This window comes from Rissa tridactyla, chromosome 1 (assembly GCF_028500815.1).
Source record: "Rissa tridactyla isolate bRisTri1 chromosome 1, bRisTri1.patW.cur.20221130, whole genome shotgun sequence".
Taxonomy (NCBI): Eukaryota; Metazoa; Chordata; class Aves; order Charadriiformes; family Laridae; genus Rissa; species Rissa tridactyla.
In genome coordinates, this window is record NC_071466.1 from 99,110,695 (window position 1) to 99,231,103 (window position 120,409).

At 44.0% G+C, this 120,409-nt stretch overlaps 3 protein-coding genes and 1 long non-coding RNA gene across 11 annotated transcripts in view; 2 read left to right on the forward strand and 2 right to left on the reverse strand.

Annotated features, from left to right (window-relative positions):
• Nucleotides 1-10,548: 10,548 nt before the first annotated feature.
• LOC128903858 (cystathionine beta-synthase-like) lies at nucleotides 10,549-36,171 on the forward strand. Its single transcript, XM_054187757.1, is given in 17 exon segments — nucleotides 10,549-10,986; nucleotides 10,989-11,011; nucleotides 12,866-13,020; nucleotides 17,028-17,134; nucleotides 19,596-19,730; nucleotides 21,093-21,172; nucleotides 22,470-22,601; nucleotides 23,883-23,952; nucleotides 25,224-25,315; nucleotides 26,403-26,528; nucleotides 27,573-27,657; nucleotides 29,297-29,402; nucleotides 29,992-30,063; nucleotides 31,318-31,452; nucleotides 32,012-32,120; nucleotides 32,878-32,962; nucleotides 35,488-36,171. Coding segments are annotated over 17 exon segments (1,782 nt in total). The 5' UTR covers nucleotides 10,549-10,814; the 3' UTR covers nucleotides 35,586-36,171.
• Nucleotides 36,172-50,244: 14,073 nt separating this feature from the next.
• Nucleotides 50,245-96,895, reverse strand: PKNOX1 (PBX/knotted 1 homeobox 1). Of its 7 annotated transcripts, XM_054188493.1 has the most exons (13): nucleotides 96,737-96,894; nucleotides 86,272-86,964; nucleotides 85,377-85,454; nucleotides 80,651-80,753; nucleotides 77,781-77,908; nucleotides 76,462-76,633; nucleotides 64,804-64,974; nucleotides 63,235-63,334; nucleotides 62,091-62,188; nucleotides 59,573-59,701; nucleotides 58,492-58,568; nucleotides 56,698-56,870; nucleotides 50,245-55,727 (listed from the first exon to the last, which is right to left on the reverse strand). In XM_054188493.1, exons 4-13 carry the CDS (start codon nucleotides 80,699-80,701, stop codon nucleotides 55,516-55,518), a joined length of 1,311 nt encoding a protein of 436 aa, XP_054044468.1. In that variant the 5' UTR covers nucleotides 80,702-80,753; nucleotides 85,377-85,454; nucleotides 86,272-86,964; nucleotides 96,737-96,894; the 3' UTR covers nucleotides 50,245-55,515. The 7 variants fall into 7 exon arrangements, with proteins under 7 accessions (XP_054044468.1, XP_054044459.1, XP_054044476.1 ...); XM_054188484.1 differs by lacking the exon at nucleotides 86,272-86,964; XM_054188501.1 differs by lacking the exons at nucleotides 86,272-86,964; nucleotides 96,737-96,894 and adding an exon at nucleotides 91,144-91,198.
• Nucleotides 96,896-97,122: 227 nt separating this feature from the next.
• LOC128905925 (uncharacterized) lies at nucleotides 97,123-98,152 on the forward strand. Its single transcript, XR_008465026.1, has 3 exons — nucleotides 97,123-97,254; nucleotides 97,321-97,512; nucleotides 97,906-98,152. It is a non-coding gene; the product is annotated as an uncharacterized LOC128905925 (long non-coding RNA).
• A 16,851-nt stretch (nucleotides 98,153-115,003) lies between these two features.
• NDUFV3 (NADH:ubiquinone oxidoreductase subunit V3) overlaps nucleotides 115,004-120,409 on the reverse strand; it is an 8,454-nt gene continuing 3,048 nt past the window's right edge. The window contains exons 3-4 of one of the 2 annotated variants that reach the window (XM_054192546.1): nucleotides 118,205-119,170; nucleotides 115,004-115,284 (exon numbers count right to left, since the gene is read on the reverse strand). In XM_054192546.1, the coding sequence (XP_054048521.1) occupies nucleotides 115,118-115,284; nucleotides 118,205-119,170 (1,133 nt within the window). In that variant the 3' untranslated portion in view covers nucleotides 115,004-115,117. The remainder of the gene's footprint in view (nucleotides 115,285-118,204; nucleotides 119,171-120,409) is intronic. The other variant, XM_054192555.1, reaches the window with a different exon arrangement.

Below are 120,409 nucleotides of genomic sequence, written 5' to 3' on the forward strand. Positions count from 1 at the left end.
TAGCAAGAAATATGAGGAGGGTAGAATGAGATCCCCAAAGTTGCTTTTCAGAACTGCAGTATACGAGGGAAGTTACAGTTGGGGCAGCAGAAGATTAATGCGTAGCTTTACCTGTGACACAGAACAGTGTAAAGATTTTAATTTGCTTTTTTTAGTTTACTGTTCATAGATTAATCTCTGTAGGGTCACGAAATCAGGTAGTATTGCTGACTAAGAAAGAAGGGGTGGTTAGAGCTGGTAGGGAAGAAGGAATGTGAGTCTAAAGCAATCAAAGTAAGCCAAAGTATCAAAGAAATCCACCTGCGCTGCTCTGCTTGTGCAGTTTGTTAAGAGCAGGAGCCGTCTCCTCTTCTACGCTGGTACAAGGAGAGGATGGTGGCCACCAGCCACTCTTACAGACAGTAGCAACCCTGTTTGACCAGAGGAATTGGTGAAATAGATGGAGTTGCTAAATGACTGAAAAACTTTCCAGAGCTCTTCCCTGTAGTAGGGATGAAGGCAGCAAAGAGAAGGGGACAGAGAAGTTTCTCTGATGTAAAAGCTTGAGCGTGATGCTTTTTTGCCTATGTGAGAATGTTGTTACTATCCTGGGCCTGGTTTGTAGCAGTAGGGCTGGATTAACGCTGGGCTTATCTCTTTGTTTCAAATACTCTGAGGGCCAAGGAAGACATTGCAGTTTGTTCGTTTGGTCTTTACCCTGAAATTCAAGTCCAGAGCTTGAACAGAACTGTATTTTTTTTTTTTTTTTTTTCCGAAGTGGGTGCCTTGCATCTTCTGTTTACCTGTGCTGGTTATGCAAGTGCTGACTAAGCCTGGAAACTATTTTGCACATGGATATTTTTATCAAGAATTTGTGCTGTATTTGTTTGTCACTGTAAGAGAATATCAGTCCTTTTGGTGTAATGTTGTCTCTGCAAAAATCATAGAGTGGTTTGGGTCACAGGGACCTTAAAGATCATCTAGTTCCAGCCCCCCTGCCATGGGCATTCCCACTAGACCAGGCTCCTCAAAGCCCCATCCAGCCTGGCCTTGAACACTTCCAGGCATGGGGCATCCACAGCTTCTCTGGGCAACTTTATTTTCTCACCTGAAGACAATTATCCAGTAAAATCTGTATAATATTTTGCAAGCAATTATCAGGTGATGACTTAAGGATCATTTTGAAGTCATTGCATCCCCTACTACTTCCCGCTTCTTCCATGAGCTGTGGCTGACTTGAACTCTGTCTAGCTGAGGTTCATCTAAGCAGACAGACCAGTCTCATCTGCCCACCAGGGTAGTCGCTAAATGGTTTCTGAAAACATCTGCTTGCTGTTACGAATTTCACACAACATGGTCACTGTCAGGAGTCACCTGGCATTGCCACTGCCATCCAACACTTTCTTACTGCATAGCGGCAACATGCTACTGTGACAAAGGGAAGACTTCTTATGCTTTAAGAAGCTGGGAAAAATCAATACTATGTATGTGCTGTGTTTATTGCACAGATGTTCACAAATGTACAATATAAAGAGTTCAATAAAAGCTGTTTGATTGCAGAATGACTCTGGGCTTTTTAATGGCAGTTCAAGTCGAAAGCGGATTGGACTGTAGGCTGTGAGAAATTTCTATCCGCTGCAGAAGACCTCTCACTCTCAATGTGTGGACCGCAATGCTCTGCTGTTCTTTTCTTGTGCCTCCAGAGAGCTGTGGGTGAGCCAGCCCCACTGTCTGCTTCTCGTGGCTGGCTTTAGTACAATCCTGGTGTTTCTGTACAGGGCGGGAAAGAAGGATGTAGATCTAGGGCTCAGATGCCACTGGTGAAGCTCCTACAGCAACAGATGCCTGTGCGGTCGATTGGATCAGTATTTCTGAATAAACGCGAGGGGTAGGGGCTAGCCTGTTTCTGGGAGAAGGCAATGTCTTTTGGGAATTACGGTGAAGCTATAATATTAAAAGGTGTATGAATTCAGGTGAGGTGCATGGGTGTGGTGCTCTATGGATAAAGAGCAGGTGGGAGAAACAGAGGAGGCTGGCTGTATTATTTGAGAGACATGTAGTTGTGCTGATGCTTGGTGTCTTGGTCGATTGCTCGAGTAAACTGCAATGAAGGTGGTTTATATCTGCTAGGCAAGCGAATAAAACCCTCATCCCTTGTTTTTTTGGTCCCCGTTTCCTTAGGCAGTCAGTCCTTGTTCAGCCCTATCCAAATAGCTTAGGACCCTGTTGGACAGTCTCAGCGGGATGTTGTTCCATCTCACAGAGACACAGGGAATAGCCGGTGGGTGGAGAGGTGCAGTGGGGCTTTCTCTGCCTGTCTCAGGTGCCGGGGCCAGTCCCACGGGTGTGTGGCATGAACCCCCTTGCATGAACCCCTTGCTCACTCGCCTGCATGCCAGGTTTTCTTACAGGGGCATGGTTCATCTACCTCCTCACACGCACAGTGTACTGTCCTCAGCTTTATCTTCCTGCTCCTGATCCAATGTGCTCTCCAGCAGCACGGGGTGACTAACACAGCAGGCAAATGACACGCTAAACTTTCTTTACCTTACACATCATTTTCATGTGATAGTTGAAATGCTGTTGTTGCTGGCAGCCTTGAGGATCATTGCCTTACCTTTACGTTTTTGCAAAGGATCCTGATATTGCGGTCTGATACCCAGAAGTGTCACTCCCAGGCTCACCCCTGCAAGGAAAGAACGCTTCGGCAGTAAGGCCAAAGGCTAAGCAGCCACAGAGAGCGTCAGGCAGCCGTGCAGGATCAAGTTCCACCTGCCAGCAGGCTAAAGGCATGCCTGCCCCAGCCCTGGCCCCTGCTCCCCTCCCCAACAGGGAACTCAACCCGTTAAAAAATACCCTAGCGAGGTAGATCGGGGGTGGTTTTAGCCAGTGCAGCTATTGAGAGAAACAGGCAGGGCTCCTCGGCGTGTCCCGCAGCACAGAGCCCATTTTTGCAGAAGGAGTCAAGACCTTTCCCGGCGGCGGAGGCACTGCCTAACGGCACCGCTAGCACTGAACTGTCCCCAGCCGCGGAAGTGCCCCTTCTCACGGGTCACCGACGCAGGGAAAATTACTGGGTGCAATCTGCTGTACTGGCTCTGGAGATAAACGGAGGACTTCAGTCCAGAAAGCTACCTTACAAAAGCAATAAATTCCCTTTGGCGAAAAAAAAAAAGTGTTGCTGAGGGAAGTGCCGCTACCTTTTGCCATTGCAAGGTAAAGGCAGACGTGTTTGAGCTTTGCTCGTGAAATATTCCTGAAGGCGTTCTTTATCTATAGGGGCTTATGGGAAGCAGAGCTGAGGAGTGGGAAGTGGCTGTGCACAGCCCCTGCCAGGGCACAAGGAGCCCGGCCTGCACCACGGCTCTGGCCCCGCTTGCCGTGGGGTTAAACGAACACAGCAGGGATGTTCTGTGTGCGTGGGGGTCCCACAGAGCCCGGGCCCCTCCCTCAGTCCCTGCCTAAGCTGTGCTGCAGCCGTGCCCATGCCCAGCCTTGCAGCCTCGCCTGCAGGGCCCTGGCTTGGCCTCACAGCTGCCCCAGCTCCGCGCAGTGAACTGTTGCAGACCACATCCAGCCAAAGTGCAGCTTTCCCCCCACGCCGTATGACCTCAGCAGTGAAATCAGTTTCCTGCTTTGTTTTTCTAGGTGTCCGTAATGCGGAGGGCAGCGCACAACAGGGATGGCTGGAAGGGGGGTGGGCGGGATGCAAGGGTTGGCTGCTACGTGTAACAGTGGCTCCTGCAGAGCAGGAGCAGCCCTGAGCCTTCCTCAGGGTTGGAGGAGAGCCACGTGTCATGGCCGTGTCCCACCACTGCTTTGTTTGGTGCCAAACACCAGAGTCACCCAGGGGCTGTAATGCTGGGGGACAGTAAGCGAGGGGAGAGCCTGCAGGACCCGACCCGTGGTGTGGCTGTAAGAACGGCCAACTCACCTGCCACCACCCCTGCCTTAGGCTTAAGAAAATATCTACTCCTTTTTAGGGGAAAAGCCAAGTGCTGTTCACTCTGCAGGTTGCACTAGTCTTTTGACAGCTGTAAATACGCCATAGCTGCTTCAAACAAACACACCTCCTCCTTTCACACCTGACAAATCTCAGGCTTTGAAAAGTCGTTGGATCCTCCAGTGGTAACCAGCCGGATTCGAGTGCCCAAACAAATGGGGTGAGTGGCCTACATGCACTGACTGTCCCTGTGTTCCCTTCGTAGTGCGGTACGTAACAAATACTTCATGTCCTCAGGTAAACTGGAGTGAAGGCAATGTGCTGATTCACAGAGAGACCACTGCCTTTGGGACCCATCAGGATACGGGAATGCGCTGTTCAGCTCCATGGGGCAAAGACAGCGGGTCTGACCTGCAAAGAGTGAAAAACCCAGCACGTTTGGAGCTGCTCGTGCCTTGGGTTCCTTCCAGTGTCCTCCTAAGGAAAGCCAGCAGGTCTTCTTTCCCCCCACCTGTCTCTGGAGCATAGCTGTCCCTGCAGCCACCAGCAGTAGAATGACCGGTGAAGGGGACACATCAGCTGCATTGAAAACACCCGTGGGTTGTACAAGCAAGTGCTGACCTCTCCTGAAACAGGTGGGTGTGAATGGCTGCCTCAACGCAGTAACAAAAAAATAAGTTTTCTAACCCATTTTTTGCCTTGGATTGTGACCGGCTGGGCTAGCACACCTTACACCGAATGTCTCGCACTGTAACACAGGTCCCTGCCGAGGGGAGGCTAGGCATGAAATGCGGCGCTGCTCAGAAGTGGCAGTGGGGTCTAGCCACAGGCAATTAAATTCTTACCTGTTTTTGGTAAGGCTTAAATTATGGGGGGGAGGGCTTCATAAAATCCATATTTTGGACAGATGGCACATGTCATGTTTTGGCTGGAATAGTTTTGCACTAAAATAAGGCTTTTACACCAAGCGTGTTGAACAGGTGAAAAATATGTTTAACGGCAAGTAACATCCTGCCTTTTTCCCGTTTTACCTGTGTAATTTAGATAGTGGGTATCATTACCGGTATTCCAACTCACAGCCCCACTCAGCTTGACAAGTAGCAGTTTTGACCCCATTTCCTCACAGCAAAATGTCTTTCTCTGATGGCCAAAGATAAGCCAAGAGCCAAGGAAAGCCCATTCTGCCCTGAATTATCTGCTGGGCCTTCCCAGAACATTGCTAACCCTTCTTCTCCAGACATCCTATCAAGCCCTACCAACCTACCTATCAAGCTTAGGGCTATCAAGGGCTATCAAGCCCTACCTATCAAGCTTCAACTGCTTTGATGAAGACATTTTGATTATTAAATTATATGTGAGGGAAAAACATGGATTTCTTCCCTCTTGGTACAGCAGAATCAGGAACATTTTAAAACTTGGTTGTCTCCTCTGGGAGAAAAAAATCACCAGGGAGGTGGCTTGGTGGTCACAAAAGATCTCCCAAGATCCCAGAAGTAAAACCTGAGTGCTGTGTCCCTTTCAACCCCGCCAAGATGAGTACTATGAAACCACCTCTGCAAAGAGTCTTTTCGATGATGCTTGAAAAGCAGAGGTCCTTCCCCGTGCACGGGCACAAACTCTCCCCTCGCACCTTCTTGTGAGAGCCAGGAGCCACCCCGGTGCTCCCCGCCGCCTCCCTCACTCCCTGTGCCTCCTTCTCTTTTTTATGGCCGGTTGACCAGTTCTCTCCGGTGTTGCTTCCTGGCCCGAGGACGCTGCCGGTTCGTCAGCGGGATCCTGCAGGGGAAAAGCTGCAAGGTAACCATTCAGATAAAGGACAGGGCGGTGCGAGCCTGCTGGGGAATAAGCAACTATGCGATGTGTTTTTTCAATTTAGTAACTCTTAAACACCAGCACAGCAGAGCAGCAAGGTAAGGTTAGAATCATAGAATGGTTTGTGTTGGAAGGGACCTTAAAGATCATCTAGTTCCAACCCCCCTGCCATGGGCAGGGACACCTCCCACTAGACCAGGCTGCTCAAAGCCCCATCCAGCCTGGCCTTGAACACTTCCAGGGATGGGGCATCCGCAGCTTCTCTGGGCAACCTGTTCCAGTGTCTCACCACCCTCACAGTAAAGAATTTCTTCCTAATATCCAATCTAAATCTCCCCTCTTTCAGTTTAAAACCATCACCCCTTGTCCTATTGCTACACTCCCTGATAAAGAGTCCCTCCCCATCTCTCCTGTAGGCCCCCTTCAGGTACTGTAAGGCCGCTATAAGGTCTCCCCGGAGCCTTCTCTTCTCCAGGCTGAACAACCCCAACTCTCTCAGCCTGTCTCCATAGGAGGGGTGCTCCAGCCCTCTCATCATCTTTGTGGCCCTCCTCTGGACCTGCTCCAACAGGTCCATGTCCTTCCTGTGCTGTACCCACAGGCCACATTTTTGTTATGTGCAGGGGCTGTGAAGTGCCTGGGGTGTCTGTGTGGAGTGGAAGCACCACGAGGGTGGCAGTGCAGGCCCCAGCCAGCCCCCGCCAACCAGCTCCTCCTCTGCTCCTAACCCAGACACAGGCAAAGCAGGAAAACCCACATAAAAAAGCCTGCCGGGGGCAAATCCAGCTGCGTGCGTGCCTGCATGACTGGTGATGCTGAGCAGAGCCAGACCCCATAGCAGCTCAGGGATGGTGGTGCTGAGGGGCCAATTACTTGAGCGTTCTGATCAGATGTAGCTTTTACCTTGCCCAAAAAAGGGGGCAAGTGCCCAAACTTGCCATTTAGACCTTTTTTTAAAGAAAATGTTTCATTAAAAAGAAATTCTCTAAACCAAGTGTTTTATTTCAAAATGATCTTCTGTCCTTCCAGATGCCCATCCAAGCCTCTGTTTCATTTTAGGTTGAAAAGGTCACCGTTTCTTGCAGTTCGGTCACAGAAGGGAAGAATCTTATTTTTTAATACGACTACACTTGGAGCCGGTGCTGCTTCAGGAGGTAGCCAGGAAGGGGTGACCGGGTTATTCTGTAACTGCAATGCCCAGAAAACACAATTCCTGCCGGGGTTAGGGTTATTTGCAGCCTCTTTATGAGAGACTCGCATGCTCTGCGTCACATCAGATAGCCCACAAGATTTTTCTACAAAGGATTACCTCTGGCAATGTTTTCCAGAGAGTTCATCTATTGCAAAAAGACCAAAGGTAATGTCATTCCTGTGCTAATGCCTACAACAGTCGTGTCTTTGAAAGGTTTAATTCCGAAATAAGCGTTCCAATAAACCTTATTCCCGCCTGATTATCTGAATAACGGTGCAGTTTCCTTTGTGACTGTGTTTTGGCCCCAGCCTCGACCAGGCGTCTCTGTGCACTGGCCCAGCTGCGGGAAGGAGCGGGGAAAGGAGGGAGTGAAATTCCTGTGGCCTTTTCGTCTTCCAGTAAGTCTGCACCCAGATAATTTCCTAATCGCCCAGCCAGCCTTTGGGAATCACTGCGGAGCAGAAGCCGTTCGCTGCTCTCGGCTGATTTAATAGTAAAACAGTCGCATAAGGAGCAGGAGCTAGAATGAGAAAGAGAAAGAGGTTTAGGTCTGGAGGCGATGTGGAGACTAATGGGCCCAGAGGACACAGAGAGTCCATATCAGACAGCTCCTAACGTAACATGTCGTTTCTGTCACTGCTTTTGCCTAATTCAGCAAGGCACATGCTGACGCAGACGAGCCGGCTTTAAGCAGCAGGTTAAATATGAGACAGGGAATCAGATCAGAAACAAGATCCTAAAACCATCACAAAATTGCTGGGGATGGGATGAGAGCACTTCTGAAGATAAGTATGAATTAAAACAAACAACAAAACGCTTATCTTTTTTTATACCCCAATCATTTACGCTCAGAGAGCAATCAGGTGCTGGGCATAATTAGGTGTGGGGCAGGACCCAATCAGCGTCCCTCAGCAGAGCACTTACCGCTGCTCATTGGTGTCCCCTGCCACCCGGCACATATAAGCTCAGGGCTAGAGCGCAGCGAAGGCACTTGGCTGATACACCAAAGGTGGTGAGTATGGCTTATCTATTACCAAACACTCTGCTTTTCTAACGGCAGGCTGCATGGGAGATGTGCCTACTAACCAGGTAACGTAGTTGTTGTGGAGAGGCTTGAGAAGAAGAGGAGGAATCTGGTAGCCTCTGCTTCTCAGCCTGCTCAAAGGTTGACTCTGATCCAGGGAGATCCTGTGCTTTCAGCAAGATCTGAACAAATCTGAAAACTGGGGAGGTTCTGGCTTTACGCTACAAGGTCAGTTGGGTGGTGGAGCTTGTGCAGTCTCCATCCTTGGAGGTTTTCAAGACCCAAGAGGACAAAGCTCTGAGCAACCTGGTCTGAATTTAATGCTGTCCCAGCTTTGAGCAGGAGACTGGACTGGGGACCTTCCGAGGCCCCTTCCAGCCTGAGTCACTCCATGATTCTGTGAAACTGATGTTGCATTTGTCTTGCTCAGAGACAGCAATATCATTCCTTTGAAATAAAGCAAGAAAATGGCATTTTGCTTTGAATGGGGCAAGTTTGCAGGTAACTCTTTCTGCCCTGCTGAGTTTGCCTTGTTTTCCCTTAGTCTACTTAATGAGCATCTTGATTTTCTTCCTTTTGAAGTTATCAGTGCAGTCTGATAACCTAATAATTGCAACCTCCTATCTGCAAAGTGCTCTATAAACATTAGCCTGTGCCCTTTGTCATACTTTTTCCGTAAGTGATAGCAGCTGCAGAATTGCATGTTAGTATGCCTGGTTTCTTGGCTTGCTTCCCAGTGGATATTTCCATTTATCCTTTGTCCAGCCTTGTGCTGTCTCAAGCTTCTCTGTTTAGAAGAGAGGAATGGGGCCGTTGCAGGACACCTACAATAAGTCAGATGTGCTTGATGGCTAATCGGATGATAGCTGAAGCTTCAGGCAGGGGTTAGGAGGAGTATTGGGATATAGGAAAGAGTTTCGACAACCGAGAGAGGGCATATCTTTGCTTTGTGCTAGAAGGTGACTTGAAATTGCGCTGGAGGCAGCATGGGGAGATGTTTGTGCTGGGCGTTGCTCCTCTCAGCTATCCTTGGCTGCAGCCAGACTGTCCACAGTGGCCCCATGCCCCTTTCTGCCCGTACTTGCCACCCAGCCTGCGTGTCCGTGGCATGTGACTGCTGAGACCTCAGCAGGGGAGCGGCTCGCTGGTGTCCTGTCAAGGCCTCCAAAAGATATGGGGAGGTCTGATTCTTCCCATGCTTTGGTCCTGTTACAAGTCATCTGCCATCTCACATAGATGGTATTGGGGCTGCCTACTTCAGGCGGTTTTTAAGGTTACCTTCAGAACCACAGTGCTTTTAGACATATCTTCATTTCACCATGAATCCAGATGCTGGGCAGAGCGATGCAGCGATTTTAGAGTGATTCGTAACTGGAAGGATATCTGTGCAACACCATGCCAGGAATTAACCAACCCTTGAGGAGATACACAAGAAATCCTCCAGCAGCGAGGAATGTAGATGTTGGCCTAGTCAAGGGCCAGGTCCCGTTTCCTTGTTCTCTGGGCCTCTAGGAAATACGTCTGTATACACTTTGGGTGAGCGAACAAATGAAAACCCCATTCTTGCCTTTTTTTTTTCTATCAGATGATAAGGCAACTGAACACAATGAGCATAACTTATTTCAGAAGGTGGAAAGCCAGTAAGGCTCTTCCTTCCATGAAGTCCTCCTGCACCACCCACCTCAGCATGGCACGCTGCCTCCAGCACCCGGCTTTCGGGGTGCGTTGGCTGCTCCTGGCAGGGGTGACACTGGGGCCTGCGGCACTTCTTGGTGGTGACGGGGAAGATGCTGGGATGCTGCCATCCCAGGCAGGTGCCCAAGGGACATTGGGTGCTCCTGAGGCCCTGTGGAGGTCGCCCACCTTCACCCAGGGCTTGACAGGTGTCTGTACCCACAGCCGGGCATGTGGTGTTGGCTCCCCACCTGCTCAGCTGAGACACACAGTGGCTCTGGGGTGGCTGCCCTAAAGTAGGGGTCCAAACTGGAGGGGGGGACACCAGCGGCACCAGGCTTAATGTCACTCACCCAGCTGCAGAGGCAGTGCCCACGCAGCCAGGGCTGGAGGGGAGAGGGGACTTGCGTGGTGCCCTGCTGCCGTTGCCAGCCTCCCTCGGTGCCGGCACGCACTGGGGCAGGGAGCCACACGCTGGCAAACTGAGAAAAGACTGACAAAAGCAACCCTAATAATTTCAGCCCACCGCCTCTCCTCTCTTTTCTACGCCACCACAAAATGGAGATGGGTATCACCAGAAAAAAAAATAAAAAAATCTAGTTTGCCAACATTTTGGTTGGTAACTGGTGACCTCTGTTGTGAAAGCCTGCTAACTGCCTCTGATGCACTGCAGCTTATCTCTTCTTTACCCACCAGTGACTTTTGCTCCTTCCCAGTTAATTCATTAGGTAAGCAAGGATTTGCTTTGAGAGATACACTCAAGGCCATCACAAATCCTGGCTTGCAAGGAAATAAACTCTTTTTTTTTTTTTTTTTTTCCTTTAATTCCTCCCAAGAAGCAACAGGTTTGGCAGTAGGGGGGAAGAGCGCCGGGAGGCACAGTTTGCCGGGACAGTTTTTGTTAGACCCGCTGTGGGGGGTTCCAAGACGTTTTGACGTGGCCACCCTGCACCCTCATGGTGTCTCACTGCTTTGTGGAGCTGGGGTTGGTGTCTCCGGAGGAGAAAAATGTGGCTCAGCAACTGATGTGGAAGTGGCCTAGTGTGCCCTGCCTGCCATCCTGCTTCAGGCTTCAGTCATGGGGCCAGGCAGCCACATGAGGTTGTTGACCTCCATCTTCAAGATCCCCTAGGGCCTCTGTCTGAGAAGAAAGCTCGGTCACACGCCGTGGGCCATGTCAGCCTGCTGCTATGGCTAGGATAACGGTGTGGTGTATCTCTGTGTTTCAGGGGCAGCCCAACACGCAGAGAGTGAACCGCAGCCCCATCCTCCTGGCCAGTGAGAAAAGCACGGCGCTGACTTCAGGTAGTCCTGCTGAGCTGCTTCAAAGAACCTGCCACCAAGGGCGTGAAAGGAGCAAGCGAGAAGAAGGAGGATGGCAGAAATGGTAATTAAGGCTTGGCTTGGGCTCACATGTCAAGCCACAAATCAATTAGGCAATCAGGACCTAGCCATAACAGCGTGTTGGCTGCTTGCCTGGCCGTTGTGAGTCATCTGGGCTTTGCAGGCACTGCAGGCAGCCCGGGCATCCAGGAGGGGCAGAGTGGTGGCTTTATGGCCTGGGATGAAGATGATGCTCCGCAGACTCGTTGACCTCTGCTGTCCGTGCTGCGCATGTTGGCTCCAGCATCCTCCTGTCAGCTGCCCAAATTCCCTCCCCAGGGCAGGAGCTAGGGTGGATTTCCCACATCCCCTCCCCTCCACGGGGCAGCAGGCCTGGTCCTTCTGCAGGCAGACCTCTGAGTTTAGAAATTAGATATTTCTTCTTTGTGTCACTTGTTTGGTTCTATCAAATTTCAAAATTACGTCTTTGTTCTCAATCTGAAGTTAAATGTAGAAGGAAGGTCCAACACCAGGACCTTCAGAATTTCTGCTACAGTAAAGTTAACGAGAGCATTACACTTGCTTTAATTGCAAAATACACCACCACAGTAATGTAGGAAGATAGGGCAGGCTATGCCTCAACAAGCAGGTTAATGCCAACTTTCATCATAGAATCATAGAATGGTTAAAGTTGGAAGGAACCTTAAGGATCATCTAGTTCCAACCTCCCTGCCATGGGCAGGGACATCATCAATCAAAGAAAGACACAAGTCTCCAACCATGACCCTACTGAGCTGCAAGGTCCCTTTATTCAACAAAGGCTGAATCGAGGTAAATTCATTCTGTTGAACAGGCCAGAAAAGAAACTCCCAGTTACCAAAATCACGTGTCTTTTCTCCACGTGGCTGGTTTCCTTCGCACAAAAGGGTGGCTGATGAATTGCAGAGAGGGTCACCCCAGAGGGGGTCACACCAAAGCTCCATGTAACCCTTGTTTCTACTGTTGGTCAGTAGCAGATGGCAAGAATAAACTATACAGCCAGACTCTGCCTTTTCTCTGTATATGCACCAGCAATAGACAGAAACCAGCGCAGCAAATTCCCATGTTCGCAGTACCATTAAGGCCGGTGTGTTTAAAAGCCACTAATGAAGTCGACCTTTGCAAACTTGTTTAACCCTTTTCTGATTCCACTTTTACCTGCTCTGCTCCTATAGCTGTTCCTGGTAATTTCATTTTGCCTTATTCTTTGATGCTGAGGAACAAAAAAGTGTTTCCCGGTCACCTTCTCCAGTTACCCCCGCATTAAAGCCCCCTCTCACCACCAGCCGCCTGTCTCGTTTCCAATCCGATGAATCCTCCTCTGATTAAACTATTTTACTGTGGAGCTTGCTCAGTACCCGTGAGCACCTTTGCTGCCCTTCCCTGATGTTTTGTTTCTATCAATTATCTTTTTTCACTTTTAATACACTTGGATGCCAGAGTAGAGGTGTCCTCTGGCCCTTTGAGGCCCGCAACCACCGTACAAGTATTCTCAAATTATTGCTGGGCAGACTTATCTGCAGTTGCTTCACTGCTAGGATGCAAAATACTGCTCTTGACCAAATAATTAAATACAGACCACCAAATTTTCTAGCGGAGGGCATGCTTTAACGTACATTAGAGCAGGGGAAGATTTACTGGAGATGATGGCCAGATTATGGTTTACCATGTACGTGATCTAGTATACCACTCTGAAAGAGCAATTTCATGCATCTGTTAGAACTGGGTTTTTGAAAAGCCAGCAGGGATGCCCCATGCAGGCTGGCCACCCTGCCTGCACACCCAAATGTCATTTCTTGCCTTTGACAATTATTGCCCAGGTGCCTGCCCGCCCCTTTTTCCACCCAGGTGACTGTGGGTCTCTATTTCCACAACACAGGAGCTGACCAAGACGTGCCTGCTCATGAATGGCAGTTGCGTGGGAAGTCAGGAAAGCCAAGCTGACTGCACGTGGGTTCTTCCCAACTTGCCCAGTAAGTGCACCTGGACAGCTGCAACGCCGGCCACCAAGTCTCCACACTCCTGTATGCCCTTGTAAGTAATTCTCTAATACTGGTTATTTCAGATTGCAGACAGCTCAGTATCTTTTTCTGAAGATGAAATACTATTGTTACACCGGGATCGTCACGACCAGAAGTCAGTAGTTCGACAATCTGTGATATTAACGATGGTTTATTTTCCAGAAGGCAAAACCCACCTCATATCTCCTCTCCAGGAAGAACTTTCTCACTCCCTTTAATGTTGCAGAAAGATGTGGCTGGCTCGAGACTCAGCTCTGTGTTTTCAAGCACGCATTTGAAAGAGCCTGCTGGTTTGGGGCAACTCATTTTAGAAGAATTAAGACGAACGTATTTTAGAGGTAGATTTCAACCAGGGGACTTGCATGCTTCTGCAGAGTGTACTCCATGAGGTCTTGTGTTGCACAGCAGAAGTGAAGGCACTCCCAACTGCCAGGCACTCGGGGAGATGCAGTAATGACTCTCCTGGCTGTAGTGCAGTCCGCGCATACACCCCAAAGCTGTTGCACCCATCCCCTTGTACAGCACAGTCAGTAACAGCCATGCAGTCATCAGTCGAAGAACTGCAGCTTAACTAAACTACCCTTGTCCACTCAAACAGTCCGAGGTCGTGTGTAAGAAGATTTCTAAGTACTAGCAATGTCTTCACCGATGGCCGAGAGACCTTCACAAAAATGGATTCATAGAATCATATCATAGACTCATAGAATAGTTAGAGTTGGAAGGGACCTTAAAGATCACCTAGTTCCAAGCCCCCTGCCGTGGGCAGGGACACCTCCCAGTACACCAGGTTGCTCAAGGTTGTGACCAAGTTGATTACCACAGTCTGGGCTTTTAAATAAGTATAAAATGGCCCATGCCGAGGTTGCCCACCCTGCATGAGTGACCCAAGAGTGCAGCGCTAGGCGAAGTGATTGCTATGAGCAGGTCTTGTCCTCACAGCAGCCGGTTGCCTCCCAGGGTGAGGTAAGCCTGCCAAATGCCCAGACTAGACTTGACAAGAGGTGCTTTAAAGGCCTGGTAAACCAGACCTACACAAGCTATTAAAGATAAGGCTGTCCTATAAATGTCAGGGGAACTGCAGACACGTCCCTGCTGCGCCAAAGATGTAAAACATGAATTCAGCTCCAGTGTGTGAGGAACTGGAGCCTGTGGGAGGTGTAGCACCGCTCTGCGTGGATGCCTGCCAGCCGGGAGCCGGCTGGGGGAGCTTTGTATGGCATGCCAGGCAGGACACAGCCAGAGCACAACCACCGGCGTGTGTCAAGCCCAAAACAGCCTCTGGGTCTGGCCCATGAAGGAGGAGTGGGCTCCACAGCCCCAGAGCTGACCCAGCAAATGTGCATCCAGGCACTCACCCAGTGCAATCCCTGCAGCTAGGGCCCAAGGACAGGATCAGCTCTTTTCAGTCAAAATGGTTTGGGGTTTTTTTCCTTGATTATCATGCTGAGCAGGATAACATTCTTGGTTTTTACCAAATTGGCATCATGTTGCCAGGGCCCATCCCAGCCTCCTAGCCGGGAGGTGGGCAGTCGGAGGGGGGACAACCAGGGCAGCCCCAGTCCTGGGCATTGAGCACCTCCCTGGGGATGGGGTCTGGCTGAGGGGGCCCACGCAGCATTGCTGGGGCAGGGACTGAAAAATAATCCACTGTATGGCAGTGAAGAAGATACACTGGGGCTCGTCACACCGTTTCTTTTACTTTGCAGCAGTGCATGGAGGAGGTTTGTTTGTTTTCTCTGCTGTGGGTAAACCACAGATGGCAGCTGATGTGGCAAAAGTCACTGGACTTTCTGAGATTCCCATGTGAAGCTGATTGAGTTTCGGTGTAGAAGTAGAGGATGAGGGGGGGAGGGAGAAGACAAGAGGTTATTTTAATTAAGAATATTAGTTATTTAAATTTTCCCAAAGATACAGAGGTAGAGTGATTCTGATAGTCCTTGAGATAATTCTGACCCACTATAACCTCAGCAACAATCACTTGGTTTGCCAGGACTGTTTTTTTCCCCATGTCATTTTACGGAATAACATGCCATGAGTAAAGGTAGAAATCTTGGACAAAAACCGTTCTTGTCCTTTGGGATCCTGAACTGCTGCAGGACCGGAATGTCCTACCACATCCCTTAGGAGTACCAAAGGCATTTGCCACAGATCCTTGTATCACCATAGACCCGCTGCCTTCAGGCCCACGCCCAGAGCTTGCGCAGCTGGAGAAGGAAACTGACCGTGCTCGTATTATTTTTGCAGTAAAATATGGTAATGATTAGGAAAGGAATTTGATAGGAACTGTGGAAAATTTGCTGCAGAGCAAGAGAAAGGCTCTTCTTTTGCGGGGACAGTCACTATGGCCGGTAGCAGCACAAAAGAGCAGTCCTGTTTCTGGTTCCCACTTTCGCTCTCCCGGCAAGGCTCGCCCCGGCATGCAAGGCAGCACAGGTTGCCTTCTCGTTCCCCGTCACCTTGCCAGGCTCCACCACTGCAGACCCCACAGCCGTGCCACATCACGCCTTGCTGGGGTTGAAAGGGCACGGTAGCATCTCCTTTGCCACAGTCACTGGCAGAACGTAAATAAATGGTCTCGCTTTCTTCTTCCGAGCTGACTTCCTGCCATCTAGATGTGTAACGTAACACGCAGGTCACTCTCTTGAAAGCCAGGCTCTAGTTAAATGCCGCCTGAAGGAGCTGGAACCTCCTCGTGCCATGGCTCAGCCCCCTGAAATCCCTGAGCTTTTCGGTGGCTTTTCGAGCAGATGGAAAATGGCTGCAGCTATGGGGGAAGCTCATTTATTGAGTTATTGCCTCACATTTGCCAGCACTCAACAGAGGTTGCGAAAGCGCGGCAACACTTTCCATGGAGGGAGAGGTAGCAGCCTGCATGTAATACTCCATCCTTTCTGTGCTTGTGGTGTAAGGGGGCTGGCTCCTCTTGGTAGTAAAGACCTACACTAAACTACTGCCCCTGCACTCTTGCAAAGCAGGATGTGTTTATATCACGCTTGCAAAACCTGGAGGGAGGTGTGTGTGCCTTTAAGTAAATCAGCATGTCATCCCCGCACCATATGGACTTTCTGTCAGCAGATGGCCATCTGCCTGGCTGTGATAGCAGACAAGGACAACTTGGGTTCAAGGTTCAATGGATGATAGTAGGCGAGAGCTGTGCAAAGGGGAGCCGAGCAGTGCGGGAGTGGGGCTTTTTCACCCCGCTCAGGGAGAGACGTGCTGGCTGTCAACCAGGGGCAATACGTTTGTGGCCCCAATAAACACAGCCCTTGCCAATCTTTTCCCTCCATGTTTTAAAAAGTTCAAGGACGCGAGTTCCCTGGCTGCGTGGCAAGATGCGTTCAGTGGCGTGTTGGGCAAACAAGTCTCTTTCATTCTGGTTGCAATTGCTGTGACGTGGTTCTTGGCTTCTGCCGGAGCCTGACAGAGACTAGCAAAACTGGGTGGCCGGATTGCACTGATCCAAAAGCTCAGTTTAATTGTTTGCAAAAAAAGCTCCAGAGTCCTCTGTGTCTTGGGCCTTTATGGTGGCTTGGAGCCGTCCTTGCAAGTCTGGGAATCCCAGCCAGGCAAGCAACAGTTGGTCCAGGGATAGTTGAAAATGCGAAAAGCAGAGGTGGTGCTGGGTAGGATGGAGGAAAGAGGAGGAGCCTTGTATCATGCATGGCCTTCTGGCTTTCTCACCCACTATGCAAAATCCCAAGGCTTGTCAGCTCTTCACGTAGTTATAGGTTTGGTTGAGGACCTTCCAGAACAAGATATTTCAGAACAGCCCTGGATATTAATTACCTTATTTTTTATGCAAAAGAATTAATAACTCATTGTAAGAGTGGTGGAAAACCGTAACTAGCTCCTGTTGCTGTAAAATTGTTGATGGGGACTTTTTCTCTTGGAGCTGGAGCGTCTCTTGGTGGCCTTGCTAAAGTTGCTGAAACCTCACTCAGATTTTATCTTGGTTCACGTTGCATAACAGTTGCTTTGATTTGACATATTTCTTTCTTTTTTTTTTCTGCATTGTTTCAGGCCAGAAGAAACAAAGATCTTGCCCAACATCCTGAAGAAAATTGGCTGCACCCCAATGGTCCGAGTCAACAAGATCGGGAAGTCCTATGGGCTTAAGTGTGAGCTCTGTGAGTGTCCCCTTTCTACCAGGTTTTTCCATGCCATGAGGTGAGGGTGAGGGGCGGTGGTGGAGGGGGGAGCTTCAGAAGAGGCTCTGTGGAGAGCAGGCAGAGATGGGGAGGGCCAGATGTGGCACGTGTTGGGTTCCCCCGCTTATTAGGTTACATTTTGTCAGGATGGTGTCAAGCTGCAGCTAGCAGGGGGGTAATGGTAGTGGAGGCGTCTCTCCTTCCAAATAATTGCATCATAAGCTCAGAGCAGAGCTTGGCTGAATTTGGGGATGGGCAGTGGATGACATCCCAGCAATGGGCAAGGATGCTGCAGCACCCGGGGTAGCATGTGGCAGGCATGGGAGCAACTGGCCAAACCTTCCCGAAACGTGGTGTCTGGGACGGGATGAAGAGCACGGCAGGACTCGTACCGCAGCCTGCCCAGGCAGAGGGAGTAGCTCGGGCTGCGGGGGGCACACGCCAGCGTAGCATCGTCTCAACGTGGCGTCATCTCTGCCAGGTCAGCTGGAGCCCGGCCAGGCACTGCCGTCTGCTGTGTCACCGTCCTGAGGGCAGCGACAGCCTCCCTTGGGGATCTTCCTGAAACGCAGCTCCAGGCAGAGCAGCGGGGGCTGCAGACAGCTGTATTTATCAGTGACACGCGTGCCAGGCCCTGGTGCTAAAAGCCAGGCCAAGGTGCTGGCTGTTGGGCCAGGTTTTCCAGCAGAACCCAAGTCTTCACCCCCCAAAGGGATGTTAGCATAGTGTGGTGGTATCTCCTGTAAGGTTTGGTTTTAGCCTGGTCCCCTACAGACATAAGGATGATACAATTAGTCTATGTCTGTATATATGGCCTTGTCAGCCTCCTTTCCTGTAGCTTTTAACCCTATTAATTAATTTCAGACAAACTAGGCAGAAAGACGGCTGTCTCAGAAGCAGCAAGATTCATGAGCATCACATAGCTGGGTAGGAAGGAGAGATGTGATGAGTGCTCACACTCAGTAAAAGGGCACAGCGTGACCTTGTGGTCCTATGTGGCAGCAGGGAATCCGCATGGTAGCCAGCCTCCACCAGCCTTCACCAGGCACACGGCCACATGGAGCATGCTGTGCTCTTCTACAACATCTCTCCTCCGGATCTGGGATCCTCAGGCCCCTAACTCTGCAACCTCCATGTTGCACCACCTCTCGCTTCCTCAAATGAGACCTCAGGGGACAGTAGGGGACCGTGGAGCAGAGGTGGTAGAGGCAGGAGGACAGATCTGCAATGTCTGGTCCCCTTCTGAAGCAGTCTGTCCCTTGGAGGATGTCTTGCTGAGGGGAGTGGATTTGGTGCAAACAGCAGCGGGGAAGCTGAGGAGACCCTGTTTGCTGGGATAGTGTCTCCCTCCCCTGGTGCAGGAGAGGAAGGAGAGCTGGGCAGGCAGAGCAGCTGCATGGTCCTCTCTGAGCTGCCGGTCAGCACAGAGCGTCTTACCAAGCCAATATATGAAAGCTTGCAGCACTGCCGCGTCAAGGAAGCACTTCTGGTTGGACACGATGACCTTGTAATCTCTGTGCCTCCAGGGATCTCTGTGTAGCTGAAGTTTTGGCAGTTTTGCATTATAAAATGTAATGATGAGCACAAGATCATCATTCCCCCCTTCTGGCTGCTCAGGTATTGAGTTGATTTGCCAGCCTGAAGTAGCTGTCTCTGCTAGGATGAAGAGAAAAGTACCCTTTTCTCCCTCTTGTCCGTAAAACACAGCTCAGTGCCACCTGTTCAGATGTAGATGCTCACCAAAACCTTGGTGAGAAGAGTCCTGCCCCGAGCATTAGTGGTTTGGAAGGCCTGATTAGGAGCCGAGGTGTGCCTTGCAGTTTGTGCATACTTTGGAAAGTCTCTGTTACTTGGGTTTTTTGGCAGCTCAGTGAAGAAATTATAATTTTGGTTGACAGTTGAAAGCGCTGTTTCTATTGTTTTCTTTTCTTTATGGCACCCCATTCAGGACTACAGACCACCCCTGCAGAAGGGCACCTTATTAGATACCTATTAATAACTGCCATGCCCCAGGAAAGATGGTGAGACCTTGCTGTTAACCCTGACAGTCCTTGCTCAGAGAAGAGTCCTCAAGGCAGGGCAGCAAGGTGTGTCTCACCAGCGTGGGGCCTTCCACCTAGCAATCACTGTATGTCCAGTTGATTTTATCTTTGGCTTACCAGTCCTTCCCGCTGCATTCAGGGTACTGCAAGTAGATGAAACATGGTGGGAAAGATGGACTATGGGCAGGTATACCGGGGGGCAATCCCGTGACAATCTGTGGCACCCTGTAAGCAGAGGATGGATGCGCTCCCCTGAGCAAAGGACCATCCTCCAGAGGAGGAATATCCTCAAATGACTGCAGCGAGGGCTGGGGGGAACAGGGAGATGGGGGCCGCAGGGCAGCCTGGTGCTCCCCGTCACAGCTTGTCCCTGACGGAGCCTCACCTTTAATTTCCAGTGGCAAAATGTGAGTACTTCAACGCAGGGGGCAGTGTGAAGGACCGCATCAGCCTGCGGATGGTGGAAGATGCAGAGAGAGCTGGGATTATAAAACCAGGAGACACACTGATTGAACCCACTTCAGGAAACACAGGTAGGAAAGACAGGGATGCTCCCTCTGCCGCAGTAATGGGCAGGGTGGCATCTCTGAGGGGCTGCAGGAGGGGCAGGGATTTGAGGAGCTCTTGGGCTTGCAGTTACAAGGTCAGCTTGGACCCCTGCGGTTCTGGCTCCATCCTTCCCTCAGCTCCTCTCTGGTGGCCATGGGCACCCTGGGGTGCTGAGGTGCCTCGTGGCTGAAATTCCCAAGGGCCTGCGGGGGTCCCACGCTGCGCAATGTGCCCAGCAGGTTATCTTGCAGCAAGGCAAACAGCCTCAGGAGACGGAGGACCTGGAGCAGCCCCGGGTGTTTTCAGGCTGGGAAGTTCTTGAATATTCAGAGGTTCCCAGAGAGGGTTTCCCTGACAGGCTGGAGCATAAATCCTCTGGGTTTTTTTTTCCTTGTCATTGTCATCCCTCTCAGGCACTAGATTATGGTGGGTTATGACATGAAGGGGGACAACAGAGGAGCCTCCCCTGTATTTTGCAGCCTGCACAGGACCATGGGTGCAAGTTTCCACGGCCCTTTGCTGCACCCTGCCCCAGTGTCAGGGACGTGTGTATGCCTAGTGTGTTTTCCTGAGAGAAAGCACAACAGAGGCTATCCAGGCACTTTGGACGGAGCTGTGTCCCTTGCTGTGCTCCCTGCCTCCCCCTCACTAGCCATGCAGAACGGGGTTTTTCTCTGGGAATTTTGCTCCTTCCCAGCCCATTTGCCGCAGAAACCCCAGAGCCAGCCCCCTCCCTTTCCCTGGCTAACCCCCAGATGTGGGGGCGAGGGGAGCTGTGTGCCCCCAGGGCTGTTTGCCCGCTGGCCCCATGCTCCCCACAGCCTCTCGCAGGGGACACACTGCTCCAACCTCACCTTCCTCCTCCAGCCGGGGAGCAGCTGGCTCCATCCGTCACCCCCAGTGAAACTGGAGCAGAGATTCCCTTCGCCTGCTTGCCACAGGGTGATATGTGCAGCTTCACGTGTGTCAGCCCCCCAGCCAAGAGCATTGGAGGGGGAAGGCACTCGTGAGGCAAAGTCACCTCCTGTCTCGTGTTTTGGTAAGAAAAGGAAGGGGCCTGAGCCTCGGTGAGGGGAGAAAAGCACTCCCCAGCCCTGCTGTTTGCTCTGTGCCACGCTAACAGCGAGCAAGAGGGATACAGCAGCTGGGCTCACATCCTCCCATGCTCCCTGGTGCTCCTGGCACATCCCAAGAGACTCATGGAGGATACCCTCACCCGTGGCTTGTCAGTGAACATTTCTAGGTTACGCTCACTGGCGGGAGGGAGGAAAATGGGAAACAATGCACGTCGGTTGGCCTTGCCAAATGCTGTTGTCAACTAATTCCCTTTCCTCCCCACCACCTAGGAATCGGGCTGGCACTGGTAGCTGCAGTGAAAGGTTACCGCTGCATCATTGTCTTGCCGGAGAAAATGAGCATGGAGAAGGTCAGAGCTCTGTACGGTATTACCCCACAGCTGGGGAACACCTCCCTGTCTGTCTGTCCCTGCCTCTCCCTTTCTGGAGACAGAGTGCCCTCTCCTTTAAAGGGTAACGAGCCTTGCTGCACGCACTGACATAGCTTTGTAGTTATTCAGAAGGTTTCCTCTTGATGAAAAAAAAAAGCACACTGTGATGGCCTGGCTGATTATTCAGAAGGTTTCCTCTTGATGAAAAAAAAAAGCACACTGTGATGGCCTGGCTGATTACCCAGTGTCAGCGGTGCAGCCGGGGTCACACTTTAGCCAGACACGGTGTGTGGCTGCAGAGAAATGGAGCAATACCTGCTATCTGCAAGGGCAAGGGCTGGACGGAGTGGAGGAGAGGCAGGCAGGTGCCGGGGCTCGGATGCCGGTCCTGCTCACTCCCCCTCTGACATCTGATGTGCCACTTGGTCTCTCTGTGTCTCTACGGTTTTCTTTAACCTGGAGACACTTATGGTTGTCTGAGCTGCTTTCCTGAGGTGGTGGAAGTCGAATCACTTGCACGAGAGCTGGTGACCAGGTAAAACTGCCATCCCGACGATGGCAGAAATTTCTGCCTTGGAGAGCCAAAAGTCCCACAAACTGCTCAGCTGAACTCATGCCAGTGAAGCCAAACCTAGACCCTGGCTTGGCTCAGCTGAGCCCTTGTCCAAAGCACCACCCTCATTTCAACCCAAATCTCACTTAAGCTCAGGCTGGATCAGATGCCACCTCCAGTTGCCATGGGCTTTATCTCCAGGCACCCCGACACTCACCCGCCCTTCTTCTTTGACCCCCTCCACCCCCGACAGCCGCATCTGCCCATGGATTAATACCCTAGGGATGATTTGTAGTTTCTCCTTCCCTGTTCTTGGTGAGGGGAGAGAAGGGACTTGGGGCAAAGACAGCTTTAGGACCTCCTCCGTGCATGCAGGGGCTCAGGCCACAGCACACAGGAGACCCTGCTCCCTACCCTGGTTCCCTCTGCCCCTTTGCAGCACAGTGTTACCTACCTCTGCCGTGTCCCCAGCCTGCCCTCCCAGTAGGACAGGGCACGAGGCCAGGCTTGAATCCAAGTGCCAGCTTCAGGCAGGAGGCCCTGGGTGCCAGGAGGATGTCAGAGATAGCATGGCCAAGAATGGGACATTGTATCTCCAAAATGCTAAATGTCTCGCGCATGCAAATCTCCTCTGGCATCTGACGCTGCCATGAGCCCGCAGGTTCGGATTACCATTGCTACGTGGGATCAGTTGCATTACATCTACTCTCTTCCCTCCCAAAGGTCGATATCCTGAAGGCGCTGGGTGTTGAAATTGTGAGGACCCCGTGCACCCGCTTTGATGCCCCGGAGTCTAACATCCGTGTTGCCTGGAAGCTGAAAAGTGAAATCCCAAACTCTCATATCCTGGACCAGGTAAAATGCCGTTCCTCCACCGACTCTCTTTCCAAAGACGGTTTATAGCGTGTCCTCCAAGTGTGCCTGTGTTTGGGGGCTTCGTTCAAACTGGCAACGGAGGGCAGATTTCGTCAGCGTTTTATGGCGTTTGAAACTTAATCGCTCCTCTGTAAAGCATGTGGTGGCAGAAACAGAATGAGGGACACTTCCAAGCCTGTAATACTTATGCCAAAGCCTAGATGTGGGCGAGGCTGGGTTTTCTTGCACACTTCAAAGACTCCTCAAATTGCTTCAGATTTAACTTTGACCTGAAAAAAGCCCACTTCTTCTGCCTCTTCTAGCAGCCTCTGTTCTGCCTTAAAAATAAGCCTCGTGCTGTAAAGGGCAAACACGGATGGTTCACGCCAGTGGTTCCTGCAGCACTGGATCTTGCACATGGTCTTGTACACTTCTCCCTCTGGTCTGACCCTGCTGCAGGAAGGCACCCCTAGAGCAAGTAGGGAGCCCCTATAGGGCAGAAAAGTCAGGGAGGCTCCTTCCTTTTGAGAAAAATGGATCTCAAGGTCTGAATACATTTTCCGGAAGCAGCCTGGCCTGTGGGGATGAGTATGGGGCTGCATGCATTTCAGTGCTGTACCTGTGTACCCCCTGTGGCAAATCCCTCTCTACGGGTGGGACAACTGCTCCGGCTCACGGTTGCCAGCCACCTAACTTGCTGCCTGCCAGCCACAAATGCCCCTAAGTGACAAAGCAGCTCTCAAAATTATATATATATGTGATACTTGAAAAAAGTTTTCTAATATGGCTTTTGAGGAGGGATTTTTTTTTCGTTCTCTGAGCTTTTTAGAAGTATTGTGGGGCTGTGTTTTCAACTTTTTGAAGGCAACAGAAAAGGCTAAAAGGCTTCTATCTAAGCAATAGCTAAAATACTGAGGAGCTCTCTTGCCTCCAGCAGCTAGGGCTTTAACAAAAACACCAGATCCCACCAAACCTGGCAATGGGGCATATGGGACAGCCACACCACTCCATAATGAATAGACACCAAGTGCCAAAGAGTTTGTGGGCAAATTTAAACTTCCAGTGTGAACAAATCCTGAGTGTCCTTGGAAATCTGCCCCAAAGTGACAACCAGGAGGAATACCTGTGACCTGGCCTGGCCGGGTTGCAGTCTACCCCTCGCCAGGGAGAGGAGAGGGCAGCTGCATGCTTTGGGTAAAGCTCGTCAGGAGCTATTGCTAGTTTGGTATTTGACTTGCGCTTCACACAGTAACTCGTGCTGTTCTCTGTTGAAATAAATAGTACCGAAATCCAAGCAACCCTCTGGCTCATTATGACACCACAGCGGAGGAGATCCTGGAGCAGTGCGAAGGTACTGTCTGCGCTGTTGTTTCTGCGTGTTGAGGATGTGTGGAGGGCTGTAGCCTTCTCTGAGAGGATTGTTTTACACCATTTATTGATCTAAATGTCTAGAAATGGCCAAAAGAGCCTCTGTAGGTGAAGGTACCCTTGATAATACTGACACATAGAGTGTAGCGACTTCACATAATCCACTCCAAATCCACCTGAGCCTGCCAGACTTCCCTGCTACAGCCTCCCATTTCAAAAGCCTGAGGGAGGAGACCAGAGGCTTAACAAATTCAGGCTGTACCCGAGGAGGAAGAACCCATTTCTCAGTGGCTACAACATCTCTGACCTGTCAGCTGAGAGCACAAGATGTCCCAAGAGGCCTCACTGGGGAGTATAAGTCCATCAGGACATGGCAGGCTGCATCTGGTCCAGCATGCTCATTTGGAAATCAAAATAGACTGAAACTTCACAGGCTAATGACATTTGATGTGACGGCTGAGGGAGGATAAAGGACTATCCCAGTCCGTGTTTCTGCAGATAGAAGTGAAATTTATTGCCAGTACTGGGAGCACTGCAAAATGTAAACAGGACTCAAGGGTTTTAACCAGAGAGCAGTTATCATAACAGTGAAGCAGTCGGGTAGCAGCAGGAACAAGAGAGTCCCAGCCTTCCCTCCACTACAATGTTCAGATGTGCTCCTGCTGCCTGCCAGCAGTGAATTACAAGTCCCCCTTTCCCCATGCAGTTGCAGTATAAGGCTCTGAAGGCCTGACTGGTTCTGCTCCTACCAGTCCTAAATCAGTGTAACTTCACTGCTGCCAGTGGGGCTCCATCTGACCGACACGGGTGCCAGGGTAGAGCTCTGACATCTCTCCACTGTGGATGCTAACACTAGCTAAAAAGTTGTGCCCATTATTGATATGTGCGTGCTTTGCTTTGACGTGGTGCAGTTGAAAAGGGATGGAAGTGCTGAGATGCTCCCTCCCCCTTAAACCAGTAGGTGCCAAAGACACAGAAATCATGGAGACCAGTAGGAGATCTGGAGGTCACCTTCATCCCCCTGCACTCACTCAGGATCAGCTGTGCTCAGACCCTGCAAACTCATCTGAGCTTCTGCACAAGACTACACTTTGGCCACTAGCATGACCCCCCTCTCATCCTTTCCTCACACGGGGTTCTAGCAGCTGAGGGACACGAGCTCTGCATCTGCGCAGGGCCCTGAACAAAAGGGAGACCTTGCTGGAGGGAGGCCATGCTGAGTTCCTGCAAGCCTCTCTCTTCCCTGACCTGCAGGCAAGGTCCACATGGTGGTGATTGGGTCTGGCACCGGAGGCACTGTCACTGGCGTCGCCAGGAAGCTGAAGGAGAAGTGCCCAGAGTGCAAGGTAAGCTGGAAGGCAGGACTGCCCGCTGGGACCCATGGCCCCCTGGTTTTTCCTACCTGTGCTCTTGATCAAACCTAACCCCACGGCTCACCTGAGCTCGCAGTTGTTGTCTCCACCTATTTGTTTTTTCACAGTGAGCCTGGCTTTTGGTGGAAGCAATTTGTTGTTACACTCAGCTTGACCTAGATCCATCCAAGTGCCTTAGCAGTCAAAGGCTCCACAGCCCCATTACTGCAGGGTGTCCGGCCCTTTGCAGGACACTGTCAGATGTCCACCCCAGAAGTGGCTGGCCCAGCCAATGGCATTACTGCTCCTGGTTAACCCACCTGCTGAAAGTTTCTGTCCTGGCAGCTCTGCGGGGCGGGGGGCAGACTGGGCAAGTGCTTCTCATCTGCTGTTGCAGAAGCCTCCATGCCCTATGGAGGACAGCAGTCGTAGATGCTCATTCTGCAGAGCCTGTGCTTCAAGGAGGACTGGAGGCCTAACAGTTGCTGTAATTGACATGGTGAGGACCCGGCCACTGAAGACCTTGGGGGTGAGATTACCTCACTGACTGCTTGAGGCTGCGTGTGGAGCAGTGTCACCATCCCTTCTTAAGCTGTGTGCTGGGGGACGCAACCTCAGCCCACACGTAAAGCTATAAGCAGCCAGGGAGGTGCCACTGTCAGCCAGCACAACTAGATCCAGAAAGGGTGTCTGTAGCCCCGGTTTTCCACAGGTTTGAGCTAGCTGGCTGGCTTTGCACTGGAGCAGATGAAGGAGCACTCGCACTATCCTAAGGGCTGAGCTTTGGAAGCAGCAGTCTCTGCCAAAGGGGTGACAACAAATACCTTGAGAGTGATAACTTTAAGCCACCAGTGACTTCTGCAGCAGCTGAACACTACCTAGGGTCTATTTAAAAGGCCAGTGGGAAGGAGTACCCTTTTATCCTAGAAGCTCTCCATGCTGACAGTGGATAGGAATATTAATAAATATCATGGGAAGGAAAATGTTGCTGATAAGGCCGTGGGTAATTTTTCCTTTGAGTTGTGTTTTTGACTATTTCCGAACTCCCTTTGTGGTTTAACAAAACTTCCTTTCCTCAAAGATCATTGGTGTAGATCCCGAAGGCTCCATCGTTGCTTTGCCCAGTGAGATGAACAGGACAAACACCACAACTATTGAAGTAGAGGGCATTGGGCATGACTTTATCCCTACTGTCCTTGACAGATCAGTAAGTAGCCATGTGATTAGAGCTCTCTGTCTGATCTTTGGTTTCTCATCCAGCCTGCTCCCAAGTTCAGAGGTAGCCGGCTCTGTCACCCAGCTGTGGCCCAGCCCTAAGGCTACTTGTATAACTTCCCAGTGCAGAACAAGCTGTTGGTGGGGGGATTGAGACGCCAGCACTAAAGCATCTCTCTGAGTAAATCTGATTATAACTGACCTACTGGGAGATGGCAAATACAGGGGCAAATGAGGAACATGCCACGGTACCAGCCTCCTCAGCTCAGCCTCACCGATGTTCAGAGCGTGCCTCTCTCACTATGACCACACAGAAGAGGTCAGGGCTGAGGCTGCTCTTCATCACACTAGCATTTCCTGAGCCTTCGCTGTCGCAGGCACCACATGCATGCAGCAGAAACCTTGCACCATTTATGGGCTGGAAGGCAAGATCCAAGCCGTGTAAGACAACAGTTCATGAACCTTGTACCGCTTCTTGACAAGTTTCTTCTCGGTGGATGATTTGCCACCAGGCACAGAGCTTTAAAGCCTTAATTCAAGCTTCCTGTAATTCCCCCAGCCTTGCTCTTAGAAAGGTCCCCCACAGCCTCAGACCCCAGATTCTTTCTACTTTCAGATGTTGTGTTAACTACATCTCTACTGTTGTCATATGGCTTTAGAGCTGTGACCTGTAATAACCCCAAACTCTTTCTGTGGTTGGATCTGATTTTGCCTGGCAAAATCTTGACCGTTAGTGTAGCCTAGCCTGGGACATCATGAACACCACTCCCTCTTCCACATCCTAACCCTGGACCTGTCAGACATCACTAACTCTCCAGGAAAGGGTGCCGGCTGGAAAAGCTGGAGTGGGTACCTGCAAGCAAGGAAACACCCTCCAGACCAAGGACGCCCTGACAAATGCGTTTGCTTTCAGGGAGTGTGGAAAGCAGCCCAAGGCTGCCAGATGATGTAGGCATCAGCATGACAGCATGCCTCAGAGGGTCAGGACAGCTTGAAATAACATCACCAGGAACCAACATTCTTGCTTTCTCTTCAGGTGGTTGATCAGTGGTATAAATGCAACGACAGAGACTCGTTCCTCATGTCTCGCAGGCTGATTAGAGAGGAGGGATTATTGTGCGGTAAGCACCAATGACAACAGCTGCTTCTCTTCATAAACTTTCTGAACCTCATCCTTTTGGGACCAAAATGCTTCGGGGTAGGTGCTTTCTGCATTTTCTGCCTGCTAGGTTAAGGGGGCTGAATGGCCAAACCCCGAGCTGGTGCGTAGGTCGCTGTAGACTTCAGAGGTGTGGCAGTGAGTCAGTGGTCTGCGACCTGACTCATCAGCCACAATAATTATAGAAGCAATAACTCTCCTCTTACTGGAGCACTCCTGCACATGGAACTGGATCTTCATGCCTAACTCCATGTGGTGTAGTGTTACACGGGCTGAAGAGAGGATTAATGGGACTCAGGACAGGACAGGTGGGCTAAAACTGTCACTCTGCTAACAACTCCGCGAGGCTGTACTCTGTCGTTGAGTGGTTGCCACACTAGAGGTGCCAGGTTTGGACCAGAAAAGTTTGAAAGTAAAAAAAGTGTAAGATGTTCTTACTGAGTATTTCTCCCTATGCCAACAAGCTGTAAGCGATCCCAACGGCTTTCCAAAATAAACAGGTGCCCTCGAACAAACCCTGCCTGTACCCTAAGAGCCTCTGCACAGCATCAGCATTTTTCAGCCTTCCCTGCTGCCGAGCAGATAGCTGTAGGTTTGCTTCCAGGACCAGACAATATGTAGGCTTGCAGTTACAGCTGACAAAAGTCCTGAGCGCTCACATCCAGGGAGTTTTGGAAAAGATCAGGCCATTTGTAATGAAACGCTTAAATGTTGATTTAACCTAGTAGGCACGGAGTCACCGTGTTTCAACAGAAACCACTTGCTGAACTCAACTGTAATTTGTGAATAGCTTCATGTTCCCTGAACTGCATTTTTCAGGGCTTTTCCTCATTTGTTTGAAAAATGTGACCCAGTGCTAATTAACCTGCTGTAAAATACGTGCTGCCTTGAATGCAGTGTGTAATTGGCACACAGATAGTGGAATGTGTTTAACTTCCAGTACTCGAACTACCGGTGGAAGAATTGCCTCTGTAAAGCAGGGACCTCCTTTCCCTACGTGCAGCAAACCACATGCGTGCACACGGACACGGGGAGTGTTTAAGTCTTCCCATCACGTTGGCCTGGTATTCCAAGCATGAATACAATGTTTATGGTTTGTTCAGTCTTTACAATGCATTTAAAGCCAATCTTTGATCGCCAAATATGTCAGACAGAAGCTCTAGATTTGGCATGGTCTTCTCCTCACCCAAAGGAAGAGTATGGTATGGGCAGCAGTGGTATGAATGTCCCTGTATGGGACCTTTCAGCCCTTGGTCTGCCCACAGAGTCACCACAAGAAGTGGTCTGTGAAGTTCATACGGTGACTCTTGTGCTGCCTCAAAAGCCTATTGCCAAGAGCTACCATATGAATACGTCCCTTCAGTCCCTACTTCTTCCTGACCCTAAAGCCTGTGGGGACCCCTAAATCAGCTGTGGGGCCAATTGTCCTCTCACTCCCTGCACTCTCTGCCCTGGTGTATGAGGTGCCACCTCTGCTACTGCTTTGCCCGTGTGCCTCTGCGCCGTTAGCTGGAGCAGCGCTGTGCCTCACACACTGGGACTGTGGCCCTACACTCTGGGTAGCCCCAACCTTTGTCTCTTTCTTCTTGGTATCCATCCAGGTGGCAGCTCTGGCAGTGCCATGTCCGTCGCTGTGCGGGCTGCCAAGGACCTGAAGGAAGGCCAGCGCTGTGTTGTCATCCTGCCCGATTCCGTCAGGAACTACATGTGAGTTTCTTGCTTCTTCGCCTGCTTTCCGGCAGCGGGGTGGGAGCTCCCATCATCTTCTCCCCACTCTCTCTGCATGTGGCCTGGATTGGGAGCATGGGGCCCTTTGGTGAAATAAGCTTAGCACTGCTGAGCCTGGATGGCTTGGGTTGCCGGAAAGCCAACCAAAGAAGTCTGATAGCATTGCACTCGGAGTGAGCCCAGAGCTGGAAGTCTCCCTCAAGCAGCTCACAGAAAAAAACTTAAATAAACAACAAACAGAAATAACATACTACCATGGCAAGCACCAGGGGCTGGGTGTTGGGACACTTGGGTTTTATTTCCTCTCGTTACTGACTTACTGCACGGAGCAGGAATCAGTCAAGCTACAGTTTTTGAACTTGCATGCCTAAAGTTAGGAAGGCAAATAGCTGGCGTGCTTCTAAGAGTTACTGAGCACCCGCAGCTCCCGTTGACCTTAAAAGGGGCTAAGAGCAGCCAGCTGCAAAAATCATGGGAGCCCCGGGGCAGTGCTGCGGTCTAGTGCATGAAACAAAGCACGACTTCTTCTGGAAGGGTCACAGACTCATTCTTTGTTGGTGATTTCTAGGTCCAAATTTTTGAATGATAAGTGGATGATAAAACACGGTTTCCTAAATGACGTCCAGGAGCACAAGCCTTGGTAAGACAGCTTCCGATGGTATAAACTTTGCTAAGGGCATCAGCTTTCTGAGTCTGGAAATTATTATCTTCAAAGGAGAGTGTTATCTTTAAATATTTAGAAAACGCAGCTAAGTCCAGATCCCTCTGGGGAGGCTGTAATGTCAGCTCCTCTCTTTTGAGTGGTTAGATATCCCAGTTCTCCCATCATAGTCTATAAAGGAGCCGTTTCTGTCCCGAAGTTTCCGATCCGCTCCCACGTGGCAGTCATTGTCCAGGCCACTTAAACCCTGCCGAGCAGAACATCTGAGGTGGACGTCCAGCTCTGCTCAAAACCTCCTCTCTCTACTCCACAGCTGATGTTCAAAGGAAATCGGGATGGCGTGGAAGATGGGTCCCTCCTGTAGCAAGCACCCTTTCAAACAGCTCTGGAGGTCTTTTCAGGCAGGGAACGGTAAATTTTCAGTTTCCAGAGCTGTGGGTCAAAAAAGATGACCAACTCAGCTCTCTTGCACACCACGGGGAAAGAGTCCCCCTCAAGGCAGGGAATCACAGACAAACTGCTGATGCCAGTTGACATGTGGCTGGGCAAGTGCTGATTGTTCACAAAGTGCCTAGTCTCGCTTTATGGACAGCAGGTTACCATTGATGTAACCTGCTCCTTTGGGTTACTGTAACCAAAGGTTATTGCAAAATATTTCCTAAAAACTAAACACATTTCCAAGGCCTCTCATGTGTGGTTAGAATTGCTCTTGGCCCTTCCAGCCTCTAGCATTACGCTGCCTTTTCTGCAAGGACAAAGGGCTGAGATGATTTTGGAGTTGCCTGTGGTCCCCAGCAAACAAGCATAGCTTGTCCTTCAAAAGTCACACGAGCATCTCTGCTGGCTTGTCTCCTGGAGGAGCTGCAAATACTGCATTTTTATGACGAAGGATGCAAACCAAAGAAGTAAAACTGGTAGGCCTCCCCACTCATGATCTTGAGGGTGAAGCCCTCAGTAGCTTCCTTGGATTCAGGACAGCTCAGCACCTTGCTAACTGCTGGCCTCAGCCCTGCCTCTGGAGTTGTTTGAACACCAGGTGTAGAGAAAGCTTGTCTTCAACAAGACCTGGCCATGGTGGACTTGTAGCCTTTACTGCTTTGGGGATAGGAGTGGGATGAGCTTTGCAGGCAGGCAGCATATCTCTGCATGGTTGGTCTCATCTCTACTGGCCTTGCCTCCCACAGCTGTGCAGCAGAGAGCAACAGCTTGGTGCTGCCATTTGTCTTTCAACAGGTGGTGGAACATCAAGGTGCAGAAACTGAATCTCTCAGCCCCTCTCATTCTCCTCCCAGAAGTCAGCTGTCAGAAGGCAATTGAGATCCTCCAGGAGAAGGGATATGACCAAGCTCCTGTTGTTGCTGAATCAGGGTGACTATTTTTGCTCATTACAGAGATGGCCATTCACATAGGAAAAGCAGACATGATGAAGCCAAAGTCCCATTTACTGATCCAGTGATGGGTCTCTTGCGTTGGATTCTGTGATGCGTATTTTAAAAATATCATCTACCTCCTTGTGAGGATTCATCAAGAAAACTCCCTGTAAATGAGCTAGTTAAAGTCAAAGTCAAATCCAGCGCCCACCAGACTCAACAGGGGTTGGATCAGTGCACAGGTGAGGGGAGGCCAAAGGAGAGGTGAGAGCTGTGAGGGGGAACCCACACAAATAAGCAACTGGAGAGCCCACAAGTTTTCCTTCTCCCAGCTGCTAAGTCCTGGACTGCAACAGCAATCTTTAACTACTGTTAAACCAACAGCTTGGTGAGGACAAGGATCTTCTTGTCCTGCTCAGATGAGGAGAAAGCTGGTGCCTTCCGCTGACGGCAGCAGCAATTTAGTCACTGACTTCAAGGGAGTAGCCCAGCCCCTATGTAAAACATGTGCCCTACCTCAGGTCTGACCTTTTGGAAAACTCCCTGTTCCCCTACAGACTTATTTTGGGAATGGTGACCCTCAGCAACACCCTCACCTCAGTGCTGGCTGGAAACGCACAGTTCTCGGACCCTGTTACAAAGGTCATCTACGACCAGTTCTCAAAGGTACTGCTAAGGCTGTGGTGTGTGTCAGCCACTGTCCAAGGAAGGGGAGAAGGTGCACCACCACCCGGAGATGTGAGAGGAGCTGGGAGAAAGAGGTCAATGAAAAGACAGAGAGGTGAAGGTAGAGAGAGTTGGGGAGGGCGATGGCGACATCATGGAGATGAGAGTAAGGACAGGCACCTGCAAAAATGCTGCTGAGCCTGTGGGGTTCGGACATGGGAGCTTTCGTGCCAGGAGCAAAGCGTGTGAATGTCCACCCCCAGCCTCACATTGTCAGAGGATTTCATCCTGCTGGGGAATCAGCACCCTCTCAAATCAGAGCCCAGCCATTGCCAAGGCCCAGCAGGGCTGGGGCAACAGGCACAGGCTCTGACAGGACACAGGGCAGGTCCTGTGGGTGTGCAGGGGAGGCGTGCCTGGGTTGGATGGCCATCAATGGTCCAGAGATGGAGTGAGGCAAACGGATGGTGTTTTAGGGGAGCTGGAGCCATCACCTCATGCTGTCCCATGGAGAGGCCCTTTGGGCTGGGGGGAGACAGCGCTGCATTTCAGCTACAGCAAAGCCAGGTTTGCAGGTTGCCCACGTCCCCTCCCATCTCCCCAAAACTGTGTGAGTGAGTGGGGCACACCTGATCCTGGTCCAGCTGGGTGCTGCCCTGCCCACTCACAGCTACAGTCAGAGGCAGGAGTCAGGCCCTCCACCACTGTCCTCTAAATGTGAAGTGAAACATAACATGTCTCTTTTTGTGCTGTTTAGATTGGCCTGGAGGACAGCCTCGGGAAGCTTTCCTGCATCCTGGAGAACGACCATTTTGCTATCGTTGTACACGAGCAAATGCAGTGTAGGTATCTGCAGAAGCACTGTACGGGCTTTGCACAAATATTTGAAAGGGGAAAGGGAAATTCTCGAACTGAGCTTGGTAGGTATCAGCGCAGCTGCTCCACATGTGCAGCCCCTGAGCCTTTGCAGGAAGGATTCCTGCCCCGTGTCTCTGCAAAGCCCTGGAACTGCCAACTATTCACCCATTTCCTTTCCTGACACCACAGGGATGAGGGGAAAGACAGAAAGCCTTAACCACGGGAGCCTGGGACCAGCACACTACTGGATGTGTGTCCTGCAGGAGCGCTTCCCAGATCCCGGCCGTGGGAGCTATATTGTTCCCTCATGCAGGGGTGATGCTGAAGCACCCAACAGCTCCATCCCCCTCCCCTCATCTCATGGTTTGCCATGGAAACCCACTTTTGGGGATGGGAAGATATTCTTTATGGGATTTCATTTGGTCCCCTTGGACAGCCAAGGCGGACTGTAGGTAGCAGCTTGGGATGCAGTGCCCTTGCTGCACAGCTACGGGCTCAGCCCTCTAGTACTCATTTAGTTTCTTCACCTTGAATTCAAATCACTGCCTTGCTGGTTGCGGGCAACAGAGGAAACAAGGGGAAAGTTAGGGATCTCCATAGACTTAGTATCCCAAGGGCAAGGTCGAAAGGAGCATTTGGGCACATTAGATAAATTTTAGGTGGAATTCAGGCATGTAAAAGTGCAAGTGAACAAACTACACGGTCTGCATCCCACTGCTTAAAGACCTTCTGCTGCGCATGCCCAGAGGCTGTGACATTTTCTCTGAACGCCCCTCTTCCCACTTGCCACCTCTGGAGATGCGGCCAAGAGATGTCCTTATGCCTGTGTGCCCCAAGGGATCTGGGTACATTGATATGCTAACGGGCCTTTTGTGCTGGGTGCTATCAGACACCTACCCTGAAGGTCCAGGGTAAGTCAAGAAAGCTGAAAACACATGTGTTGGACCGTGAGCAAGCCCTGAGGCAGGGGCACACCAGTCGGGTGTCAGGAGGCACAATGCACACTGACGCCTGCAGCCTGGGCCATCTCTGTTTGGGCCCTACCTGGACCAGGGATGCTCTGCCAATTCGGAAGCACCATTTGACCAGCCCAATAAAGCAGCAGTACCAGCACCTTTGGTCTATTCTCAAACCAGTGTACAGCCACCCTCTCCCCGGTGAAGCAAACCGGCTCAGTAGAGTTAACGTGCATGCAGTAGGACCACATTAGCACGAGGGTTGCTGACACATCGATGGCAGCACGGATCACGCCTTGTTGCTCCTCTGACCAAAACAGGTATGGTGGAAAGTGCTGTTCTGCAAATCTCACCTAACACACCTTTCCAGTACAATTATAGCGTATAAAACTTCCAGAAGGACAAATTTGGCCTTATCTCAAGGGCGTTTCTTTGTTTAAAATGCTAGCAACATGAAAAAGCAGTCAGAAGACCCACGTTTAAGTCTTCTAAATTAGAGCTGAAGGGTGTAATTACACTGATTTTTATGGGATTACGCCTCGAACATGCAAAGCATTCCTACGGTGAGCAGCACGCAGCACTGCGCTGTATCACCTGCCAGCAAAGGGCTGCCTGATGAACTCGTGGCCTCCAAAACCCACCGTGCACAAACATCCCAACCCCTCTTGCATGTATCCCCATGCCCTGCCGCCCCAAAGCCCCATCAGCTCTAGAGCCGGCTTGCAAGTCCGGCCACGTTCCCACAAAACGTTGCAAACAAACGTTTTCGTCATTCGAAACTGCCTTTGATGCGCATTTTCGATTCTCCCACCAAAAATAATGCTAGGCAGAATTTCTCAGCTACGTTGTCATAAAAATAACGAAAGTCTATTCTGTACCACATTTTGATACAAATTAAACGGTATCTGCAAATTAAATGATACCCACCAAAAAATATCAGCCGGCTGTATGCGGTGCCTCTGGCTCTGGTTTTCAAACAACACCCGTTTTCTTTCCCAGAGCTGTTGTTTTAATGCCGTCACAGTTACCCCCTTATTTATTACTTTCTTCCCACACCTTCGGAGCTTGCATTTTATCCTCTGTTTGGGCTCAGGTGGCTAGTTTTATTTTTATTTAAGAAAACATTTATCAGATAGTTAAAGCAATTGTTGCAACGCCGTTTTATTAATGGTGGTGTAGGACGTTATGAGAACAGAGCAGAAAGTGTCTCACTGCTGCTCTTAAAGAGTCCCATTAGTTTGGCCTGAAAAGTTTTGCGGTGATAGAGGCAGGATTGGAACAGAGGTTGGGTAACAACAACTGGGAAATTAAGTTTCCTGCTCTGGTAAAGGGTGCATTATTTGCAGCTGAAACCTCCCTGACATGATCCCAGTAACCCGACCAAGGCTGCATCAGTCATTTCTGTCGAAGCAGAGCAGAGGCAGCTGCTGTCCCCGTTAAAGTTTTCATTTAATAAATGAGCAGCAGTCTCTGCACAGCTGGGGGGGGCGGGGGCGGTTCTTCTTTCTTCTTTTTTTTTATCCCCACTAAACTGGCATTTTCTCTGCTTACAGTCAATGGAAATGGCAGCTCCTTCATGAAGCAGATGGTGTTTGGTGTGGTCACAGCAATGGACCTCCTCACCTTCGTCAGCAGGAGCGACAAGAAGTAGCGCAGTAGCTTGGCTGCACCCACCTTCGCTCCTCCGGCAGGGCCAGAGCTGCTCCCCCCGGCCCCAGCCGAGGGGCTCTGATCCAGCTGATAGTTTCTCAAAAATGACTAGGTGAAAATTGTAATGTAATAGCCATTTGTCCTCTAAATGCCACCCAGAGTACCACTAAAGAGCAGATAACTAAAGCAACTGCGTTTCATAGCCATGTTTGGTTACATGCAGCTACCCAGGGCTGGAGAGGTAATGCGGGGGGAGGGACGGGAAGGGGGTGGTTGCTATTGCCCGGATTTTAGCAGGTGTGGGGTTTGGTGTGTTTGCTAGCAGTGCCTACCTAGGCACTGACGGTGGTGTAGCTGCTGCGAGTTGTCCTGGTCCCACCAGGGCTGGAGGCTGTCTCCACCATGAGAAGCTCCAGCCCTCTTGAGGGCTGGGGACAAGCCACTTCGTGGCTGCACCCTCCTGGTCCTCTCCAGCCCTTGCAGGGAGGGCTGCGGACACCCCCCAGAGACCTTCCTTCTCACTCCCCAGCTCCATTTTGGGGCCAAGGAGGCAGCTTCTTCTTCTCCTCCCCGGGGGTGAGTGGGAGAGGCAGAGCCCTAGAGGAGCGATGAGGAGGGGAACAGGTGGGAGATGGCACCTTGGTATGTGAAAGATGGGGATCTGGGAAGGCACGGGCAGGAGGCACAGGATGGGACAGCTGAGGGCTGTGATGGGAAGCGGGTGACAAGGGGCTGGGTGGGTCTGGAACGGATCACTCCTGTAGCAGCAACTGGCCTTTGGAAAGCGCCTTCCTCACCTCGAGGGGAGCTGGTGACACCAGGCATCTCGCAGATGGTCCTGTGGGAGGGGGCAGTGAACCAAACCCATTCAAGAAGTAAAGATACAGTAACTGGGAGAGGGGATATGGCTTCATCCCTGCAGCCTGTGACAGTCACATCACGAATACACATCCTGAGAGCTTGTTATCAAGGGGTGGAGGGGAAGGCGAGGGTTGATCTTAATTTTACTGTCAGAACATTATGTTCCAGACACTGATGATGAAGGTCAGAAGAGCCATTTGCCATGGCTGCAAAAAACATAAACAAAAGCAGATGTGAAAGGAGGGCTGTGGGACCAAACTAAAGCACTGTTGAAACCCGGTTTGAGGGACTTGCTCTCAAAAAACGCGAAGAACTTTGCGATCTTTCCATAGGCCTTCGCAGCTGCTCAAAGGGGATAACAATCAATTTTGATTTTGGCTTGCTGCTAAATGGCTAGTCCATACTTTCAATCTAATCTAGTTTGCACGAGGCTTTTATTAAATTATAGAATGCTAAAGTATTTATATTTAGGAAGAGTGTCTCTGCTGTCTTTTGTTTCCTGAGTGACACAAGCTTTATCGGATCTTCTGCAAGTTTTTGCTTGAGTAATAACTGTATTTGTCCAGAAAAAGTAAAAACTGATTAGCTCAACCTCATTGTATCGTATTTATTTTAGCATTTCTGTTGCAACCTGAAGGATATTAGTCCATGCATGTGTTCCAAACTCAAATGTATAAGTCTTAAAGTGCCCCATAACTCCATGAAGCCCAGAACTGAGCCTGGATCTGGACCACTTTGAAGCCTGGGACATGCCAGACCCTTCGTGATGCCCCTCGCTGCAGTATGTCCTCCTGTGCAGCAGACCTGGCTGCAAGAGAAGGAGCGGAGATTTGTCTCCACCACGTGTCACGTCTCTCTTTGCAGGGAGCCCCCCTTCACTGGTGGTTGGGACCCTGCTCTCCGACCTCCAGATCCCTTGTCTCCTATGCAAGTGCCTCCATGGGACGGTTCTTCTCCCAAAGGCAGTTCATGAGTTTTAAGGTGTGAGACGACCCCTTGGGCTGCTCCAGAGACATGGGCACCTTCGAGGCGGTGACCTGCCCGAGCCCGGAGCCCACAGCCACCCTGCCCCAGAGACAGCCCCTCTAAGTGCACGTGGAAATAATTCCCTGCATGCTGGTCAGGTCTCTCCCGGGGGGTTAGGGAAGTTTTAGGGTGTCTGGGTTGCACCCCACAGCTTTGCAGCAGGAATGAGAGCTCCAGGCTGCTGCGGCGGGTGTGCGTGTGTGCAAACAGGAGCTTTAGACAGCTCTGCTTTTGGGCTGGCAGTACCGAGGCTGTGGGGGACAGGCCATGCTGGTGGGCTGACCGCTCCGAAACTGCGTGTGTTTATGGAAAAAATGTTCCATTACTGTGATCTTTGAACAGAATGCAGTATTCGATGAGCTTGAGCAGAATGGCTGCTGCCAGCGCTCACCTGGGCAGGTCTCAAAAACCAACCAGCTGAAACCCCAGCTGAGGGGCTAACAGCAGGGAACGACAGCCCAGGCTTCTGCTGCCCTCAGCCCCTTTGCAGCCCGCACGGCCCCTGCGGCTCAGCCCGAATCCCAGTGCTCCCAGTAGCAGCCACAGCAGCAGTGCCGTGGGGCAGCGGCACCCAGCTGCAGGCAGGCTATGGGTCAGGCAGCTGCACGTCAGCGGAGGTGAAGTAACTGCTGAACAGTAAACACAAATATTTACGGTGGCTTCTGTACATTAACTAGGAATGTGGGAACTCATAAAGTTGGGCACAACCGTGGGACGTTTCGCGATTTCTCCACCTGCCCCCCAGCAGGCACATGGGATGGTGGCATTGTCCTGGCCGGGGTTGTCGGCGTTGCACCCGCTGTAGTTTGCTGCACACGGTGACACGGAGGATGCAAACGGGCCCCGCAGCACGCACCCCGGGCAGAGTGCTGCCTCGCTGGCACCCCGGGGTGCTGAGAGGGACTGGTTGCTGCTATCGTGCCCACCGCATCTCCGGGGTGGAAAAGCCCTCAGCAACCAGTGGAGGAGGTTTCATTTGCCTTGTCTGCAGAAACCCACGGAGGACCTGGAAGCACGCGCCCGCACACAGCGTCAGCGGCAGCAGCGGGACAAAGAGCCCAGTGTTGTATCAGTCGTCCCTTCTCCTCGTGTCCCCAGGGCTGCCCAATAACTGGTCTTTCGAGTTCGTTTCCCTTCCCTGGACACGGAGATCTTATCAGTGTTCTCGTATCCGGTGAGAGGCGGCTGCCCAAGGGCGCTCGCCGTGCCCAGCGCAGCTCAGTGCTCTTGGGCTCTGCGGGGTGCCGGGACCCCACATGTCTGCCAGAGGAATGGGGATTTTCAGGCTTGAGGATGTGTGAGAGGGTGGCGGGAGGAGGGTGAGGGCCGGGCAGCATCCCATCCTGCTTTCCAGAGCACACCACCAGGCTCCAGCGCAGGAGATGGACCCTGGTCCTGCAGCCTGGACCCTGGGTGCTTCTCCCAACACCTCCTGCTCCAGGCAGCGTGTGTGTGTGTGAGTACTCCCAAAACCTCTGCGGCTCTCCACAGTCCCATATGAGCTCATTAGTATGTTAGACTAAGATATTTTCACACTGGGGAGCGAATGGCGCTGGGGCAGCTCGGGCTGCCCACGCGGGTCAGGGCACACGGGTTATGCCCGCATGTGAAACCCATGCAAACCTCCTCCGCTGGGACACGTGGCCTTGGCTCCCTGCAGTTTAATCCAGAAGAAAACAGCCACGCAGGACCTAAAGTGCTTTAAACAGCGCGTGTCACACATGTGGCGTGGGAGGGCTGCCCTGCCCCGGGAAGCTGTGGGAGACAGGGATAAAACAGGTGCCCCATGAAGGTCCATGTCTAAACTCCGGCTCCTGAGGGGGAGCATCGCAGCTCCAGAGCTGGCTACCCTCCACCTGTGCTGCCTCGCTAGAGCTTTTATATCATTTTTCTTTCCCTCCGGATACCAGCATCTGTGCCCCCGGCAGCCTGTGAGGTGCAGGGGGGTGCTGACTCTTCAGAAACCCCGGCTGAAGTCTGCAAAGAGGGGTGTGGGGAGAGATGACAGACCTGCAGATGGCTGGGAGATGCCGGATTAGCCCGTAGTCAGACAGACTAAACCAACACCACTAGCAAGATAAACATCTTGCTGGCCCTGCCCAGCCACCTTTTGTGTTACAGAGCCTTCCCCGCCTCCCCCCACCACTCTTTCATCATGGAACCACTACCGACGGCACATAAATAGAGGGCCCTGGCGGGCTGCAGGGCAAAGACCGGAGACGCCGCTCAGGGTCCATCACCGCACACCAGCACCCGTCCTTCCCCCCGGCCGGCCACCCTGCAGGTAACCAGAGCCCCACGGCCACGGCCGAGACCCACAGGGACTTGACGTGGGGCAGGAGGGGAGCGCCTTGGCCAGCCCACGGCCTGGTTTGCCAAAACTGAGCGGGAGGTCAAACATTATGAAGAAGAAATTCTGTCCCGGAGCGAGCAGGGGGCTGTTCCCGCTGCTGCCACTGAATGACAAACTCCACGTTGTGGTTTTGCTGGAAATGGGCTCTGCTGAAGAAACCCGGTTTCTTTGCTAGGTGGGGTCAGAGGTTTCGGTGGTGAATGGGGCTGCCGGGGTTGGATAGAGGTTGGAGTGTGCAAAACCTTTGACTTAATGATGGCAGCACCCTGCTCCGTCTGTGTGCGAAGCCCAGAGGAAGCGGGTGGCTGAGGCTGGGAGCAGCTGGGAGGGAGGTCTCGGTGTGGGGCTGTGGCAGGGAGAGCCTCACCGAGGGGCAGCCTCTCCACTGGGCTCCCTGCTGCCCCGCACAGCCACCGGCCCGCTGGGAACGGTGATAAAGTAACCGGTAGATTAAAATGTGTGAGTGAAATGAAGGGTCAGAACAGTGACTTACAGCAGGGATGAAGCAGAGTTACTGGTAACTTCAACAAACAAGAGTTTGTTTCAAAACCAGGAAGGCTTTAAAGTGAATTACTTGGTCCGGTCTCTCCTTTTTTCAAATTGAAGATGGACGGAGTTCATGCTTTCAAGTTGTTTTTTTTTTTCCATAGGGTTATGCAATTTGGAAATTTATTTTTTTTGTTTAAGAAGTCATTGCAAGTAGCTGCGTGCCTGCAAAAGTTAGGACTTTGGGGCTACCAAATGCACAGCATGATGGTCATGATATAATTGTAATCAAAGTTGGCATTGGGGCAGCCAGAGAAGTGACCCGGCTTGGAAGGACCCAGCGCGGGAGGGAAGCGAGAGTATTTAATAGAGCAGGACGTAAGGTCACTCAGGCAGGGAGAAGGGATCTGAAAGGCTGCCCTTAAAGAAAGGTAGTGTCTCGAAAAGCTGGCAGTTCAAAAAAAGAATCCTCAGCCTTAAAATAGAGGAGGGAGACAGCCTGAGCTGCCAGGCGGGGCTGTGCATCCTAGGGTGTGTGAGTGGAGGGGGAGGGAGCAGACGCAGGGAAGGGATTTCGTGCCTGTCAGTGACTCTCCAGTTGAAAATAGACGGAGGGAGGCAAAGAGCGGAGAAGAGTGCCCGGTAGCTGAAAAATCTTCCTTAAAAAGCGAAGGCTTCACAAATTGAAAACAAGGGGCGAGGTGGCTCCCTCGGCTTCCCACGAGGGAGCGAGGGGGCAGGAAAAGGCAGGCCGGGAGCTGCCGGCCGGCAATGGTGCAGCTGAGGGGCTGGGGGCCGGCACCCACACCTGCTCCATGGGGGAGCAGGGTCCCGGTCGCAGTAGCGGCCACAGGACAAGCTACCAAAGAAAGAGAGCTCCCCAGAGCGCCTCATGTGTCCATGCCCGAATGCCTCCCAGGAGCAATTAGTCACTGAAAAGTAAATTAGTAACATCAATATAGGGGTGAACAAGCGCTGTTTGCTGGCCAGGGCAACCGTGCCAAAGCTCAGGGTGTGCTGCAATGTGGCCTTTGCTAACCCGGTGCCCACCTTGCAGCCCCCTGAGCACCTGGTGGGTGGAAGACACCTTGGTTGAGCCAGGAGGAGCTTTCGGGCACAGGACTCCATGATTTAGAGCAAACCACCCTGGTCCCAGCAAGCTGCAGCTGACCAAACCCATGGCTAGCGGGGATGTCAGGGACAGGCGGTTGCATCCCCCTCGCTTTAGACCTCGGGGGGGGTCCAGACCGTGGGGTTTTGCTGTGCCCACGTCCAGGTGACGCCTGTGCCTGTCTCCTCCTTTCTCCCCCCAGCAGTATGGCTCTCGCCGGCCCCCTTCGCCTGTGGCTCGCCTGCCTCCTCCTCTGCAGTGCGGCCTCGAAACCCACCTGCGACCCCAGCGCCTGCCCCCCGTGCCCCGAGAGGGATGTGGAGGGGCCGACCCCCCCCACAGCCGGGGGCTGCTGCCCCCATTGCCCCCCACCCTGCACCTGCCCCCCTTACCTGGAGAGTGACTGCGAGATGCAAGGCTTCGCCAGCGGCCACGTCCCTGCCGGCCGCTCCTTCTACATCGACTTTGCCCGCAAGCTGTGCACTTGCCAGCCTGGCGGGGACATCACCTGCGTCCCGCTGTGCCCCCGCCTGCCCCATGCCTGCCAGGCCGTGGGCAGCCCCGTGGCCGACGGCTGCCCGCGCTGCGTCTGCTACGACGAGGAGGAGATGGCGGTCCCCGCCGGCACCGTCACCAGCCGGGGGACACGGATTTGCACCTGCCCCCCCCAGGGGGGACGGCTGCAGTGCAGCGGGGGCGAGGGCAAGGAGTGAACCTCTTCTCTCAGCCGGCCCAGGGCAGGAGGACGGGGGGGACCCTCCGGCAGCAGAAGGCTTTCTGCACCTTGGGGACATCCTCGCTGAAAAGGGTTAAATGCTTCAAACTGTCCTGGAGGACTGGGCGAGGAGCGGTGCCATACTGTTCCTCGGGCGCTAGAGAGATGCCGCATTGTATATGTCATTTATAAACCAGGGCAAAGCATCTATCGGGGGTGAGCTTTCTTTGATGTCACGTTTGTTCCATGGCGGTGGGCTAGGAGAGCTTAGATTGCTGCTAGCATGTAACCGGAACAAACACAGTTATTTATTTATTTGTAAGATGATTGGGCTTTTGTATGTGTTTATGTTTATACAGTGCGTAGATAGCACTACGTAAGCCAACTCGCTGGATAAACTTCCTCCCAGGATCCAGGTTTTCGCTTCCTGTAATTCCATCAAATTCGAAGTGGTGGGACCAAAATCAGATGGGCTGACGTCCCCCTCTCCAGGCTTTTTTTAAAGTTGGGAGTGGGTTAGCGCATGGCTCTGTTCTTAGGAGGAGGCAAACGCCTCTCATGCCTCCACCCTCCCGAGCAGAGCCTTAAAGGATGCTGGCAGTCAAGGGTCAGTCCTTCACAGACGCCTGGATGAAGCGGTTACCCAGAGCTGACCCCGTCGTCCGTGTCCCGGTTCAGCGGGAATACCCCAAATTGCATGTCAGTGGCTGTGTCCTCCTCACTCTTGGTCTCCCCTTGCCGCTGCTGGAGCCACAGCATATGGCAGAACTCCATCTTCTGAATGCTTTGACATACATAAATATATACACACATACATATATATATGTACAGGGAGACTGTATTAAAAAACACAGCTTCATCAGGCTGAGAAGTTAACAAGTGTTAATTGTGTTCCTTCAAGGCATTGCATAAAATCAATTTTACCAATAAACTTTTGGGAACTTTACTGATAAGCACGCATATACTTTCCTCCTGCACTAACTGGTGTTACTTGGGCCAGGCAAACTTCTCTCCAGCCACCTTGTCCCTAGGTATACCTGAGGAAATATTAAATGTGCCCCCGGCTTCTTTTCGTATTCCTCTCTAATGCTCGGTCTGATGCTGGTCGACTGCAAAAAAACAGCGAGCAGATGAAATTCAGGTGAAGGGTTGGGAAAAAGTTGGAGGGAATGGGCAAATTTGCTTCTCAAGATGAAACGAGGGTCCCCATCTATTGGAGCTGTTGGATGCTGACGCTGCCCTGGGCTCTGGTGAGCCTCTGCCAGAGATGTTAGAGCTCAGCATGTCCAAAAAATCCGCTGCACCTCAAAGCTGGGCCTGGGGAATACGGGCATTTGAGTGGCTGCACTGTCCCCCTCCATATGGCCACCCCACCAGTGGCCCTTGGCTGGTAGCGGGCTGGGACCCCCAGCATGGACTTTTCCCAAGGCTGGAGGGCTCTCGGGGACTAAATGGGCCATGCTGGTTCGGGAGCTCACACCGGGCAGTTTGAGAGCGCATGAAGGGGACGTGCTGGGGACATAAGGGGATGTGTTTTATGTGCAGCTGGGATACCTCCTTGCCCTGGTCCTGCACTGTCTGCTGCAGGGACAGGGAAAGCAAGGGAGCAGGAGAAGAGGAGGATGCCTTTAACAGGGAAAACATCCCCCCTCATGCTCCTGACCCACACCTGGCAAGCTCCCCATCCTGTCCCTGCTGGTGGGATGACCCTTGTGGCCACCACTTGCCCTGCTGAGCCGAAGCACTCAGCAATTTCGCCTCCTGCCTGTATGATTTGCAGAAAACCGCGGTGAAGTGGAGAGCTGGCCTGGGTGAGGAAGAGCGCTCACTGCAAACCCAGAGGGGACATGGCCTCGCAAAAGCAACCGCGCGCTCCCCCCCGCTCCCCTTGGAAAACCACAGGAGGCAGCAAGTCAAGTCATCTTGGGGCAGTCAGCAGCTTCTGCAGCGCTTGCTTTGCCATTCAGGGTTGAGAAACCCCTCACTTGCGATAAGGAATACGGTTGGGAAACACCACCTCTTCCCTTCCCCTGGTTTCCTGAGGTAGGTGTTATTAGAGAAGGCAGACAGTGACTTCGGACGTAAACCAACGTTGAGCTGCCATAGTGGACATTCAGCTCTTCCACCAGGGATTTTTCTGCAGCCAAGCCACGGGGAGGGGGTCAGAAATTGCCTTCCCCGAGCATCCAGGGTGCCCGAGCCTCCATGTGCTCTGTGCTCCCGGTCCATCTGGCTGCCAGGGCTCCCCAGCTCCACATATGTCCTGCCCAGCTCCCAGGGGATGTGGTTCTGTCACCGGGAAGGGCATTTTACCCGGCATCCCTTCCTCCTCCGCTCTTCTCCATGTGCTTGAAAAAAATCTTTATTAAGGTTAAAGCTCACTGTCACTTCTCAGACCAGATACCAGACAGCCTGTGCTGCTGCTGAAGCCAGCAGTGCAAGAAATTCCTCGCATTACAGGTCTTAATTACATGTTGTCCAGGTATTTACAAATAGCTGAACGAATCAGGAAGAAATTCTTTCCTGTGAGGGTGGTGAGGGACTGGTTGCCCAGAGCAGCTGTGGATGCCCCATCCCTGGAAGTGTTCAAGGCCAGGCTGGATGGGGCTTTGAGCAGCCTGGTCTGGTGGGAGGTGTCCCTGCCCATGGCAGGGGGGTTGGAACTGGATGATCCTTAAGGTCCCTTACAATCCAAACCATTCCATGATTCTATGAATTCACATCTTGTATATGCTTGCAAGGCGTGAGCATCTTAGTCCATGGGGTTACCTCTCGTTTGTGTTTGCCAAGCATTTAAGGAAATCAGGATGGGTTTTGCAAGCAGGTAGTGATTGTTCGAAGGGAGTCACGAGCGATTTGGGCAGACTCCTTGTCGCCTGGGGAGGGTGGTGGGCTGCTGGGGTTGTTTATCCTTTGTCACGCATCTTATCTGTCCCACCGCTTCCCCCCTCCTTGTGTGACGGATAACCTTTGAACAGAGAGAATGACCGACAGACAGCAATCCCTGAATAATAGTGGTTTTGTGTGAATGCTCTACATACTGGGTTAGCATGGGAACAAGGAGGAATTATTCTTCAAATATCTATGCAAAAAAAGTCCCCACCGGCTCCTCTGCAAGCTGCCCATTGGAGGTGGTGAACACCACCTTCTGGCTGCCACCACCTCTGATCCGAGGATAGCTTGCACCTCTAAGCCTCTGCCTGGAAGCCTCACAGGATCTCTGTCTGCATTTCAGGACACCGAAATGAATAGCCGCACGATGTTACTTTTCCCCTGACCGGCTGTGGCAGCACAGGGAGAGAAGAGAAACCCTACTCAAAGACAACGCACCCTTCAGTTGTCAGAATCTATTCATCAAAGTTTAACGTCTTGGCTTTTAGCGTGCTTTATTCGAATGGGTGTTGTCCTGGATTCTCCTGTATTAATCCCCCGTGCGCTCCTCTACATTTTGGACACGGTATTGCTGATATTGTTATTTATATTTTCCCAGGTCAGATTTTCCCCACGGCCTGGACGACGGCGTAGTGCTGTGGCCACCCATTCGCATGGTCACTGCACCTTTGCCTCCCAGCTGGGCATGTCTTCACAGGTAAGGAGCCGTACACGTTTCTGAAGTGCAAAGCAGCACACAAACTCTTGGGCATCCCTAAATTAGCCCTGAAAATCAAGTCAAAAGCTGAAATTTGCAAGTCCTAAAAATAAGTCACTTTACATACAGCACGATCAAGCCTGGGGAGGTTGGTGGTGTTCTTCAGCGTCCCATAACTTTGTAAAAGATCACTGCGGCTGCTTAGTTATTTGTGGAACTGGGAGGGCCTTTCTTCATTGTATTAATGATTGAATAATTGATTTAAATAGAACCATGTTTTGGGCATCAATCCTTTTAGCATGCCGTCTCGGTTCCTGCCTCACGAGGCTGTAAAATACCAGGGTAAAATATCGGTGAGTGAAAGCCCATTAGGAGGTGTCCTTTCGGCACAACTATACCCAGTGCCAAGATAGCGTTCGCCCAAGTCCTTCTGCCTTTCCCGACACCCTGCCAGAAGAAGTCAATTCCTTCTGGGTGGGTGACCCAACAGCTTTATCCTCCCTGCTGCTCCACTCCCCCAGCTGAGAGTGGCTGCCTGTCATTTTGTCTAGGAATTACGGTCTTAAATTATCAGAAATCCTGATCCTGTGGCAGGTTCTGCACTCGTGATTTCCGATCAGGAGAACGTGGCAGAGGTTTCCTAGAGGATCCCCTAATTTAACTAAACTGCACCCACTCAGCATTGGTAATGGACTGACCACATTCCCCTAGAAATAGTTTTTCATCAAAATTCGGGGGCAGGGAGGGAGGTAAAATCTGACACTATCTATCTTTCGAACCTGTTCCTTATAGGAAATTTTAAGTGTACGCAGTTGCCCTGACAAGGTACTAACCAGCAAATGGCACAAGGATGAGAACTAAACTCGCATACGCAAATGTGACAGGGACAACATGAAAAGAAAAATAGTATGAAGTGAAAGTTGACCTGCAGCAGGACATCGAGCCAAAGCAGATTTTTAAAACGAGACTTCTTCCCACATCCCTTTGGTTCAATATCACAGCGAAAAATCACGGAGGTATTTTAGAAGAAAGTGCCAACAATATTGCTGGGTAATAAGAGAAGTCCCAAGTATTAGATGTTCTCTGCCTTACGAGTAACAGCCTTTCCTTCTTCCGTGTGGGTGGGCAGGGGGGAGCAAAACATGTAGATGTGCTGTTTAAAACAGATGTCCTCCAGGAAGAGCAGAAGAGCTGACACTTGGGTTATCTGAGTCGGAACTACAGAACAGCAAGAAAGGGGCCACATAAGGAAGAGGAGCTGCTGGTAAGGAGTTTCGGGGCAATCCCAAAATATGCACACTTGATGCCGTATATATTTTGCTTCTGAAATTTAAAGCAGAAATGGATTTTTCTGACCATTCATTAACTGCAACATCTTTAAATTAAGGATTTGCACGGTCTAATAGGGAGGGGGTTTGCATGTTTCCCTAAGGTGTGCATATTTTGTGAGGCAGAGAATTAAAATATGCGTATTTCTATGCCTAAGACCTTTCACTGGGGCAAACACATTATTAAAAAAGCATGTACGTGACAAAAATGACACACACTCACTTGGGAAAATAATGTACAAATTGTTTTAGGACTAAAGTGATTTAGCTGTAACGTCGTTCCTCTGTGCTAGGGACAGCTTATTTTTAGTTACCATTCCAATACTGCATTCATAGCAGCATCCACAACTCAGTTCTGTAAAGTTACTGGGCTTTTTCCAGCAAAGCTGGCTTTGAATCTTGGAGCGATTTGCGGAGTCGTTATTCAACACAATTCACCATTCAAAAGCTGAAGAGACACAGGGGAAAGTCTAGGGTACGTCATCAAGGATTAATTGTTGCCAGCTTTCAAAGAAAAAAAAGGGGGAAGGAAAAAAAAAAAAAAAGAACAGGAATACTAAAATGGTTGTTTGAAAGCAGAATGGAGGATTTCAGAGGAAAATTATTTATGTGGCTACTTAAAGCGTCACTTTGTTTACAAGTGAGTCAGGAGTAGTGTTTCCCCCCAGCACCTGCCGAGGCAGCGCAGGTATCAGCTAACAAATGTCAACTCAGTTCCTCAGAATCGCTGAGTTTCATTTGATGACACAAATTTTTCAAGAGCTTTCAGGTCTGAATCCAGCTGTACTACTGGGTGAAGAAAGTTAATCAGAATCAGCTGGGCAAAATAGTACGTTTTTGTGTCCAGAAAAAAAAAAAATCACCCTCTTGTTCCAATATACAACACAGTGAGACACCAGTAATGGAAATATTCTCTCTCCTTCCCAGCCTTAATTTGGATCTTGGAAAAATCAGTACCTGTGCAGTAATTGCTTATGTAATCACACATATAATTAAAGTCCCCTTGTCTTTTCTGTGCGCCAGCCTCTGCTGAAAGCAAGCAGTCTAAATCTTAAAGACCAAACAAGGTTATACATTGAGCTGCGCAGAAATGTATGGCAAAGAGGATTTGATGAACGTCAAGAGAGTCTCCGTGGTTTGTAGCTCACAGCGAAAGGCTGCAGGGACACAACAAAAATGACATACAAGTCAATCACGAATTTCTTAAGTATGATCTGCGTATTTTTCACAACTATTAAAAAAATATAAGTTTAAAAATGCTTGGATCTTAACAAAAATTGTCTCTAAATTAAATTTTATTTCCACATTCACATTTAGTAGATGCATCAGTCCCTGTTTAGGATTCAGCGACCAACTTAACAAAAAGGGTGCTAGGAATAACAGTCAGGAGTAGGACCATGGGCCTGATCTTCTGACCGGTGCGAGTAGTGACGCAGAAGTCCAAAGACCAACAGAGATGATAAATACCCATAGGAGCTTTTCTCCAATGACTTCATAAACTCTAGATCACAGTTGCATCACGAAGAGAAACCAAACCTGACCTACGAAGGTCACATTGGTTTCAGATTTTAGTAGGGTATCTAAATGATGGCTTGTAATTTCATTTTGTTTTTTTTTTTTTGTTTGTTTGTTTTGGGTTTTTTGTTTTGGTTTTTTTTTTTTTTTTAAATACACCACAGGCTCAATCCTACCTACCTTGCGCACACTGAACTTGCATGAATTTAAATACGGATTTTGAATAAGTAATACATTACCTAGTATGTGTCCCAGCCTTCTCTGTTACTTTTTGCAGAGCCCTCATTTTACACGGCGCGTGGAGTTTATTTTCCCTCGTTTCAGCATTGAGGATATTGCTCTAGTTTTCCACAAAGAGCAGTATTTAGAAACAGCCCTAAAATTGCATACTGAAGGAGTGCTGCTTTGTAAACAGGTGCTCCCCAAGAGCAAACGGGCTCATCAGTTTCTTATGACTATCCTTCTAATTCCTGTAATGCCTCCTTGAAGAAGGGGGGATTCATCTTCCAGGGGAATTTGAAACCATTGGACTAGGAATACACTACACTGGACGTAATTTAGGTGAAAAAAAATCTGCTTTACAGGGTTTTTTTGGTTGGTTGGTTGGTTGTTTATTCTCTTCAAAGTAAGGAAAAAATTGCTCCCTGGCAGCAGTAGAGCTAAAACTATTTCCAACAATACCACCAAGAGTTATTCTCAGGCACTCATTTAATGTCAGACAAAGAAATGATCAAATGTCTAGAACACATGCTACTCCGTTAATCACAGATTAACCCTTTAAAAATAAAATAAGATTCCAAATCCTCAGGGACATGTTCTGGAGTAAGTAAAAACCTGTAAAAAAGTTTGGCAGGGCCCCATGAGGCTGTACCAGCCGCAGCCAGTGCAGTGCCACGCAGGGCGCCTTCAGCCAGCTGCCCTGGGCTCAGGGCTGTACCGTTTGGGGATCACACCTGGATGTCACCATGCCAGGTGCTGGGGACGCAACAGTAGGAATAAATAATGCTCCGGTGCTAAGCAGAAGCACATTTTATCTTCAGAGCACCATGTCTGTCTTCATCTTTGCTGAATAAGACTCGTACACACTGGACGGAATAGTTTTGAGTTTCTTGCTAGAGAGGAATCGCTATCTTGTAACAAAAAAGCTGCTCATTTCATGAAGATTTCTGATCTAGTAGAACATGGCAATTTTACAAATCTGGCTAAGCAGTTAACACACGGGGCCTGCACAGGGGGCAGTCTCTTCAAATAAGTCGCTACCATATATGGTTGGAACCATTATTGAAAGTTTGATGTCCATGCCATTTTAATTAACAATACTGGAAGAACAACAAAAAAAATCCCAAAGTCACACGCAGTATGGACTATTTGCCTGCTAATTCTTTCATTGAAGCTGCTCCTGCATTACAAAAGTGTAATAAAAATCCCCATAATGGTAAGAACTAGTAAACATTTTTCTTCATTTGCATAAACAAGAAAACCCAAACAAACAAAAAGGCTGAGGATTGTCCCTGGCCAAGAACTGGTTAACTAGCTCAAAACTATGCTCAAGATTTCTTGAAAACATATTTGTCTTTCAGCCAAACAATACTGTTAAAGTAATGTAAATGCTTCGCTTTAAAAGTGTGCTTTTTCAGTTCACAGAGAACAGTAAAGTAAATCACCCATGAACCATATTCTGATTTTTAATTTTATCCCTTGATAGATCAGTTGCTTCAAAATCCCTTAACAACCAAGGGAAAAAAAAAAAGTTACAGGGTTCACATTTTAAAGATTGTCAATTGTACAGACCAAATGTTGCTAACCCAGGGAAAGATTTACGAGCGACTTCTGTCACGACCCGAAAACACTGGATTCTATTAACACGAAGTCAGTATCTTTATAGTAGCCTACAAGGTTGGTAAGGCATTTCACTGCTTTCTCGCACCTTGCTTTTCTCTGGCAAAACCAGCTGTGATCACTCAGCAGGTCCTAAAGAACCAAGTCACAGAAAAGGAACAGATTTTTATATTTCCAGGTGACAAGAATTAACAAATAACATGATTTAGGTAACCACTTAAAAGCACATTAGTGCCAATTTCACTACGCTTTACACTGGATGATCAAGTTACTTTTAGGACCTAAAAATTAAACAACCCAAAACCTATTTGAAGGAGGTTAGCAAGCCAAGGGTGGGGAGGGAAGGAATCCACACTGAGCTTGAGTTTGGCAAAACCAACCTGCTTTACTGTTCAGCTACACTGAACAGTGAAGAGCAAAGTGTACTCAGCACAAGGCTGATGATTTGATCATTTGCACGCTACAATTAAACCTGCATTTTCATGGATATGCTCTGTTTTTTGGAGGTGGAGAGAGTTTGAATTTATTATTAGGAAACCAAAACATTTCACTCAATTGTTTAACATGCGAGACTTCCATGAGGGAATGAAGGTTAGTTACATTTCCAACAGGATTTCAAAACTACATTTTGCCTATTCAACTCTAAAAACTAAGCTGAATATAAGGCTGAAAGGTTTAAAAGACTAATCAAAGTAACAGAAGTCAAAGACAGTAACAATACAGCACCTAAGAATGGGTAATTCACACATTTTTGACATTTATGTCTTGCATAGACAAATACTTATTCGTTTTTTTTCTCCCAAGACGACTCAGCTTCAGAAAATATATCTTCAACCAACTTTAATTACAATTAAATGCACGTGTTCCAATTTTTCAAAATACCAGGATGTTGTGGGGTGTTTTTTGTTTGTTTAAGTGCTACAAGTCTAATGGTTTTATGAAACTACCATCCCTTGGAAAGGCTTTGTTTCATCCTCTGGGCTGTCAAGTTCATGAAGTCAGGAAGCGGAACTGCCTTCTAATTCTTTTTCCATGTGATTAGAGAAATGAATAGATACATTATTCATGCATTGTCTTTGTGGCCCTACTCCACTAGAATATTCATAAACCTGAAGCTACTTTCTAAGAACAGGAACCGGGAACTAATTCCTCAGTGTAGGTCTGCCTTCTGGCCATATTTTTGAGCATCAAAACGATAGGTGGTGCACACCAGGTCAACACAAATTCCTGCCATTCTAAGCCCTTCGTCTATACCGTGGTTTCCACTGGAAGAAAACCTCGGTATGCAGGGAAGATAAAGTTGAGGGCTCTCCGAAAAGTTCCTAATAGTGATCAGGGACCAGAACAAGGAACTGATTCTTTTGCAGGTAAATGCAGCCCGACATGCAGCCTCACGGAGTTTCCCTGAGGTCAGCAGGACTCCACTTTGACCCAATATCCAGATCTAGGAAATTCTCTGCAGGGCCAGAGCCATGCCTGTCAATTATAAATGTCTTTCAACATGATTATTTTTTTTGGAACAGTCATTTAAAAATATATCCTGATCAATTTGGAATTGATTTACAAAACCCGCAATGTTTCTAAAGTTAAAGAACAACAGGAAATTGCATTGCCTGTTACAGAAATCTTGGAAAAATTGGCCTGAGAACCCCGTTTTGGGTTAATGATCAAGATTACATTGAAAACATTTTAAAATTTTCAATAATCATAACTGCAGAAGAATTACATTGATTAAAAAAAACAAATTAGTTCTATTGCATATGACCATGACTTTAATTGGGGTCAGGAGGTGGGGTGGGGGTGAGAGTATGGTAATTATATATGGGTTTAAAATTAGGTCCCCTATAAAAACATTTTAACTAATGTAAACACGTACCTTTCCTGGATAGTGATGCTTTACTTAAACCAGCAATCTTTTTTACACAGCAAAAAAGGAAGGATACTGCTTTTTTTTCATTTGGGTGTTCGGCTTTTTTTTGGGTTGTTTTTTTTTTTTTTAAAATCGTGAAAAGAGCAAGCACTTCTGTGCAGCTCATACCCACTACAGAATTCTCACTGAGTTAAAAGACAAGGTTTGAGTTCCATATATTAAGCAATACCTTTGACTACATTGGTAAAGCCTTTTCAGTTTTAGGAATTCATGTCCCTATGTTTTTATGTTTCAATTTTACAAACTATTCCACGTTCTCCCTTTCACAGTACTTCTGCATGTAAGGTGGGGGGAATAGAAAAAGCTAACCAGGTAGTGATTTCTTTCTGAAAAATAAACTTTCAGAAGTTTTCAAACCCTGATGCCTGGTTCTTTCCAATTGAGTTCCAAGTGGCGCACAAACTACGTATTCCTGGATCCTCTTCCAGCCAGCTGTATACCCTCTCTCTTTTTAAGATCTCAATTCTCATAGTTTTGAAGTGGGGGCAAATGCCCACTGCCACGTTATCTCCAAACCACACAAGTTCTTTGCCCATTTTGGTTTACCCTTCCCTTCACTGCTGGCTACTCACTGCCCCAACAGATCTGCCGGCTCAGCTGCTTCCTAGACTACCTCAGGGCACACTGGGGAAAGCTCTGCTGGTATATCCAAGGCAGCAACAACTGGTCAGGGAGGAAAAGGAGATAGTGAGAAATGGCCTGTTTCTCCAGCATAGGTTGATTTGGAAAAGCATGTATTTGTCCATAGGCCTGTACACACTGAGAAGTAGACTATTCATCTGCCTACATTCCAGAAGGACAACAATTAATGCATTATTAAATATGAACAAGGGTAGCTGAATAAAAATCCCAAACCAACAAATAAAACCTACGTAAAACTACGTAATGGAAACTGTGGGGGTGATGAAGCACTTATGGAATTAAATGAAAAATAACTAAAAAGAAAAATACAGAATCTGTCTCTCAGTTCTAGTCATCTCAGGTATCCTTTGTAGAAGCAGTAGGTCGAATGTTTCCAGAAGAGCATGATTTGTATATGATAGCTGTCTTTTGAAATGTTTTGGGGTCAAACTGAATTTGACAATAGCTTTTGAGATAGTTATGCTATGTCAACGCCCTCCTAATTAAATCTTTCATCATTCATCTACTATGCTCTTTAACAAACATGGCACATTAGTGGCAAAGCAGAGAAGTTAGAAGAAAACACATTCTTTAGAAATTACCACTCCAGCTGGAGTAGATCATTACAGCATTTGAACTAAGAAGCAAGATCCTCAGCCAGGAATAAGCGAAAGCCATAGCAGAAACACCACTTGTGTTGAGCAAAACCCAACGCCAATTTTTCAAAACAGCTACTAGTCACTGAAAACTAGTATTATTCTCCATGTCTGTATGCCAATGCTACTGACATTTCTTTACGAAATTTTTCTTCATATCAACTTATATTTGCCTTGGAAGACAACCTTTAAAGACCACCTTCCAACCATTTAAGCATGTTAAGTACATGCATTAATCCTACTGAAATCAATGGGACCTAAGCACATGCCTGAGTGTTTTCTGAAGCAGAAATTAAGTATTCAATTAAATATTTGCATCTGTCAAAGGGCTTTGTTCAAATACAATGTCTAAAGATTCTAAAAGCTAACATCTTTTTCCGTGTCACATTAGAAATGCAACTAGATTTGCCCTAAATCAGAAGGATGTTCTGGCTTTGATCTAACTCAAAACATTGTCACAAATGGACAGGGGGAACAGAAGACATTGATCTCACCATGAGACTCGTGGAGTCTGTTACTTGTACTTAACATGGGGAAATACAAAAGTTCCAAAAGTAAGTGTTCACGGATAGGCAGACATAGAGTCCAAACTTTGGGGAAAAAAAGAAATGAACTCTTACCACAAAAATAAGTGTTTTCATCATTAGCTCTTAGTTTTTAAACGACACACAAGGATTTTCTACTCTAATAAAGCCTGCTGTATATTCCGGTAGTAACCTTCAGATCTGAAGAAATTTTATATAAATCCATAAGTTATATTTCTTTTTGTATAGGGGAAAATATTTCAAATGCAATAAAATAGCAGAGAAATAGCAGAATTCATGACTGTATAGTAGGCAGCTTTTCATTTTTCAGATTCAGTTGTACAAACTATAAACTGTTAAATTTCTCTAATAACTGGAAAAGTTGTGGGTATTTGAATTTACTTACCTGAATACTCATTTAGCAAATATCTTCAGATACAAGTCTAGATACAGAGTTAATGTAATTTGAATATTAGTTTACACATAATATAAATCAATGTTTGACAATATCAAAATCCCATCAAACAGTGGGCCCTTCTTATGCTATTATCAAATATAGTATATCACTGTGGGATAGCTGAGAATCATAGAATGCTAGCATAGGCTTGTTTATTAAATTTGGTCAGTTTTCAGACCTTCCAAATAGGAATACTAAACATTTATTTTTCCCCTCTGGAAATTCTTTTTTTTTTTTTTCCTCCTGCTTAATACAGTCGTCATCCCAATTCCTAGTGAATTTATAAAAATATTTTTTATCCAATAACCCCGGCAAGGTAAAAATAGGAGTTTTTATAGCAAATGATAAACAGGCTCACGGACTATGAGAGAAACTAAACTTATTTAAATTGCCATACATTCGCTACTGAATCACACATCAACATTTTCTTTTTTGTGTGTGTTGCTGTCCACCTCAGACTAGCAGTTTTTAAGGTGCAGAAGCATCTTTCAAATATATGCATCTAACTTAATGATCAAGTCCACACACTAGTGTCACATGCTTTAAATTTACATCACCTGCCCATCAAGAGCTGTGTTAAATAACAGCACTAATCGAAACTGCATAATTCTTTAGAAATTGCAGCACTTCCAATTCATAGAACAAAGGGGTGCTTATGTGGTTCTTTATATTACTAGATATAATTTTCTGAAATAAGAAAAGGAAAATAAATGAAAAAACACATTTGAAAGAAGTTGCTGCACCTGCAAAAACACTCTTTAAGCTTACTATGAAATACAAAAAAGTGCACCCTTCTATATCTACATATAAAACATATTAGAAATAAAACTTGTGTAAAATGTTTGCTGTGCAAACTATAAAAACAGTCAGTCAGTCAGTCCATTCTTTTTCCTAGACATTTTGTCACACTCTCTTGCTTCCTACTGCAGAGAATCGCTGTTATCCAAGACCAGCCCACTGATATTTGTTGTTGAGAGATCTCCTCCATCATCTTCACCGCTGTCTACAGACTCATCCTCACTTTGCCCTGCCATCATAACTTGCTGAACAGCCAAAGTAGCACCATCGGATGACAAAGATTGGAGACTGTCTACATTCATGTTGACTGGAGCTGTAATTGTTACAACAGCACCTGGAGAGGCACAATCATAGTACTTTAGCATCTTTCTTGGTTTCTAATTTTAAGTAATACGTATTTATATAAAACAGAGTTTGTTTCTAATCAACAGGAAGAAAACCTAAGGAACTAAATTAAAACAAAAGCTATATAGGTTGTCAAACACTTGAATATCAGGAAATGTCAGAATTAAGTTGGCCAGGAATCTTAAACTTAACTGCGTTATGGACACCCATTACAGCAATTCTCCAATCCGGTTATCACAAGACCATTTCTGCAAAGTATTCCAGTTTAATTAATTGCAAAAAAAAATGGGAGCATTCATAGAGATTCAAGGTGACTTAAATGGATACAGCTGTTGTCAGATCCAGTGGAGGCTGAGGAAAAAGTTGCTAAAACCAGAAAGGAATAAAGCAGCAGGACAGAAGGGATGGTCCTGAGATTAAAGCAGTTGTGTACCTTTCTTAAATTGCATTTATTTGTTTGATCTGATGCTAAGGAAGTTACTTCAGTCAAAGTCTTTGGCGGCCCTCACATACCTCTGCGTCTCAATGTTCTACTTGAAACATGAGGCATATATAGAATTGCAGATGCTCAGCCCCTCTAGCAACAGCAAAATGAATGTGAACAGGATGTAACTGAATGACGTAACTGAAATTGCAGTCCAATACTGCTAATCAAACAGAATGCTACTGACATGCACATGCATATTGAGAGAACTCAGTTGCACATCTAACCTTGTTCTGCTGTTCCATAACCTTTGAAACAAAAGCAACAGTCTCTCAAAATAAATTCCAATAGCATATCCCCCCAAAACACTGATACTTTTTAAAGAGGGAGAAACTGACACATTATATTTTTCCAGATTAACACATTTATACTGAAATATCAAGAAGTCCTCCTCCCCCAAAAAGCATCAAACCCTTAATTTCCCAGTTACAGAGGAATTAACTTCATTATCTGTAGTTTAGCCAGTTCTCCTTACCATCTGACATTGTGAGCTCGTTCGATTGCTGCTGAGCAACTCCTGAGGCAATGGAGTCAGGCCAGAACCTCTGAACCGGTCGGTTCTGAGCTGTTTTCTTCTTTGTTTTGGGAGTTTCAGAACAACTGGAATCCAACATTGGCTGAAGAATTCGCCTTCTAGCATTGATAAACCTAAACACAATTGAAGACAAGAAATACTTATCACCAGCTGGCTGTAAAATTATCTCTCAGATTCACAAAGTATACAATGAGGAAAAAAAAACTAGGAATATAAAATCTTCTCCCTATCAGCTTGGCTTGACATCCGTTTTAATGTGTAAAACTGCTCCCAGAACACTGTCATCCTTTGATTTTGGCGAACTAGATAAGAAAGTACTTCTATCATTTTGTTGCTAGCAGCATTTTTTCCCCCCACCTCAGAAGGGGAAATTCTCCAGACAGCATGACAGATGTACGTTTCAAGATCTTATTAAAAACTAAGCACCAGAAAACTTGCTGACAGCACAGCTCAGAAAGCTGATACTCCCCTCATTACGGTTCAGCTAAAATCTAGCCCCTGCCTAACCTAGTTTACTTGGTCTGGTTTCATTTACCTCCTTAAGCTCCTGCATTACTTATTTTATAGGCTCTCTGGCTTTTCAAGGTCTGGTTCCTGATGCAGGAGACAACAGCAAACACATTTTTTAGATCTTTCCCAATTCCTTTTGATTCCCTGATATACACTTGTTTACTTTAGCACGCTAATTGTTGCCCTTCCCCTTTCTGCTAGCGAACAAGAAAATACTTAAACTACATCTCACTTAGCTACCAGCAGTTAACTGAATCAATTTCAACGCAGCTAGCTGTGGCAAGGAGCTGTGACTTGAGGATAGCATCCCTTGCTAACTCTAACAAAACACATCCAGGACCCATCTTTACCTGCAATGGGAGGAAGTAGGGTGCAGCTGGAAGGTCCACATGGTGTAATGCAATGCTTTGCAGAGACATTAATTGAATCCCAGTACTATAGAGCTCCGTTACTACCATGTCACAAAGGCGCAGTTACACTGTCCCACTTCTGGAACCAGTGTACTACTACTATCTTGAGTATTTCCCCACCGGACCCCCCTGCAGCCACACAACGAGCATCATTGAAATCTGAGGGAGGTCCCTGTTGGACTTAGCTGCAATAGTCTTAGGAACCAATACCACAAGCAGAATATGATGCATGTCGGCACCCTTGCTCTTCTCTTCTGCAGGGGGAGGTGTATTATTTTAAACTCTAGTGAAGATGAGACATGCTAGAACATGTTGAACCATGAACTAGAGTAGCTGATGTACTGACACTCTCCATTCAGACATCACTGCTCAGAGGACAGGATCCTTTGATACAAGAGCAGAATGAATACCTGTTGACAGTAACTTCTTAAACATTTGCAACCACGATTACCAGAGAACACTTTTCAGAACTTCAGGTCACTAAAAGGCTTTAAACTTCAATTTTTTTACTTGCAGAAGAGACATGAGAGTACTTCCACCTCTTTCAGCAACAGACCAAATCTTAACTCCTTAACGTTGTAAAGTTTTTTGGAGTCCTTATATAATTTAAATGGCACAAGTATGATTATACCTTACTATAAAAACAATATGCTTGTGTATCAGTGTATCATTCTTGTATTTTTATACATATTTTGTAACACACGTAGAACAGTAAATTCAACTCCAGATGTCCAAGTTATACTCTTAATGATTTCTCTATGTTGTAAGCATGTGAAGACAACAACAGACATTAAGTAGGAATTTTTGCTCTTACCAATTGTTAACCTGGAGTAGTGTCAGATTTGTTTGTGCTGCAATCTGTTTCTTCTCATCCTCTGTTGGATATGGATGCTAGACAGGACAAAAAAGCAAACAAAAAAGGCATAAGCTTGTTTCATCTCCTCATCAAAAATAAGGACTCCTTTATTACAACTGATTCAAGCTGCTAGATTAAGACCATCTGACTTGTTAAAAAACAAACTTTAGAAACCTCACAAACTTTTATAGATAAAAACCATTTAACAAAGAGTGCTTTACTACACGAAATCGATTTTATCCTTGAAAGTGTATGTGATACCATTAAACTGCTGATGTGTAATTCAGAAGAAAAAGCTTCTCATGGTTGGCAGTCTTTATTAAACAGCGTGATCCCGGGGCAACACAGCATGTGATAAGATCTGATTAGTTATGCCGTCTAAAGGTAATGTCATATGAGAGTACTGACAAGCATTTTCTAGTTAAATAAAGCTACTCTGAACTAAATGGATGAAGAGAGTGCACGTAACATAAGAAGCATACACACAGTTTCCTTGTATCATTTGTCTGTTGTAAAACAGTTGTAATAGTTGTAGGTATCAATCAACTAAACATTGTGACATAACTTGAGACTCATTTATCCTTTCTGCAAAGGAAAGTCATTCTATTGAAAGCGTAAGCAGATAGTAACACACTTGGTACACATTAGAAGGACTGCTGGAAAGGAGATAAAGCCAGAAAATTTTAAATTCTCCTCTACAAAAAACTCCCACAAAACACAGATGGAACTATTTTCCCTTGTGCCATGAACCAGGGTGTAGAGAGCATTAAGTTCTCAACACAATGAAATGAAGAAAGATCCCTTTTAAGAATGTTTATTGAGATCATGAGGTACAAATGTAACATACTTATTAAAATAATAATAAAATCAACAGACATTAGACTGTGGAACTAGTCCAAATGACTTCAGGGAAAACTGAACTGAGATTACACAAATAACAACAGAATAAATTCACCTTCTTTATGAAGCAAAAATCACAAGAGACCACATAAAAGAGTTACATAAAAACCTGTGACTGCTGATCATGTTCAGGCCTTACCCCTATGTGCTGAAAGAGCCAAGATCTCATCACATTTGTAGCATGCTTGGGAAGAACTCCTCTTTTATTTTTTGATGAGCCATCATCTTGATGCAAGATGCCTAGATCTTGGTTTAATTGCAACTGAAGCTGCACATATAATTTCAGAAGAAATAAGGCAGTTAACATAGTAATAGCAGTATTCTGTATCAATGTATGAATAACTCATTTATAGAAGGAATGAAAAGAAATTAGGCTTGAGGCATGCCGATTATAAAAAGCTACTTTATTTCCTAGGGAAGACTTACAATAGCAGCTCTCCTACAATAGCATTCCAAAATGTCTTTATCCAGGGAAAATGTTTTATCAGATTTCCATAGTTTTTCACATTTCATGTAACTTCTGTTTTAAGAATTACATCTGTTACCAGGATGTGTACGTGATCCTGTGACAATAGCCAAATGCTGATCTACTCTAATTTAGAATAAAATCCACCTATGTAGTACGTCAGGTTAACGATCCTCTGTATCAATCTACGCTACCCTAAGGATCTGGTTGCCTTGTCACCCTACGTAGTCATTTGCACATGTGAAGAGCAATTGAATAACAGAATACTGAATATACTCACTATGCAAATATAAACAACTATGGAAGCTGTAAGATTTAAACAAAGGACTTAAAGTCAAATTAATTACTATGCTACAGTTGCAAACAAAGATGCTAAAGGTTCTGCTAAATAAATGCATCTAAATTCTCAAAGAGCATATATATGGTAGAACCCTTAAATCACTTTACAACACTCTTACTACTTTCCTACAGGTTCGTATTTCTTTCTCACTTTTGCTTTCTTTTCCACTTCCTATGGATACATCAAATCATTTGCACATTGGTTTTCTGAACGTTAGGGAATACATTCTTAAATGCTTATGCAGAGCTGAGAAGAAATAGCATATAAATTGCATATGAGATTATATTTCAGACAATTATAGCTGAAATCATTCTAAATCAGGTTTTTCGGACAGTACAGAGCAATTTCTTCAAGCCAGTTGTTATGTCTATGTCCTGTATGAACAAGTTTTAAGCAAGGTTTAAGCTATCAAATTACAACAAATATATATTTGGAGCATACTTTTATTTCCAAAATAATGTTTTACATTCTAAATAATCTCCTTGTATATGGAGGCTTTGTAGTGAACTTTCAATAGCTCTCCACCATTATTTTTCCCCCTATCTCCACACCATTCTGAAAAACTGAAAAAGAAAAATCTGAAGAAGGATTTTGTATGGGTCGCAAGGAATACAGGTCCAAACCTATGTATAGGTGGGTTTGGAGATTTCTAACATCAAGAGTAGCCACAGATATATATATAGAAGATCAAGTCCCTTTTTTTTTTTTTTTTTTTTTAATTTTTTTCATCAGAGGTATAAAAAAGCATTTTTCTTCAAAAACATTTCAGTCTAGGAGAGTAATTTACACATTTCTTTCAGAAAGTATCTGAGGACAGAACTGCATGCATTCTAGGGAAGAATATGGGCAAATATATACATGCTACTACCAATAAAAAGAAGGTAAGAATACTCTAAGCATACTTTTTTGGTTGGAAGGTCGGAAGAAGAAAAGACAGTGAGTGAGTCAGTGACTACCAACAGATTTTATGCTGTGGAAATGGTAGCTCCTCATTCACATTTCTAATTGACTCCGTATTCCTGTAAGATTTGATTTACCACTTCCTGCTTCAAAGGAAAGCTAGCAAAGTTTTCCATAACTGAAGATAGTCTAGGTTTCATGTTTCCTTTTTCTTAGTTGTTTCTTTGAGCTCTCCAGATCCGACTCTTAAGAACCTCCCAAAAAAAGAGTGCCTGCTCTTATATTTTAGGGTATGATATAATTGAGGTTATATAATGATATAACCCCAATGTGAGCATCTCCCATAGTCTCAAGTGAGTATTTTGAAGGTTTTATGGCAAAATGCTTCTCAATAAATAAAAATTCTGAAATACATATAGTTTCACAGCACTAGTGGTTGCCATCATCATAAGTCGTCAAATTTCTGACAATACCAGTGTGGCACCATAATGCAATATAGTAAATCTATTCAGCCATAAACCTAGTTCAACAATTAGAAAAGTTCTAAGCATTGAAAAAGCGTCTATTTAATTCAGAGGGGGCTTTGGTTTCGTGGGGGTTTTTTGGTTTGTTGGTTGGAGTAGGGGTGGTGGGGTTTTTTTTGTTTGGTTGGTTGGTTGGTTTTTTTAAGTCCATGTACCTATACTTTTCTGCCATCACTAAAAAAAAGATATTTAACAGGTAGGAACTATGATGACCTGCTGAGGCAAGGGAGATCTGTCTGGGACCTTATGCCATGTTATACAACTTGTAACTCCTATAAGAGTGCTTGCACTAATTTTACATTTGTTACTATGTGTGTGTGTACACAGAGCTCATTGTGACAGCATGTAAAATTTAAACCAAAATTCTTAAAATGAGTGAGATTTATCTGAACTCAGAATACTATTCTGTGAAGCCCATGAAACAAACCTGAGAGTTCTGGATCCGAATAGTCCCAGGTGACAGTGCTTGTGTCACCACTTGACCTTGTGGAGTGACCACAGTGACTGGTTGATACACTGTGCCCCCTTAAAACAGAACAGCAACAAAGATCATAGGTAAGTAAAAGCCCTTCAAATAGTATTCTCATACACACAAACACATCAGCACTGCAGACAACACAACGGTTTTGATAATATACCAACTATTTTTTTCTAGTAAGCATGTGAGATGTGCTCTTTGCTACACTAAAATTTTTTCCATCCACAAAAATCTATAGAAAATTTGATTGTGATTCCTTGTATTTTAGGCATTCTAAATCTATTTTCAAAGGAAACTGCCATGACTATCAGGCCATAAAATAGTTCATTGTTTTGTTTTAACTGAGCTAACTCTCCAGCCAACAACAGTCACAACACCAAAACCACACCCGTATGTGTCAACTAGTTAGGGCAGTCAGCTGGGTGACACCTCGATGTTCTGGTGAACTAAGGTGACAGAATCTTGGTGAATGCATAGGGGGTCCTGGGCACCAAAGCCACAAAGCACATACCGTGTCTCAGGATAACCTCTCTGCAAGTATATGCTGTAGAGGCAGACTGCACTGCTTTGTTGCATTTGAGTCAAGGCATTTTTCCTGTTTGTTTTAAAACCTTGCTTAGAAGCAAGGTAAAACATTTCAGTTCCATTTTCATCTCCATACAATAGTAGAACAACTTGGACATCAAGGATTTCACAGACTTGTAGGTGTGGTTCCAAACTCCATAGAGCATGAGACAGATAACAAGTGCAATATTTTAAGTAATGCATGTTTTTGTCAGAGTTATTTTTTGAAGGGGAAAAAAAAAAAGTGTAAAACACCCCAGTCTCTGAAATGTCTTTTAACAAAGCAGAGTTGCACAGAAAGATCTTTTAATATTATATATACGTAACCTCCACTCACAGATGCATACTTGGTACATATATAAATTAAATGAACATTCAGAAACCAGTAAGGCACTCAACTGTATGATAACAACTTTTCAGGTATTAGAGTTAAAACACATTTTTAAAAGTATTTGTGCATTTTTTGTAACAACTATGAAAGAAACTAGAATGAAGTGCAAGGTGCCAGATTTTCTTTACTGTGTCATACCTGCTACTGTTGCCATAGTTACATTTCCCTGCTGCAATGCTGATGCTGGCACCATAATCCCTTGGGGACTGAGTGTGCCTGCAATGGCACTTGGAATTTGCTAGAAAAATAAAACAATTAGTTGCTTGCATTTTTATAAAGTTTTTTTGTTGATGTTTTTTGGTTTTTTGCATGCTTGTGTAATTTTGGCTCTAAAAATACATTTGGAGTTTAATCATAGGATTAACTTCAAAGAGAACGAGATTTCATTAGAGGTTCATCATTACCTACATTAACTTTCTCATTATCACCAACTATTACCTTTGAAAATCCTCATGAGAGCAACTGTTAGAAAAGACATAAAACTATCTTGAGAAATTTTAGGAGAAATTATTCTAAGTACATAAATACTAAGAGAAACAGTTTCCAAAGGCACAGGGGAAAAAGGACAGATGAAATGGACCCTTAATGCTCTTATTACAAGCATCAAAGCTTTAGAATTGTAGTTATTACCTCAATTCCTTCAATTTCAAAATAATGCGTTAAGTATTCAAGATGCTCAATATGTTTTTTTCTGCTCAGGATAGCTCTTACTCAACCCTGACCACGCACACTCTTACACATTCCTTAAAATGCATGAATAATCTCTATTGTTACCAAATGCAAAATTCAGTCCATCCTGTCTTTACAGAAAGCTATAAACAGACTTATAAAAAACACCTTTTAGAAGTTGTTTTTGTCTGAATTTAGACTCTCCTTTCCACACTTCCAGACACCAAAACCGAGTCCAGACAGCAAAGTTTAAAAGTCATCGAGGTTTTTCAGAATATGTAGCATCAAACACATTAGTAAATCAGAGAAGGGCATCCCCTAAGGCTAGATATCTAGCAGGTACTTGGATGGCAGGGCTCACTCTCCAGCATCTAAGAGCAGAGGCATCAACCATAACATACCGTTGTTAATTAACTGTTGTTGATTTACTACGAAAAATGCAATTGGTTATTGCATTTAGGTAATGTCAACAATATATAAACTGAGGTTCGCTTGTATAGGAACAGGCACTGTTCATAACTACATAGTCACCCTAGGGGACATGCAGTGATATACATCCCAAATATTGCAACTATAATCCATCAGACATTGTCTATTTGTTCCAGAATACTGATTGTATATAAAAAGCATCAGACGTCTCAATATTCTAATGAAGCAGAGTAGACTAAGGAGACCTTCTTAACAAGGAATTTTTTTTCTCTCCTTTGTTTATTCTGTTTCCTAGCCTCCTTCCAACAAAATAGCAAATCCAGGCGATTCCGAGGATCTCCATTTGCTGAACTGAAGGAAAATCATAAAAGGAAGACAGACAAGAAAAGTGACTCTATGTTCTGGCTCATCTCAACAAATTTGTCCATCAGGCAGTGGCACACAGATGTGCACAAAAAAAATACATCTCTTTCTACTCTTAATAACCAATTTTGAGAAAGTCAAAGAATGTGCAGAAACACTGTTTGCAAACTAATAGTAACAGAAGTGTAATTATAACTTCCTATGGAAATCTAAGCAAAAATACACTTAGCTGTATTTTAAACATACCTGAGATTGCACAGGTGAATATGGACTTCCAGGCTCTCCACTTAATAGAGTTTCACTGTTCATTTTTGTCTTCAGGCAGGCAATATAACGACTACAGAAATCCTTGCAGAGTTCATTAACCTTTTCTAGCTCAAGCAAATGGATACGTAGAACTTGGATTGCTTTTACCATCTAGGGAGAGAATTGGGAAAAAAAAAAATCAGAAACAAAGTAACTGCTAATTTAAAAAAATATTTAATCTGAGATTTAAGCACAGACTACTTTCCAGTAACAAAACCCATCCAATTAAAGCAGAGTTACTAATTGCTAAGCGCTGACTTGAGTCCTCTAGCTCTGACCATTATGCTCCTGAAACGTGAAAGGCACATGTTTACATACAAAACCTGTACCCTTCCACTGCCTGAGTAAACTACACAACAACAATATAATCTTTGTCTCTGTCACATGTGACATGTTAGGAAGACAGAGCGTAGTTAAGGTGTACATGGAGCACGGCATGAGCCTGCATGTCCCTGTGATCTCTATCCCCATCATACATCCCTGGGTCATACAACACACAAGACTGAAAGTGAAAGTAATCCCACCCACAGGTATTATTTGGATGGTGTGGTTGGAACAGGCTTAGTAAGCAACAGTCAATTTGAGCTACATATCAGAAATACCAGGTTCAGTTCCACATTGCACGCTGACCCAAGGAAACCAAAAGCATACAGATGTATTTGAGATACACTGAGAAGATCCTTCTGTGACTTAGCATAAGTTTGTCACAGATTGCTAGGGAGGGTGAAAGGTACAGGAAATGGCTTGCCATCTCGCCTATAACAAAAATACAATAGCTTTTATTTTTCTATAGAATTAGAATAAAAAGGTCCCAAAGTTTGTCATATTGTTGAACAAAGCTTAAAGTAATCGAACAGTTTTTCAGTCCTAGAACTTTGAAGTTCCTCTGCAAGTGTATGTCAAAGATTAAAAACTCTGGGGTAAAATCTTGTAAGAACTTCCAGGTGAGGAGAGTGTTTCTGAAATATAAACCATAAAATACAAAGCACTAAACCCAATAACAAATCCATGTTTAAACAAAAATTGACGTGGAGGAGATAATGTATGTGATGTGAGAATACCTATCGTGCTTACCATGAGAAAAAGACTCATAAGCTTGGATAGCTAATGGTATTACATACAGCAATGAAGTAGCTTAGGTGATTGTAAGGGTCACGGGCAGAAGATCAAAAGCTAAAACCAAATCCAGATGGTCTAAATTTTCATGATGCAGTGGGAAATCCAGGACACTCAAGTATGTACATAACACACTGGCATAGTAATTACTTACTTGATTTTTTATATAGCGTGCCATCCCCAACACTTACTTGCTATGCTAGATCTCGAAGCAAAACATCCTTCAGTTTTATGAAACTGAATAGACCGTAATTTTGAAACATAGTGCAGAGCTTGATTTCAGCATTATTTGGAAAAAATTGTCCTATATGAAGGGTCATGTACTTGGCCAGAGTGCTGAATCCAATGACTAGAAATGATAGCTTACTAAGTAATCCACTTATCACTTCTAACTAAAGAAGCCAACTGGGAGATGAAGTTGCCTTTGTTCAAAGCACCTGAAGGAGATCAAGACAGGCAAACTTCTGTGTGTACTCTCCTCTCCACCATGACAGCTTTAGCTTTCATTGTGACAGATCTTTTCCCTGTTTTTTCAGTAGAAGGTATGCCAGCTGTATGACACTCACCCAGTGTAGACGACTGTATATTTAAATAAACAAGAGAAAAAAAACAGAACGAAGTGACAACAAAAAAAGGAAATCTTATCCATTCTCAGGGCTAAAAAGAATAAAACCCAAATATTTATCTTTAAAAGCACAGCTGCAGAAAAATAAGAGCTGCAGACTTGAGACAGTTGATCCAAATTAAAATCTGGCAACTCTTATGACCTATGACACCAAAAGCCTTTGAAAGAGTAAGTGGCCCAGCGCTGAGGTATATAGAACAGCAATCTTTTAAAACAGCCCTCAGCAGTGGTTGCTGTTTAAACCGTTTAAGTACATTTAAACTGTGTTTAAGTACTTTTAAACACAATCAAGTTAAAATCTATTTTAATTTGCATAGGTTATATACAAAACAAAGGTCATCTATGTTTAAAGATACTCTGCTTCTTTCAGAATTATTAACAATTGTTCTGTAATAGCCAAAGAGTTTCAGAGACAAAAAAGCTTAAATTATAAAATTATTTACGTGTGGCAGACCAACACAGAGCACATATATTAGTGTATGCCCTAACCAATCAGATAAAACGATGCAACAAAAATATGCCTTAGAGCACGCAATATTTGACCGTTTTAGTGATTAGTTTTGCTCAGTCAGGAGTGGTTTGTTTTCTTTTTTTTTTCCTTACACCATTGCCCATATTTATATTATTTATTTAATCAGCATTTGTTTGGAGGAAAAATAAAAGTCCTTTCTTCAGCTCAGATTCAGTTTCAAATAGATGGTTGATACTTGAAGTAAAAATTGAATTAGAGTCGAAATTAACCATAAACCAAGAACTAGTAACACTATCCAGGTTTCTGCACAGCCACACACAGACACACTGCTCGTACAGGAAGCTGAGCTACTGTGGTTAGGAAGGCAAACAAAACTTTGTAAATATGCCATGCCTGTCACCAGGACTTATTTACTCATTTACAACTACACTAATTGTGGCCATATGGCTCCTGCTCTTTTGCAGCATGGGTTGACCAAACTTAAATTTGTTGACAGAAGTTCACTTTTTCCTTGAAACTAAAAATAAAAAAATAAACAAAGAACTCCTGATAAAGTCACCCATGTTGAACAAAGGCAATATAGAGAAATGTTTCCAGACAGATCCAAGAAGTAGTAATATTTCACTCCTTTGTTCGTAAAAGGCACACCTTAAAATCTACAACAACCATGTTTTTGTTATTTAGTACTACTGAGTAGAGTATGCCACAGAACAATGAATTTTTATAACCCAATTGATTCAGCCTTTTTACTGTAGAAATAAACCTGGAGCATCATTTCAGAGAAACGCACAAAGACAGAAGTAACTATGAGACATACGTGTATTGCTGAAACTGCTGTAAATAAAGACAATGGTAAACTATTAAGCAAAGAAAGAAAGATTATTGAAAAAACTTTCAGTTCCTGCTAAAACTGGTATCCAGAGCATATTCACATGTAAATACATCATACATTAAATTTGAAGACATCTTTAGCCCTAAAAATGCTTTAGATTGTGCCTGCGTCCTGTCTTTTCAGTGCACCAAGCACATGCTGCAAAGGGCATAGAACATACTATGCACTACCTTAGTCATAATGCCCAGCTCACCTTTGTTTATCTGAAACATATACTCAACACTTTTTAATGGATTTCAGGGCACATCACATGAGCATAAAGCAAATACGTATGTGGACAACATAAATGAAAGAATCTCCATGTACTGACAAGTGATCTTCTCACTCAAATGACCTCTCATTTGCAAAGAGCCAATTAAAGTACGTACATCCACAGCTCACCTACCCTCCTGAGCAAATCCTTCTGGGGCGATTTAGGTCTTCAGGGGAAGAACAGAAACTCTGGGAGAGGGGGTATTTTGTTTTTGTTTCCCCTATTTTGAGTCCCTAGCTACAAGACATAGCTACAAAAGGTACTACTGGAGGTTTTTGAGGCAGTTCTGCACATTACAATAGCAAGAAAACTTTTCAGAAATGCAAAAGCACCGCTTGTTCAGTCAAGACTATTCAATTGCCATCAGCTGGCTTCACCTACACTACATTGTTTCCTGACACAACTAAAAATTCAATAGGATAGTCTTTGAGAAGAGGGTACTGAACCAAAGATCCTTACCCCAAACAAAACAAAAAACTCAGGGGTCTTCAAAAAAGGCAGTGTCCTGTTCAAACACAAAAGTGAGAGTATATTTAACACCCCTTGTTTTGTATTGTTTCTAGACTTGATAAAGCCTTAAGTAACCTGCTCTGACTTCACAGCTGACCCTACTTTGTACAGGAGGTTGGACTACAGACCTCTCAAGCTTGTAATCCAACCTGTATTATCCTATGGGTCCATGAATGTGGGGAAATTAAAAAAGCCACCCATATATGGCAAGAGTTTACACCAAACAGAAGCTATACAAGAGCCAGGAACCATCCTGAGGTAACATGATGTCTCTGCAGTGGCTGGGTTAATAGTAAGGAACAAAGAAATGTTAATTACTGAATGTCTTAAAACATAATGTAATCTGTGAAAACTCTAAAAGTTATCTGCAAACACTTGTGCTGAACAACTTCTTAGACATGGAGGAACCTGTCACGTAAGTCCTAAACACAAAAGGATACTAGTGCAGAACAAAGAGAAGCTGGTTCATTCCAAGATCTGTTTTATCTGTGAAAATGATATAGAGATGTCAAAAGGTAAGGGGCAATGGGTAACAAGCTCCAACAGATGACACTCCATGTTATGGGGATACAGCTGAGCAGGCTTCCAGAAAGCAGCATGTGCACTTGGGAACTTTTGGCTAGCAACACAGACCACCAAGATCTGGTTCTTAACAGCAAACACATCTTTTCTGGTACTGATGCTTGATATAGGGAGTATGGTGAATGCAAAGCAGCAATCCAAAAAGATATGAAGGTAGATAAAGCTCTGTGAAAGAAAGTACACTTCCAGTCTAGTAAGTAAACATGAGCACAGCCTTCAGCTTCCACTTCTTTCCCACAGGGACTAGGATTTGAAAAGGGGAGGTCTGCAGCACTTCTTGCAGCTAATCAGCACTTACACCAAGTTCAGGGAAGATCAATGGAGACACAGACACCATAAGCAACCAAGAAACAGAAAAGAGAACAAAACTGTTGAAAACCAGAAAGAAACCTGTAGAAGAAACCTTGAAATGTCTTATTCCAAGATAGAGGATAATTCTGGCTCAAATAATACGCTGTGCCATGCATAGAAGAGCTAAATATTTACTGCAAAAAATCATAAACTTGTACCTCTCTTTTACCTTCCTGAAGAGTCTAACCTGCTTGGTCAGAGTCAGTGAAGTTGGAAGGGAAAAGTTTCAAAGTTCTGTTTGCAGCCAACAGTTCTTCAAGAGCAAACAGGTAACTATCACGGAAAAACAACTTTCTTTGTTTATTTATTAGGGATGGACTGGAACTCTTGGGAGAATTTCAGTCCAAAACCAGCCACCTCTTCTGACTGGAAGATGATTAAAAAAGTAAAAAAGTAAAGACATACCTAGAATGTCAAAACTTCTTATATCTCAGAGCAAGCTGATGAAATCTGCCCAGGAGCTAGCACTGAAACTTCTCATTTTTCTTTCAACAGATCTTTCAACAGAATTAACTTTGCATTTTCCTGTGATACGCTCTTCCTTGGAAGGAAAAGAGGCATCTTATACACCTCTCAGGCAAAGGAAGAGACAACACCTGAAACTTCCCACTTCAGGGAAGCCATAACACAATTTTGTGAGTTTTTTAGCGCTGCAGGTTTTGAACGCGAACCATTGCTGACTCTTATTACATGAATGCACATATAGAAGAGATCAGGAACACGGCAATAAATCAAACTAAAAATATGCTGAATCCAAGTCATTTCACAGAGTACCTTAAACATTCTTTTAAGGAAAAAAAACCTTCCACAAAAAAGTGCCATTTTTTTCCATCTCTTTAGAAATTCTTACAATCTCTTCTGAGAAATTCTCGCTTGTTTAAACATGCTGAAGCCTAATAGCAAAGTTCTGACCCAATCCAGAAGCCATCAGTGTTTACAGAAGTGTTCTCATCCATTTCACTGCAAACACGCTGTTCTGACAATGTGTCTGACAAAGTCAGACTTGCGAAAGACACTGCAGAAGGCCTAGTAACACCATTTCTGTGTTGACCATAACCCTTTGCCATGATGCTTCAAAGTCACCAACTGACACTGTTGGAGTGGTTAACAAAAAGGAAACAAATCCCTCTATCTAGACAATAAAAAAAGGATCGAAACTTGGTTTACAGGCCAGGCTTAGCAATATATGGATATCCTTAACGTTAAGTTTCAGGTGGACGCTACCTGTACTTCCCAGTGCTGAAATCCTTTATACTACTAATGCAGGAAAAGATCAATTAATTGAGAATGGGAACCATAATACCAAAATAACAAGGTAGTCTAGGTTGTAGCTTACTAAGAGTTACTCAAGTTAGAACAACCTTAGTGATCTTAATGAACTTCCTTTCAGGTCAAACTGACCTAATGCCTGTGCCATCCAGATCAACATTCTGTGGTCCTCTGGATGAAACCCAAACTTTTCCTTTGGAATATTCAAGGCATTTCAAGTGAGTGCTTAACGTGAAACATTGTAGGGCCTCTTACAATTCTGGCAATCAGTATCTGTGACCCATCACAACTTCTGTTATCTAGGCAATTAGCCTATAGGCAGTATGGACCCTGAAATGATATTCTGCTGTTTTGGTGCCATTAGTTTAAGCTTCATCACAAAAACTGAAGTGTAGTGGAGTTCTTCATGCCACTTCCAAAAGTAGTAAAAGGAAAAAAACTGAAACAGCTGAGTTCGTGCCAATTTCCTTACTGTAAACAGGTCTGTGACTCTTTTCAGACAGGACTTGAATTCTACTCTTTATAGTATTACAACATTCAATTCATCTCAGTTTAGCTCTAGCTCCAAGCTGAGTGATTGCTACTGTGCAAGCATTTTCACCTTATTTGTTTGACTCTGCTGGGGTCAGAGAAGAGCACAGGTGGAAGGCAAGTAGTTGTCTGGCCTACCTCCACCCTTCTGGCTCGTTCTAATTAGTAGTCTTCACTAGCTTCTCCTTTTGAGTGAATGGCTGATTTAACACTGGAGTTAAAAAGGAAGGCAGCAAGAACACAATACGCAACAAAGGTGCACAATATTAGAAGCCCTCTCTACTAAAGAGATTTTTAAGCTATATAAAAATGTATGTATTTATGTGACACAAGGCAGAGAAAACTGCCCAGCTTCAGCCTTCTCTCTGCAAGCACCAATATTTCAAGCTAAAGAAGAGACTGAAAACCATAATAGCTATTTCACAACTTGACAGAAACTCTTCTGCTCATTGCCCCTTACAAAATTAATAGCCTGTCAGAATGTCAGCTGTTCAGAGCGCCCAGCCTTCAGGACAGGCAGAGGACAAGTCGCACTCAGATTTCATTTGGTACCTAGTAATGGAAAGTCATAGCTAACAATATAACTACAGAACAGGAATTCAATGCCAAGGATTTTGGATTTTGCAATGTGGTTCCAGTTTAAGATAGTACTGACCTCAGCAGCCACAGAATACAAGACAAACAAATACTTCCTCATCCATCTCAAGTAAAATCAGCTAGATTTGTGCAGCCCATCAACAAAGGTGAGTACCACATTAACCAAGAGACTTTGCCACCACTAAAATCACAAACAGGTCAATTAGCATGAAGGACCATTGGAATACAGCAGACCCATCTACAACCAAAGTCAGCTAGATCTGAGAGAATGTTTGTGTACAGCCAAAAGCACGTGAAGCAGGCCAAAGCATGCAGGATCTTTGGGAAACCTATTTTGAAGGCTTACAGAAACCACAGAGTAGTTGAGGTTGGAAGGGACCTGGAGATTGTTTAATCCAACGCACCTGCTCAAAGCAAGGTCAGCTAGGGTAAGTTGCTCAGGGCCACGTCCAGTTGGGTTTTGACTGTCTGCAAGGATGGGGACAACATAAGCTCTCTGGGCAACCTGCTCCAGTATTCAATCATCCTTACAGTAAAAATGTTTTTTCTTATGTTTTAATGGAACTTCCTGTTTTTCAATTTGTGTCTATTTCCTCTTGCCCTTTCACTGGGCACCACTGAGAAGAGTCAGAGAGTCTGTCTTCTTTATTCCCCTATTAGGTATTTAGATACATCGATAATATCACCCCAAACCTCTACCGCTGTGGACTAAAGAGTCCCAGCTCACTGAGCCTCTCTTCATATGAGAGATGCACTAGTCCCCTAATCATCTTTTTGGTCCTTTGCTGGACTCAATCCAGTACATCTATGCCTAGTAGTGGGGAACCCAGAACTGTACCCAGCACTCCAGATGCATCTCACCAGTGCCAAGTAGAGGAAAAGGACCATGTCCCTTGACCTGCTGACAATGATCTTCGTAACGCAGCCCAAGTATGTTGGATTTCTTTGCCACAAGGATGCACTGCTGTCTCATATTTGGCTTGGTGTCCATCAGGACTGCCAGGTCTTTTTCCACAAAGCTGCTTTCCCGTTGGTTGGTCCCTGGAGTGTACTGGTTATTCCTCCCCAGGTACAGGACTTGGCATTTCCCTTTGTTGAACTCCACAAGATTCCTGTTTGCCTACTTCTCCAAAAGTGACAAAGTACCCATGAATGGTGGTATAGCCATCTGGTCATCAGCCACTCCTCCCAGTTTTGCAACAGCTGCAAATTTGCCAAGGGTACACTCTGTCACATCACCAAGGTCATTAATGAAGATGTTAAACAGTATTGGTTCCAGTATCAATCCCTGGAGTACAATGCTAATGACCAGCCTTCAACTGGACTTCATACTGCTGACTGCAATCCTTTGAGCCCAGCAGTTCACCCAGTTTTCAGTCCATCTCACTGCTCATTTATCTAATCCTTATTTTATCAGTTTGTCTATGAGAACATTATAAGAGACAACATCAAAAGCCTTACTAAAGTCAAGATAAAACACATCCATTGCTCCTTCCTCATCCACTGAGCCAGAACTACTACATTCCAACTGTGAGATTTCAGATGTGCTTCTGAAAAGAAACTGGGATTAGAGAAATAAGGGAAAACAGTGTATTTATGCTGAATTCGGAGAGTTACAAATGAAGAAAATAACCTCAGGTTTAGCAGGTCAGCAGACCCGCTTCATGCAGAACAGAACTATCTCTTATTTTTGAGTAAAGTATTGGAGGCAAGCATATTCAAAAAAAGTCTTTGAAGAAAGAACCATGGAAAATTTTATTCGTGTCTTCAAATTCACAGCTGATATGCAAGAAGCACTCCAGAGATGTCACTGATAGCAGTAACAAAACCCCAAACGTATTACAGAGTGAAAGAGATAAAGAAGTAATTCCAAAATTATAAGCATTCCTGGTAGTCAACTTTCTAGATACCTGGGTCAAACCACAGGATCCTGAAACTGGTATGTTATTTGGGGAATTCTGTGTGCAGTTAATTCTTTAACAGCCACAGGTCACATAAGATTTTGTACATGTGCAAATTAGCACATGTGATAAACTGCAGTTTTTAGCCTGGATTTAGTCTTCCTCAGAAACTAACAGCTCTTTAAAGTACTTAGCTCCTTCTCCCTCAATAATACATTTTTTTTCCCCCCTAAATTTGCCTGAGTGCTTTCCTGTTCAAGAAAGTTCTAAAATGATGGTACCAGTGGCCTTCAATCTCCAAGCATTTCTGCACCTCAATGGAACAGCCATACTCTTCATAGACAGATCATGACATTATAACCATTCTGAAGTACTTATTTCTGCTTACAAACGTCAGACAATCATTATATTGTGCTACAAGTATTTCATAAGTGTAATATTACACCACTCATATTTCAAATAAAAAAAAATTAAAAAGCAAAGCACCCCACACCACTGCTGCTCATACTAGGGCAGTAACTAAAGAAGAGAATTATTGTTTATTTCCCCTTGCCTTTATTTTTCTTCTTTCGTATTTTTAATTCCTACAGCGGCAACAGTCATTCTACTACAGGGTTTATTCATGGAACTGTTTAGTAGGTATGTCAATGCTTCTTTCTACTTAGAAAACTAAATCACTGTCTGTACAAATAAGTATTTCTCAGGTGAGCTGCATCAAAATTTGCCCACAAAGATCTAATGATAAAGATATTAAACTGAGATTTTGGGGGTTCAGTTCTGTTCTAGTTGTAACTGTGGTCAAAGTGGCCAATGCCTGTTCTTCAATTCTTCATTTATAAACCGAGTATCTTTACACTAATACTGAGAGTATCAGTATGTATCATATTACGTGTCCTCCTTTAGCTGCCTTCCCATCATTCTGAAGGGCATTGTTTTTGGTCCCCTTCTAACACAAAAACCTTATTTGAGTCTCAAAATGTTTCCAAACAGAAAATAAAAGCTGCTGTAAGACAATCAGCTCCTCAGCCAAAGCTGTAAGAGAAAGCACTCTTGCAGGTGGATTAGCGCAAAGTGAACTTGATGCATCCTTGAAGAAGATTTAATCTAAGGTGACTTTACATTTACATAGACTAAGATCATTGACGCAATGTATTAAGATACTTCAATCCTAGACACTGTAACCTACAGTTAAAAAGATAGAACAAGTAGCCAAGAAGGTAGCTTTTTATGTCTCTCTACCTAGAGCTGTAAAATCTTGCCTCACTCTAGAACATACAGTCTTCTGCCTTCTTTACTCTCACACTGGTCTTATTATACATAGAGACTCTTCTAGCTTTATTTTCCATGACACTATTTAAATACTATCTTCCCAGAACTTAAGTACACTAAATATGGGTCATAAAGTGCTTGTAAAGAAATGAAGTTATGCAAAATGTCTATTTAGGTTGCTTGCAAAAGCAGCCAAAATTGACCCCTTTTTTGTGACAATATGTGCCCCTCATAACATGCTGTTCACTGTAACACTCTTGCCAATTCTAAACAGTATCTCACATTTATTTCTTCTTTACGTCTTCATTTTATTTAAGAGTTTTCTCCAGGTACCTTACCTTAGCCTCTGACACAGGATATTATTTGCCCACATAAATCTTCCTAGATATCAATTTTAAAATATTACTGTTTCTGTTGTTTACAACCTCCCATCAATTTGGTTTTGTTTGAGAACGTCAATATTTTAGGTAGCCTTTTCTCCTATGAGGTCGCCTCAAGGATGAAGACTTGTTTTATTACAGAGTCACCTTAGAGGAACAGGTTTTCAAAAATGAAACACTTGACTCCTATAATTCTAACAGTCTTGAATATCATAAAATCTAGTTGCAACATGACTCTAAAGAGATGAACACAGATGGACAGTTTAGAAACTAGCATGCCCACAGAGGTGTTCTCCAGAGATATGATTCAAAAGGGAGACTAAGGGACTGGGGAAATCACAGCTTCATCACAGTAAGGACTTTCAGAAAGCCTAAAGGAGATAACGACATGCAAGAAAAAAAATCTGTCTACGTTAGAGAGTTTCTAAGCTCATCTTACAACAGCTTTTCTCCAACATTAACTAGATGAACCTTGATTAAAAAAAACTTGGAAAAAACTTAAATTGATTACCTGTTTTTGATAATATATGTTTTGACACTCCAAAAATTGATTTGCAGAGTCAACCTGTCTATGGCAAGCATATGTTTCTGTTCATCTCCAATACACTGAACTCAGTTGGTTTAGAATGGGAAATAACTGTGAAGGGCCAATGTAGGTTTACAGACAAGATGGTAAGAAGGGGTCAGAAGAAATTTAAAAAAAAAAAAGTTTTTCAGCATTAACATAAATAAGAATCTCTTGTAGGAAGAAAAATGTGAAGAGAAACTATAAGCACCACTTGAGATCAGAAATTACGAAGAGGCAAATGTGATGATTGTTTCAGAAATAAAAGAAACAGCTTATACTTACCAAATTATCAGTTTCTGGATCTTCACAGAAAAAGGGTTTTCCTTCTTTCTCCTGCTTCCTTACAAAATTTTCAATATCTACATCAAAACTAGCAGAAGTTGTGCCTTCTGAGCCCTGTGTAGATTGTTCACATTTTTCAAATAATAGTGCTAACAAGGGAAATAGTGGGTGCCTAGAATAAAAGTTAAAATACATGAATAAGTATTTTCACTTAAATGCACACCAGTGAAAAGTAAGACATCTAACTCACGTAAGGTAACAGTCACTCATGTAAGAAACAAAGACAAGTCTTGGAAGAGACTGCATATAACACCACTGGATATAGCAAAAAACAATGGAAGTTTTGTGTTTTTTTCATTTTGATTAACCACACACCCTAGAGGCAAGTAAAGCAGTAGAATACGTATATATTTAAATAAAGAGAACAATCACAAGCTAAAAAGCTATGACATACTATTTTATTCACTGTAATTGAGTGTCAAGAGATACATTAATACAGTGCATTAGAAATGAGGATTAGGATTTATAAATAGGATGAATGCAGATTTAAAGTCTGACAAAATTAATTTCTTCTTCAACGTGGGCCTTATTTATACATCCTGAATAACTTTACAGAACCGAGAATAGGATCCACACTGTACTCAGAGGCCTCCTGTGAAATCATGCTCAGAGCAGAAGACGATTTTGTTAGCACAAGCCTGTAAATGAGTGGATACATCTTTCTGCTTCAGGTTTTTTTTTTGTTTTGTTTTTTTTACCTGCAAACTGGTAATAATTCTGTCTTTGTAAAGCACTTAAAGTGAAAGAACACTTAACCTCATCAAAACTGACCATACTGCTTAGCACAGCACTTAACACTGGAAAAATCTCAAATTAGTGTGTCTATACATCAACATTTAATACCATTTGAGCTAATTACTGGGCAACAGATTGTTATCCCTAAAGAAAAGGGAATAAAGATTGACTTAATTACCAAAAAAAAAATATAACCTTACACTAAAGATAAAAACTACAGTTTAACAAACAGCGACCATAGTTCAACAGTCTGAGTAGCTTACTAAATGTCACTTGCGCTTTAAAGGCAGACACCTTTAGAATATCCTTTAAAACTATGCTGAAATTGAAGAATCCCGTAATAAAGGGAAGTTTTTTTCTTGGCTGACAACTGACAGTGAAGCTAATTTGATCTCACTCTTTTCCTGCAAACTACTGAGACAGTTAGCCAAGAGATCATCTGATTTTAAGCTACTTATTATTAATTAAAAAAAAAATCATCTATTCTTTACCCTTGAAAAGACAGAACACGAGCCCATTACTACCTGTAAATGGCCTGCTTGTCTGCATCCATTGGAGTTTGAGATTCTACAGGGGCAGGACTCACCCCTTCAGCATCAGTTTCAGAGCAGTTGGGATCTTGTTCAGTTTTTAACTCTGTTACTACTTGCATCTGTAGAAAAAGAGTAAGTTATAAGTAAATCTGTACGCTTGACGTAAAATAAGTGTACTGTTTTCTAAGGAAATAGCAATGCACAAGGCTACTAAATTGCCAGAAGGTTGGTATGACTTGGCAGTTACACAAAAAGCCACAGCAGTAACAAAACCCCTCTTTTAATCCTTGACACTTTTTGATGGGTAGTGTAAAGGTCACTTCAAGTTTCAGCACTCGGCTTTAAAATGGGAATGACAGATATTAGTAAATTGTTAAAGCATTTTGTTTCTGAAGCGGCTATTTTTGGAATAGACTAGCAAAAAATTGGAATGTTTTTGCTGAAAAAAAAAATAATTATGGGGATGTCTACATAAAAAGCCTTCAGGATGAAAACAAAAATCACAGAATTGCCTAGGTTGGAAAGGTCCTTTCTAGTCTAACCGTAAAAGTTTCCAAAAGGAAAGTTTCTACTCTTAAGTTTTCTTTCTTATTTCTTACTGTACATTATATCAAGATACTGAAGAAAAGAGATCCTGAAGTTTTTTTGTCCATTAAACCACACATTTTCTTACAAAGAACTGATATATTCTACGTCATCCTAATCTTTGAATAATCAGGAGTATAACCTCCCCTGCCCATTACCACTCAAATTCACATATTGTAATAACAAATTATTTTAGGAATATGAAGCTACTGGAGAGAAGAGTAGTAACTGCTTCTACAAATCCATTTAACACACAGTGACACAATCTGCCACCACTGGAAAAACAACATAGAGCACAGCTTCTACTGAGCACCTAAATTGCACTAGGTGGCTGGTAATGCCTTTGAGTGCTTTGTTAAGTGTTGAAAGAGCAGTTTTCCCATCACCTCCAGCTAAACATCTTTCAGACTAAAATGTCTTAGAGGAACCTGACCTCTGAAAGTCATGGTTTCCACCTCCCAACCCAAAGTCCTTGGTTTTCTCCCCTTTGAGCACTGGGAAAATCTGTACAGAGACAAGAAATCACTGCACTGCAATCTTTTTTTCTACTTTAAATGGTTTTATCTTGAGTAGCAGACCGTCACTGTTCTAGATAGCACCAGGCAGCCAAAATTGACACCTGCAGAACGGAAGTGTACAGAATGCAATCCTCAGCTCTCTTTTCCCATGAGATGTACATATCAGATCACTCACAGGAACTCTCCCGAGAGGTGAGCTGACGTCCAGAAACTACTAGAGAACCTGACTCTGACAGAATTTAATCTATTTCAACACAACGTAAGCAAAAGAAATTTATACTATTCCCAACAAGAAGTCTGGGAGAACCAAAAGGTTTGTGCTCCTATTACCTGTTGGGGACAAGCCACCCCCTAGCAAAATCAGAAACTGAGAAAATGCCAGCATATCCTACCCAACAGAGCAGCTTGCCTTGCTTCTTCAGCAAGCATAGATAATTTTTAAGCCAGAATGCTTGCAAAAAAAGATGCAATTAATGGACTCATTTCTTGGCTAATGACAAGAAGGAGGAGCAAAATAAAAGGAGATGACTCATACATCTGCAAAGTCTGAAGGGAGAGAGCATGTTCAGTTAGGGCGTGCTCACACTAGGAGGAGGAAATAGCTCACTTAAAACTGCAAGCTATTTCCTATGGGCCATTTCCAAACTACAAAAGCAGCAGGCACCCAAATTACCTGTGTATCTTGGTCACCAAGAGCTTAAAATACAAAACAAATAGAAAGAAAATGCTCTCTCCCAATCCATTCTTTACAAAAAGATGTATTACTTTCACTGACATGTCACAGGATGGTATGTGTTTGCTGGGGGAATAAGGTGAAAGACATAAGGTAGGCGACGGGAGAGAGAGAAATTAGAGTTGCAATAAAACAATCAAACAACAAAAATCAATAATCCAGACTGCAGTCAGATAAACATCTTTTTATAAGAGATGGGAAAGTTCCTGTTTTTCTTCTGACTGTTCACCACTGTTGCCATCTGCTGACAGAAGTACTTGTATTTACTGCTTAGGGCTGACACATAGTAATGTAAAAATAGGTCTTCAAAGTACAGGCCACTTGCATGATTTGTCTCCATTTAACAGTATTATAATTTAGCAATTCAAATTGTTGAAATATACAGCCTGTTGTACAAAAATGAAACTTCATGACCAGACATATCTGAGTATGTTTCATTATTCTAGCTGCTCGTTAACAGAAATAAGAAACTGGTAGCCCACCGACCAGCTTTCTAATTAGCAATTCTAATCAATAAGTTCATTAAAATTAATTCAAGTATTTTAACAGTTTGCAGCCTGCAGCATAATTGCATCAACTTAAATGTAGTCAAAGTAGTAGTAATTCTAGATACCTAAATTTATCCTTCGCTTGTTCAAGGCCAACAAGTCTATGACTGCATAAATGTCATCTATCTGCAGACACGTAAGAACACTGAAGTACCATATACACAGAATATCACAGATGCCCATCTTACTTCCCTAAGAACAGGAACGTTACAGACAACAGATCATCTAGAGAAGATTCAGAAGAAAACCCCTTATCTAAGCATTCTTCCAGAAGTTAAGTAAAGTCACGCAAATATTAACTAAGCCTTTAATAAGTATTCAAGTATTTAAGAATAGCAGTTTATCACTTTAAAGATCTTGTTTTACAAACATGAACAGATATTTAAACAATTCCAAAGCAGGCTTTAAAGAAAAAGTCACTACCTTTTTTCTCTAGCTAATTGTATTTAGTTCCTAGAGAAAGAAAAACACACCTACCTGTTGTCCATCTTGATAGTTGTCTATACTTAATGTCTGTGTTGCCATCATGGTCAATAAAACGTTAAATTATGTCAAACCATCATAAGTATGAACAAATATTCTTTAAAAAAAAACACAACAAAACCAAACCAAAGTCAGTTACAAAATTGACCACTTAGAATCTAGTTCTAAAAGTTGGAAAAAGATAAAGATTTATGCAAACCTCCACCCAAAAAACCAGCAAGTTTATTGACAATGACAGCAGTTACATGCATTTCTAAAACAAACTAAAAACACAGGTTGGAAAATGCAACATGTTTCATTGTGTCATTTTATATTTTAACGTAAGATTTTTTAAGAAGAGGATGAGGTTCTTTTACGTTCACAAACTTCAAGTAAGCTTTTTATTTCTGCACTACTTAACTAACTTATTCTAATGCAATACATAAAAGTCTAGAAACAGGCTAAGACTGATGTTCCTGTGTTTTGAAAAAGCTAACAATACATTCAGCATTACTGTAACTGAAATAATAATAGTCTACAACCAGTGAACCAAATGTAAAAAGTGTTAAGGAATACCCTATTTACTTACTATTTACTTATGAGTATGAATCCCACATTCTAAAGTCAGGGCCTGGAATTACTTTTAGAAACTGAAGTCTCAAATTACTTCTGACATCAGGAATCTACCATCCAAGTCATTTAAGGCTCAACAAAGAATGAAACGGTATCTAGCAACTTTTAAACCACTGGGCCTATGCAATTATAGTTTGAAAAGTGACCTAGGAATTCAGAAGTCGCATTTTCATAGACGTTTGATACCTTGGGAAATATTAATTTTAATAGAATTTATAACAGAAGTAAATTTATGCATGTTATTCCCCCTACGGATTAGATGGAGTTTGGTGTTCAGATGAGTTAAACATTTTTTTTAAAGTTAGACATTCAGTAATATTTAGCATAGCACCACCAGCAGATCGTTTATCCATCAGATTACTAATTTACATTTCATTTTCTTGTCAGCAGCCATTACAACTGAAACCACATAATGCATTAAGGTATTACCATTACATATTACCACAGAACTCAATTTTCCTTGACACATAGGAGTCCTAACGTTTAGCTACTTTAAAAAAATACTCATATTAAAAAAAGAAGACAGAGCTCATGTCTTGTGAAAGATTAAATCCAGGTATTAATTCCAGGTCTTCTGCTCTCTTCCACTTATGTCAGTATCAAAGAACCAAGTATTAGAATTTTCACCAGTTTAAGATCTGAAACAAGACCTTTTTTCTTTGTAATGTGTTCAATAAGTACAAATTTTTTCAACTATTTCGAAATCTTTCCTTCACCATTGCATAATAGTAGAATGCATGACCCATTTTGAAGAGCAATTTTTACATTCCTGGATATTTTCTTGTATAGATTACCATAGTCTCAAGTAAATGTTTCATTCAGGAAACACAGGACAAAATGCAAGATCCTCTTTGTTTACTTAACAGTTTCAGGCACAGAGACAAACCTAACTCCTCAGGACAAATCTCAAGTTTTATTTTGCATCAAATTCTATTCAAAGTGCAAATCCTTTTTTTTTTTTTTTCCAGAACATCTTTAAAGACCAGAGAAGTTCACCAGGATGATGTAAGCATGACTTCCTTTACAATCAAGGTTATTGACTTTCACTCGCTCATACTTAAATCGCGCTGTTATTCTTTGGGAGTCTATGCTATTTTACACACACAAAAGCATCTTGGGAACCACAAATGTGAGCAGACAGAGCAAATCTTGGTTGTGGCACTGGGTCATGTGCTTGCAGAGCTGAACAAGTTGCTACCTGTAGACAACATGCACATATCATCTTCAGTAGCTGGTGGAATACTAGGTGTGCTATCGTTTGGGAATGCCTGTGCTGAAGTATGTTTTTCTTAAGAATATGATTTAGAGAGGAAAAGAGTAAAACCTGCATTTATTTAGAGTTTTTCTAATAACTTCAATGAAAGTATTTTCTCGTTCCAGTTTGCCTATCCGTCTTTATAAAACATCAGTATCTCTTTCTTTGAAACTACAAAAATATTACCAATTTCTCCACCAAAATAAAGGAAGAAGAAAAAAAGGGGGAACAACATAAATGCAGTCACTGAGAGAAGTACTTCAGACTTTTGAAATTTTTTTTATAGTTATGAGTCATTTAATGTTAAATCTAAATCAGCATTTGCCACACCAGCAGAGCGCAGCATCTTTCAAAATACTTTAATGGGACATATTCTAAAACCTCAGCCCTGTAAGCATTTGTCTTACATTTAAACATTTATTTTCTTTCAAAAATGGTAGCTTACAACCAGGGCATTAGTGTCTTTCTGTATTTACAGAGTGAAAGGACACAAACAAAATTCTGCTTTTCTTCATTCTCAAAAGGCACACATTTAATTTTTGACTGTGATATCCAAAGCACAGACCAGACTACCCTCAAAATAAAAGCAGAACAGTTGAACAGAGCAACAGAGTAAATCTTCAGTGATTGTTTTAGAAGCTGAAGAAGTTCCTCAAAAAATGCTGTTAAAGAAATTATTTGGCTGTGGGAGAAAGATGAAGTTCTTAGTCAGAAAGGAGGAAATAAGAAGACATAAAACAGTCATAGAAGAGGAAGATTGTCTTAGAGTTAAGTAAGGATGTGACATCACATTAGCGACACAGAGAACAACATGGAGAGGGAAGTAACAAAGACAACTCATATAAACTCGTGAGGACAATAGGACATGGCAAGAATTTCTGGAGAATCAGACAAGCTGTACCAACCCTTCCTTCCAGATTTCCATAAGGAAGAGACATTCCACATCTCAAAATCCCTCAAGCCACACAAAGGAAGAAAGAGGTGCACAGCTTTGTGCCAGATCCATAGATTATTTCATCAAGAAGGACTTTTGCCCTATTGCCTCCCAGGGGAATGGCTGGAAAGAATTCTACATGGGTATATCCTTTATTTCCCGTAAGAGCTTCCCCTCTGACTTATAATTACATTAGAAGAAGATTAAGCTATTAGGCAAGATAGCAACTGATGAGATTTAGTGAACACAACTACTGCAAATCAAGAAGAACAAATTGAGCTAATCACACACTTAAATTGAGGCAATTACTGAGGAATTACTTTGGTTCACTATAGAGAAACATCTTCTCATTACCCAGTAGTGGTAAGAGACAAACTATGTTAAACTTTAAGAAAAATAAATGCAAAGGTATTTACACATTCAGCTTTTATAACCTAATTTAGGATACAGCATCCAGTTCTACTTAGCAGATACACTGCCTAAGCAGATGTTCATTCTGCAAACAATGATGCTAGACAAAGCTGGTGTCGCTCCCAGATGTTCATCGCTGCCACCCTGCCAGAGCTAATTACTTCCACAGCTCTACCACTGAGCCCACAGAACACGTGAATGATTTCTGATCCTTTTAACATAAAGTCAGCTAGGCTTGTTCAACCCGCTGTTAAAGGCGGCTATGATGTAAACCAGCTGACTTTATCTGAAGCACGTTGCTGTGCACTCATACAACCCCTGCTCTTGGCTGACCTATTAGTGTGGTAATTTCTGGCCCATGTGTGGCGATTATCAACTCACAGCAGGACCATCTTTAACCAGCACAGCTACACCAAATACTATATGGCCTAAGGTATCTGAAGTGGGCCTAAAAACACATGACTTCTGGACAACTTAGCTTTAAAAACACCAATTATTCTTTGTTAAAGAAATCACAGAAGAAGGAAAGCTGTGCATTTGTGTTATATTCAGAGCTGCAAATAAAAAAGAAATAACCCGAGGCTGAGAGAGTCATCCAGTCTGCTTCATGCAGAACAGAATTAACTCTCATGCTATTTATTTTGAAAACAAAGCATGAGGAAAACTCAAGGAAATGTTTAAGGCCAGGTAAACTGGAAGCTGATGCATGAACTGCAAACAGAAAATCCATTGATATCTGTGGCCAAAGGGAATTCATAAAAGCATTGTGTTCTGCAAAACAAAGAAAAAAGCTTCAAGCCTTTAATAAAAGTAAGTATGAAGGTAAAACATAGAGTAGAAAGGAAACTAAATTAAGAGGAATAATCATAATTAGAAATGTGGAGACTTTGTGCAAACTAAGGAGTATCTAAGAGAAGAGATTAAAGATGAGCTGAAACATGTACACAAAGCGATCACGTAACATACATCACTCCTCACTTGCTCTACTTACTCCTTCATAATTAAGAGCAAAGGGACCACCCAGTAACGTTAACATAAGGTGCAAGTAAGCTGTTGGAGTTCAGGAATATCATATTTAACATATACAAGCTACAACAGATGTTTGCAACAGATATAAATAGTTATGCTTCAGGGTATAAACTAACCACTAACTGTCTTAGGGTTGTGAAGAAACTACCCAACAGACTTGTTAACAAGCAATTGTTCCTTCTAATTTTCCCTTATACACGTTCCTTTGAAGTCCTTCAGAGAGAAATGGACGATTGGCAGATTCAGCATGGTGAGTTGTTCATTCCTACTTTAGTCCTGGCGCTTGCTCTATAACATAGACCCTTATATTCACATACAAAGTTAAAAAGAAACAAAAATCAAAACAGCAAGCCTGTTTGACACATGAAAAGCACCTAGAACTGGCTTAACTTTTCATCAAAATACATAATGGTATTTGTTTCCAGGGTACACTGCTTTCTAAAGAAGATAAAAATATTGGCCTTGAGAAAGGTGCTCACCCCTTTCCTTCAATGGGTTGAAGATGACATTATTTTGTTCCAGCAATCTCACCGACATACAATGTAGAGGACAGAAACCTAAAAACCAACAGAGAAATATTCAGAAGGAGACAACAACATAGAACACACTTTCTGAGGCAATACAGCAAAGAAAATATTTACATTTATTATGTGGTTCCGTCCATAAGTTTAGTTAAACTGACAGGAATTTTTTTTGCAGGTTTTGGAGCATTTTTAAAAATCTGTAATCACACCCACTATCCCATGCTATTATTTGAACTTTCCCTCATCTTATTCATTTATCCATTCCATATTTATCTTTGTCTTTGCTGACACCTCTAAAAGAAAGCTACATTTGCACTGCTAACTCACTTGCTGTTCAGCCTTTATGTTTTACTCTCTGGCTCTGTTGTCTGTCTGCTTAGACTAGACAAGACACATCCCAAAAATAAAACTAGGAAACGCAGACAGGAATAACTCATCAGTGTTGTAAAAAGTCTGAAACTAAGAAAGGTGAAATACTTTTTTAAAATTTAAATCCCCTTCATAATCATGCTTTGATTTTACCACAGAATGTACTCTAATGATGGCTATGATCAAGCAATCTACTACCTGATAAAAACTAACAGACTATAGAAAGGGGCACGAACTATAGGATCACACATTCTGTGGAGACAGCTTCTGCTACAGGATTATTCTGCAATTTTAAAAAGCTTTACAAAAATTAAATATAATTAAAGTAATTTTAAGTGGTAATTTAATAACACCTGTTTGATATATTAAAGTTACTTCTTAAAGAGTAGCAATGATTGCGAAAGCAAAGTAGCAAAGATTGTGAACGTGTATTTAGAAAACACAAGGGCTGAAAAGCATTAAAAAAAGTCTGCAAGACTACCTCAGGGGAAGCTCCAGACGCTAATGTTGGACAAAGTCCATCTGAAATCATCTGATGGCTAAAACACACAGCTGAGATCTTGAATAAGATTATCTCGGTTTCTCACATAGACAAAGTTCCTGTATTGCCAGTTTTGCCAACTGCGTAAGAACTGGGATGAAGGCAACTCCAACATTTTTGAAAGTGAAATGAAGTCGGTATTTGGATTTGAGAACCAAAATTTATCCATGCATGGTGTAAAAGTAATGTTTTTCAGACAAGTTCACAGAAAAAAAAAAATGCTAAGAGCCACTCAATATAGATGCCACCTCTGGTTCATGAAACCTAGCTCTAAAAGAGCAGGGAAGATACTTTGAGGAGTTACAAGGCGGTATAAGCTTCAATCATCGTTGAGTTAGAAGGAGTTTCAGTCCAAACTGATATGCCTCGTCTTGATGCCTCAAGGGGCAGATGACACATCAGAAGTTCTGACCACTTAAACTGTCAAAGACCTGTGTCCCCAAAGAATGGGCTTCTCTCATTTTTGCATCTTCTTAATTCTGTTCTGAGAAGACACTGTACTCTTGTATTCCTTTCTTCGCATGCTGTTTATCTTCTATAATTTCGGTACACGTTTTCACCCACCTCAACTTGCTGGGCTATTCTCAAATAGAGCACTTCTCACTATCCATAGCATCTTCTGAATGTAGGTCACTGCCAGATAAATTGTGATTATCTATTCCTTGTCTCTGCTCAGACATAAAGAACTACTTCACCATTGCAAATCTGAAAAACCTGCTCCCTCCATTCAGAAACAACTGCAACAAAGAAACAATAGTGCCACTACTGTCAGACCTGGTGAGTCAAAAATATTTCACGCATGAAAAAGTAGCCCTTGCCTGCAAAGCCTTCAGCTGAAATTCTTGAAATAGGCAAGTTTCTAGACTGCATATGAGACATCGAGGGCCGAAAGAGGTACTGAATAAATGCAGGCCCAGGTGAAAGATGCTGCAGGGGAAAATGTTTGGCTCAGAAGAAGCCAGAGGACACTGCAGTCATATTGCCTTCTTCCAAGAGACACTTAACAGCAATAAAGACTAGAGTCTAGCCTAAAAAATATCAGACAAGAAAATAAGAGAGATCTGAGCTTGCACGTTATGTCCTCTTGCATATCCCAGTGGGGGCAAAAAGAGGGAGCAGATACACCTGTTAAAGGATGGAGACAATACCAAGGCACTGTGGAGGCTAAACTTGGAACTGCTATTGCCAATTTGTTTTTTTCCTTTTATTACTCTTGCAGACAAGCTTTAAAGTCATGTTATCATAACAGAGAAGATACTTAACTGTGAAACCAAACCCAAGGCCAACTTGCTTTGTCACTTAAAAAGCATATCATGATTGAAGTTCTTACTAAAAAGTAAAATATGACCTTGTTCATTCAAGCATAGAAGAACCCTCTGTTCAGTCATTCTTTTTGTGTGTCAGCTAGTAAGAAACAAAGACCTGTGCATATATTCACATATAAAAATATTAGCAGACATTAAGATCAAGATACATTCATATTTTTATAGATTCAAATAATAATAATGAAGCAATACACAGAGTATATATGACAACATGCCATCAGGGATTCATTCTACCTTTGCTGCAGTGGTTACCTATCTCCATCAACCTGCCTACAAAGAGGCATTCAGTAAAATTAAGACAAACAAATCACTATGAAGTTGATGCATACAACTTTATTAAAACTGTGCTCAATGAGAATGTACTACTCATTCAGCAGCAAGGTGGCTTCCATTTCCTCTATCTTAGGTACTTACAAAGCATAGTCATTATTTAGAATATTATACTTTTAGAAAGATGATGTTCCTGTTCAGGAATACAATACCAGCCTCAGGGAGTTACACTACACAGATACAGCAAAACAGTTATTACACAACAGTTATGCCGTCAATTTCCCTGGGAGAGAAGCCCTAAAAAGCCACAAAACCAATTTTTGACTGCAGTAAAATGAGATTTACTTCGTGTCACATTTTTCCCTTTATTGTTTGGTGGTGCAATAAAGTTATTTATATATTAATCTTGACAAATATGAGATTACATCAAAAACTGAATACATATTACACTTTAAGAAACTGAAAATTAAAAATAAATTACAATACACCACTAAGGTTAAATTTCTTCAGAAACACAGGCTATACTACAAGTTATCATCAACCTTTATTTGCCTGTAGGATTTTGAACATATATACTATGTAACACTGACTTTATTCTGCAAGACCTCTCCAACACTATATATGCTGTTTTGTTGTCCCATTAATCTTTCGTAGCATCCTCTCTTCATATATCCCATTTCAGAACTTAACAAGCCATACTAAGTGTTTATATCACAGACTATCTTCCAAGTATCACCACACAATGTCACACACCATGACAAACAACACACCATCTCATGAAAAGATTTTTGTCCCTTTAGCAATTCACTCTTTGTGTAAACCCTGCTTTCGGTATTTTGAATGAATTCTGGAAATTCTCCTATTTGCAGGCACCAAGTACAAAAAGAAGTATTGTAAAAAATATGCCACTTTACAAGCTACTATTGCATATGCAGTAACTGATAAAATGGATATTACATATGCACAAAATAATATAAATTTCTCAAGGCACAACAACAAAAGCAGAATTAAGGGCATCTGGGTCTTTTGAAGAACTTAATCTTGTCAATTCTGCATACATCCTTTGTGTTTACACCAGCATATTTCTTGGGAAGCATGCATAATCATGGTTCATGCTTACGGTTCATGTAATCACCAATTTACCATGATGCTTCTTAACAACAAGGAAGAGAAAGATAAGAAATCCTATCCAAGCTAGTCATAAAATAAGGTCACCTCAGTATGCTAGGTATCCTGCCTACAGGTAGCTCTTGGCATTGCAGAAGGAAATCCTCAGGTTGCTCTCCTACCTCCTACAAAATTAAACCTCATTCATCTAACTATTAGAAGATTGTCAAATTCAAGAAACTTCCTGCAGCATGTCAATTTCTCCCACCCATTTCACACTGTAACTTGATCCCGCTTTATTAGCTCCATAAAGTAATAGTAAGGAATTAAGGGGACTGAACAGAAATTTTGGTATAAGGAAAACAAAACTTGGTGGAAAGGAACTCCCCCTTCTTTAATTGCTCCAAGACTTCCAAGGGATTAGGGTATGAGAGAGCACAAAAATATTTCCCATCGCTCCCTCATTCATCTCCAATATTCACATAGTAAATGAAGATTCCTTTACGGTTTTTTATTCCTGTATTCTTAACACTGCAAACTGAAGGACTTCTTATGTTTTTTGCTTGTGAATCCTAGCATATACATCATGATTCCTCACACATTACCTACTTGTCACAGGACAGAGAAGTATTTTTTTCCACCTTCAGTATTTACCCAATGTGCTATCATCATAACATTTTAGACTAAAAATCAAGAAGGTAGTATAGCATCTGCCTTGCTGCTATCATGGCAAGAGGACTGCATTAGAAAGACTAACAAAAAACCCTTATGTACCAGAGAGCAGGTATCAGCAATTCCACAGCTGGAACTGACTCTGGTACAACTTTCCTACTTAATGATATTTAATTACTTTTTCAAACACAATTTCATTTAAAAAAAAAAAAGCCAAAAAGACCACCAAAAAAACCATAACTCCACTTCCACATTTCCCCAGCATTCCCCACATGGATGAAAAATAGGCTTGCGTATGTACTAGACACAATTCCATTCCCTCGCCATTGAAGCCTTTGGAATATCCACATAAGCATGTAGTGAATCTCTTAGTTCTGGAGACACTCATTTTATCATATCCTTTCAGACAAATTAAACCAAAGCAATAAGAAATCCTATTTGAATCATGATTTGTATCAGCATCCAATAAACTATGAAATTAATCTTGTTTTGTGCTTATAGTTCGCAGTTTCATGAAGAAGACACAGACTAAGCGCCAATCTCGCTACGCCTTTATTGCTTTACATGCATTACTTTACAATGTTAGCAAGCTGTTTATGTAAGCATATGTAAGTTTTCCACCATTTTTATTATAAAACCATTTAAAATGCATTTAAGATGTTGAATACATAAGGAGATCCTCTCTACACATTTTTCACATTTAAACATTTCATCAAAATTAACATGTTCCATTGTCAGTTATGTCATTTTTATGATGAGCCTGCCAATGAACCAAGCATTAACTTGGACTAGCTAAATAAACTAGTAACACAAAATCCTGGTCCTGCAATTCTCTGACTGGTTCCAATTGGTCAGTACCTTTTCCAGAACCCTCCTTCTTTTGAGTCTAACATTTGGTCGAACACAAACAACTTTGTTTTGCTGCTAAGTGTAGGCCCTAAAATGAACTGTTATTTTCTTTTCAGAATGGTGACTAAATAAAAAAATTCTTCCTTTCCTGCTCCACTTTTTCCATGGCTCTTTAGTAACAGTGAACCAGAAGCAATCAGCTCAACTAGTTTTTGCATGGAACATGTACAGTGTTCTAGTCTCGTTTATTCCTTCTGCCAACGCTCTTCATACTCCTTACTTTCCTATCCATGTTCTTTCTGCTCTTCAGCCTCATACTGCCCTTCCATGTTGTTCCTTCCACACTAACGTACAGCTTGTCCTCTTCCTCACTTCTTGCCATTTCTTGTTCCCCCCACCTCTGACCATTTGCTAGTACCATCCTTTTCTGGTTCCTGGGCCTACTGCATTTCCACCACGCTTCAAACTCTGTTCCCCATCTCTCCCTGAACACTAGTCTTCATCCCTCTGTGAAAACAACTGCTGCCTAAGCATTCTGGGGTTGGGGGAGAAGCACAAATAAAGACAGACTATTTAGGACTAAACTTACCCGGCACCTACTGCTGTGGGATGCATCATGCTTAACTACTTGGTTCAGATGATGACTGCACAGTCAGGTGACATGCAAGGACCAACAGATGGGAAGATATTCGTGTTACATGGAATATTCGGATGTTCAGTTAAAAAGTATTTGCTGAATAACATGCATGAACCAGTTATTCAAGAGCTTATGATTTGTTGAAGTTTCTTGAGGAATGGCCATACGTTCTGTGTGAATGCTTATGCTCTCTTCCCCTCTCTCCTCTGCATCGCTAAATTCCAGAACTGAAGTGTTAATATGCTCTTAAATAAGCCAAACAAGCATTTCCTCACCTCCTCAAATTAACATATTTACTTTCTCTTAAAGTCATTTTCAAAATGCTGAGTCATTTTAGCTTAAAGTTTCCAGAACAACCCTGCACAAACATACTCATCATGGCAAATTTCAGTATGACTAAGAAATAAGCTACTGAAAACAACATCTCAAGAAAACACCCACCCAAACCAGGTAACCTAACTCCTGGCATTGCTACTATTATGGTCTAGACTACATACAAATAGGCTAGAACAAATATAAATTAAGCAATCATAGACCGATCTGGAAGTTCAAGTTCTTTAGTTATAAAACATACAACATAGCACATACCTAGAGAACATGGGAATGAAAACGTTATTAATTAAATATTAATTCAATTAAATTTAAAAAATTAAATAATTTTAAAAAATTAAACATGTATAATGCTCCAATTTCTGTTTCATAATTGCCTCTGTTTCCTTTGGATATAAAACACTTGGACCTTATTTTTCAGTAGTGAGTATTATAATATCCTTTTCCCTTTGTTTTGCTTGCTATGTAATTTGAAAAAAGCTAAGCAGGATGCGAAGTATAGCCACATTTCCTAACTTCCTCTGTCCTCAAGAAAAAACACAGGCAATTCCAAAAGCTCACATATAAAATATAAACTGGAATTGGTGGTTTAAAAAAAACCAGATCCCTCTTTTAGCACACCAGCAGTAAACTACCGTATTCTACTTTTCTACCTGAATTTACTGTCAGCCGTAGAAGACAACAGTTACAGACCACAGGTATAGCAACATAAGGGACAGTACAAGATTATCACAGTCAGATAGCTCCCATTTTCAAAAAATCACCTTTTGACAGTCTAAATACTTAAATAGACTTCCTATTTAACAGCAAATAGCTCTTTTATACACATACGTAGAAAAAAAAAAAAAAGAGAACAACATGGCCTGGCATAGCTCCTATGTTAAAAAACGAACAACCATGTTCATGTGAATGATAATAAGCAAGCATGTGATGACAAGCAGACTTAAGTTTTATTTCCACTTCTAACACCAACTTCCTTTTTGTCCTTCAGTAACATACACGACTTGGGATCCCCACGCCGCTGGCAGGGGAACCAAGTTACTGCCCTTTACCAACTTCGTGAAAGCGTGCCAGTGCTCCATTAACAATGAAGATTGGCATTTCAGACTCTTGCCGTCATCATTTTATTTTCCACCCAACTCCTAGTTCCATTTCATGATACGCATGTTCTACAGTTACAACATGAAACAACCTTACTGAACAAAGTGAAGAACTCAATAACAAATGTGAATACTTCACCATTCAATTATCTTAGGGAGAGCTATAATGGTCCAGGTAAAATACTTTGGTAACATCTAGCAGCAAGTAACCAAAGGAAAGAACTCTATCAGCAGCTTTTTTCCTTGTTCTTGGAATCCTCTTGCTTAGAAGAGCACTAAGTTGTTTTACATTTTGTACAACATTGAGCTGTGGTAAAATAACCTCCCCCGAGAGACTTATCATTTGCAAACCTACAGACTCTTTAACAAGTGACACTGAAGCAACCAGCTGCTGCAAGAGAGAAGTAACATTTGTGGAATTTTAAATTTCACACACAAAAAAATAATTCAGTCTTACTTACACCAAAATAAAAATATTAATCTGCTTTATTGTAAGCTTTCACGTGTGTGCCAGTTTTGAAGAGGTAACATTTGGCTCCCAGACCACTACATAATATTCTGAAATACAATTTGGACTACATCTCTCTTCATTCAGGACATTAACAGAGCCGTTAGAACAAGCAGTTCCACTATCACGGTAGTGGTTCTGTGGATCATTCGCCCTTGGCTGTTGATACAGGGCTTAATAACAGCAAAAGAGTTATTCTTTTCCAGAAACCTGAATTGCTTCTAAACACTTCTAAACTTGCTGTGGTAGCAATCAGAATTATTATGACTTTATTATAGCACTGCATTTACAGTACAGTGAAAGGTATGAAAAAAATACAGTCAGAAAGCAAAATTCTGAAAAAGGAAGTACAGCTTCTAGAAGACATATCCATTTTATACGACTGAAGTATTTAGAATAAATACATATATTTAATTCTGATTAAATTTAATTCTAAACTCCTTTCAGTTGCACTAATGAAAGACTGCAAGGATTTAGTTTTAAAATGTTATTTTTATGTTCAATAGACAATCTGAATCTTTAAAATTGTATCCAGATTGAGTACAAATCAAGGCCATAGTTACTTAATATTAGACTAATTTTTTACATGCCAAAGTGAAATTTCCAAATACAAAATAAAACCCCAACCAACCATAACAACAACATACACAAAATGTGAAGAATTCTCAGTTTTCCTATTAGCCCACAGGCAACGGTAACAAAATAAATTCCAGTCCAGCAAAGCACTTTAACTACACGATAAGACGACCCACTTCAGACAGGAGACAGGTATTAGTATTCAGTTTATGTAGAGAAGAATACACAGGCACAGATAAAAAAAAAAATACATGCCTCAAAATCACTCAGGAGATCAATGAGAATGAACAGTATGAGTCTTCAAAGTCTCACTGCAGTACAATAGCCTCTACACTACCTGTCTTTACCCTACGAACGAAGTAAATGGAGCTATGCCTTTCACCATTTAACTGAAGCTCACATTAAGAAAACGGTGAAACCTACACTGAAGTTTTCCAGTAGATACTTTAATCATGACAAAAAAAATGTGTACAGCGATAGCAGTCAACAGCAAAAATATACTATACACTTCATAAAATAAACTGTAGAACATACATAAAAAAATTAGATTTATTTCGGATAGATTAAAAACAATGACACACCAAGAAGCGTGAAACTGTTTCTTCAGACTGAATAAATGTGAAATGTTTTGGGGTTTTTTACTCACAAGTTTTTGAAAACTTAAACGTAATAATTATATATGGCTACACACAGACTCAGAAAAGGATAATTTTGCTATTTTACAGATCTATTTAGAAAATGCACTCGTGGCTCCTTCATAGTCTACCAATTACAAGGTCTGGAAATCCATAGAAGGACTTCTGATACAGTCACAACAATTTGTTTCCTCGTTCAGTATAATCCATGAAGTTTGTACATGCAGCTAACAGGGGCTAACTAGGGCTCATTCTTAAACAAGACTTCAGTGCTAACCCAGCTGTAGAAGCTATATCACTTTAACTACACATATATAACTAAAGGGATATAACCCCATAGCACAAGGAGACCATAAACAGTTTATATCCCATAGAGGAAAGGGAACAACCTGTAAGTATATTCATGGTATGGACAACAGGGAAGAGCATAAATTTCTTAAAACTATAGTTGTTTCAATTTGCCTAATCAAACAATCTACACTGGTAAAACTTTGTGCAGAGCATGCTCTAGAACAAAATTATGAACAGTATTATAAACTAGTATATGTGCATGTTTTTGTAAAGACTGAGGAAGATTTTTTCACTTTTTTATAAAACAATTAGATGAGGCATTTAGCATACATTGAAAATTATCTACACCCTCCCGTTATCCTCCATAGAGTGCCGGCTCAAGTGTTTTCCGACATCCACACACCAGAACATATTGTCTGTGCTCCCTATTCCTGTGATCTTTTTAATGGCATACACACATCATATTCCAAATAGGGGCAAGGACAAAAATTAATCTTGCTTGGACAGCTCTTAGCTGCATGTGAGAAAAAAAAAAAAAAAAAAAAAGTAGCAATTCATTGCACAGCATAAGAATTCACTTGTAAGGGTATCGTACCAGATCTAGAATCTCATTCTCCCTCCCAAAACCACACTAGTCATTTACTTAGACGAAACTCACAAAAAGGGGTCACAAACTGCAGCAGTAGATTTAAAAAAATAAAAAATACTGTAACTGTGTCTCTAAAATCACATTGTACGTTCCCGTTTAGGACAACAGAAAATATTTTATAAAAAAGATAGTGATAAGCTATACATAGAAGTACCAGCCAGTCGTGTTAACTACTTATACTTTTAACTGATGGACTCTGGGCCATACAGCTGGCATTGTGGGAATGACGGAAAGCTATCGACTGCTCCACGGAGACCAGGGACATGTGGCTAATTGAGGCAATATTTCAGGATAAAACCAGAACTTGATTTATTATTGTTTACACACATCATAAGCAGGGCCTCTGGGCAACATCAAGTTTCAGCTCCTAATTGCGGCTGTGTAAACACTCAAGAAGCCTCGGTCTAGGTGTCAAGAAGCCTCTACTCGTAACCGAGCCAAGAGACAATGAGGTCACATCAAAAATTAAAAAAAAAAAAAAAAAAAGGAAGAAACGACCTCACACCAGAACTGCGCACACTGCCCCAAGTGCCAGCCGCTAACAGAATCTGCTTTCTATGAATAAGAGGGGAGACGGCGGGGGGGAGGAAGCGTAGCCAAAGACACGCCAGCCCCCGCTCTCCCGGGGGCCAGGCCGCCACCGAAGCCGCACCAGGGCCGGGAGCAGGGTCTGGAGGTCATCCCCTACCACGCCGGCTGGCGCCCCACGGCGGGCTACGGGCGGCCGCAGCGGCCAACTGCCGTCAGCAGCCCCCTTCCTCCCCCTCTCCGGGGGCAGGTGCGGAGGTTGGGGGGGAGGGAAGGCAGCTGCTGCGGCGGCTTGATCCCCGCCAAAGGCGAGGGCTCCCCGGGCTGGCTTGGGCCGGGTCTGGCGGGGCGGCGTGGGCGAGAAGGACGCCGGAGAGCCCCTACACCTACCCCACCCCCGCCAAGGAACGCCTGCCAACGCGGCGCTGTCCCTTTAAGCATCACGTCGCCTCCCCCCTCCCGTTGCCCTCTCCTCCTCCTCCTCCCTCCGCGCGGCGCCGAGCCGCGGCCCGCGTTCCCTTCTCTCCCTCGCCCCGTCTCCCCTCCCCGTGCGCGCGCGCGCGCCCGCCCGCCGCCGGCACGCGCGCCCCCACAAGAGACAACGGTTACACGGCGGCCGTTCCAGAAATTTCCTCGCTCCCCCCCCCCCCCGCCTCCCTTCCCTTCCCCTCCCCGCGCCACCGCCCCTAACCCCCCCTCAACCCCCCCCCCCCCCCCTCCCCGGGCCAGTTGCGGAGTAGCGGGTGCCCCCTCCCCGCTGTTCCGCCTGCCGGGCTCCCCCCTCCTTCCCGCCGGGCTCCTTCCCCAACCGTCCCCCCCTGCGCCGGTGTGGTGGTAGGCCTGAGCCCGGCCGGCAGCGGCGGCGGGCGCGCCGTGATGGATGGCTGGCTTGGCTTGGCTGGGAGCGGGTTTGAGTGACAGCGCTTACCTGGGTGCCAATCTTCGTCACACTGACAAGCGGCTGCAGCAATCGGGACCCGCACCGCCGCGACACGCGTCAGCGCGCACACACGCACCCGGCCAATGGCCGGCCGCGCCGCCCGACACGACACCACGCCGCGCATCACGCCTCATCAATATTCACCGCGGGGGGCGGGGCGCGCGCCGGTGTAGGGAGGTGGCGCGCGGTCGCCCCGCCCCGCCGCCAGAGCGGAGGGGCGGGGCGACCGCGCGCCACCTCCCTACGCCGGCGCCTGGCGGCTCGCGCTCATGCATATGGACGAAGGGGGCGGTAGCAGCCACGCCTCTCGGGGGGGTGAAACCACCTCCTCCGGGGGGGGGGGGGAAGCTGCAGAAGGAGGGAGATACCAAGTGGCTCCGCCACAGGGGGCGAGGGCGGCAGCCGTGAGACGGGGTCCGCCGGCCGCCGCCTCTCCTCAGCCAGGGGCCCGCCCGTTAAATATGCCCCGTTTCCCTCAACTTCTCTTAAATCAGGAGCTCTTAGAGGTAAGGAGGAGGAGAATCAATACTCGTTTTTGCTGTTGGGATGTTTTAAAAGTTTCTGTCTTACAGGTTTTGTGGAAAAAGGGCCTGCTGAGGTGATCCTTCATCCCTGCCTCGCTCCTCGTTCGTGCTGCCACCCGAAGGACCATCTTGGCAACCTCTGCCTCGCTCCTCGAGGGCAAAAGTTACCAAGGAGGGGAAGGAGCTGATACACACGGAGCACATCTCATCTCGGGGAGCTCGGCTCAAAACCAAAGCAGGGTTAGCGTTGGGTTTTGTAGTCCCTCTGCAGCACAGCAGCTGGGAATCCACTCGATTACCCTGTGCCCCTGTAAACTGGGAATGCCCTACATTTTTTCAGGGTCTGTGCCACTCTTCCTGTTGGTTTAACAGTAGTGAGCTGCCTAGTTTCTTCTATATAACCCTTTCCTGGGCCAGGCCACTTAAAGATGATCTGGCTAATAGGCCGGTAACAGAAACTGCTACTTAAATGCTCCTGCAAGCCAGGCCTGCCTTCAGTCCAATGAGCGTAACCGCTGTGTCCAGACCTTGCTGGGCCAACACAGTTGCTTTCGGTCTTCAGGGATCTAGTCCCTCTGTGCACACTGCCACCATTTGTCCACTAACGAAACCGCCGTTTCATCCTCTGGCTAGACCGCCTGGAGCCTTTACAGGAGTTCAGTTTTCGAGCCATTTTTCCTCTGCGCAGTCAGAGCCACGTGGACGTTGGGCTTGTGAACAGAGAAAGAACTTGTACACCTAGCAGAGAGAGTGGGGAAGAAAATGAACTATGCTAATCCAGAGCGCTCAGATGTGTGAATTGGGTGTCAAAGTTCATGTGAATGACTTACATAAACAAGATTTTTTTAAAAATACAACTCTTAGTTTGTCTTACTCACAAGAGCCTCTTTCTCTATTTCTGCTTTTGCGCCATGTAACGACACCTCTACAAGAGTTCCTGTGGCCAGGCTGGCATCTACCACAAGTTTCATCTCTCTTTATCCCTGCCACATTCATTAGTGACACATTCACTAAACAGAGCTTAAAATTAACTGGTTCCCATGCCCAGACCTGCCTCTTCTTCAAATTTGAGTCTCCTTGCAAACCCTTTGTTCTCCTTCTGCCTTGCCTGCACTTCTTTGGATAGGAGTTCACTGATTTCTCCTGAGAAAGTACAGATTAAATTCAAACTAATTTAGTTTCTGTTTAATCTCTTCTCCCAGTGATCTTCAAAGTCTTTCTTGATGCCTTTCCCAACTTGAATTTTCCTGTTTTCCTGCTGCTTCCCATTGCCTTTCCTTCCCTTCCTTCTTGCCACTTTTTCTTCCCTAGCTCCCCCCTCACACACACCAGGTCTAGAAATTCCTCATCTGCTGTCTTCCCCTCACCTCAGTAATTCCATCTCTTGGTCTCCTTTTTAATTAAGGTTACTCCATCCTTTACTCTCCTCAGCCTCCCAGGCTTTTCATAGTATCAGTAAATGTTATAACTCTCCTGATCTTAAAGCACGTGACTCCCCTAGCACCAGAGTTAAGAAAGCCTGGTTCTCCACGTTTGTTCCTCATGGTTTGTTAACTTTAGGGTCTACGTTGCAAGCTTTGACTCTAATCTCTTCCAAAGTTCTGTTGTACATAAGGTTTCTCTGTAATCAGTGGATGCCATTGCCTAAAAGCTCCCACTGGAGACTTTCGATCATTAAGGGAGTACAGACACATTTTCACAGCTCCACAGCTTACTTTCATGAAAGTTACAGAAACAAAATTATTCTGACTGGACTAAGTCGCTAGGTTCAAATGTTATTAAATGACATGGATACACCCCAAATATACCTGTACCTACGTTATATAACTATGTAAACCTAAGAAGGAAGTAACCTAAAAATTACCCTTGTGCCTTCCAGCTGCCTATCTCTAAACTCACTGAGTGCACAATCCTAATCGCTTTCGAGAGATCCCTGCTTTTCATTTTATCTTCATTTATCTCTGACACAGCCTCTGCAAAGCTCAAAAAGCTATGCTTAATTTTTAAAACATCCCAGCTGAAATGACTCTAGGAGATGAAGATTTAAGAAAAGCACTGTTAAGGTTTCAGTAGAGATAGAGTTAACTTTTTTACCAGCAGCTGGTATAGTGCTGTGTTTTGGATTTGGGATGAGAAATACTTTTGATAGTGCACTGGTGTTTTTGGTTGTTGCTAGGCAGTCAAGGCCTTTTCTGCTCCTCACACCACCCCGCCAGGAAGCAGGCTGAGTGCCCAAGAAGTTGGGAGGGGACACAGCCAGGACAGCTGACCCCATCTGATCAAAGGGATATTCCATACCATATAACGCCATGCTCAGTACATAAAGCTGGAGGAAAAAGAAGGAAAGGGGGGATGTTTGGAGTGATGGAATTTGTCTTCCCGAGTAACCGTTATATGGGATGGCGTCCTGCTTTCCTGAAGATGGCTGAACACCTACCTGCCAATAGGAAACAGTGAATGAATTCCTTGTTTTGCTTTGCTTGTCTGCATGGCTTTTTTTTCTCTAAACTATCTTCATCTCAACCCATCAGTTTTTTTCTCACTTTTACCCTTCTGATTCTCTCCCCCATCACAGCTGGGGGGAGTGAGCGAGCAGCTGTGGGGTTCTAGCTGCGGGCTGGGGTTAAGCCACAACAAGCACTAAAAATTACAAGGCTTTTGAGAGAAGCCTGCAACATTTGGAGAATAGAAGGAGCTGGGAGGAGAGAAGCATCAGGGGAAAAGAATTAAAAAGTAATCAAGAGGAGTGATTCAAAGACAGACAAACAAAAAGGGAAAGGATATGTCCCCTTTTCTTTCTTTCTTATTCTCCAAACAAACTGTGTTGTCCCTCAGCAGTTCTGCAAAAGGACAAAGGTACAATACATAGGACGGAAGACAGAAATCGTGAGGAAATTCTCCATACTACACATTTGATAAGGATTATTACACAACTGATGCAGTTTTATGCTATGAACTTCAATTGGTATGGGTGTACTCACTTCAATGCAATGGTGAGAGTGCTGCTTTTTTTTCTAAAAAAGCAAAAGCTACATTCCAGCATGAATGAAATTACATTTTAATATTTTGTAATTGCAAATTACGAGTACGTAAAAATGAGGTTCTGTAATATTTAGGCTTACAACTGCAAATAACAGAATACTCAGATTCTCAAACTTCTGTTACTTTCTTCACATTGTATGTATTAAATATGCTCATTAAGTACAGCTCATTACTTAAAGCACGCATGTTTGTAGGGTCAGGACCTTACTTGGTTACTGAGAACAGTCCCGGATATATAAGAGCCTTCCTCACAGTTGGACCAAGTATTTGCAAACACTAAGCTATGAAGGTCCCATCTCACCAAATGAGAAAAGCACTTTCCCAAATCTATTCTCCAAAATGCACTTTCAGTTGCCATTTCGTGATAGTAGGATTGTGCAAATGCATTTGAGGGCACAACTGTATCCTGCATACAGTTGCTAGACAAATTAGGCTTACTCTGACATCCTTTAGTAATTTCCAAGTTCTAAATATTACAACTGTGTGCATAATGTAACATTCATATGAATTTAACGTGTTCAGAAAAAGGAGAGCCTCATGGCTCTTGATTGTGTACTGTGCAACTCTTTCATAATTAAGCTTTCAAAGGAAATGTTTACATAGAGTTCAAGGGATGGGCTTCCATGCAGGTGGCAGTAATCTGTACTCATGATTTACTGAATAAAGTCTGTAATTGCAGTGATAAGACTGGAATAATCTAAGCAGAGCAGGGTTTTCCCCAGACCCCCATAAAAATCAGGTGAGTTTTTAAGTGCTGATCTCTCAACAATGGGAGGCCTCTGCAGCAAACCAGTTTCTTCTTTCATCACTCCAAGGGGAAAAAGTGTGTAATAAGACTTGTCAACAACTTAGATGTCCTCTGGCGGTTTGGAGAGCATTCCAAAAAGCAACTTCTGTGTGCCCTGTTTGCAGGCGCAGCACATTCACATCTGCAGCCACAACTTTACGTGGTATAGGAGGAGCCTGGGAAAAATTTGTGACTGATTTTATAATGGATTTGGCTTTTAAGATTTTAAAGCTGAAATTAATGAGTTAACTCAGTCTAAATAAAGGGCAAGCTTTGCTTGAAGTAGATCATGGAGATCTGTGTAACTCAGCTGGGAACACTCCCTCTGGAGAAATTAAGAGCTCATGTCCCACAGCAGGACTTGGGCTCGGACCAAGAGCTGGCACTGCAGTGCAGTACTACTGCAAGGAGTTCCTGTGTGGGGATCAAGATGCCATCCTTTTGATGAGCTGTTACTGTCCTGTGTTTTTCCACCCTCTCTGTTTAGCAGAAAAAAACAACGTACTTAAAGCCCCCTTCAGAAAAGGAAAAATTATCAATGTCTTATTCAACATTTCTCCTCTTGTTAAATCAAATTTGAATTTCCAGAGCTGTACATTAGCTGAATCACTGGCTGCATGCTACTCAGTCCATCTGTTTATATGGTTGAGTCACTGCATTACCAATATCTTAACACGTTATTTGGAAAGAATTTTAGGCGATCTGGAGGATAAAACCCCAAAGCTCTATAAGATAATGTTCCTTTCTGTATGTTCTGTCGTACCACATTCTACATTGCTCGTTTTCTGCTATCAGAGATGATAATTTGAACAAACTGCTATTTTAGGAAAAACAGCTTATCATAAAAGCACAGCTTCCACTTAGAAGCTGAAGACTGAGCTGTGATGTAGAAATCCACCGTCACCTCCCCACATGCAATGCCTTGCCCTGGGAACTGCGCGAGGACTTCCATGGTGATGGAACAAACATCTTTCACAACCCAAGGTATCTTTTTTCCACTTGAGATACTATAAACAGATTACCTTCTGAGGGCAAACTTTCTGCTTTTAATGATGCCAAAAGCTGAGAGTATCTTATTGGTTGACTGCAAAGTTTCTTCAAATATGTGTTAGACTTAAAAAGATATTTTCATTTACCTCCTTGTGGGAGGGGGGAGGAAAAAACAGGGCAGAGGGGCAGAAAAGAGTCAGAAGGACAGAGGTGGAATTTCTAATACACATTTTGATTTCTATTTCACAAAAAAACAGAAAAAGAGAATATTTTGTATGAATCTCAACATGGAGGACTATGAATGCATTCACGTTATTCTGGGAGTTAAGAAGCAGAAAGTGAAACCAGCTGAAAGAAAAGAAAACCAGTGAGGCTAGTTTTACCTTCCAGACCAGGGGCTAGATCCAACTCTCACAGAAGTCAGTGGAACAATTCCCACCAGCTTGAGCAGGATTTGGATTCCGCAAAGTGAAATGCAGAAAAAATAACCAGGAAGCATTAATGAGAGATTCTCAAACACTGGTCTACAGAGCACTTTCTTCAGTCCATAGAGACCTGTCTTCCCTCTCCATTACTCCTTTACTTCCAGCGGCTTTTATGAGTTTCTGCATTTTGGAGCCTAGAAGAATCGAGAGGCGTTGGTAATGGGGAATAAGAATGGCTGGCCAGCCAGCTTGCTCCCGACAGTGTTTTGCAAATGGAAGAGAAAAGAACTCAATTGCTGAGCAAATAGAGAAAAAATAAAGAAGGGAGTATCTGAAGGAGTAGGCGGCCATTCAGCTGAGAGGATTAGGTGGCCTTCAGTGAGGATTAGGTGCTTTGCTGCCTAATGCAACTGTCTAGCCAGGCACCTGAGCTCCTAGCACAAAGCAAAAGAAAAGCTGGGCTCCACAGAAACGTCTGCACCGAGCTAAAAGCAAATAGGAAACGCCACGGGCAGAAGTGTTCCACAAACATTCCCCTTCTCATCTCTGCCAAGTTGGGATTTGTGGAAACTACCATGCACAGCCACCCCTGGCTGCATGGAGACAAGCCCGTCTCTGATGGTCCATGCTGCAGTACTTACACCATATCCTCCAGGCCCACATCCACACTCCAGATGTGACACACATTCCTGCCGCCACATCTAGCTGAAGCCCTTCCTCTTTGGAGCAGTCAGACATCTGGACCAGGCTCTAGATCAGCTGATGGTTGATGTTGGGGGCAGCATTCCCACTAACGCTTTCAGGCACTTCCTCAATGTGAAGAACTGTTGTCATCTGAGCACAATGCTAATATGTTCACGCATGACAGACCGGATTGACCTAGCTGGCACCCAGTTCTTAATTTCAGGGCAATCCTTCCTTCCCCATGTACCTGCGGATCAAACTACCATGAGTCCAATACTGGCCAGTAGTAAGTGCTTAGAGAAAGACTGCAACAAACATGAAAACAACTGGGTCAGCATTCCTCTGGTGCATCCTAAGAGCTCCTGAGGTCAATAGTTTAGCACCTTTCTGAATCATAAGTTGAAAGCAGAGACCATCATATTCAATGGCTGCTGGCAGACTTCTCCATTAATTCCTCTATTCCCTTGTTTGAAAACCCATTTACAGATTGCAATTCTATAATGTCCTTTTGCCAGCCAGTGAGTCTCTCTTGGAGTTAGACTACCTAAGCCAGCCTTTCCTCATAAGAAAGAGGAGATACAGGAGACTCTTTGGACATTTTTTCCTAAGATTTATTGATGAGAAGACATTCTAGGAAATAAAGGACATGTCAACAGCTTGCAGAGCAATATGGTACAGAGATCCCTATTCTGCCTCTGCATGAAATAACTTTGGATCTGGAAGGCGCAGAAGTAACACCAGCCTCATGCTGTGCCCAAGATAGCTGGTGGGCTGAGAGGCAAGGCAAACCGGCTTGAGACTGAGTGCTATGCTAGCAAGGCAATACTGCTTCTGGGATCCAAGCTTGTATCCCTGCCAAGGTCTGCTCCTTCCTCCGAGAAAGACTGGTCCATTCACACACGGGTTGGGGACCTGCAGCGCAGAGATGCATTGTGCCACACTGGCACATCCTGAGAGGCACGCTCCCAAATCTTTGCAATGCCTGAGGATACAGACCCACCTTCCCCATGGACCATCTAACCCGGAAGCTGCAGGGCAGTGACTGCTCAGCTCTTTTTCAGTTTGCAACATCCTCTTTATTTCCCAGAGCAGGTGCAGATTCCCAGGGAGAGACTTAAGCCTCCTCCCATAGAAAGGGTGCATGAAATCCCACAGATCTGCAGGCCACATGCCTCATACCATTGCTATGGGGCCTCCTAGGATAGACGCTGCAACCATCCAGTACTGAGATTCTTCCTCGTCACATGTAGTATTTATTGACTAGCGCAGACAACGATGGAACGATGGTCTGTAGGATTATTTAAGCACATCTGATCCAGAACCGAAGCAGAAATAAAATTTGCCCTGTACCATGCCCTGATTACTCTCATGCTCCTATGTCCAAGCCCAGTCACATCCTGCATCGATCAGAAAGCCCCACACTTCACATCGTGCTCTTAGGAAGGAGCTGAAATGCAGCCCTTGAGGCAGGGTGAATCGCTTGGTGTGCCCAACAGTGCGCTGCTGTCACACACTGCTTCCCACTGATGCGACCTTGGTAAAGTTCTCCAGCAGACTTTAGTCTGCTGACCAAGACTTGAACAGACAAAACAAGTAACCCTGGTCTAGTGAGCAGCACGCTTACCAGGGAGAGGGGAGACCCAGATCCCAGCTCACAGCACCAATCAGCAACCAATGCAGTCACGTTGGCTGGCTTTTTTTCTCTTATCCAAGGAATTCTGAGCCCTGGAGAAGAGATCTATTATCAGCTCATTCCCTTGTACTCATGTAAGGCAAAAGTCACATCAGTAAGGGTTGCAATTTATGTTTTTTAAATCTAATGAGTGAAGTTCATGTAGATTGCATCTCTTTCCTAATAATCTGTATATTTTGGTAGTTTTACTTTCATAGATACGGCATTGAACAGGGTCAGAAAGAACACAATGGCATTGGCAAAGGCTTTTCAAAAAGTGCCAGAAACAATAGTGCTTATGGCTTTCTAACTGTTCATAGAAAGCAAGAGTCGGCATTGCAGTCCATTTCATAACTAACTCATACACTCCGTAAGTAGTTTAAAGCATCAGAAAAGGCAGTGGCGAAATCCGCTCTTCATTGAGAGGTGACTCTTCTTGTGCTCCCTCGCCATTTCAGAGATTTACAGTTCAGCTGTCTCTAGGGTTTGCTTCCCTCAATCCAACTTTCTTGAGTATTATCGCCGAACCCTGTCAAAATTGCGCTTTCGTTTTGCACTGCCTTCCCCAATTCTCTTCTAAAAATGATCATGCTTCTGCTTTTCCCGTTGCACAGGAATCAAAAAGCTGTATCAAACCCAGCATGTTTATCTCAGTATGACATCCCACGTATAAAATGTGTGCCTATTTCAGATGTCAATCTTCATTATTTTCTTTACTTCAATCAGACCTAGGAAAACAATCAAAAACATGCAGGGGATTTTTTTTTTTCCTTCCTCAGTACTATTTCAGAGTACTGTATGCATCCATAGGATGATGGCATTCCTTTGACTGCTAAGTACGCATATTCCCTGACTGTACAGTCTCCAAAGGCAGAAAGTAGCTGAGCTCCCGTGCTGCACAGTTTGTGCCACAGACTGTGTTTGCACAGCGAGATTCAATTCTCTCTACGTGTGGGGACTGTAGCTTGCTTTTTCTTTTTAAAACTCATGAGCAAAGTTTTACATTATCAAAGGTTTGGTGTTTTGTGGGTTTTTTTTTTCTGCAATTAGTATAACATAAACTGCATGTAGCCAGAATCTGTGGTAACTATAAATTCCGGCTGCTCCCCTAGTAGACCATGTAGTGGTAGGACACTACCGATATAATTAAACATCAAACAAACGAAAGCTTTCAGAACCCCCATTTTCCTGTCGTACGTAGACCCAGCCTTGCCCCTTTCTCATACTCCAGTTCACTTTTGTATCACCACCTCCACTGCTGACAATACTTTCTTCAATGGGAATATCACAGCCGCAGCCACTGCCAGAATCTCTTGGCAAACGAGCTCCTTTCTGAGTCAGAGCCTAATGCCATTACAAGGTCTGCAACAGCTGCAGCAGTCATACATCTGCAAGTCATTTGAACATTTTATGATGAATAAAAACTATCCATTACATAGACCTATACATTATATATTAACCCTAATACTTATTCAGTTACACTAACAATAACCTTTTCCCTCTGCATGCTGTAAACTTCTTTGGCTACAGCATGTGTTAACAGAGATACTTAGAGCTCCGGTCCATGGTGGAGCAGTCCCTGTGTACGTATTACCTAACTTATTCTACCTATTTAAACACAAAATGGGATGATGGAAAGAAAGAAAAAAAGTGAATGTAAAGCTATAAAAATTCATACCATGCATAAGGAAACCATTTTTATATAATTGCATGAGACTGCATACACTCCTACAAATAGAGAGGATACCAAACAATGCGAAATGCAAAGGAAGAATGAAAACATGGACTTGAAATATACAGTTAGGAGATTTGATTATGATATGCACAAATCTCAAACCCATCCAGATGTCCCCAGCCAGCAACCTGATCCTCAACACCATAGCCAAGATTTGAAATCTAAAAAGTCAGAATACTGAAGACGGAGTAGCAGGACTCAAGGAAAAAGAAACGAGAGTTGTGAGTAGTTAAAAACCTTTAAAAGAATAATGATAATAAAGAAACATAAATGTGGTTTCGTGAAGGAAATATATATGCAGCCGCAAATTATGAAGTCAGCCCTTCAGGACATTACATTCCTCATGCAAGTTGCTGAGCCTGCTCAACATAAATAGGTGTAAAATACACTCACCGGCTTAGTGACTTCAGGATAGAGTCCCATATGTGATTCCCTACCAGTGAGTCTTCTACATATGTATACTTTTACAACAGTAACTGCGAACTGGGCAAGACATACCTCCCTATGAGTTTCACCATAAGAGTTTTAAAGAGACAAGGCAAAAGTCTGGCATGACAGAAATCTATCATAATTTTTCCATGAGATTCATCCAGAGCCAGAATTTTACTAGCAACCCATATGCATGTAAAAACTATTTCATGTTCGTTCATTATCTATCGTTTGCAAACTCTTTTTGGATTGTCAGAAATACATCTCTCTTGCTTCCCATTCACTTTTACTCTATATTTCACGTATCAGTTTAGTGCCTTTCATAATATCAGTATCGCTTTGGAAGCAGAATGTCAATTAACTTATGCTTCCACACTGAGTTAAATGTGTGGATTAGTAAGCTACAAAATAGTGCAGGTTTTAAATAAGAAGCAGCTATCAGAATAGTCTTACAGTTAGAGAAGTGACTTTTAGAAGAAGTTTCCTTCACTTGATGTGCTTCCTCTGTGCAGTCAGAGGCCAAACTGTTTATTTTACTGGCAATCCATATTTATTGCTCGTGCTGGCTTTAATATTTCCATTCAAACAATCCACATATTAAAAATGAAAAAGAAAATCCTAATAAGGTTACAAACAGTTCATTTAAACGGGATTCAAAAGGCGTTCAGCAGAGATCTTTTTTTTTTGAGGGTCAGAAAAGCATTACATTTCAGGGCTGAAAAACCACCTTGCCACTGACGAACGGGACGCTTTACTCGACACGGCCGAGTCCCCGTGGTCAACTTGCACAGCACCTACCTCCCGCTTAAAAAAAAAGGGGGGAAAATCCTGGCCCTTGTGCTGCATAGATAACTTACCAAGCGTGGCGTGACGCAATGATGTCTTTCTAAGTCAGCAGCCAGCCAGCTGTCTCTTTGCCGCTGCTCCTACTTTTCCCATGCTCCGGCAGAGCGGAGCTGAGCAGCCAGGCCAGTTGCACAGCCGCTATCGAGTCAAAGGGCAAGAGCGAAGCTTAGAATAAACACGTTGTTTTCACTCAGTTGCTTGAAGTGCTGCCAAATCTCTTAACATTAGTGCACATAAATCGGTGAGTATCATGAAGCCCGAGGCCCGAGCAGCTGGAATCTTGTAGCTGTTACCTGAAATCCTAACGTCCAAAAAAATAGCTTCCCCATTCCTCGAGGCTATGTGGAAAATCTCAAAAAACACAATCATAAAAGTACTACCAACATCAAGGAAAAGAACTCCCAATTATTTTTTCCTTTAGTTCTCCTTTTTTATAGTCATCTCAAATTTGTGGGGGCGGGCGGGGAATGGGGTGTCTGTCTCAAGATTTTCAAACATGCTGGTTTCCCAACACCATGCCGAAGAAAGCGCTCTCTGATTCTAGAGGTAAATCCTAAAGTTATTCTGAGGGGAGGAAGACTATGAAGATAAGCAGCTCGGGGCCCAGCAGTAAACAAACATACATCAGGAGCTAAGCAGCTGGAGGAAAGGTAGACTGGTCGATTTTTCTCTGCCCAACGGTGACCTTCAGGAGGCAGGAGTGGGGTAGAGTAGTGATGTTCCTCTCCCAGGCAACAGCTTTGAAACGATTCTTCAGCAAGGACTTGAGCGAAAAAGCTCCTTCTCCTTACCCAGCCGCCAAGAGAAAAGGAGTTGAAAAACACGGAATCCTTATGGCTAATGGGAGCGTGATATAAAAGATGGAGGCCATTGACTGGTGTCCAGAGACAACAACCTGGTATGAATTCCAGCACCATTCCACTTCCCAGCAGCTGGATTTCTCACCAGGGTGGATTGCTGGTTTTGGACACCTCCCCATTTTTTCCCGTCTGTTAACAGTCTTCCACTAGTAAGTATTTGGAACAGTTGTAAAGCTTTTTTTGTATCTAAACGGCCCTGCCATTGCCTGAATGCAATTTAAAAATTGCTGGCATTTATGCGCAGACTATCCAAAGTGTATTTTTGTCATGCTGTTAATAAGCGTTGCATCTCCTGGGAGAACCTCAGCTAGCTCAGAGTTTCTAAACGATGTGCGCACTTGACAAAGAAGATGCAAGAAAAAAATCTTTCTCATTTTTTACTAGTTTTTATTCTGTGTTGCTCGGTAAATAGACATGATGTACAAAGAGAAATTGGGACCACTAACTCCTCATCTATAAAGTGAGGATGAGAACCCAAGAAATTGTGCGCCTTGCCAACGGTTATGCAGGCAGCCAAGGGTCTCGCAAATGAATCCAGAGCCAGTCCAATACCTGAGTCATAAGGACCATCTTTGCTCTCAGTTCCTACATTATCCTTCTGTTTTCTATATTCTGAATTTCTTTCCAGCTCCCCTCACATTTCTCCCAGTCCTCAACCAATAGAATATAGCTCACTTTTAGAGATACCCCAGGAGAGTTTGGGAAACATCAATACAGCTTAGAATGGCCTAGTCTGGCATGATTTTAAACTCTATTAAGCACAGGAGATGCTTTTTGGAAAAGCAGTGCATGCAAATGAGAAATGAAAGCGTGAAGGGGTGGTTCTTTCAAGTCCCTTTCAAAGCCTCCAGGGAAAAGTAACTATTGCCCCTTTCTTTGCTATGAGACATTAGCATTTGCCGAGTACGAGGTGTGTTGTGGCTTGCGTGTTCCCTCTCCAGTGCTAGGCAGATGCTGTCACAGATTTTAGAAACCAAGCATATCTCCACTCTGCAAACAGCCAAACGGAATACCCAGAGCACATCATAAGCACGGGGACAGGTAAGACAGAAACTGAAAACAAATCAAAAACTCAACCAACAAAGACAGAAAGCATAAATAATTTTAATTAGCTATTTTTTTACATTATTGGATATTAACTGCTTAGGAACTATCTATCCAGATAGGTCCTTGATAAAACACTCAGATTTGGAAAGGGGTACTGCCATTTGAACCGCATGTCAGACTAGAGAAACAGAGGTGACACAACTGCTGCTAAGAAACAGAGATGACACAACTGCTGCTAAGAATTTTAGGCATTAATTTTAACTAAGATACATAGCACGGGCTCTGTGCGTATTAGAAGTGAACATGCATATAGGCTGTATTCTCTGATACTACTGATTTACAGAACCATGTCCCTGTTAACCTGTTTTGCAGTTAAAAATTTGTTGAGAGTGGAGGGGAGACCAAAATAAATTTTGAGAGCTGACCCACTGACTCCACACACTGACCCAAAGTTTGCGGCATACTTTATTATCATAAACACACATTCTTAAACTTGTGTCCTTAACTATGCATTAACACAATCTCTTCTATCCCAAAGCTGCCATATATCCTAAGACTTTCAGAGGTGGGTATGAATTTCCAAATGTAATTGAATGTGTGTAGGCAAAAAAGAAAAAAAAAAGGGAGCTCAAAAATATGTGCGCAGATTGTCTTGGGAGTGGTATCATCCCGAGATGAACACTAAGGATAGTATGTAAGTACCCAAACCACAGAATCATAGAAAAGATAAATAAGTATTTATAATTCCATGAAATAGAACCACATGAGAGGAAAAGCATGATCTGGAAACCTGTTGGGATATTTTGTTTACAGTCCTAAGTTTAATTAATATCATCCAGAGTTTAGAGGCGTTTCTCTCAAAGGATAAAATAAAAAAAAATAAACAAACAAAGCCACAATACAAGAACACCACGGTTGTAAAGTCAATCACTCAAATGTTCAAAGGACCTGGACAAAAGTGCCTATATTACCCTTATTGTGTTAGCTCCTTTTGTCTAACTCTGTACGCAAACAGCAGCATACAATACAGAATAGCCTAGGAGGGTTGTAAATCACAGGCAGATAGCAAATACTTGGGCAGGGAACGACTCCAAGATTTTTTTGTTTGTTTTTACAGCGGGACACAGTGGGGACCTGAACCTGCCCTGCACTACTGTTGCTGCACAGCATCTTGGGAACCAGGAGTCTCCCGGGTCCCTTCCCATTCACTATGGAAGTAAAAATCAGGAAGATTAACATAAGCTCCCTTCTAGCATGTTATACCTTGAAGTGTAAGCTACAGAGAGGAAGAGAGTCAGGGAGCACTCAGGCGAGGTGGGTTGCTACAGAAGAGCGGGATGTGCTGTGGGTGCACTGTGACCACACAAAGATGCAAATGGACCTGGAGTGTGTTGCAGGAGATGAGCCTGAAGGAATGGAGGTTAGCTGGTCTGAAGAAGAGAATAAAGGGGATCTTATTACTACCTTCAACTGCCTCCTCGGAGGGTACAGAAAAGACAAAGCCAGGCTTGTCAGAGGCGTGTAGTAAGGACCAGTGTCAGAAAAACAAAAATCCCAACTAGATAACAGGTAAAGGTTTTGCTTGCTGGGTTTTTTGTTTGTTTTTTAAATCATGAGCGTGTTCAAATGCTGGAGAAGGTGACCAGAGACATTGTAGGATCTCAATCCTTCAAGATATTCAAAACTCAACCGGACAAGGTCCAGGCCAACCTGACCTAATTGCACCTGCTGCAGGCCTGATCATCTCAAGGCTTCCCTTCCAAGCTCACTTTGCACAATTCTAATGTTACGACGCTACAGGATACTGTGAGCATTCTTTCTACTCACCCACTCACTGCACAACAGTCATTGATTGGGCCCACCAGGAATTAAAACTCTTTGGGACAGACAAGCAGCTGCTCTCACCAGCTTCTCCTACTCTTCCTCCCAAATGCCACGAGATCACAAAATCTCACCAAATCCACTTTACAAGCTGTGGGGTTCTGATCAGCTTAAAGACGAGAAGTCCTGCTCTTCTATGGATCTTCAGCAGACTTCTCTGGTGACTGTTCTCGGCTCACATTCTCATTACTGTGAGCAGCTGAAGGAAAAACTGCATGTTTTTCCCGAGATAGCCTTAAAACTTCTCACCATTTCTTCATCACATGTTAAAGAGCAGATTCAACATAATTGTACAAGTAGCTTAGATGATGGCATCTCTTGTGGTGGGAGAAAAGACTAAAGGCAGGATTTTATGGCTTGTGAATTTACAGGAAACCAGACAGAGTGAGATGCACCGAACGTGTTTTGATTGTTGAAAGCTGGAGACATGCTGTGGGAGATCTGTAAGTGCACCCAGTTAAAAGTCTAATTTACCAAATTTAAAATAAATCTTGAAGATAGCCTTATAGATTGCAGTGCTTACCATGAATGAATGCCAAAGGAGGCACCAGGAGGACCGAAAAACATCTTGACCTTGTAATAACTAAAGTGATCACCACAAACTCTGCTTCTGGACCTTGGATTAGTGGGTTTTTGACTGATGTCCAGAACCATCTGGGCTCATATGTTATTTTTGAAGGGTCTAAGTGGAAGAAAATTATGAAAAGCGATTTTATTAGCAGTTTGCTATGCTAAAAAAAATAATTCGAGGGACCTAAAATTTGAAACCCACTCCCTTTGACAAGGAAAGTAGTTGTTTCATCTTTTTAATGAGAATTTAGTGAATTCCACTTTCCAAATTTTCATGTACTCCCACAGTAACATACTACTTACATTGAAAACGCCACTTCTGAAGAACTGGTTTTCACAAAAAACTAAGCTCAGACTTAATTTCTTTCACATTAGAAGTTTTCCAGGAATTATGTTAATATCCTAGATTATACATTCTTTAAAACAAGGTCTCTGACTGTATCTGATGAGTGCCTAGCACAGCAAGACAAAGTTACTCACTAACGTTACAGAATTTGAGCATATTGTATCACATCCTGCTTGAAATTGAAGTGCTAGCATATGACTCAAACACAATAACATCTGATAATAGCCCAGTACAAAAAAATGAAGCCTTTTTTCATTGAAGTCCAGGAAAACATAACAGTGGGAAAAAGTCTTGATGCCCTTCCTCACATTATCTGCTCTTCCCGGAGCAGACTGGTTCACTGAACAGAACAAATGTACGACACGCACCATACGCACCAGAAGTATGAAGTTATTTGACTTACAGTTTGATTTTAGAGCTGCATAAAAGATCTCCGGAAGACACTGAGCCAGGATTACACGGAGAGGAAGGGTATTTACCATTAATTTTTGCTGTAATCGTGACGCAAGGGTGGCAAAATGCCTAGCCCAAATACAGATTAGAATTTCCTTAGCTAGAAATGCAGCTAAGAGCGTAGGAATTGACTGAAAGGAAGACATGCTTCTGTTTCAACCCACTCCTCCTCAGCTGATTAAGTCAGTGTTTATAACACCAGCCTTCCTTAGAAATAAAAAGGGCGCTAGGTGAACAAGTCTGACTCCAAACAGCTAACAGTCACAGCTACTGTGGGCAGATTTAGTAAATACATAAGCACATTAACAGACTACTTTTAACTTTTACTGGTTAGATTCTATCTGACAATTCGCAGCTTCCTTTCCGTAATCACGAAACAAATAGTTAGGAACACAGTTCAGCACCAACGCAGATCTTAGCCACAGGGGTCAGGTTACTACACGGGGTCTCAGTTAATAACAAAACACAGCAGCTTTACAGGGGCCCAGCGGTGGGCCCTTAATAAAGGAAGACCCTTTTCCTTATTCTTTCATGTTTTTAACCTTAACAGCAAATTTCTTTCCCTTTTATAAGTACAGTGTACGTGGCACCACTGGTGTCTCAAAGCGACTTTCTGCTCTTTATTCCCAAGCACGTGGATTTATGCATTTGCTGATTTTTAAATTTCATAGTTAGAGTCAGTAATATGCTTTTTAGTTTTTACAGGACAATAAAAATTGCTTGCCAGAAGTTTCTGACTTAAAATTCTACACAGCAGATTGATGCAGACCTCTTGATCCTTCTTACCACATTTTTGCCAAGTTAGAGTATAAAATAGCTGTTCTACTAATTGCACCCAGGGATTTGCGTCCAATATCCAGATAGACTACTAAAGCTGACTCAGTTTTCCCTTTGATCTTGCGTATTCTGTTGCTTGAAAGAATACAGACAGGTGATGGAAAATGCTGGAGCTATTGCAAGTACAACTGCTCAAAGACCAATTAACACCAAAAAACCCAAAATGAACAAGAAGCCAAAATGGAACTAAACCCACAACAGCTGGTGATCATCAAGGCAGTTTTCCCAGAGGGCAGAAGACTGTTACTAATAGGATGGAAATACAAAATTTACTGAGACCAACTGTAACCGCTGATGGCATATATTGAGAAGTGCCTCATTTCTCACATTTTCTGCAAAGCAAGAATGAAGCTGGGCAGCAATCTTAACTTTATTGTGGGGGGAGAAAAGTGGGGGGATACGAAACATAGTCCCACTGAATCATCACCAGGAGCTGATTGTACCGTTAATGCTATTTTCATCACATTTAAAAATAACTTTCAAGTTATTCTACCCCTAGAAACAAGTTATTTCTTAGAGCTTAATCAACGTAATATAGTTCATTAGGAACTGCCCACTGAGATTAAATTATTTCAGTTACTGCAGAACCTGGATACTAGAACCCCCAACAGAAGATTAAACAAAGTTGTATGTTCTCCCTTTACAACAGCAGAGGTTTTAAGATGTTTCAATTACATTACATAAACTTACATTCCTCTACTAACACAAAACATACACTCTTGCCACAGGAGAAAAATACTTCTTATGCTGTTACCAGCCAATGATTTTAACTTCAAATCCAGAGTAAACAATCTCTCTTCAGGCTGGGGACATGTTTGTGTGCAAGGAGAACAGCCCGCTGCATTACGGTGATAACACTACCTACTAAAATCAGGGCACATACTGAACAGATACATGCACAAAGGTCATTATGTTCTTTGACACGGTACTGAAAGAATGGTCAGTATCAAAGTTTGGAGAGAGTGAAAAGTCAGGATTTTTTTTACTCCACTATCACCAAATAATTTATACCAAGAGGTAGAAAAGCTATTTTTATTCAGTGACGATTCATTTGCAGCTCATTCACAAAGGTCAAGAAGTGAGGGATTCTAAGACCCAAGAAGAAATGTTCAAAAGCACAAGCATAATTTATTGCACATTTATATATTATTTATTATCTGATTTATAATACAGATGAAGCAGCAGTGCTAAATAGAACAATTTATCATTCTGCCTGCGCATTTGTTTTAAATGTGGTTCCTTCAGTGCCTTGGTGATGGTCTTCCAGAAGATGGCTGAGGCTGCCTGAATTTTGAGAGAACCACGACAGAATCAACAAAGGTATAAATGTTATATTCATGATGCTGAAGGTTCTTGTAGGTAGAATTATCGAATTCTTCTGGAGCAGGCTCAGCAGCTTTTGTGGTCTCTGTAAAAACAAACAGTAACTAGTGACTATAAGGATGCCACACAAGAGGGCAATATTCTTAATTACTGAGCCAGCCTTCATATACTGTCAGATCCCTCATTCAGTCCACATTTGGAAAACAAAAAAAAAAAAAAAAAAAAAAAAAGTCAGCAACTATAACAAAAGGATAACTTTACTAAGTTCTGCTGGTGTACCTTGTCTGGTCCTAAAGAAGCACATTAGTATGCGGTAGGGGAACAGGAATCAGTACAAGTCATCTAATACAGCACAGGTTTTAAAATCCAAACTACCACCTAATGCTGGGGGAAGACAGGGCAGAACATTTCATTTATATTTTGAAGACATATGTCTGCATTTCCTGGCTTCTTCATAGTTGCTGTGGTTTTCACTCCAGACAGAACAGTAGGTGACATTCTTCGCGAGCCAGAAGAGGCAAGAAGCAGTACAAATGATATATCATCATGTCAGACCATGAGATACAGCTATTAGAACTGCTTTACAGATTGAATTTTTATCATGGGGAGAAGTGATGGAATTGTTGAGATCTCCACAGTTTAATTTCAAGTGTGATTACAATGAACAGTAATATATCAAGAGGCTTTGATGTAAGTTTCCTTTCTTCTACATGTAATCTCCTAAACTTTGGACCAGCTCTTCTTCCTAAAAGAATCACCTAATAAAGTCATTCAGAACTCCTTACTTCATGTTAAAGCCAACATTAACTCTTACACTTTTAGAATTTGATGCAAATTTAGGCAGTGCCATTTACATAAAATGTTCCTGTTATGGGCTGATTTTACAACCAAGGAAATTGCAAGAAATAAAGCTTTACTCTCAATATTAATTTATTCTCATATACCCAGAGTTTTAACGCTATGAAAGACATAAGCATAATCTGGTGAAAAGTTTTGTCATATAAATTTGTATGTAATGATTTAGGTTAGGCCATGTTAAGCTTCTTTTTGTAATACAACCATCTAAAATGAAAATACAAGAACTCAAGCAACTGAATACCAGAATTTCCCTTTAATTATGACATAATTATTGCAACGTAATGCTGTCGGCTTAAGAGCACATATCCATAACATTTAGCAAGACTTGCTTATAAAACGCAACATAGTAAGCAATGGTTTCAGCAGAACACACACAACCTATGAAAGGAAATATCCCTGTCTCTACTGCTCAGCTCCTACTGAGACAGCACTACAGATATAAACGCCAGATGATGTGGTCTTTGCTGCAAATAGCCCCAAGAACAGGCAAAGCGTAGGCAAGTGTACCTTCAACCTGCAAGAGACAGTTGTTCCAAATTAAGAGACAGATGCTCAGGAAGAAAAGCAGATGGAGTCTCCTTTTTCCTGCCCAAACACACTGTACTTGGCTTCTTGAAGGAAAAATTTATCCCCGAGTTCAGCCTCCCCATACTTCTGACTTCATCTCTGCTTTCTCTCTTAAAGAGCAAGCATTTCACAGGATATTCTTCCGAAATGAATCGGAGGTGTATTTCCAAGTTACCATGCTACTATGTTGCTACTTACTTATCAGTTAAAGTCAGCAGTTTTTGTGGACTCCTTAGCGTGCCTGTTCTACAAAGTGGATAACATCACCTTAACATCCGGGTTTGTAATGGGAAAAATCGCTTTTACCTCTTCAGTGTGCCTGCTGCAGAGTTTGCACGTGAACAAGGGAACACAGAAACAGGACAGAAGTACACATTACAGAAGGTATTATCATTAACTGTGAGCTTTAAACAAGGAAAAGCAGTAGCTCTTCTCAAAGAAGGCCTCAAAAGGAAGAGAGAACAAGATGCGTCTGGAGATACCAGTGACGCTGTTGAACATGGTGCAGCTGGGTTTGACTCTGCTACCTCCTGGCACCCAAAGACCTTCCACCAGCAGTAAAGGGGTGTGAACTTGCCTGCACTAACTCCCACCTCCCCTACAGCCACTGCAGCAGAGTCCTCTAGCAGGGGCACAACGTGTACCCAACAGAAATTTTCCTGCCGTTACAGCCTTACCACCTCCAGCCTCATAATTATGCTGCTTTTACTGCCAAATAGGAAAATTCTTTAATTCAAAGCTGCAACTAGAAGGGGAGTGGGGGGTTGTCTTAAGAATGGTATGCAGCCTAAGTTGAAAGGAAAGAACAGTAAGCCACCACAGATCAGCATAGAGGGGCATTTGCTATTGAAATACACAGAATGAGATCAGTACGTAAGTTAACAGGACTGGTGGTAAATAAGAAGGGTAAGTTAGATAGGGAGGTATAGCTGGGGAGAAGATTATATGGTGCACGATGCTCTTTCCTAAAACATATCACCGTCTCCTTCCCAACTCATTACAAAAACTGGGTTATAAGGTCAATTCCGTGCTACTTCAACACAATTCGCTTACAACCTAGCAATCTCAGAATCAATACCTGTTTCTGGCATTACACTATGCTTTCTTGAAGTCTACTGAAATCTCAAACACAGCAATTTTTTTTTTTTTTTTTTTTTTAAAGAAAAAGACAGCAGGATTTAAGCAAAAGTCAGATGGCATCAAATTTGGCTCAGGAGAAAGGCAGCTACCAAATCCTTCCGAGAAAAGAGAAGAGGGAAAACAAGCTTTGTCATACAAACCCCATGATTTTGGTCACAGTGGAACCAATCTTGTTTTCATTTTATAAGTGATTGGTTTATGAAACTATAAATACGGTGAAGACTGCTTCTTTTCACAGCATAACTGGAAACTGAGTATTACTGAGCACTTATAACAATTAGCAATGAACACGAATTTGTCTTCCAGAAAGTCAATGCTACAAGGTTAGCTTCAGTATGAAGATCAGAGAATCCTGAACAGAGAAGACTTGGAAACCCTTTAAAAAAAGTTAAACCCTAGCCCAGATGAATCAACACAGTTCAAAAAATTTAAAGTTGTACCCTCTATTGTGCTGCTTTCTCCAGCCTGGACTCCTGCCTCCTGAATGGTCTCCTCGTTTGCTGTAGTGCCCATCACCAACATTGTGCTTTCAGAAGTTTCTTCTAGTTTAGGGGCAGTTACTTCTGCTTCTGACTCCTGTGCTTCCTTCACCTTCTTTTCTTTTCCTCTGGATACCAGTTTTTGCTTTTTGTCTTCCTGAGTCACTGATGAAGGTTTCAGCTGAATAGCTGCTACTTGGGTTCCAATGGACTTTTCCTCCAAATAATCAGATTTGTGAGTGACTTCACTCTGGTCTTGGCTTTCAACCATATATGGTTCTAAGACCAGCTTCCGCCGATCTGCTTCTTTTGGAGTTGATTTTATTTTGGGGTCTCTTGCTTTGGATTTTGATGTTTCATGGCTGACTGATGTTTTAGAAAATGCAACCTGCTTGATAGGAGACACATCACTTCCGGTTTTGCATCGCTTCTTCTTAGCTCCATATTCTTTGGGGGATTTCTGGGAAAAGTTCTCTTTTGCTAGCATCGATGCCTTTACTGCGATGTTCTCAGAAAAGATGGAATCTCGTTTAGGAAACTCAACTTTGGTTTTAATGGCAACTTCTGAAGTATCATCATCATTTTCTTCCTCAGAATCTGAGCTAGAGTCTGAATCTGAGCTGGATGAAGGCAAAGTTTCTTCCTCAACTAACTCTCTCCTCAAGCCTCTTTCTGTTGCAGGTGTAGTCAGGTTTTCCTCCTCGAGGGAAGAACCTACTCGCTGAGGAAATCCAACCACAGTTTTCCTTGACATGAACATCCTCATGTCTTCCGCAGAAGGTTTTGAAGCTTTCTTGAGATTAGAACTAGATATGCTCTCACCTTTGTTTGCAGATACTAGGAGAGAGCTAGAAGACAACATTTTAGGAAATTCAGCTGGTGCCTTGATGGCTAGCAGCTTGGTGCTTCCCTGTGGTGCCACTAGATCTAGGAAACGGCATAAAGAGGATTATCATCATTATGTCCAACACTGCTGTTAATTATTGATCTAAGTCACACAAATTTTCTGAGGTAATCTGGTACAAAAAGCAACTTGAAAGAAGTTATTTACTAAATACAGGCATTAGGAAGCAGGAAGTTTTAAGACATTTTAAGTTAGAGAAACTAGAGTTCTAGTTAGGACTTAACAGTTTTTGCTGCTGCGATGCGGAAACTCATGAGATAACGCCTTTTGCTTCTTGCTTTGCCAGACTCCTCGCAAGAGCTGTTTTTCTCTGTCCTTCAATTCTGCATCACTGAAAATGGCTTACAGACACCTTCCTATCTCAGATGAACACTAAGATAGCTTTTTAGCCAAGCTCTTCAAATATGCTGCTACAGAGATAAAATTCCATCTATGAACAAGCCAGCAAAGCAGAAGACACAATAAACAGACATAGCAATAGCCAGCCTCTTGAAAGAGTTATCTTTAAAGCTGTAGCGCGGGATGACTCCCAAGCCACAAAGTAGTGGAATAAGAGATACCAGAGGCCACACATGACCCTATTAATCGTTCAACTGTCCATGTGACCTACCAACTGAATTGTGTCTAATGCGGTTTAACATGATTTCCCCAAGACCTTATCTCCTCCAGTCTTCACTATCTCCGCTTCCTATTTTTGGTTTGAGACCTCTTTGTAAAAAGGAGTCTTAGATCTCCTAATGCTTCATGTTAGCATGCCTTTTTCTTCTCCCTTATGGATACTTTCATGAAGCTAAATTCTCCAGACAAGGAGCCAACAGTTGAAGAGAAAACAGCAATTTTCAGGCCCTTTCAATGAGTACCAAATACCTCTTGGATGCTTGTGCCAATGATATCCTCAAGAGGCTGGCCAATAGCTAATACTGTTCTAGTTACAGAAAACAGGAGGATGAAGAGGACTGGGAGCATATTAAGAAGATATGCCACCGCTGAAATTTGCTATAGCAAAGCCAACTCCATTATGAGTTGCACCACTTCCAACCAGCAGTGTAATTGAACAGATTTTCAGTCTACTGTGCAGATTTATCTGCACAGTTTGGAACCCCAGATCTACTTTACAAGACCATAAACTAGAGGCATCTTCCCCCTTTCTAGTGTTTTACAGTTATACCTTGCATGATCCAAGGAGTTACTATAATTAGTTCTGAATAGAAGCAAGTATTTAGCAATGTCCAAATAAAAACATCACAAAAGAGACAGACACA

Excerpts from the sequence above, each read along its gene's own strand:
- PKNOX1 (XM_054188484.1), bottom strand. The coding sequence starts at position 80,701 with ATGATGGCAACACAGACATTAAGTATAGACAACTATCAAGATGGACAA. Across the intron at positions 62,189-63,234 it reads AACTATGGCAACAGTAGCAG|GGGGCACAGTGTATCAACCA; the intron begins GTATGACACAGT and ends TTCTGTTTTAAG. Across the intron at positions 59,702-62,090 it reads TTCGGATCCAGAACTCTCAG|CTTCAGTTGCAATTAAACCA; the intron begins GTTTGTTTCATG and ends TTATATGTGCAG.